General features: G+C 44.5%; 1 protein-coding gene across 21 annotated transcripts; it reads left to right on the top strand.

Annotated features, from left to right (window-relative positions):
• Window positions 1–56,856: 56,856 nt before the first annotated feature.
• Window positions 56,857–128,288, top strand: PLEKHS1 (pleckstrin homology domain containing S1). 21 transcript variants are annotated; one of them, XM_085603326.1, is made up of 17 exons: window positions 56,857–57,170; window positions 69,725–69,786; window positions 76,430–76,515; window positions 76,607–76,725; window positions 78,230–78,364; window positions 86,246–86,318; window positions 91,996–92,091; window positions 95,267–95,350; window positions 95,957–96,073; window positions 97,066–97,137; window positions 99,789–99,904; window positions 101,156–101,230; window positions 105,256–105,465; window positions 110,074–110,172; window positions 112,308–112,443; window positions 118,461–118,540; window positions 126,862–128,288. In XM_085603326.1, exons 2-16 carry the CDS (start codon window positions 69,747–69,749, stop codon window positions 118,527–118,529), a joined length of 1,527 nt encoding a protein of 508 aa, XP_085459452.1. In that variant the 5' UTR covers window positions 56,857–57,170; window positions 69,725–69,746; the 3' UTR covers window positions 118,530–118,540; window positions 126,862–128,288. The 21 variants fall into 21 exon arrangements, with proteins under 21 accessions (XP_085459452.1, XP_085459448.1, XP_085459453.1 ...); XM_085603322.1 differs by having other exon boundaries at window positions 56,873–57,098; XM_085603327.1 differs by having other exon boundaries at window positions 56,876–56,973; window positions 69,728–69,786.
• The last annotated feature ends 15,891 nt before the right edge of the window (window positions 128,289–144,179 follow it).

Below are 144,179 nucleotides of genomic sequence, written 5' to 3'. Positions count from 1 at the left end.
CTATGGAGATAGACTGCTCTTTAGAAATAATGAGGTCTAACGTTTCTCCTTTGATATGAGTTGGTTGGTCACAATGCTGAGTCAGTTCTTGATCAATTAAGAAAGATTTAATGGAAGATACAGCGGGGTCGTTGGGGTTAGACCAATGAAGGTTGAAATCACCATGGAAGATTTGGGACACCGCTGAGTCGACATTGCTAGAGATGATTTTCATTAGCTGCTCAGTGAAAGGGAGATTGTCACTTGTGGGTGGTAAAAGGTTTGAAGTTTGCAAATCGGTAGGTTCATACTTGAAATAGTGAGACAGAGGTATTCACAGGATGTGGGAGTCGAGGAATCTGAGTGAGAAACCAAGAGTGTGTTTCTGTGAATACATGCTAGTTCCCCACCCAGCTTCAAAACTCTGTCACGCCTAATTATGTCATGAGTGGGGGGTACTAGGAGGTCTAAGATAGGAGTGGAAGCCGGACTTAGCCAAGTTACAGTGAGGATAATGTCTAAATCATTGTGTTGGATGAGGTCGAAGATATCGGCGGCGTGTTTACTGGCTGACCTGCAATTAAGTAGTACACATTTAAGACAGGGTGGATTTGGGGGAGGGACGCCTGGGTGACGTTCACACAGGTGAGGTTGTCATTATTGCTGCATCTAAGATTGCAACGGGGTTCTCTATCCGGGTTAGAAAGGATGGAAAGAATTTGTCTTGGAGGGTTGAGGTTAGGTTCGGACATGGTCGTGCTAGAGTTGTGAGAGTCATGTGGATCAGTGGTCGAAGGGTGGGACTCAGATCCTCTGTGACAGGCGTTGGCGTTGAGTAGTGGGATAGAATTCGGGGTGGAGGGTGCTAAAGGCTGGATCATGTGATCAGTAGTCCTAGAGGCCTCTCTAGGCCAGTTCACAGAAGTGAGGAGAGAACTGATCATAGGGAAGAGATCATTTGAGAGGGCTTTCAGCTCATGTAGTTCGGAGGAGAGAAGGTGTAGATGTAGAGATATATCATCAAGGCGCGCAGTCAAGTCTGAGGAAGGAGTGGTGGAAAAGCGATCGGCGACGGGAAACCTCTAAGAAAACCTGTTGGGACTTGTGGGGGGATCGATACCCAGACTCAAGTCTAGTGTGTGGCAGAGTTATAGGGTAGGGGAGTGGGACATCATCTGAAATAAGAGAGAACTGTAAGACTAGAGGGGGCAACTCCGCTCTAGAGTCTTCCTGTGTCGAACTGACAGTAGAGAGGCGACTGAGGCCATTGGGGCTTGAGGGAGCAACTCCGCTCTAGAGTCGTCATGTGTCGAACTGACAGTAGGTGAGGAAAATGAGGCCATTGTGGCTTGTGAGGGGATCGATGCCCAGACTCAAGTCTAGTATGAGGCAGAGTTATAGGGTTGGTGAGAGGGGCAATGTCTGTTACATGGGAGGACTGTATGACTTGAGGGAGCATCTCCGCTCGGGAGTCATCGTGTGTCGAACTGACAGTCAGTGAGGAGATAAAGGCCATAGGGCCGTCAACCAGTTGAGGAGGCGATCTAGTGAGTTTAAGTGATCCGACTGGGGACACGGTGGCTGTGTGATCATCCAGCTGAGGTGTGGGGTATAGGGAAAGTGGGGTACTCCTGACAGTTAAAGAGGGTGATCTAGTGAGTTGAGGTAATCCGACAGGGGACAAGGAGACTATGGACTCAGTAGGAGGAGGTGAGGGGTTTAGGGAGTGTGGGGTACTCATTGCTGTTGAGGGAGGAGTAATGGTCAAGCACAGCGGAGACGTGGTGGTTGAATGGGGTCAGAAGCGTCACCGTAGACCGCTTTCCTGAGAGTTGGGAACGACTATGGTCTAATGGTCATCACATGGAATTTTAGTTTTTAGTACAAACTTACTTTACATGATGCTGTTCTCATGTAGGCTCACAGCCCATGTCAAGAAAGTACTAGTGTTAAAACACTGGAGTAAAAGGAGAGTCTGTTGAAATAAATCTTTAATCATGCAGGTCATGAGCACTTTGTTTTCTCTATTAGCTTTGCAAACTCCAAGACTAACATAGGTTTTCTACTCTTTATTTTGATTCACACAGATTTCACTTTGAAGTAAGGAGACCAGAAGAGAAACGGCAGCAGCACCCCTGCTTACACGCAAAGACCTTTGTCTTTACATGTGTCATCTTGAAATTCAACGAAAATCACCAATTACTTTGTAGGCCTAAATCCAACTATTACAGATTTTAGGAAAACCACTCTGTAACTGTTGGGCCAATTTTTTGGGGGGACCAAGGTACAAGCAGGGGCTATTGGGCTCTAAAAGTGGTGACTGAGGTTGTTTGCCTCTAATTTCCTACGCTCCATCCTACTATAGTTCTGCAAACTGAGCCAAGCTCTTGACTCTCAGTGGTAGTGAGGGTGAGCAGTCGCAGGCCTCTCAGGAAGCAGTACTGGGTGCTCGGCAATCAATTAAGAATGCAATAAGAGAATGTCCAGCCCATTATTTATACTTATAAGAAAAATACATTATTGCACACTAGAATGCAATACTATACACTACTAATCACAGAAAATTTTGTATCTCAGGGAGCTATCTGGGTCAGTGCTGCACCCTCTCCCGCTCTTCTATTGCCTCCCTCCCCTGTGGTTCAGGATCTCTCTCTTGGTCTAGGTGTCATCCCTTCTATGGGGAATACAGCAGTACTATGATGATATGCAGATTAGATACCACCAAATAATGTGTGCACAGTCTCAGTTCAGTCTGTCACCACTTCTCAAGTGGATTCAATCCTCATAGGTTGTCCATGCCTACCCCGGCCCTTGAGCACACCCACACACTCGGTTTAAGTGGCATCCCAAAAGCTTAAAGCTCTTGCCCTCTGCCACCTTTTGCTCTGCGGCTGCACATGGTATTGCACTTGCTCCGGTTCTCTTTAGTGGCAGGATCAGAAGACGACAGTTCTAGTTGAAGCGTGCTCTCGACCAGACTGGCTGTAATGTGTCTGGCTTTAGAGTCTCAGCATTGAGAACATGTCTGGGCAAGTACGTCCTTCGAGAAGCTCTGTTTGGGCTTGGTGACACTTTAGTAGATGCGTCCCCTTAGGCTTGACATGAGTTTGGTTGCTGCAGCCTGGCATTGGCTGGGTCCAACTTCAGCAGTTTCAGCTCCGTCACAGGCTAGTCACAGCTTGGCAAATGTAGCCCTGCAAGGGTAGGTAGCGATCTTCAGCAGTCATAAGTGCCACGCAAGCTGAAAGCAGCTTATCATTGCAGCCATGCACAAGTCAACCATAACTGGCAGATGTGTCCAGGCACAGGCTGATCAAAACTGCCAATTGCAGCTGTTCCCTGCCTGATCATGACATGCAGTCACAAACCCAACTGGCCTGGAAAATTGCAGTTGTGTAGTATCAGTTCCTTCCAGAACTCGACCAGAAAGTCTGAGGGCCCGCGGATGCTTGGGTTAATCAGATTGCTGTCCAGCAGTCCTCGATTTTGGGCACCCCACACAGGCAATGTGCTATGCCTCACTCCTTGGTTGACAGCTACTCCTCCTTTTCTCTCTTTGCCTTCAGGCTTCTGGGTGCTTCAGGGTAGGTATACAGCTCCTCCTGCAAAAGATCCTGACCTTGGGTGATTTCCCCTCACCTCTGGGAGACTAACTCTCAGGCAGACCAGCCCTGGTTGCACAGGATTCCTCTAGGCACTCTGTAGGGAACTCACTACCTTGGACACAGCGGACTTGAAATTGGAACGACAAATGGGTATTGGGGTCCCACTTTAGTAAACATGTGTGAGACAGTAGATGTGTACATACTGTCTGAAATTGTAGAACTAGTTTTGTGTGGTTCTCCTTTCAAATGTTCTTTCAAGGCCATTTTCCATACAAAGCCTTTGTGTAGAGCAGGGGTCTTCAATCTGTGGGGCGCGACCCCGAGGGGGGGCGTGGAGTCCTAGAAAGGGGGTCACGCATTCCCATCGCACTTTTGCCTGGAACTGCCTGAAGCTGCAATCCAAAACGTTCGCTCTTCGTTTTGGATTCCGAATAGTGGCGTCTTCAGGCGCTCTCTGATTGGAGGACATCGTGAAAGCATACAGCGTCATCGGTGATTGTCCTCCAATCAGAGAAATTGCAGATTTAACATCAGGAAATGCCGGGAACTGGGGCCATAAGTATGCTCTGGCGAAGTGTCTGGAGTGCTTCAATGTTTGTTGTTGCTGCAGCCTTGCACTCCTGCTGCATTTCCTGGACTTCCTCGTTGTCCTTGCTGCTGTTGTAGAAAGGCGGGTGCCGGTATCGGCCCCGCCGCGGATATGGCGGGGCACCAACCCCCTCCCCCCCCTCGCCTGTTCGCCTGGCCCGGCGCGCTTACCGCGTCAGTGTGACGCGGTGGGCGCGCCACAGCCGGGATTGGGTGGCGGTAGGGTACCCTTGGCCCGGAAGCAATTAAGGTGCTTCCGGGTCAAGGGGGCGGCGGGGGACAGGCCAGTTAGAACTGGCCTGCCCCCAGTGTTGGCATAAAAGGACGGTGGAGCGCGGGACGCGGTCTCTTGGTCCCGCGCTCGCACACAATCAGACGCAGCCCCTGGGAGGCTGCTAACTATTTGTTTGTTTTTGTTGTTTCTGCAGGGTGCGGCGGACTGATCATCGCCCTGCAGGGCAAGAAGTGACGACGCGGGAAGCACGCGTGGAGGATATCTTTATTTTTACTCTCTTTGCTGCAGGCGTGAAAGCGGGAAGCAGGCCGGAAAACGGAAGCGGCGACGGCAGAAGGAGCAGCGCGGTCGAGGAACGCTGCGGGGCTGGCATCGGGCAGAGACGCATGGTGCGCTATAGGAGCGGTGCATCGAGAGTCGTCGATCCGGCGTCCGACTTGGGTGCCGCGAGGCTGCAGGGATGTGCTGCTGTTCCCGGGAAGATTTTGCTTGTCGCAGGGTGGTCGCCCTGTTCCACTGGAAGGGTGAGTGTACGGAAGGTGTGCAAGGATTGTGATTCTCGCTGTGCCCGGAGACATGAGCTTTCCGGGAGAGTTTATTGGGGTGGAGGTCAGCTTTCGCTGAGGAGATTTGTCCAACTTGTTAGGCCTTGAGCATTGAGGCGGGCCTTTAGGCTGTGGCCTTGTTGAGACGCGGCCCTGTTTGGATTGCTGAGCCTTCCTGGGGGTAAACAGTGTGGTGGCCGCGTGGTGGAGACGATGGACTAGGAATCCATTGGGGTCTCCCTGCGCGGGTTCGGATGCTAGCGACTACGGTAGCTCTGGGAAGGGAAAGCGCATCTAGGTAACAGCGGGGGTTGGGGTGGCTGCAGTGCTCACAGCAGGGCTCGGATAGCTGTGTGCCCCTGTCTCGGGTCGGCCATGCTCTATGCTTGTGTCCGGCACCGTGTTTCCTCACAGTGGTAGTGTTTTTTCCTGAGAGGCGTCGAATGGGAAACGTATGGTCCTTGTTGTCAGGTGTTAACTCTGTGGCAGTTAGCAAGGTCCTCCTCCTCTCGCGATCGCTTCGGTCCCTTATGTGGCTGAAGACGCTTTGGTTGTCAGGTGGGAATCCTGTGGCAGGTTGCAAGGTCCTCCTCCTCTCGCGATCGCTTCGGGCCCTTATGTGACTGAAGACGCTTTGCAATTTTCGACGCACAAAGTGTTTCTGCCTAGCATGCCAGGATTGACTGAAGGAGTTATTGGAGGGCCTTTGGCGGGGTATTTTGTGGAATGGTGCCATTGGTTTATAATGGCATCACAACTCTTTGGGAAAACGCATGATGGCCGCTGAAGAAGAGAAGGGCCACACAGATGTCGCAGGGAAACTTGGTAGTGTGCTAGGAACTGTATCTTGTCTCAGTGCTGCTCGGCTTGTGGTACGTGCGGGCTGGGAGTTGGGGTATGCTTTCTGTGCGCATACGCTCACGGAACACAGACATGTACTCTCGTTCCCACCATTCTAGCTATGGATTGCAGGGTGTTGAAACATTACCCAGATCAATGGTGCCCGTGGTGTCATCTTAGATGGCTGGGTGGATCCATATCATGGTTATGGTGATCTTATGGGTGTGTGTGCACTGAGCACAGGATAAAGTTGGATGCACTAGATACTTCATGCTTCTGGTACGTCTATGGGTGCAATAAGCATCTTGCATATACATCTAATACTCAAGGCAATCACTGCCGTGTTTACAGTTGGTGTGTGTGTGACTAGGTCCATGAGATGACACAGTGGCATGTTTACGGTCTGACTGTGCGCAAATAAAAGTGCAAGGAACTACGTAGTACGGTATTTATATTTATACAGGTTAATTCAGGACATGATGCACATACTACCATTGGTATAGTCGGTAGGGTGCACTGATACAAGAACATACAGAGTCCGTGGTACACGGGGCACACAATACAGGTATCCATAACCCCAAGTTTATGGTCTGGGGGTGCAATATGTAGATAGTATTTATATAATACACATAGCGTGATTGTTACAGACTGCATGCGGAATGGATGTGCACTGGCAGGGCACACACTAGGTAACCCAGCATGGGTGGATTCTGCCTTGATTGCGACCAAGCGGTAGGAAACACTGGGGGTGTCTGAAAGCATTTTACGTTTAAGTAGCTTCTGGCAATGCCAATAGCGACGGCTTGGTAAGGAATGTACAATTGGTGCCATGGCCTCAGCATCCCTTGAGTAATCATGAATGCGCTATTACACTTCACTCTATATCCTTGCACCTATATTAGGGTAACTAGGAACGCGCTATTACATTCCACTGTATACTCAAGTCCATTCTATAATTATTGGGGCACTTGCACACGTGGAGTGCACCGTTCTGGGGGGCCAGGTACATTGTATGCCGTTAAATATAAGCCTGTTCTTTGACGAGATCTATGGCTTTCATTCCCCTATAGTCGGTCATAGGGGGTTAGCCAGGGGCATTTTATTGTGTTTACAACACTTCTCATAAGGGTCCAAGATGGGAAATGGAACATGTCCTTCCCTTGCAAGGGCTTCATTTATCAGGTCATATCAATGACATTGAAACACGTGATGCTTAAAAATCATTTGATCTCTTGCAAAATATATGAAAAGGTCCCCAAGTATGCAACTGGTGCTAAGCTAGCCACCCTCACTGTAAGTTTAGTTTAAAATGTGCGGGTAAGATACATATTACACAGGCAGTATATTGTCCTGCTCGCTCATAGATCATACAGCTACCTCTGGAGAAAGCCTTTGGTCTGGTCTAGGATTAGATCCATCACTTTATCGATTTTGCAGTTCAACTCAGAGAATGCGATTTTGATGCAAATCTCGGAATTAGGTTTCTCGGATGGTTCTAATTAGCAGCATTATGCTCAGACTCTGGCATTTCAGGAGCTTAAGTCATGCAAGAAACTTTAGCTGAGCACGTCCGGTAGTACAACTAGGCTATGCTGAGTGCTCTCAGCGGATAGTCTGATGTGGATGCACTTTATGGAAGGCTACAGGGTTGCACATTGTGCGACATTTCTTAGTTCGTGAGGTAGGCTCAGCATGTTAACCGATGCCTTTAAATGATTATGAGGTTCGGCCTGAGGGGAGGGTCACTTACGTAAATTCTCAACATGTATAGGCCTTGTGTCACACCGTCAAGGGTATCTGCGTGTGCGGTGTGGGGGTACATAAAAGGGAGGGGTCTGGGGCAAGAAGCCCTAGGCGCTATGTGCAGGGGAAGTAAGCTGCAGGAGGGCGTTAAGTCACACGGCGCCTCTGCGCCGGTCCAATTAGACACGTAGGCACTGGCCTCCGATGTCTGCTCAGTGTCTGTACATCGGAATTCAGGGAACACATTTATGCGCATGCATGCAGGCACAAGGATGTTTTGTATCACACGGTATCTCTGCATTTATGCGCTTGTGCACTGGTTATCTGTACGTCGTATGGCATCACATGGTACCGTTGATCCCCTAGTGCGTATACACGGCGGCATTATATGCCTGGGGTTTATCATGTTGCATATATGCATCATTGCCCGTGCACTTACACAGTGTAATGCATGTGTGGGGTCGCACATTATTGGGGTGCATTGGATTTGTACAATAAGCAGGTTATTCTAGTGTTGTTTGGCACTGGACCCACGCTCTGGGGCTGGTTCACATCTGGGGTACATGGGGGCCTATGTCGTCAGACCCACTCAGTATCAATGCACCCGGCGGCCGGCAGAGTATGGGACCTGGCGGTGTCACACCGAGAGAGGGGTGTGGTGTCGGCAGTATCAACGCATCCTTTTGGCGTCCGAATGATGCGTCCGGTGGGCCAGAGAATGGTATCGATACACTTGAAAAGCATGGGGGTGTGGGTAAAAGGGGGAGAATACAGTCTCGCTAAGTCGCGCTGATTTCAAAAATCGTTGTTGGGCACCTCACAGCATAAGGCACTAATCATTGATCTTTGATTTTCATTTATGTATGCCTGGATCCACGCCGGATGCTTGAAAGTGCTACACACCGCTAGGACTTCAAGAGGTGGACAACTAAGGGGACTGGTGGATCCGGAACGTGGAGTGGCAGGCGGCGGCATCAAGTGGGATGGGCGATCACCCAGTGGTTCCTGCGGTGCTAACCTGAGACAGTGCTCCATATGCTTCATAGTTGGAATGTTAGTTGGCACTCATTTGTTGTTGCCATTTGTGGTAAGTCGGCAGTACGACTGCCTGGCAGGTGTATACCTTCAGAGCTGCTTATGCATTATAGTGGGAGAGTATGGTTGTCACCCATTTATTGTTGCCATTCGTGTTATGGTGGCAGTTCGCTGCCTTGTAGGGGTATACCTGGACTGATGGTATAAGGCATAAGTATTAGGGGAAGACGCGACGCATTGATTCCTGTGTCACGGAACAGCTAACTGCCATTACGGCGCATGTCCACGCAGGCGCCTTTCAGTGCGGACATTGAGCAGTGTTGGGATGCTCTATGTAGGGGGATAGGCTGGCACGGAGCCTATCTCAGAACATTGTGCTTGGTTGCAGATAGTTCACGGTCTAGGGCTCCAAAACGGCAGGACATTCCTATGAGGAAGCCAGCCCCGTAGCATTATTATCCTGGAAATGGGGGATGACCGGGTACGAAACTATTGCTCAGCACCCCCTGGTCATTAAATTGGTCACTGGGCGTGTTGGGAGGTCCCGTTGTAGGGGCAGCAGTTAACACAGAACCTATCTTAGAGCATATTGGTTCGGTTTCAATGGGCATGGGGCCCATGGTATGCTTATGGGAATTCTTTGGGAGCCTGCGGGACACTACTTGGTTAGTATCACAATGGTATAATCACATCGGCAATGAGTGCCGGGGTATGGGAGTGGCCGGTTAACCCTAATGGTTTACAGCATGGTGCTAATAATACTAGGGATGTGGTTTCAACGTGTTACATCGCGATGCGTTCAATCAAGACCATTTAGTGGCTCCCTGACGGTATGTCAAATTTGTCTGATCCAGTCGGCCCTGGTATTGGTGTTATCATACACTAGGAAGGGGGTTGCGGACTCTATGCCTGGGTAGCACAGTGGGAATACTTCTTATGGGAGTGGGAAAGTGACACGTCTAGGCCGAGGTTCACCTCGGCATGGATTGCAGAGATTTGAGTAGGGAGGAGGCTAGCTAGCGTTTTTTACACCTGCGGACTATACAGACTGGGCTGAGAGCAGGGGGGTTTCCAAGTTTCTTTCCTGGGCCTCAGTCAGTTAGGGGTTTGTTATGATTGATCTTCTGAAGAGACACAGTCCTTCGCCACAATAGTTCTTAGTTAGTCGGGTAACGACTGGATACCACTGGGCAGAAAGGTCGTGCTGGATGAGGTAATCTCCTAGGTTACCTGGTTAGCGCAGGAGTGCCAGGGCTGCAGCATAGCCTGGTCACATGGCGAACCGTGCTTCAAAGAAGTCGGGTCCATTCGACTAGGTTAGGTTATAAAATAGTGTTGGATAAATTTTCGTCGGCTGGGTCTGGGAATTGAGGCAGGGGCATGACCTTTCTGAGCTTTAGGATGGGGGGGGCCAGATAGTCGGTCAACTATGCTGGCCTGTGGCGGTAAGGTCATGACTGGTGAGCAGTAAATTTATGGTCCTTAGGGGGCGGCGCCATTCACGGATGGGGTCGCCCAGGAGGAGGGACAAGGGGTCTCTCCTAGAACTCCAGGGGCGGTACATCCGGTTGGATGGATGGGTGCGGGGAAAGAGGGGAGTCACGCTTTCTTTGGGCTGGTTGGCCACCCCGCACTGGTATGGACGTCATTAAATGGCGCAGAGTGCAAGACCCCACAAATTGGAATGGAGTTCAGGGAACGTATGGGGGTAACCGGGGGGGGGGAAGTACCCTCTCGGTAAGCGGGCCCTCTGCGCATGCGCAACTCCTACGGGAGGGCGTGATTAATTGATAAGGATCTGACACCGGTTAGCGACCTTGCCGTAGGCCCAAAAAGGATACGCAGAAAATAATTAATGTATGATTATGTCCAGATGATAGATTCGGTTAGGAAAACTATGTATTAGTGATAGTTTAAGGTTAGCCATCTGATATCTGTGCATATGAATTGTAATCAAACATTGTGTTATGTTTCTGCGTATAATTGTGTAAATATTGTTTATTTCAAAAATTTTAATTTTGTTTTCATATTTTAATAAATACGGCCGGGGGTTGTACGACCCCCGCCTCCAAAAAGTAATTACCTTCTCATGTCCCTAATTAGAAATGTGGTTTACGCGCAGGGGGAGGGGGAAATTCGGTAGTCCCAGACCATATAGAAAGGCGGGTGCCGGTATCGGCCCCGCCGCGGATATGGCGGGGCACCGACCCCCTCCCCCCCCTCGCCTGTTCGCCTGCCCCGGCGCGCTTACCGCGTCAGTGTGACGCGGTGGGCGCGTCACGGCCGGGATTGGGTGGCGGCAGGGTACCCTTGGCCCGGAAGCAATTAAGGTGCTTCCGGGTCAAGGGGGCGGCGGGGGACAGGCCAGTTAGAACTGGCCTGCCCCCAGTGTTGGCATAAAAGGACGGTGGAGCGCGGGACGCGGTCTCTTGGTCCCGCGCTCGCACACAATCGGACGCAGCCCCTGGGAGGCTGCTAACTATTTGTTTGCCCACCCACCATCCCCTGTTGCAATATGGTCATTGGGTAATGAATTACGGTGTGGTGTTGTTTTTTCCTCAGGTTTTTTCCCGTTTACAGGTCATGTATCGTCGTATTTATTGCTATTCCTTGGTCAGGCGGTAAGGTAATGACTGGTGAGCAGTAAATTTATGGTCCTTAGGGGGCGGCGCCATTCACGGATGGGGTCGCCCAGGAGGAGGGACAAGGGGTCTCTCCTAGAACTCCAGGGGCGGTACATCCGGTTGGATGGATGGGTGCGGGGAAAGAGGGGAGTCACGCTTTCTTTGGGCTGGTTGGCCACCCCGCACTGGTATGGACGTCATTAAATGGCGCAGAGTGCAAGACCCCACAAATTGGAATGGAGTTCAGGGAACGTATGGGGGTGACCGGGGGGGGGAAGTACCCTCTCGGTAAGCGGGCCCTCTGCGCATGCGCAACTCCTACGGGAGGGCGTGGTTAATTGATAAGGATCTGACACCGGTTAGCGACCTTGCCGTAGGCCCAAAAAGGATACGCAGAAAATAATTAATGTATGATTATGTCCAGATGATAGATTCGGTTAGGAAAACTATGTATTAGTGATAGTTTAAGGTTAGCCATCTGATATCTGTGCATATGAATTGTAATCAAACCTTGTGTTATGTTTCTGCGTATAATTGTGTAAATATTGTTTATTTCAAAAATTTTAATTTTGTTTTCATATTTTAATAAATACGGCCGGGGGTTGTACGACCCCTGCCTCCAAAAAGTAATTACCTTCTCATGTCCCTAATTAGAAATGTGGTTTACGCGCAGGGGGAGGGGGAAATTCGGTAGTCCCAGACCATATAGAAAGGCGGGTGCCGGTATCGGCCCCGCCGCGGATATGGTGGGGCACCGACCCCCTCCCCCCCCCTCGCCTGTTCGCCTGGCCCGGCGCGCTTACCGCGTCAGTGTGACGCGGTGGGCGCGCCACGGCCGGGATTGGGTGGCGGCAGGGTACCCTTGGCCCGGAAGCAATTAAGGTGCTTCCGGGTCAAGGGAGCGGCGGGGGACAGACCAGTTAGAACTGGCCTGCCCCCAGTGTTGGCATAAAAGGACGGTGGAGCGCGGGACGCGGTCTCTTGGTCCCGCGCTCGCACACAATCGGACGCAGCCCCTGGGAGGCTGCTAACTATTTGTTTGCCCACCCACCATCCCCTGTTGCAATATGGTCATTGGGTAATGAATTACGGTGTGGTGTTGTTTTTTCCTCAGGTTTTTTCCCGTTTACAGGTCATCTATCGTCGTATTTATTGCTATTCCTTGGTCAGGCGGTAAGGTCATGACTGGTGAGCAGTAAATTTATGGTCCTTAGGGGACGGCGCCATTCACGGATGGGGTCGCCCAGGAGGAGGGACAAGGGGTCTCTCCTAGAACTCCAGGGGCGGTACATCCGGTTGGATGGATGGGTGCGGGGAAAGAGGGGAGTCACGCTTTCTTTGGGCTGGTTGGCCACCCCGCACTGGTATGGACGTCATTAAATGGCGCAGAGTGCAAGACCCCACAAATTGGAATGGAGTTCAGGGAACGTATGGGGGTAACCGGGGGGGGGAAGTACCCTCTCGGTAAGCGGGCCCTCTGCGCATGCGCAACTCCTACGGGAGGGCGTGGTTAATTGATAAGGATCTGACACCGGTTAGCGGCCTTGCCGTAGGCCCAAAAAGGATACGCAGAAAATAATTAATGTATGATTATGTCCAGATGATAGATTCGGTTAGGAAAACTATGTATTAGTGATAGTTTAAGGTTAGCCATCTGATATCTGTGCATATGAATTGTAATCAAACGTTGTGTTATGTTTCTGCGTATAATTGTGTAAATATTGTTTATTTCAAAAATTTTAATTTTGTTTTCATATTTTAATAAATACGGCCGGGGGTTGTACGACCCCCGCCTCCAAAAAGTAATTACCTTCTCATGTCCCTAATTAGAAATGTGGTTTACGCGCAGGGGGAGGGGGAAATTCGGTAGTCCCAGACCATATGTTTTTCCAGCAGCTGGTGTCCTTTTCGTGCTTCTTCTTCGTGGCTGCCTTTGAAATACGATCCCGTGGCTGTTTCATGGTTTCCGCTGCAACTGGAACTTCGTGTTGGATAATAGGATTTTCTTTAGAGAACAATGTTTCGCTTTCACATTTATTTGATTTGGAGGCACTAACAAACAGGATTTATATGGCACATACACTGCCAGTAGTTACAGTAAAACCTTGAAAAATACATAACTAATGAGAGCAGATGTTTTAGTGAGATCGGGTGCCTCACAAGCAAGCAACGCTGCCAGTGTTTTTAGATCACATTTCATGTCCTTTGCTATTAAATAGTTTCTCTCTCCCCTAAATCAAGTCCATTCTTACTTTCTCTCCCAGTTCTAGTTTCCATCGAATATCTTCCTTCATTACTCCTTGTATTTCAATTTTTTCTTGTATTAACCGCAAAGATATTTTAGGCCCAAGTGTTTATATGAATGAAAGAGTGGGAGGAAGAGAAACGGAGAGAAAGAGAGAGCGAGACTGAAGGTGAGAGGAAACAGGGAGATCAATCAGGACAAAGAAAGACAAAAGCAGGGATGGAGAGAGGATACAGGAGGCGTGATAAGGACATGGATAGAGAGGGATAGCGGAAGAGAAAAGTGAGCAGTGGGAGAAGGTGCAGAGAGCATGAGGTGGAGGATAGGTGGCAGGCATGTTTGCAGAATGGCAGGGAAAGACGCAGTGTGGAAGAGAATAGCTTCGGGGTGGGGGGGTGGAGGAGAAAATGGTCCAGTGTAAAGGTCGAGAATAATGGGGTACATTTGGAGGGAAGGTTGGGACAAAGAGGAGGAAATAGGCAGAAAAGTCAAATAAGGAATTGCCATTTTTCTGCATGCACTGGAAGCTCTGAAAACCTATTCTGCTCTTCTGTATTTGGTCCTGTACAAAATGTATTTAAAAGGCCACCCTCCAAGTGTAACAAAGAAAGCCATTATCTTCACTTTCACAAAATTAATCCATGTGCTGACTCTCAAATAATGAAAAAGTGGAGAGAGTATGTAGATGATTTCACACAGGTATCCCTGAATTATTTCTTTCTGAGTACCTCTAGAGCAGGGGTCTTGATCTGTGGGGCGCAACCCCCAGGGGGGGCGTGGAGTCCTAGAAAGTGGGTCGCGCATTCCCATCGCACTTTTGCCTGGAACTGCCTGAAGCTGCAATCCAAAACGTTTGGTCTTCATTTTGGATTCCGAATAGTGACATCTTCAGGCGCTCTCTGATTGGAGGACATCGTGAAAGCATACAGCGTCATCGGTGATTGTCCTCCAATCAGAGAAATTGCAGATTTAACATCAGGAAATGCCGGGAACTGGGGCCATAAATATGCTCTGGCGAAGAGTCTGGAGTGCTTCAATGTTTTTGTTGTTGCTGCCGCCTTGCACTCCTGCTGCATTTCCTGGACTTCCTCGTTGTCCTTGCTGCTGCTGTGTTTTTCCAGCAGCCGGTGTCCTTTTCGTGCTTCTTCTTCGTGGCTGCCTTTGAAATACGATCCTGTGGCTGTTTCCTGGTTTCCGCTGCAACCGGAACTTCGTGGAACTTGTAAGTAGGCTGTCTCTGCCCCACCTCCTCCACCATCCCTGCCTTTTTACCCCTCAGACCCACACACAAGCATACACGCACACACACGCACACATTCTTAACTCCAAAAAATCATGCCCACCCTTTCCCCACTGCTGTCTTTGGGATTCCTCTGCTAAAGTAAGTCACACAACAATAACACGAGGTTGGAATAGTAAACGCAGGCTGGAGAGCATTTCTCATAGGTTCAGCCAGGCACCTGCTGCCATGCCTTGGCTGTGCTTTCAGATCTTTTACACTTTGCTTGATATCACCAAAAACTCTGCACTGTGTTTTATGACTATTTAAACATTCTCTAAATATGTTATTAGTACATGAGCTGATACTGTGTTTCTGTGTTAAAGTACAATTTTCACACATTCCCATTCTCTTCCATACTCTGCTTGAAACCTCATCTCTCCTTCCACACATCTTTGTCTTTTATTCTCATTTATTTTCTTTCACTTTTATCCTGCTGCTGACGTTACCCATATAATGTTGTCAAATGTGCAGCTTCCACCATAGAAAGCCCAGGTGGTCCCTTCGCTGTATTTCTGTTTGGAAGATTGTCCATGGCAGGGGTGTGGGGGGTGTATTACGCCCTCACCTCCTTGTCAAACTTCCTGTCTCTCTTCCTATCTCCTCTCCCTTAAAATCCTTCAGGTGGCTTCTTCACATCCGTTTTTGTTTTCTCTACACCTGTCCTCCCACTCCCCCTGCTGCCATCATGTCCAGGGCAGGCATGGCTCTCTGTTTCGCTATATAAGTGCATTTCCCACCATCAGGATCATGTGGGTCCTGTCCCCTCATCTCTCCAGTGGTCAAGACCTAGCTCTGTCTTAGACAAGGTCTATCCTTCTGTTCTGAGTAAGGAGTGTCTCTCCCACACTGGGGCTCTCTCAGGTGCGTCCTGCCCTCTCACCACTCCAGTGGGTCTGCCAGGGCCTAACTCTCTTTTCCACAAGGTCTCCCTCTGGTGTCTTCCACAGTTGGGGTCTCTCGGTGGGTCCTGTCCTCTCATCCTCCATCTGGCATGGCAAGGCCTTGCACCCTGTGCCACAAGGTCTCCCTCTGTTGTGAGTAAGGAGTGTCTCTCCCACACTGGGGCTCTCTTGGGTCAGTGCTGCCCTCTCACCCCTCCAGTGGGACTGCCATGCCCTGGCTCTGTTCTACAAGGTGTCCCTTCCATTATTATCCAACATATTAACCAGGGAAACTATGTTTTGACATTAATGGTTTTCTGGAGAACAGGTGGAATGAACAATTTTTTAATTTGCCTCAAACTTCCTGTAGAACCTGGTCTCTCTGTAGAGAGGAACACTGTTTCCTGTTCTGCCTGTTTATTTGAACAAAGTGTTGCTTTCTGAGAATTGTAGACGTCCAATGTTAAAACTAATTTGTAAAAATGAAAGCCTGAGAGTGGATGCATGGACCCTCTTTTACTAATGTTTTGTAAGGGCGCTTGCACTCTGAAAGGCTACACAAAAGTTAGTGTCAATCTACTTACTTTTTAAAGGCCTGTATGCTTTATTGCATTGCTATGCACCGTCCAATATATACTTAAGTAAATAAATGCCATGGTGTTTGGCCTTCTTTCTGAGATCTAGATCCATAGTGACCTGGTAGCATAGTGTAATTTAGCATCCCAATGCAAACTAGGGTTCTTTGTGGCGCTCTAAGGCTGGCTTCAGAGCCTGGCCTCTCGGTAAAGAGGGATGCAATGTGGTTCCCTGGAAAAGTTAAGTAAGGTGTGACACTGAAGAGGCAGGACTGGGTGGTCTGCTCCATAGCACCCCCTGGTAGTATGGAGGTGTCCATGAGGAGTAAGCAGGTGGTGGTTTGCATCCCAATTTTTATTGATGGGGCAGAATGAAACCTGGGGGAGGGCAAGAAGCAGTGGCAGTTGGCAAGGACCCTGAGAAACAGAGATGGGTAGGTGAGTCTATCCTAGATACTGCATTGTCTGTGGTTGCCTTGTGGGCTGTGGCCCAGGTCCTGATCTCTGAGGGTAGCAACCCTGAGACAGAGAAAGTTTCACCTGCAGCAGTGAGGCTAAAGGAGGGTAGTAGGAGAGTGGGTCATGCTTAAAAAGAATTGCTGAGAAACATTTTCTCCTCAAACCAGTCTCTTGCTGTCTGTATTTATCCATATTTATTTTGTTTTGTGAATAGATGATGTGATAACTTGTATATTTCCACATTTACTTAACAGATAGACGTGCACTCATACTTTCATGTCTGTCGCGTTTTAGCAAATTACACTGCCAAAATAATATAATACACACATCAAACAACTGGCATAATATGACAAATACCTGTTGAGAAATGCAACAATTAATTTAAGCAAATCTCAGTGAGCTTTATAAGTCCCTATGCTGGCAATATGTACAGACTCTGGCCTGAAAGTCAATAAACTCAGCTTAGTCACCCAAAAGAAGCCAATTATCTGCATGTTTCCACTTTTAAAAGTAGATACAGACAGGATATACAATGTTTTCTGTCTGTAGTTATCTGTAAAAATCTGTAAAAACGGAGCACCAATTATGAGGAGTACTAAGTTCTAGAAATTTTTGTTAGGAGGGGGTCCTCATTCCTGAAAATTTTTGACAGGGGGTCCCGGCATCCAAAAGTTTGAAGACCTCTGGTGTAGAGTGATGCTTCTCCCAGCAGGGTAATTCCAACATGAAAAACCCACAACAAAGGTACAAAGTGGGGTGCAGTTTTTGCACTCACCACATTGAAGAACTAATCAGGGAAAGACAGAAAGGGTAGGCCACCCTAAGGCATTCCTCACGTTGCTAAACAGAGTCTGCAGTTCCACCCCTCTATCGTACCTTCCACCAAATAGCAGTAGTCAGGAAAACTAATCATCAGCTCCTTACTAAGCAAAAGGCCTCGTCGACTATCTAAAGGATCCATGTCTCCACTCCCCTCATTCAGTGTTTAGGTTTCCTCCCTCCAGCTTCAGAAATCTGGGAATAAACTTCTACTGCATGGGAACACACCCTCACCACCATCTTGGGCAAAGCCAAGCCAGGGGTATCCAAAATGGATCTCGCTGACCTCCATTACTCTGGCTTACTCACGCACACTCTACATGTACCACACAGGCCACAACATGCATAGCACATGCTCGATTTTAGCGCAAGGGCCTGAGTAAGATTCTGTGCCCTAACATCTTGAGTGCATAGAAGTGGACCTTTAAGCTTATTGACCAATAGACCTCCACTCCAGTGATGCAAAAAGGTCTGGTCACAACTATGGTACGCTCCAAACACCGATTTACGTTCTAAAGCCATGGCATGGATAGTGGCCTACTATCAGCACAACTGGTGTTCCCCTCCAGATCGTAGGTCAAGCTAAAGACCTACTCATATCAAGGTGATGCCTACACCTCCTGGCACACACTAGATTAGTGTGACACCCTGACCAAAATCAAAACTCAGGATACCAGATACAAGCAGTCTGGCACTAAGGACAGGGTACGCTCCATGCAAGGACAAGTCCATCACAACAGTAATAAATGTAGATTTAGGTCAACTTAGAGGCAACTTACTTTTGGTGCCCTTTAAGGTTTGAAACTGCAAAACGTGAAATGTAGCTTATCCTTATGAAGTGTCTTGCTGAAGCCCATGACTTAGGAGCTGTACTAAATTATTAAGATGTTCCTCATTTCTAGAGAAAGAAGAAAAGTAGGTGTTTCTACCTTGCATGTCTAACCCTTCTGTCTTGAGCTTAACTACCAGTTACAAATGGCAACATCCAAGCATGCTCCTTGGACCAGGGGTGTGCCTTGCCCACTTCTTCCCTGCTTGGATATTGTGGAACGAAATAGACTGGGAGTCTATTTAACCTTTTAATTATGGAAGCCCAAAGAGAACAGCTCAGCTGATACTGTGTGGACATAGGTATGTTTGAGAGCCAATTTCCTTCCTTCAGTACTTAGTTTGTGAAGGTGGCCGCAGTTGGTGGGCCTCCGCAATAATTTTTTCGGGACCAGGACTTACTTATTGGATTTGGACCCAAAGTAAGAGCGAAAAAGGCAGAAAAGAAGGAAAGAAGAAAATTAACAGTGACAAAGGGAGAGAGTGTGGGTGAAAAAGAACTTTCCAGAATGTAATAAAGAGATGGGATGTTTAGGGTGGTGGAAAAAGAGGGATGATGCGTTATCAAGACCAGGCAGCTGTGGTATTCGGCAGCTCCAGCAATTGGCTGCAGCAACGGCAGGCTCCTGAGCAACTTTCCCCAGAGATCCCTGCCTGATTTGCAAGACTCAAAGAAGCGACTTGTTCACCAGGTGCTACCCACCAACACTATTTAGCTAGCTTCCCTTCAGAATTTGGGTCTCTTTTGTCTATTGAATCATTTGATAGACAGAACGACACCCCCTTTATCAGTGGTCCAGATTTGCGTTCTGTTTATTCTGCTCCCTCAACCCGAGCTACCAATACCAGGGAGCCAGTGACTCTAAGGGCAGAGTTAAAGTAGTTTACAGAGCTAACGCAGAGAAGCCACTGAGAAATGAGGAATTAATGGGGGAATAATTCACATCAGGTCTCATTCCCCAGGTGTTACCTTCCCGTCGAAATTTGGAGGCCACTCATAATGAGAGCTTTGTTACTTTTTGAACATTTGTACTTGTATCCCAATCTTGTGCTGGTTTTCATTGAAGCTCGTGTTAATGGTTGCACCCAATGACATTCATTGGAAATGTAAAACCATTTTTGTGTCTGTTACTTTTAATGTTTTTCTTTTAATTCTCATTGGATTATTAGTTAGGTGTTTTCCTTTTTTGAGAATTGTTTGGTTATGGAGTCTTTACTATATTAGCTGAATTGCTTGTTGGATTGCTGATCCTCACATGTTTAGCACGTCTCTCAGTATAAACCTTGAGCTCAGTCCAAGGGTCCATGGTAATAAAGGCTGAGAAAATAATATTGTTAATGAGTCATCGAATTGTCTCTCTGACTCACCTGATGAGGCTGATGCGGGAACCTGGCCAGAGCATATCAAAACATTTGGTTATTGAGTCTGCCAGGAGAATTTCATGTGGTGCATTTTCTGGAAGAAATTGCTTTCTCTCCCTCTGACCTAAAATGTAAAGATGTAGAATAAACCTGGCCTGTGCTGGCCAGGGCTCACCAAATTATATATGAACCCATCCCCTTCTTTGTAGCTTCCTAATTTTTGGATTACCATCTCAAGCAGGCCCTTGACTTGATACTGCACCATGTACCCCACTTCACATACTATGGCTCTCCTGCTGTATGTAAAGCGCTCCCCTGCTTCATGCATGTGCATCTGTGGTGTTTCACATACCTTCATGACCTTTCTGGCTCTTATGCACTATTCCATTTAGCCAAAGCACTGCTCACTCTGGACTCTCAGATGGATGGATGGAACCATGTGCCAGGAGAGGCAAGGGAGCCTTGCCTTTGAACTACTGTCAGGATTGCCTTTGTTCTGAGGGTTGAGGGGTCCAGATGGAGCACACTTCAGTCTCCTGAATTCTAATAGCCCAGACTCTCCTGCCAGAGCACCAGTATTAACACTGGTTTACAGGAGGGTCTTTTTACTGAGTTTGATGATGGTTTCCCCGTGGCCGCACTTAGCCTCACCCATGTAAGGGAAGCCTCATGTTGGCTCCATTAGTGGCTTGAAATCAAAAACAGTCAACAGGCCAGAATGAACCGGCAAAATGACTACTGTATGATGCACATGTCGGACCTTCACATGTGTTGCCCCACATCCAGATTACGAGTTTTATGCCCTAAGGCCCTGTCTATCACTGAGGAAACCCTACTGCAGTAGGACGGGTCCCAGAGCAGAGCAGCCTTATTCCCTATCTTCTTAACAGAGGCCGCCCACCCTCCTGCCTATGAGGGAGAGGCCGCCATTGACCCAGAAGGATAAAACCTGCAAATTGAATTTATGTCTACGAAAAACCTAGTGCTACAAAGTAGCTGCATGTCACAAGCTAGTGCTTTGCAAATCAACTAAAGAAGTGAACGGGAACAGCGGGATCAGCTTGAAGCGCTGCTGGCAAGGAGGGAAGTTGGCAGGAATCAAGGCTGGCACTAGGACAAGTACTGTTGTGGAGGGAGTACTGTATTGACCCAGCCGGCGTAATTCCACTTCCGGTTGCCGTTTCCCTGCTGCCATCTTGTCAGGGGAGGTGGTCTAGTCTTCCATCCCCTTTGTTCTTGGACACACTACTTAGGCTGCCCATGGCCCTGGAGCACACTTGATGAGCTAGCAGTTGTTGGTAGAAGTGGACGGCTAAACTTTGCTTCACGGGCTGCTCACACTATGTTTTAACCTGATTGCACTTTTTAAAAAAAAATTGTTTAGATGCTCATTTTCAAAAAAATCTATTGTATGGATTCATTTTACTTAATTGCACTTACTTGAGGAGACGGTGTGTTGCGTGGTTTTGCACCTCCCTGGTCCACCGCAGCCATTAGCGGGCTGATTGTTGTGGAGGGAGTACTGCATTGACCCAGCCGGCGTAATTCCACTTCCGGTTGCCGTTTTCCTGCCGCCATCTTGTCAGGGGAGGCGGTCTAGTCTTCCACCCCCTTTGTTCTTGGACACACTACTTAGTCTGCCCATGGTGGGGGAGCGCACTTGATGAGCTAGCAGTTGTTGGTAGACACGGACGGCTAAACTTTGCTTCGCACGTTGCTCGCACTATGTTTTAACCTGATTGCACTTTTTAAAAAAAAATTGTTTAGATGCTCATTTTCTAAAAGATCTATTGTATGAATTCATTTTACTTAATTGCACTTACTTGAAGAGACGGTGTGTTGCGCGGTTTTGCACCTCCCCGGTCCACCGCAGCCATTAGCGGGCTGATTGTTGTGGAGGGAGTACTGCATTGACCAAGCCGGCGTAATTCCACTTTCGGTTGCCGTTTCCCTGCCGCCATCTTGTCAGGGGAGGCGGTCTAGTCTTCCACCCCCTTTGTTCTTGAACACACTACTTAGGCTGCCCATGGGGTGGGAGTGCAGCGGATGCGCGCAGGCGGGGAGCCAAAGGCAGCAGAAATGCTGGCGGTTTTAAGACTGGTGTGCCAATATATAACAGAGAAGTTCTGTTGTCCGTCGGCCGGCGGGTAAGCCCATGCAGACAGCTCTTGGTGGATGCTGTGGAAGGGCCTTTCTGTTGTCTTAACTGTGGTTATGATTCCCGTCCCGCACTGTCCCCCTGTCATCCCCTGTCTCCACCCAGGTCCTCTATGAAAATTCTATAACTCAATGTCCGCTCTCTGGCTAAGCATTACATGGAGATCTACGACTCAATAGAGGACGAATCACCGGATGTGTTCTTCCTAACCGAATCCTAGTTGACTGATGTCATGGTGGCTGAACCGGGCTTAGCACTCCCCCCGGGTTTCAGTATCTTGACTGTAAACAGGGAGTCTAGAGGTGGGGGCAAAGTTGTCATCTTTAAGTCCTGTCACCGCTGCTCATTTGTCAAGGAGGATGTAGCTGGGTGCGAATGCTCTCGTTTTGTAATTTCCTTTAGTGCCCACTCTACAATGACAGGATTATTACTCTACCGCCCCCCTGTGGAAATATGGATTTTTCTGGTCAATTATGTCCCCTATCTTGGACCCCAACGGTTCTATGTGCATGTCACAAGTACATGTATGTTCCCTCCAGTTCCAGTTATGAAGACGCAAATACATGTGCGTCCACCGTTAACATGCCCTCTTTTAGATCCGCCATGAATGAGCCGGATATTCCATTCCTAAGTACGAAAGGCCACCGCCTTTATATGGTTCACTTATGCCATTTTACAGTCCAGGCAAGTAGGCCCTGATTCTGTCATCAAGCTTTTCCTGCTCTCTACCTCTGAAGCTCCAGTCCGAGCCTGCATCTGTGACCATGAACTTTGTCTCATCCTCTGCGCGGCTCACGATGCCTGACATCAGCTTGCTGCCTGCCAAGAACTGTATTTCACCTTCGGAAATTATCTGCTCCGCTCCCTGCCCAATGCATTCCTGTCTAGTAGCTTAAAGTAAACATTCTGCCAGCTACCGAGCAAAGGCCCGGCTTCTCTGTCTTTATGCAAGTAATTCATAGCCCTGTTACTATGGAAGATTCCTGCCCTCGCATCTAGTGTAGACACTTAGACGCTTGTACACGCACTAACAGTCAGTATAGTCAGTATAGAATAAGATTCTACTCCAAGAAGGCCTCTCTTTTGGATAACATAGTTCTTTAAACATAGGATGTTAGATATGATTTGGGATTAGGTTGACTTGACCCTCCAGACATTTGTCGCCACATGTAGAGCTAAATGTCAAGTCCCCTTCACCCCCTAGCTGCACGTCAATCACACGCCATGCTGCTGCGCGCGCATCTCTGCAAAGTATTTCTGCTGACATTGCGAAATTATTTCATAGGTCCACCCATATGTAACATCACAACCAATGACGTTTCCTTGTTACTCTCAATTACGCCTCCTTCAGCTACGCATGTGAAATGTTATCTTTGCTATCAATTGTTACGCCTCTCGCATTTGCTCCACTGTAATGCCTATTGTATAAAAGTAATTAATTATCAATAATGTATGTACTTCACTTCCTGAGCCTCCGTGGTGATGGAACCTGGAGTCCACGATTTCGAAATCGTTTATTGGAATAAAGCCCGTTCTTAACCTCTAATACCACGGATTCTGCCTCTTATTTATTGAGCTATTTTTATTATGTTCTGTATCAAATTAAGTCCCGGTAATTAAATTATTTACCACATAAATGGCGCCCGAATAGGGACACTTTCTCATCTCACGCGCCGGCGGTGCGTTGCAGGCCCGGTCTCCTGCCACAGCTGGACGGACAACAACGCGTACCAGCAGGATTTCCTGTATCTCCCTCCGGTCAAGCGGGGGCGACTGAGGCTGCGATCAACACCCAGACGAGGCGGTGAGAAGTGCGAAGTATCCCGATCAGAGCCTAGCTGAGAGAGCAAGATCCGAGGTATACAGAGGCCCACCAGGTTTTCCGATGTCCTGAAGTGTCCGAAGTTGTCGAGTCCAGTCCAGTCCGGTCCAGTTCAGTTCAGTTCCGTTCCGAGGCCTTCCGTTCCGAGCTACCCGGTGAGTACCATTACTGGGGAGGCGTTCTGGCGTGCACATAAGTTGTGCCGGTCCAGACGGGTTTGGGTACACAAATCCGGTCTGCACTGTTTCAGCAGTGTATCTGTACTGTTTAGCAGTATATCTAGTATATCAAGTATATAAGTTCAGAATAATTTCCGTTAATGTTGAGAATTATGTTTTTATGATTAAGTTTTCTTAGATCGTCATTATCATTGTTGCTCATTTAAAAACGTTAAATGTTAAATGTGTTAATACGTCCTGCATATTGTGGTATGAATGACTGTTCATTATTGTGTTTTATTGTATTAAGTTTGTTCAAGATCAAGTAGCAGACCAGTTCTCAATATGCCGCTCTTTTCGAAACTAAGACAGATCACAACTAGAAAAGGGGTACTCGAAGAAGCTGTTCCCATTCCTCCTAGGGACACTCCAGGGTACTTCATGTATCATAAACACGGCCTAGACGCTATATTATTTCTTGATCTATGGGTAGACTACACTAAGGAATTACCAGAAAGTCAGAGGTGGCCCGCAGCTGGGACCTGGGATGCAGAGTGCATCGTGAAAGTAGAGGAAGAATTATGGAAAAAGAAAGCTAGACAATCACAGAAAGACGCCATTGAATTATGGCGTAAAGAATCGTATAGACGTACAGAAAAAGCACGTAGACAGGAAGAGAAGAGTAAAGAGAATTCAAATAAAGTTCGAGAAAATCTATTAATTGAAGAAGGTACACGAGTAAAATCAGAACAAGTAGACAGACAAAGAAATGCCCTTATGAAGGGTATGTATCCCCTTCTGGCCGAGGGATTACCTAAGGCTACTCCGGGGATACCAAAAGACTTGTCACCCCCATTATTTCCAATAAAAGTACATCCTAAGGGGCATCCTAGAACCGCAGAAGATGTTTTTCTTTCCTCATATTTAGATGACGCAGCTCCCGAGTATGCTAACCCCGCCCCACATAGACCGTTGGCCGGGGAGGTTCAACGCCAAGATCCTGTATCTGTATCCTTACAGCATCAAATCCTGACACAAGTTCCGGCAAGCACGTCCGTTCCCACATCTGTTCCTACAGCTACTTCTATAGCTGTGTCGTCCACACCTATAGTTGCTGTATCGCGTTCTACGAATCCTTTCACGCCCGATACTCCAGACGGGGCTACTGGAGGTGGTACCAACATTTTTTCTACGCCACCCAGAGTAAATAAACTTACCTTTCAAGATTCAGCACATCCACGTACCCCCAAACTCATAAATGCCCGCACGCTTAAGGAACTTCTAGTAGATTGTAGATATGACCCTGTGCCCGGCAAAGAGGACGAAATGATCATGGCATCATTACGTATCAGACGAGCTGCGGTGTATTTAGGGAAGTTACCAGGAATGACTATGCATCTAGATAATATATATCATTTTGTCCAAACAGGGCGAGATTCTGAAAGTATTAACAGAGCTATGGAATACCAGAAAGTGGAGATACAGGGGGGAACTGTTACGTTTCCTCATAAATTGCGTAATCAGAAATCAAGACCGACCGGGGGTAGATCCGGAAATAATGCAAACTCTTACCAGATGGAGCCAGAATATATCAGAAGGGAGACATGATAGGCAAAAGTGTATAATAGCCATGTGCAGAAAGATCCGAAAAGAAATAGAACGCCTACACGAAGAGAGATTAGCGGTAGACCAGTTTGAACAAAACGAGGAGGAAGAAGGATCAGGACCGTCCACAGGACAGTCAGACACCATAGCCTATGTAGGTAGAGGAAGATCTTGTAATTGTACTAGATATTTTACTGACCCGATACGTCCGATATGTCCAGATAATAACAGGAATTTCCAAGCACCTATAATAAATATGAGGTCCCCCGAGCATTCGTTCCAAGCCGCTGACAAATTACTGCGAGAACGAAGGGGTTATCATTTACTCGATTCTATGGATGAACAAGAATTAGCCAGGTCAGCCGTTCATTGGGTTGACAGTCCCGGAAAATATGGTGATGATACAGTAGCACACACATTTTTGAACCTCACCCCAGATGAACAGCGTTTAGCTGGGATTTATATGATTCAACAACTTCTTATACTATATAAAAGCCAACATTCAGATCCTGGTCCCTTACCTGATATATTGACTGAATTACTCACGAATAGATGGAGAGGTTCAGGTACTAAGTTAATTAAGGAAATACTAGAATCCAGAAAGCAGTACATTCTTTTTGTATGTCCAGAACATGTTTCATTGCCCATCAAGGAAAGACCGATGTATTACATGGACAGACAGAATCCCTTACGAGAAGTACACCCAATAAAGGGCGAGGACAATCAGTTTAAACGTGTATATGTATATACGCCCATATCGAAAATAGAATTGTTAGAAATGAAGAAAGTGGTACCCAGTCATGACAAAGACCCAGCGGGTTTCCACCGAGAAATTAAAGACATGTTACTCATGGGAGAGTATACCTATCCCGACATTATGACAATATTAAAGGTATTAATGCCTGCTGGCATTTATGAAAAACTCAAGGAAAAAGAGTGGGAGGTAGGAGACCAAAAGATAGATTGGGCAGCATTAGAAAATGAAGAAAAGGCCCGAGGTCCAGGTTCGGGGCTTGGGGACAAAACTAAAGCACTGCCAGGTTTACTAGTACAGGTACTGCCACGTTTATTAACTACGAAAAAGGAAGACTGGGGTGCAATCTCAGCCTGTAAACAAAAGCAAGATGAAGACACTAGTGATTTCTATGCCCGATTCGAAAAATGTTTTGGTATAAATAGTGGTATAAAAGCAAGTAGCGAGTCATACCCACATCTGTTTGTGACAAAATTAGTTGAAAATTCCTTGCCCCAAGTGAAGAATAGAGTATTAAAATTCGAGAGTACCTGGCAAGGTAATACCCCATCACAAATGTTACAAATGTTACAGTATCATTACAATAGAATTAGAGAAGAACAAGAACATGAACAAAGACGCATGAAAGACACAAAAATGAAAATGCTAGTCTCCCAGACAGTTCCAGCTGAAGGTCATAAAAAGGGTACGACACAGTCCGGTGATTCAGCAGGACCTGTAAAAGGGACATGCAACTATTGTAAACAGCCAGGACATTACATACACGATTGCCCAGTCCTGAAGCGTAATATCGCCACAGGTATTACAAAAGAAAGACCACGGCCACTTAGACAGGATCAGAATGAACAAGGAGCACCGCAGCATGCACAGGCCATGCCAGCTCCACAACAGTCTATACAGTTTGTGCCAGCCGCACCAGCGCTGCCGGCTGCTGCCACCCAAACCACGACACGACAGCTGTACCAGACCGCACAGTATGACTATCCTGATTATCAACGATACGCATGAACCAGCCTAGAGAGGGAAGTTGACTTACCCCTTATCGAGGTCCCTGTAGACCAAGAAGGACCTTATGTACATAGTGAATTATTAGGCCAAGATAGAAAATTTTTACTTGATACAGGGGCAAGTCGAACAACTATAAAACGTAGTGAAGTTCCAGGGGCACCCCTCTCAGGCTCACAGAATATTTCCCTTGGTTTTTCAGGAAAACCTATTGTTAATGAAGTATCACAGCCTCTTCCACTTACGATAGGACCCTTGACCAGAACTACAGATTTATTGCTTACTAAATCATGTCCGGAAAACTTGTTAGGTATAAAAACACTGAAAGCTCTAGGAGCTATAATATGTTGTTCTCCGGAAGGAGTAAGATTGTTTTTACGTGATTTTAAAGGTCATTATGTGTCTCGAGACATGGATTCCCGACTGCAGAATTTGCCCACACATTTATGGGCACAAGGCCCTACAGATGTTGGTTGCATGAACATTACACCATATCGAGTCACACTAAAGGCAGGAGTGGTACTACCACGAATGCGACAATACAAGTTACCCCCAGATGCTGTAATGGCTTTACTGCAAATCATTGACGAACGTATCGGCCAAGGAGTGGTTGTGGAGACCGACTCCAATGTATGTAATTCCCCGATAATTCCGATTCTTAAACGAACTGATCCAAAGGCTCCCCCAGTATATCGATTGGTTATTGATCTGCGCGAATTAAATAAATGTATTGTACCACAATACCCCGTAGTTCCAGACATCTCTTCATTACTGACAGCTATTGATTCCGAAGCAACGTTCTTTACTGTAATTGATCTCAAGAATGCCTTTTTCAGCGTCCCAATAGATCCGGAAAGCCAATACTTGTTCGGATTCAGTTTAAATGGACGTAGCTTTAAATTCACACGCGCACCTCAAGGATTTACAGAAAGCCCCAGCATCTATAGCCAAGCATTGAAACGAGAACTTGACAGTATACACATGCCAGTCAACACTGCTCTGCTTCAATATGTCGATGATCTGCTGATCACCGCCCGAAGCGAACCTGAATGTGAAAAAGCATCACTGACGGTTTTACAATTTCTAGCCGGAAAGGGGCACAAGGTGTCCCCTTCTAAGCTGCAATTCTGTGTCCAGCGAGTTATTTACCTTGGTCACTCGCTGTCCAAGGAGGGAAGGCAGCTTACACCAGATCGCATCCAGCTAATTGCAAATATGCCAATACCCAAGACACAAAAGGAGGTGCGGGCTTTCATAGGCCTCACTTCATATTGTAGGCAGTGGATCCCTCAATATGCATTTCTAGCAAAACCACTCATTCAATTAACAACACAGGAGGCAGCCACATCGACTGTCCTCCCTTGGACTCAGGAACACACACTAGCTTTTGAAAGCTTAAAGAAAGCTCTATGCCAAGCACCTGTTTTAGCAACACCATGTTACAGAAAACATTTTACACTCTTTGTTACAGAACGAGAAGGTACTGCCTTGTCAGTACTCACACAGGAACAAGCAGGATCACACAAACCGTGTGCTTATTTTTCTAGTACATTAGATCCCGTAGCTCAGGCTCTGCCTGCGTGCCTGAAATCAGTGGCAGCGACAGCTTTAGCAATCAGACAAAGCGATGCCATAGTGTTAGGACATCCATTGACAGTCCAAGTACCACATGCAGTAGAGGTTCTGGTGAATCGAACGCAAACACAACACTTGACTATAGCGCGACTTACAGGTTACGAATTAACATTGTTTCAGCCACATATAGAAATCAGACGTTGTAACACATTGAATCCTGCCACACTTTTACCTGTAAATGGAACAGACCCACTAGCTCATGATTGTATTGATGTTATTACAATAACGACGAAACCCAGACAAGACTTGACAGATGTCCCATTGTCAGATCCAGACCTGACGTTGTATGTAGATGGTTCATGTATGAGAACAGGTACAGGAGAATTAGTGGCCGCTTACGCAGTCACAACAGACACTGAAATTATTGAAACCAAGTGTATAAATACCTTGTCCGCTCAAGCAGCAGAGCTCGTCGCTCTGACACAGGCCTGTATTCAAGCCACAAATAAAAGAGTCAACATATACACTGATTCACGTTATGCATTCGGAGTTGTACATGACTTCGGCGTGCTGTGGCGAGAGAGAGGTTATTTAACTTCTCACGGTGCCCACATTCAGCACGGACCCCTCATTCATGCCTTATTAGATGCAATACATTTACCCACTGCAATATCGATTATGAAATGCAAAGCTCATACGAAAATTACTGATATCATTTCTCAAGGCAATGATCTAGCTGACAGAACAGCTAAACAGACTGCTCAAACTCAAACATCCGACATGACAAAGACAATAGTCCAGACACCAACACATTGCATGATGGTTAAGGATCCCACTCTTGATGTAATTGACATACAGACACATGCCACTCCAGACGAAATAAGGAAATGGACTGAGTTAGGAGGGATCCAAACGGATCAAGGATGGATGACGAAGGAAAAATCTGTGTGGTTCCTTCCTGATTCAATGGTCCAAGTCATTATTAACACTATCCATAGTCCAGCACATCTAGGAGAAAAAGCTATGCTAGACAGCATTCAACACATTTGGTTCAACAAGCATTTACGAGCAGCAGCGAAACAAAAAGTCCGTACCTGTATGATCTGTTGTCAGTTTAACCCAGGAAAAAGCATTCCCGTAGAGCAGGGTGGATTTCAGCCTCCTGACCACCCTTTTGAAATTCTCCAGATGGATTATATCCAGATGGAACGATGTCGAGGATTCAAATATGTTCTCGTAGTTGTCTGTGCTCTTTCCCGTTGGACAGAGGCGTACCCGGTTTCAGATTACACTGCCCCGACTACTGCCAAACAGTTAGTTCGAGAATTCTTCCCACGATACGGTTTACCACGTGCTGTCTACTCAGATAACGGCCAGCCGTTCTCATCCGAACTAATGAAACACGTTTCACTTCTGCTAGGATATCAGTGGAAGTTTCATTGTGTCCGACACCCCGAGGCAGCAGGTCTCGTGGAAAGACATAATCAAACTTTGAAAATCAGATTGTCCAAAATATGCAGGGAAAAAGGTGTCGACTGGGTAGTAGCATTACCAGTTGCACTCTTTTACATGAGAATGGTAGCACACTCTCGAACAGGGCTATCCCCGTATGAGGTGATCTTTGGCAGACCACCAAATATGTGGGGGACGCCTATACCACGTAAAATAACTGATATTGACTGTAATATGCTGACAGATTATTTGGCTTCCTTGATGTCTGCACTACAATCTTGTCGTTCACAGGTAGCTGCAGCTTTTCCTGACAACACTGAGGTGAAACCCCATGACGTAATTCCGGGGGATCTCGTCTTAGTGAGGAACTTTGATCGAAAGACTCAGCTGGATCCTAGGTGGAAGCCGCCTCAACTGGTCTTACTCACCACAAGGACAGCCGTGAAGATCGAAGGCAGAAAAGGCTGGGTACATTCAAGTCATATCAAGAAATTTTATGGACTACCATCAGATATAAAAACTACACCTCGTGTGTCTTCACCCATTGACTCAAAACTTTCTTTGGTTGACTCAGGTAGTCACGAACATTATAAACTAAAACTCCGATCTAATCAGTCAGGAAATGTGATTGTTTAAGTCCTCTCCAAGGTGAAGCGGTCGAATTTGTCATGTATCCCTTAGATCTGAATAGAGAAATAACCCGAAAAATGTTGAAACGACATACATACTGTAAATCACTGCGTAGTCATTGCACAGTGACGTTATTGATTTTGTTTTTCCTAAGTCTTTTAATAATTACTGCAAGTATATTGTTGCACATATGTTATCCTATTTCTAGACATGTTTATAATATTACTGCTGAACATTCTTTTAGCGAATTACCTCCGCATGAATTGTCATACAGATTTGCGCTGCGCAATAACACTTTTATTAGTATGTTACATCATTCCCATCAGGTTAGCAATGCTACAAATTGTTGGATATGTGGCCGACTCCCTCCCTATCAGAACTATAAAGGAATTCTACCTCTTTTTCCATACCCGTTCACACACAACGGCTCCTGTGGAGCATGGTTTAGCTTAATTAATTCCTTAGATTCAAATTCTGCAGTTTATCAAGACAACTGGGTATGGGGAAATCTGAACTTAGTTTTACTTAAAGTCTGCCACCCCAACAAGGAGGGACTTCCCAAAAGAACAGGAACTGATCTAGAAAATGAAGTATATGGATTAGGTAATTTTACGCTTAATCTCCTGATCTTGAATGTCGAATCCGAAGCTAATCCAAGTTTGCCCGCCATGTCAGTATTTCCAGTAAAAGGTGAATTATGTGTAAGAAAGAATGGTTCCATACATATGGGCCATAGTAGATGCACCACTGTAATAGAATTCAGTGATCAAGGCAAGTCGACATTTAGAGCTTCCCGCCATTCCTATTTTATATGTGGTCAGACGGCATATGTACGTTTGCCTCTAGATTGGGATGGTACCTGCTACATTGGATTCCTTTTGCCACCTGTTTTTCTAGCTCCTCCTGATTATCACAGAAATACTCATTTAGTACACAATAGAGAAAGGAGAGATCTCCCAATAGTCGATTACACTGAAACAGCATGGGAAAAATACACAGATTTCAATAAAGGTCTCTTTCCCTATATAGGTACCGTTACTAATAGTAAGCTGATACGTAGATTAACTAGAACACTGGAAGCAGTAGTGAACAAAACTATTTCCGCCTTAGGCAATTTAACAGAAGAGCAGTCTGCTATGCGGATTGTTGTGCTTCAAAATCGTCTTGTCCTTGACGTCATCCTGGCCGATAGGGGCGGAGCTTGTAGGGTCATCGGATCAAGCTGTTGCGTATTCATACCAGAAAATTCGCCATCTGTATATAAAGCCATAACCCACCTTCATAAGATTGTAAGCCAGATACACCAGAATCCAGGCACCTGGACTTGGTCCGGTTGGTTTTGGAGCGTGTTATCAGCCTGGGGATGGAGAGTTCTATCCTTCCTAGGTATTGGCCTTCTCATACTATTCAGTTGCTGCTTATGCCTGCAATGTGGACCAGCGATTTGTGGTCTGTGTGCCACATCGTGCATTCCACATCAAGATTTTCATTCAAGATCCCGGAAGAAGAAAGAAGAACAAATGATGCTATATGAACAGATCAATGGATTGATGAAGATTGATATCTCTTGACGGGCAAGTAGGGGACAAGGAGGGAATGTGGAAATATGGATTTTTCTGGTCAATTATGTCCCCTATCTTGGACCCCAACGGTTCTATGTGCATGTCACAAGTACATGTATGTTCCCTCCAGTTCCAGTTATGAAGACGCAAATACATGTGCGTCCACCGTTAACATGTCCTCTTTTAGATCCGCCATGAATGAGCCGGATATTCCATTCCTAAGTACGAAAGGCCACCGCCTTTATATGGTTCACTTATGCCATTTTACAGTCCAGGCAAGTAGGCCCTGATTCTGTCATCAAGCTTTTCCTGCTCTCTACCTCTGAAGCTCCAGTCCGAGCCTGCATCTGTGACCATGAACTTTGTCTCATCCTCTGCGCGGCTCACGATGCCTGACATCAGCTTGCTGCCTGCCAAGAACTGTATTTCACCTTCGGAAATTATCTGCTCCGCTCCCTGCCCAATGCATTCCTGTCTAGTAGCTTAAAGTAAACATTCTGCCAGCTACCGAGCAAAGGCCCGGCTTCTCTGTCTTTATGCAAGTAATTCATAGCCCTGTTACTATGGAAGATTCCTGCCCTCGCATCTAGTGTAGACACTTAGACGCTTGTACACGCACTAACAGTCAGTATAGTCAGTATAGAATAAGATTCTACTCCAAGAAGGCCTCTCTTTTGGATAACATAGTTCTTTAAACATAGGATGTTAGATATGATTTGGGATTAGGTTGACTTGACCCTCCAGACATTTGTCGCCACATGTAGAGCTAAATGTCAAGTCCCCTTCACCCCCTAGCTGCACGTCAATCACACGCCATGCTGCTGCGCGCGCATCTCTGCAAAGTATTTCTGCTGACATTGCGAAATTATTTCATAGGTCCACCCATATGTAACATCACAACCAATGACGTTTCCTTGTTACTCTCAATTACGCCTCCTTCAGCTACGCATGTGAAATGTTATCTTTGCTATCAATTGTTACGCCTCTCGCATTTGCTCCACTGTAATGCCTATTGTATAAAAGTAATTAATTATCAATAATGTATGTACTTCACTTCCTGAGCCTCCGTGGTGATGGAACCTGGAGTCCACGATTTCGAAATCGTTTATTGGAATAAAGCCCGTTCTTAACCTCTAATACCACGGATTCTGCCTCTTATTTATTGAGCTATTTTTATTATGTTCTGTATCAAATTAAGTCCCGGTAATTAAATTATTTACCACATAAATGGCGCCCGAATAGGGACACTTTCTCATCTCACGCGCCGGCGGTGCGTTGCAGGCCCGGTCTCCTGCCACAGCTGGACGGACAACAACGCGTACCAGCAGGATTTCCTGTATCTCCCTCCGGTCAAGCGGGGGCGACTGAGGCTGCGATCAACACCCAGACGAGGCGGTGAGAAGTGCGAAGTATCCCGATCAGAGCCTAGCTGAGAGAGCAAGATCCGAGGTATACAGAGGCCCACCAGGTTTTCCGATGTCCTGAAGTGTCCGAAGTTGTCGAGTCGAGTCCAGTCCGGTCCAGTTCAGTTCAGTTCCGTTCCGAGGCCTTCCGTTCCGAGCTACCCGGTGAGTACCATTACTGGGGAGGCGTTCTGGCGTGCACATAAGTTGTGCCGGTCCAGACGGGTTTGGGTACACAAATCCGGTCTGCACTGTTTCAGCAGTGTATCTGTACTGTTTAGCAGTATATCTAGTATATCAAGTATATAAGTTCAGAATAATTTCCGTTAATGTTGAGAATTATGTTTTTATGATTAAGTTTTCTTAGATCGTCATTATCATTGTTGCTCATTTAAAAACGTTAAATGTTAAATGTGTTAATACGTCCTGCATATTGTGGTATGAATGACTGTTCATTATTGTGTTTTATTGTATTAAGTTTGTTCAAGATCAAGTAGCAGACCAGTTCTCAATATGCCGCTCTTTTCGAAACTAAGACAGATCACAACTAGAAAAGGGGTACTCGAAGAAGCTGTTCCCATTCCTCCTAGGGACACTCCAGGGTACTTCATGTATCATAAACACGGCCTAGACGCTATATTATTTCTTGATCTATGGGTAGACTACACTAAGGAATTACCAGAAAGTCAGAGGTGGCCCGCAGCTGGGACCTGGGATGCAGAGTGCATCGTGAAAGTAGAGGAAGAATTATGGAAAAAGAAAGCTAGACAATCACAGAAAGACGCCATTGAATTATGGCGTAAAGAATCGTATAGACGTACAGAAAAAGCACGTAGACAGGAAGAGAAGAGTAAAGAGAATTCAAATAAAGTTCGAGAAAATCTATTAATTGAAGAAGGTACACGAGTAAAATCAGAACAAGTAGACAGACAAAGAAATGCCCTTATGAAGGGTATGTATCCCCTTCTGGCCGAGGGATTACCTAAGGCTACTCCGGGGATACCAAAAGACTTGTCACCCCCATTATTTCCAATAAAAGTACATCCTAAGGGGCATCCTAGAACCGCAGAAGATGTTTTTCTTTCCTCATATTTAGATGACGCAGCTCCCGAGTATGCTAACCCCGCCCCACATAGACCGTTGGCCGGGGAGGTTCAACGCCAAGATCCTGTATCTGTATCCTTACAGCATCAAATCCTGACACAAGTTCCGGCAAGCACGTCCGTTCCCACATCTGTTCCTACAGCTACTTCTATAGCTGTGTCGTCCACACCTATAGTTGCTGTATCGCGTTCTACGAATCCTTTCACGCCCGATACTCCAGACGGGGCTACTGGAGGTGGTACCAACATTTTTTCTACGCCACCCAGAGTAAATAAACTTACCTTTCAAGATTCAGCACATCCACGTACCCCCAAACTCATAAATGCCCGCACGCTTAAGGAACTTCTAGTAGATTGTAGATATGACCCTGTGCCCGGCAAAGAGGACGAAATGATCATGGCATCATTACGTATCAGACGAGCTGCGGTGTATTTAGGGAAGTTACCAGGAATGACTATGCATCTAGATAATATATATCATTTTGTCCAAACAGGGCGAGATTCTGAAAGTATTAACAGAGCTATGGAATACCAGAAAGTGGAGATACAGGGGGAACTGTTACGTTTCCTCATAAATTGCGTAATCAGAAATCAAGACCGACCGGGGGTAGATCCGGAAATAATGCAAACTCTTACCAGATGGAGCCAGAATATATCAGAAGGGAGACATGATAGGCAAAAGTGTATAATAGCCATGTGCAGAAAGATCCGAAAAGAAATAGAACGCCTACACGAAGAGAGATTAGCGGTAGACCAGTTTGAACAAAACGAGGAGGAAGAAGGATCAGGACCGTCCACAGGACAGTCAGACACCATAGCCTATGTAGGTAGAGGAAGATCTTGTAATTGTACTAGATATTTTACTGACCCGATACGTCCGATATGTCCAGATAATAACAGGAATTTCCAAGCACCTATAATAAATATGAGGTCCCCCGAGCATTCGTTCCAAGCCGCTGACAAATTACTGCGAGAACGAAGGGGTTATCATTTACTCGATTCTATGGATGAACAAGAATTAGCCAGGTCAGCCGTTCATTGGGTTGACAGTCCCGGAAAATATGGTGATGATACAGTAGCACACACATTTTTGAACCTCACCCCAGATGAACAGCGTTTAGCTGGGATTTATATGATTCAACAACTTCTTATACTATATAAAAGCCAACATTCAGATCCTGGTCCCTTACCTGATATATTGACTGAATTACTCACGAATAGATGGAGAGGTTCAGGTACTAAGTTAATTAAGGAAATACTAGAATCCAGAAAGCAGTACATTCTTTTTGTATGTCCAGAACATGTTTCATTGCCCATCAAGGAAAGACCGATGTATTACATGGACAGACAGAATCCCTTACGAGAAGTACACCCAATAAAGGGCGAGGACAATCAGTTTAAACGTGTATATGTATATACGCCCATATCGAAAATAGAATTGTTAGAAATGAAGAAAGTGGTACCCAGTCATGACAAAGACCCAGCGGGTTTCCACCGAGAAATTAAAGACATGTTACTCATGGGAGAGTATACCTATCCCGACATTATGACAATATTAAAGGTATTAATGCCTGCTGGCATTTATGAAAAACTCAAGGAAAAAGAGTGGGAGGTAGGAGACCAAAAGATAGATTGGGCAGCATTAGAAAATGAAGAAAAGGCCCGAGGTCCAGGTTCGGGGCTTGGGGACAAAACTAAAGCACTGCCAGGTTTACTAGTACAGGTACTGCCACGTTTATTAACTACGAAAAAGGAAGACTGGGGTGCAATCTCAGCCTGTAAACAAAAGCAAGATGAAGACACTAGTGATTTCTATGCCCGATTCGAAAAATGTTTTGGTATAAATAGTGGTATAAAAGCAAGTAGCGAGTCATACCCACATCTGTTTGTGACAAAATTAGTTGAAAATTCCTTGCCCCAAGTGAAGAATAGAGTATTAAAATTCGAGAGTACCTGGCAAGGTAATACCCCATCACAAATGTTACAAATGTTACAGTATCATTACAATAGAATTAGAGAAGAACAAGAACATGAACAAAGACGCATGAAAGACACAAAAATGAAAATGCTAGTCTCCCAGACAGTTCCAGCTGAAGGTCATAAAAAGGGTACGACACAGTCCGGTGATTCAGCAGGACCTGTAAAAGGGACATGCAACTATTGTAAACAGCCAGGACATTACATACACGATTGCCCAGTCCTGAAGCGTAATATCGCCACAGGTATTACAAAAGAAAGACCACGGCCACTTAGACAGGATCAGAATGAACAAGGAGCACCGCAGCATGCACAGGCCATGCCAGCTCCACAACAGTCTATACAGTTTGTGCCAGCCGCACCAGCGCTGCCGGCTGCTGCCACCCAAACCACGACACGACAGCTGTACCAGACCGCACAGTATGACTATCCTGATTATCAACGATACGCATGAACCAGCCTAGAGAGGGAAGTTGACTTACCCCTTATCGAGGTCCCTGTAGACCAAGAAGGACCTTATGTACATAGTGAATTATTAGGCCAAGATAGAAAATTTTTACTTGATACAGGGGCAAGTCGAACAACTATAAAACGTAGTGAAGTTCCAGGGGCACCCCTCTCAGGCTCACAGAATATTTCCCTTGGTTTTTCAGGAAAACCTATTGTTAATGAAGTATCACAGCCTCTTCCACTTACGATAGGACCCTTGACCAGAACTACAGATTTATTGCTTACTAAATCATGTCCAGAAAACTTGTTAGGTATAAAAACACTGAAAGCTCTAGGAGCTATAATATGTTGTTCTCCGGAAGGAGTAAGATTGTTTTTACGTGATTTTAAAGGTCATTATGTGTCTCGAGACATGGATTCCCGACTGCAGAATTTGCCCACACATTTATGGGCACAAGGCCCTACAGATGTTGGTTGCATGAACATTACACCATATCGAGTCACACTAAAGGCAGGAGTGGTACTACCACGAATGCGACAATACAAGTTACCCCCAGATGCTGTAATGGCTTTACTGCAAATCATTGACGAACGTATCGGCCAAGGAGTGGTTGTGGAGACCGACTCCAATGTATGTAATTCCCCGATAATTCCGATTCTTAAACGAACTGATCCAAAGGCTCCCCCAGTATATCGATTGGTTATTGATCTGCGCGAATTAAATAAATGTATTGTACCACAATACCCCGTAGTTCCAGACATCTCTTCATTACTGACAGCTATTGATTCCGAAGCAACGTTCTTTACTGTAATTGATCTCAAGAATGCCTTTTTCAGCGTCCCAATAGATCCGGAAAGCCAATACTTGTTCGGATTCAGTTTAAATGGACGTAGCTTTAAATTCACACGCGCACCTCAAGGATTTACAGAAAGCCCCAGCATCTATAGCCAAGCATTGAAACGAGAACTTGACAGTATACACATGCCAGTCAACACTGCTCTGCTTCAATATGTCGATGATCTGCTGATCACCGCCCGAAGCGAACCTGAATGTGAAAAAGCATCACTGACGGTTTTACAATTTCTAGCCGGAAAGGGGCACAAGGTGTCCCCTTCTAAGCTGCAATTCTGTGTCCAGCGAGTTATTTACCTTGGTCACTCGCTGTCCAAGGAGGGAAGGCAGCTTACACCAGATCGCATCCAGCTAATTGCAAATATGCCAATACCCAAGACACAAAAGGAGGTGCGGGCTTTCATAGGCCTCACTTCATATTGTAGGCAGTGGATCCCTCAATATGCATTTCTAGCAAAACCACTCATTCAATTAACAACACAGGAGGCAGCCACATCGACTGTCCTCCCTTGGACTCAGGAACACACACTAGCTTTTGAAAGCTTAAAGAAAGCTCTATGCCAAGCACCTGTTTTAGCAACACCATGTTACAGAAAACATTTTACACTCTTTGTTACAGAACGAGAAGGTACTGCCTTGTCAGTACTCACACAGGAACAAGCAGGATCACACAAACCGTGTGCTTATTTTTCTAGTACATTAGATCCCGTAGCTCAGGCTCTGCCTGCGTGCCTGAAATCAGTGGCAGCGACAGCTTTAGCAATCAGACAAAGCGATGCCATAGTGTTAGGACATCCATTGACAGTCCAAGTACCACATGCAGTAGAGGTTCTGGTGAATCGAACGCAAACACAACACTTGACTATAGCGCGACTTACAGGTTACGAATTAACATTGTTTCAGCCACATATAGAAATCAGACGTTGTAACACATTGAATCCTGCCACACTTTTACCTGTAAATGGAACAGACCCACTAGCTCATGATTGTATTGATGTTATTACAATAACGACGAAACCCAGACAAGACTTGACAGATGTCCCATTGTCAGATCCAGACCTGACGTTGTATGTAGATGGTTCATGTATGAGAACAGGTACAGGAGAATTAGTGGCCGCTTACGCAGTCACAACAGACACTGAAATTATTGAAACCAAGTGTATAAATACCTTGTCCGCTCAAGCAGCAGAGCTCGTCGCTCTGACACAGGCCTGTATTCAAGCCACAAATAAAAGAGTCAACATATACACTGATTCACGTTATGCATTCGGAGTTGTACATGACTTCGGCGTGCTGTGGCGAGAGAGAGGTTATTTAACTTCTCACGGTGCCCACATTCAGCACGGACCCCTCATTCATGCCTTATTAGATGCAATACATTTACCCACTGCAATATCGATTATGAAATGCAAAGCTCATACGAAAATTACTGATATCATTTCTCAAGGCAATGATCTAGCTGACAGAACAGCTAAACAGACTGCTCAAACTCAAACATCCGACATGACAAAGACAATAGTCCAGACACCAACACATTGCATGATGGTTAAGGATCCCACTCTTGATGTAATTGACATACAGACACATGCCACTCCAGACGAAATAAGGAAATGGACTGAGTTAGGAGGGATCCAAACGGATCAAGGATGGATGACGAAGGAAAAATCTGTGTGGTTCCTTCCTGATTCAATGGTCCAAGTCATTATTAACACTATCCATAGTCCAGCACATCTAGGAGAAAAAGCTATGCTAGACAGCATTCAACACATTTGGTTCAACAAGCATTTACGAGCAGCAGCGAAACAAAAAGTCCGTACCTGTATGATCTGTTGTCAGTTTAACCCAGGAAAAAGCATTCCCGTAGAGCAGGGTGGATTTCAGCCTCCTGACCACCCTTTTGAAATTCTCCAGATGGATTATATCCAGATGGAACGATGTCGAGGATTCAAATATGTTCTCGTAGTTGTCTGTGCTCTTTCCCGTTGGACAGAGGCGTACCCGGTTTCAGATTACACTGCCCCGACTACTGCCAAACAGTTAGTTCGAGAATTCTTCCCACGATACGGTTTACCACGTGCTGTCTACTCAGATAACGGCCAGCCGTTCTCATCCGAACTAATGAAACACGTTTCACTTCTGCTAGGATATCAGTGGAAGTTTCATTGTGTCCGACACCCCGAGGCAGCAGGTCTCGTGGAAAGACATAATCAAACTTTGAAAATCAGATTGTCCAAAATATGCAGGGAAAAAGGTGTCGACTGGGTAGTAGCATTACCAGTTGCACTCTTTTACATGAGAATGGTAGCACACTCTCGAACAGGGCTATCCCCGTATGAGGTGATCTTTGGCAGACCACCAAATATGTGGGGGACGCCTATACCACGTAAAATAACTGATATTGACTGTAATATGCTGACAGATTATTTGGCTTCCTTGATGTCTGCACTACAATCTTGTCGTTCACAGGTAGCTGCAGCTTTTCCTGACAACACTGAGGTGAAACCCCATGACGTAATTCCGGGGGATCTCGTCTTAGTGAGGAACTTTGATCGAAAGACTCAGCTGGATCCTAGGTGGAAGCCGCCTCAACTGGTCTTACTCACCACAAGGACAGCCGTGAAGATCGAAGGCAGAAAAGGCTGGGTACATTCAAGTCATATCAAGAAATTTTATGGACTACCATCAGATATAAAAACTACACCTCGTGTGTCTTCACCCATTGACTCAAAACTTTCTTTGGTTGACTCAGGTAGTCACGAACATTATAAACTAAAACTCCGATCTAATCAGTCAGGAAATGTGATTGTTTAAGTCCTCTCCAAGGTGAAGCGGTCGAATTTGTCATGTATCCCTTAGATCTGAATAGAGAAATAACCCGAAAAATGTTGAAACGACATACATACTGTAAATCACTGCGTAGTCATTGCACAGTGACGTTATTGATTTTGTTTTTCCTAAGTCTTTTAATAATTACTGCAAGTATATTGTTGCACATATGTTATCCTATTTCTAGACATGTTTATAATATTACTGCTGAACATTCTTTTAGCGAATTACCTCCGCATGAATTGTCATACAGATTTGCGCTGCGCAATAACACTTTTATTAGTATGTTACATCATTCCCATCAGGTTAGCAATGCTACAAATTGTTGGATATGTGGCCGACTCCCTCCCTATCAGAACTATAAAGGAATTCTACCTCTTTTTCCATACCCGTTCACACACAACGGCTCCTGTGGAGCATGGTTTAGCTTAATTAATTCCTTAGATTCAAATTCTGCAGTTTATCAAGACAACTGGGTATGGGGAAATCTGAACTTAGTTTTACTTAAAGTCTGCCACCCCAACAAGGAGGGACTTCCCAAAAGAACAGGAACTGATCTAGAAAATGAAGTATATGGATTAGGTAATTTTACGCTTAATCTCCTGATCTTGAATGTCGAATCCGAAGCTAATCCAAGTTTGCCCGCCATGTCAGTATTTCCAGTAAAAGGTGAATTATGTGTAAGAAAGAATGGTTCCATACATATGGGCCATAGTAGATGCACCACTGTAATAGAATTCAGTGATCAAGGCAAGTCGACATTTAGAGCTTCCCGCCATTCCTATTTTATATGTGGTCAGACGGCATATGTACGTTTGCCTCTAGATTGGGATGGTACCTGCTACATTGGATTCCTTTTGCCACCTGTTTTTCTAGCTCCTCCTGATTATCACAGAAATACTCATTTAGTACACAATAGAGAAAGGAGAGATCTCCCAATAGTCGATTACACTGAAACAGCATGGGAAAAATACACAGATTTCAATAAAGGTCTCTTTCCCTATATAGGTACCGTTACTAATAGTAAGCTGATACGTAGATTAACTAGAACACTGGAAGCAGTAGTGAACAAAACTATTTCCGCCTTAGGCAATTTAACAGAAGAGCAGTCTGCTATGCGGATTGTTGTGCTTCAAAATCGTCTTGTCCTTGACGTCATCCTGGCCGATAGGGGCGGAGCTTGTAGGGTCATCGGATCAAGCTGTTGCGTATTCATACCAGAAAATTCGCCATCTGTATATAAAGCCATAACCCACCTTCATAAGATTGTAAGCCAGATACACCAGAATCCAGGCACCTGGACTTGGTCCGGTTGGTTTTGGAGCGTGTTATCAGCCTGGGGATGGAGAGTTCTATCCTTCCTAGGTATTGGCCTTCTCATACTATTCAGTTGCTGCTTATGCCTGCAATGTGGACCAGCGATTTGTGGTCTGTGTGCCACATCGTGCATTCCACATCAAGATTTTCATTCAAGATCCCGGAAGAAGAAAGAAGAACAAATGATGCTATATGAACAGATCAATGGATTGATGAAGATTGATATCTCTTGACGGGCAAGTAGGGGACAAGGAGGGAATGTGGAAATATGGATTTTTCTGGTCAATTATGTCCCCTATCTTGGACCCCAACGGTTCTATGTGCATGTCACAAGTACATGTATGTTCCCTCCAGTTCCAGTTATGAAGACGCAAATACATGTGCGTCCACCGTTAACATGTCCTCTTTTAGATCCGCCATGAATGAGCCGGATATTCCATTCCTAAGTACGAAAGGCCACCGCCTTTATATGGTTCACTTATGCCATTTTACAGTCCAGGCAAGTAGGCCCTGATTCTGTCATCAAGCTTTTCCTGCTCTCTACCTCTGAAGCTCCAGTCCGAGCCTGCATCTGTGACCATGAACTTTGTCTCATCCTCTGCGCGGCTCACGATGCCTGACATCAGCTTGCTGCCTGCCAAGAACTGTATTTCACCTTCGGAAATTATCTGCTCCGCTCCCTGCCCAATGCATTCCTGTCTAGTAGCTTAAAGTAAACATTCTGCCAGCTACCGAGCAAAGGCCCGGCTTCTCTGTCTTTATGCAAGTAATTCATAGCCCTGTTACTATGGAAGATTCCTGCCCTCGCATCTAGTGTAGACACTTAGACGCTTGTACACGCACTAACAGTCAGTATAGTCAGTATAGAATAAGATTCTACTCCAAGAAGGCCTCTCTTTTGGATAACATAGTTCTTTAAACATAGGATGTTAGATATGATTTGGGATTAGGTTGACTTGACCCTCCAGACATTTGTCGCCACATGTAGAGCTAAATGTCAAGTCCCCTTCACCCCCTAGCTGCACGTCAATCACACGCCATGCTGCTGCGCGCGCATCTCTGCAAAGTATTTCTGCTGACATTGCGAAATTATTTCATAGGTCCACCCATATGTAACATCACAACCAATGACGTTTCCTTGTTACTCTCAATTACGCCTCCTTCAGCTACGCATGTGAAATGTTATCTTTGCTATCAATTGTTACGCCTCTCGCATTTGCTCCACTGTAATGCCTATTGTATAAAAGTAATTAATTATCAATAATGTATGTACTTCACTTCCTGAGCCTCCGTGGTGATGGAACCTGGAGTCCACGATTTCGAAATCGTTTATTGGAATAAAGCCCGTTCTTAACCTCTAATACCACGGATTCTGCCTCTTATTTATTGAGCTATTTTTATTATGTTCTGTATCAAATTAAGTCCCGGTAATTAAATTATTTACCACACCCCGGGGCCGGTCTCGGAATTCAAATCGGCTATCATTGAGGCCGCTGGTTCCCTGGCGCTGACGGCCACCAACTTTAGTATCATTGGTGATTTAAATCTACACTTGGACCGTCCCTCTGATCCTGAAATCAGCAGCTTGCTTGCTGATTTCACCGCTTGCCAATTAAGCCAACTTGTAGTGGGCCCTACCCATATTGCTGGGCATTTGCTTGACCCTGTTTTTTCTAACATCTGGTCAAGACACCCAGCCCGGTGTGTTGGTCCAACCATTTTATGGTCTCCATCTCCTTCCCGATCCCAAGGCCTCCTTCAGACGATGCTGGCATTAACTCAAACTGGAGGACCTGCATGCCATCTTGGCATCCTGCCCCCATATCCCAGCCACTGATCCGGATTTGGCGTACAAATCACTCTGCGACTGGATCCTACATGCCCTAGACACTCTTATTCCTGCTAGGTGGTCCAAGGGCCACTGCTCGAATTCCAATCCTTGGTTTAACGATTCTCTGGCCGCCTGCGCAGTACCTGTAAAAAACTAGAACGGGGCTGGAGAAGGGACTACGACCTTGGGGCTAAGAAGTCATACCAGGATGCAATCAAGTGCTATCACAAGGCCATACATCTGGCACGAGCGGCTTATTTCACTGATGAGATCAAGTCTAGTAAGAACCCTGCCAAAAGTATCTTCAAAATACTTAACAACCTCAAAAACAGGAAAGACCCCTCTACCCCGGTGATTACGTCTGGGCAGCAATGCGAGGACCTGGCCACCTTCTTTGTTAAAAAGGTGGAAGCCATTTACAAATCCTTCCCTATATCCCCTATCGATCCCGCTGCTTCGCATGCTCCTCTCCCCACTCCCACCTTAGCAGCTATCCCCCCTATTTCCCAGGATGAGTTTCTCACGCTGAGCAAGAAAGTCAAATCTGGCTCCCCTATGGATCCTCTGAAGCCTGCCCAATTTAGGGACTCCCTACCTGTACTCCTTACGCCTTTGTGTCAGGTAATCAACTCCTCTTTCACCACTACTGTGGTGCCTTTGCTATGGAAGCAAGCAAGGGTGGTTCCCTTGCTGAAAAAACCCTCACTGGACCCGACTAAACCGGAAAACTTCCGTCCTATATCTTTACTGCCTTGGGCTGCTAAAGTTGCTGAGGCCCACACCAATAACATCCTCTCGGGCATTCTGAACAACACCGGCATCTTGGATCGTTCCCAGAATGGCTTCCGCCCTGGCCACAGCACCGAGACTGCGCTCTTAGCTGTGACCGAACACCTGCGGACCATTCTGGATGAGGGACATACCGCGGCCCTGATACTGCTCGATCTAAGTGCCGCTTTTGATACGGTCTCTCACCGGATCCTCTTACGTCGCCTAGAGGAGGCTGGGTGGTAGGTTTTGCCTTGGATTGGTTTCGATCTTTTCTGCCTGACAGAACATTCCAGGTCACTGCCCCCCTTTCTCTCCCGCGGCCATTCCATCAGGCAGGGGATCCCCCAGGGCTCGGCCTTGGGCCCCGTACTGTTCAACCTGTACGTTCAACCCCTGGCTGCGATGGGGGGAGACCATGGCTTGACCACGGTCTCGTATGCTGATGATACGCAGCTGGTGGTGGCCCTCTGCAATGATCCTACGTGGGGCGCCTCCAAATTTCGTAGCGGCCTAGCGGCGGTCGCACAATGGATGACCACCAACTGCCTTCAGCTCAACGCTAATAAGTCAGAAGTGTTGTTGGTGGGGAGAGATAAGGGGCTCTGGAGTACGCAATGGTGGCCGGCGACCTTGGGCTGCGCCCGCACCCCAAATTCAGCTGTGAAAAATCTTGGGGTCTGGCTTGATTCCACTCTTGGGTTTCAGGAGCACACTAAGAAGGTTGCAGGCACCTGCTTTGGCCTACTCCGGGGACTGAGGCCCATGTTGGGTTTCTTCGATCCACTCACCCGCCAGTTGATAGTCCAGGCGACTATTTTGTCCAGACTGGGCTACTCTAACTCACTCATGTTAGGTGCTAACAAGGCAGAAGTGACTCGTCTACAACGAGTCCAGAATGCAGCCGCCCGAGTCCTGTTGAGGGGCCCTAGAACTTGTTCTGTGACGGGTGCAATGCGCCATCTACATTGGTTAGCCATGTCCAAAAGGATTGAATTCAAGACGCTATGCCTGACTTTCAAAATACTAAAGCTTCCATCCCCTGAGATTCTGTCTAATCTGCTGGTTCCTTATGTACCCACCCACCAGCTACGCTCTGCTGAGCAATATTTGGCTATGGTCCCTAGGGTGAAGCGCCCCAGAGTTGGGGGCCGGGCCTTCCGGTATCTAGCCGCTAAACTGTGGAATTCCCTCCCTATTCAGATTCGTTGTCTGGATTGCTTGCTATCCTTCCGTAAGGTCACCAAAACCTACCTGTTCCCCTTGGTTTAGTCCCTAGCTTTCTACTGACACTGCTACCAGTGCCGGGATGCCTCTTCGCTGAGGCAGCTGCCCGCTATATAAGAATACCTAACATAACATAACTGAGCAGGACCTGGTCATCTAGCAGCATGAACCAAAGAAATCCTAAGCACAGACATTATCCAAGAACCATGAGTAGGACCGAGGGCAGTTTGTGTGGCCCGTCCGTGAACAGCTGACCCAAGACGATGCCCTCTGGACCATCAACTGCTCAAGGACCTGTGACAGTGGTTAGCATCTTTATAAACCTGTGTCTAGCACATTCAACTTCACTAGCCAGCAATTTAAAGCCATCTTCTCCATTTCTTTTGGACGGTTTAACTCATTTTTATCATGATTTCTCCTTTGTCCATCCACCCTAGTTGGCAAAGAGTTGAAAAGTCCTGTTCTAGGGCTTCTCCTGCAGTGCATTGATCATATTGAACTCCATCCACTCTGAGATCTGCCGGGCACCCCCCCCCCTCCCGCCCACTGCAGGAAGGGAATGAAGAACATACTCTTCAAACAACACCTCACTGCAAAATACCCATGCGGATGCTCTGCTACAAGGAACCTCAAACGTTAAAGAACCCACTCTTTTTCAACCACACATCAAACCGCCTTCGCTTTCCTCTTACTAGAGCCTGTCGGCACACCCTGCCTCCTTGTCCACCCATGCAAGCCCCCCAGGGCTTCAAGTGGAAAGAAAAAGCTAGGGGGTCTCTCAAAGGGGCTTGGCCGATGTAGTTAAGGGCATGGCTTAAAAACACTTAAGCTAAATATCTGTGTTTAGCATAGTGTGCGGCCTGACTGGTATTTTGCTGCTTCTGTCATTGCATACAGATATACAATACAACAAGTAACATTACACGTACAACAAGTCAGGGCTATTGGCTTTGCCAATGGTTGTTATTTGTGTAAGATAAATAAGCAACAACTATGGCTTCGCTGTAGAGAATATTGAAAATGCTTCAGTTCTGAAATGATGAGACTGTGAAAGAACTATAACGAGTCTCTTTGAAGTTACACCAAAGGCAGTGAAGGGTGGCACTGCCACAGAGTTAATATTTCTTTTCACCCTGAGGGTGAGGGGAAAAATGTAGAGCCTGATAGGGACCCTTCTCAGCACCTGATTTTTAGAACTGCCGGTGAGGATTCGGCCCAGTTAAAGCCTAGAAGACCCCCGCACCCCCACCAGAGCATACCAATGCCTGATACACCCCTGAGCGACCTTTGGTCAAAGTCTCTATATACCACTTTTGATCTGTTATTCACTTGGTACAGTTGTAGCAATGCCCCGCTAGACAGATAGCTAAGCACACCTGGGCCAGACTGGAAACCAAAATCATCCCTTGAAAATATATTCAAGCCAGCCCCACGCGGCAGGAGGCTGCATCTAGCACGTGGCCAGGGCTGAGAAATAGCAGCCTATAACCTGAAGCCTACAGGGAAATGGCACAATGGCCAGTCTGCACACATGCACACAGCCCGCCTCAATGTTTTGGTGAATAAAAAGTGAATGCATGCAGTTTTTCAAAGACACCTTGCATGGATATTATTCCATTTGTCTCTTAATTGTAATGATTTTGAAATGTGTTTCTCATTTACAAAAGTCCCAGCAGTTCTTTCAGAGTGAACTCCTGAACTCAGCTAAGCTATCAAAGGAAGAGCTTACCATAAAGAGATAACCTCCACTCTACAGGACAATAACTGAACAAGGGGATAGTGGATGTTCGGTTTTAGCTCACTGAAGCTTTTACTTTCTCATCCACTTCTATCCGACCACTCCAGTTGGTTTTTTAAGTGAGCAAATTACTTTTTCTCCCTGTGAGACAGTTCCGTTAAATGCTAAATTTGGGAGGGCATAAGGCCATATCAGCCCTTTGAGAACCTCTATTTATTAACAGGATCGAAGCTGCTTCAATCTCAAATTGTATTCATTTGTCTTCCACATGTTTTGCTAAATGAAAATAAACATTTTTGTCTTTTTTTGTATATGTTTATGCTTCTATTGCATATCATTATTTATTTTGAAGTATTTTTAAAGTTGCATATTCCACTTTTCATTCGCTTCATTCAAAGCACTTTGTGGGGACAAAAGTGAGGAAGACATCTGCATGGTTGAGGGCAGGATCGGTCAGGGAGTACTTGAGGGGCAATATAACAAGATCTCGTTATGTGTTATCAATCATATGCAGGGTCTGAAGCTTGCCAGGGACTACCACTTCTCAGACCAGGTAGTAATTAAAAACTTTCAAATGGATCCCTACTGTGATCTATAGTCATGTCCTTCAATTTACAGGCAAAAACACAGATCGATTTCTCCACAACTACTGCTAAAACCCCTACGGTAATCCAATGCAGTGATGATATCCTGTTTAGGTTTCGCCTGAAGCTTGCGCTGTGCTTGTGAAATCTCTTGTATTTAATGTAGCTTAATAGTTCCCAAAACCAAATAACTGTGTTCATTCACTTTTGTATGAATTTTTTTTTTTTACCTTACCCTGGATGCACGCATTTATGATACTTCTACTAAAGCTGTTCACACTGTTTAAGCCCCATTCACTGTCAAGATAAGATCTCTTTCCACGGAAAAGGCAGACAGCGTCTAACAGTTTGCTGGAATGCTTGCTTTTTATTACTTAGTTGTGTAAAGCAGATGCTTTAGCCTTAGAATGTTTGTGGCATTTCCTATTCATGCCTCAGTACCTTTCTTTGCACTTTGTAGGCAATATACAAGAGCTATGCTATATTTTATTATTAAACAGGAAGCCACAAGTGCAGTAACCGTGCAGACAACAGGGTCCTGATTTGAATGGTGCAGCAGGTGCAGTAGCACAGGGCCCAAAAGTTGTCAGACCTCCTCTAAACACATAATATTGCTATATTTGACTGCTAAACAGGCAATCACAATTGCAGTTACCTAGCAGTTAAAAGGGACTTGATTTGAATATTGTTCCAGGTGCAGTGGCACCGGGACCAAAAGCTCTAGGCACCCCACTAAACCCACATTATTGCTCAAATTTAAAACTAAACAGGCCGTCACAAGTGCAGTTATCTTGCAGACAAGAAGGTCATGATTTCAATTGTGCAGCAGGTGCAGTGAGAGTAGGACCAAACATTCTAGGCACCCATTTAAACACCTAAAATTGCTATATTTCACTACCAAACAAGCAGTCACAAGTGCAGTTACCTTGCAGACAAGAAGGTCATGATTTGCATGGTGCAACAGGTGCAGTGGCACGGGGTCCAAACGTTGTCAGACCTCCTCTAAATACCTAATATTGCTTTATTTTACTACTATACAGGCAGTCACAATTGCAGTTACCCTGCAGTTGAAGGGGTTTTGTTTTAAATGGTGCAGAAGGTGCAGTGGCACCGGGGCCAAAAGTTGTCATAACTCTACTAAACGCCAAATATTGCTATATTTTACTACTAAACAGGCAGTCACAAGTGCAGTTATCTTGCAGGCAACAGGGTCATTATTTGAATGGTGCAGCAGGTGCAGTGACACTAGGCTCAACGGTTATCAGAACACCTCTAAACACCTGATACAGCTATATTTTACAACTAAACATACATTCACAAGTGCAGTTATCTAGTAAGAGCTAGGGTCATGATTTCAATAGTGCAGCAGGTGCAGTGGCACCAGGACTAAAAACTCCAGGCACCCCACTAAACACCAATATTTTACAACTAAATAGGAAGTCATAAGTGCAGTTATTTTTCAGGCACCAGGGTCATGATTTGAATGGTGCAGCAGGTGCAGTGGTACTGGGCCAAAAAGTTGTCACAACTACTCTAAACACCTAATATTGCTATATTTTACTACCAAACAGGCAATCACAATTGCCGTTACCTTGTAGCTAAAGAGACTTGATTTAAATGGTGCAGTTACAAGTGCAGTTATCTTGCAGGCAACAGGGTCATTATTTGAATGGTGCAGCAGGTGCAGTGGCACCGGGTCCGAAAGTTGTCAGAACTCTTCTAAACACCTAATATTGCTATATTTCACAACTAAACAGGCAGTCATACGTGTGCTTATCTTGCAAGCATTAGGGTCATGCTTCCAATAGGGCAGCAGGCGCAGGGGCACCGGGACCAAAAGATCCAGGCACCCAATTAAACACCTAATATTGCTACATTTTATTCCTAAACAGTCAACCACAAGTGCAGTTACCTTGCAGACAGCAGGGTCATGATTTGAATGGTGCAGCAGGTGCAGTGACACCGGGCCTGAAAGTTATCATAACTCTACTAAACACCTAACATTGCTATATTTTACTACTAAACAGACAATTACAAGTGCAATTACCTTGCAGACAACAGGGTCATGATTTGAAAGGTGCAGCAGGTACAGTGGCACCGGGCCCAAAAGTTATCAGAACTCCTCTAAACACCCACTATTGCTATATTTTACTACTATACAGGCAGACACAATTGCAGTTACCTTGCAGTTAAAAGGGGCTTGTTTTGAATGTTGCAGCAGGTGCAGTGACACCTGGGCCAAAAGCTCTGGGGACCCCACTAACCACAGAAAATTGCAAATTTTACTACTAAACATGCAGTCACAAGAGTAGTTATCTAGCAGGCACCAGGGCCCAGATTTCAATGGTGCTGCAGGTGCAGTGACACTGGGGCCAAATATTGTCTGAACTCCTCTGAATACCAAATATTGGTATCTTTAACTACTAAATAAGCAGTCACTAGTTCAGTTACCTTGCAGGCACTGGGGTCATGATTTCAACGGTGCAGCAAGTGCAGTGACACCGGGGCCCAAAGCTCAAGGAACCCCTCCAAACACCAAATATTGCAATATTTTACTACTAAACAGGCAGTCACGGGTGCAGTTACCTTACAGGCAATAGGATCATGATTTGAATTGTGCAGCAGGTGCAGTTACACTGGGGCAAAAATGTGTCATAACTCCTCAAAACACCAAATATTGCTATCACATTAATTGATTCTATTATTTCCCTCTTTCATCTTACAAACTTTTGCTATTACTTACTCACACTATACTACTGGTAACAGCACGTTATTGCCTTTTTAGACAATAAACAAGTCATAACACTTTAACAGACTTTCTGTAACTTATACTGTACAACTACTCAGCAAGCTACAACTTACAAAACAACTGCTTATTATGAATCACATGTACGATACCTACTACATTTACCAATACTTGTTACATTTGTAGTGGCACTTGCCACATGTGCTACTGTAGTTTTTTTTCATGCAACGCGTGATTATTGTATAGTCCATACAGTGAACGGGGTTACCTAGGGTGACTGAATGTTTTCAGTGTGTGAATAATATTCTTGACAATTGAAGCTCTGGGAGTCAGGCTGAAGGCAGAACGGTTTTCTCAGTGCCTCTCAGTGGGTCAGAACATGTTGAAACTACATGATCATCCAATCCTTGGCCTCTCTGCAGAGAGCACAGAGAGATGGTAAAACATGTGCGAATTCTAATTACCATTATATGTGAAAGTGTATCCTGGAGGTATAAACAACTGTTGAAATATTGACCGGCTCAAAGGAAAAGATAATACTGTGCTTTCAGGAGAGGTGTGAGAGAAAGAGTGCATTGTGTAAGAGAGTGGGATGGCTTGTGAAGAAGTGACACAAGGAAGTATACGCAGGAGAGAGTGAAAAGGTGGTGATGAAGAGAAAGGGGATGGCCTGCGTGATATGGAGATGAGGGATTTCAGAGATATGTGTGGCAAAGAGAACATAAATGTCTGACAAAGTGTGAGGCTGTAGAGAAAGGAGCTGTGAAGAGGAGAAAATACTTGACTTAGACATGTCACAGATCACTGCCCATCCCACAGACCTTACTAATGTTTAACTCACCCTTTCCTATTTTCAGAATTGAAGCATTCTCATTCTAATTATTTTAAAAATTATCTTTACTGTTACTAATTTAGCTAGTACTGCTAACAATCATTGGCAAAGCAAATAGTTCTGACTTGTGTCATGCTTATATTCGTTGATGTGTGTTATGTCGGTAGGAGAAAACTCAGAGCAGCACCTACATACTATTCAGGTGGCATCCCATGTAAAACAAAGGATTTTAGTTTAAATGCTTAAGACACACACATATTTACACAGGCCACACTTTTGAGAAAGAGTTTCTAATTATGCTTCTTTGCACAAGCTCCTTTTAGACACGCCTCTCCTGTGTCATCACACTTTAAGCACTGATTATAGGAAGATAGCTTCTTAATTGGGAGACAGCACGTTTGACATAGTCATGCACAAGTCTAGAAGATGTACAGGCAGACAGGACCAGCTTTGGCACTGGCTGTCTGTGAACGGTTGGGAATGCAATGTTTGCAGAATAGAGGGGGTGGCCAGATCAGTAGGAGCCTCTCAACAGGTTTAGGATTCATATGCATATCTCTTTTAAGCACACTTCCTATCAAAAGAGTAGCTCAGTGGGTTAATGAGCCTGGTAAACCCAAAGTCACACCATCACCATCATTGTCTTTATTTGATCTTCAAAAGGTAGATCATAAAAGATACACGAAAAAGAGCCATAACATACAATAAAAAACATTAAAATTACGAATTCCTTCAATAAAAACCTTTGGTAACATGCATGCAAAAGATTAAAAAAGGACTACATAAAATTTAGTACAAAAATCTCAATTATGAAGGAGGCAACATTTTTATGCAAAAAATACCAGAGTCTCCAAGTGCATGTGGCCAGGTGCAGCATCATAATAAAAAGCAGCAATTCATAATGCAAGAGAGTGTATATGTAGATGATTGTTAAAACATCATGCTCTGTCTGCTAAGATGCACTTAAAAAAACTAGCGACTGAAAAACATGTATTGCACTCATTAAGTTGCTATAAAAAAAATACAGCGGCTTTACATCTCGAGAATGTGTGCCTACGCAACAACGGTAATAAAAACCCCCTTGTATACGACTGATATTATTTGCAGAAAATACAAAATGTAATAGGTTTTGACTGGATTGCTCGTCACATGGGCAATTGCTAATGCAAGAAGAGGAGTATTGTCCTAAGGGAAAGCATATAAGCTAGCGGATGGAGCCTAACCTAAATCGGTCTAATAAGGTTCTCTCGTACACTTTTGTCACATATAAAAGATAAGGGCCAATCTCTGGAGCCATCTGGATGATGCAATAATCCCTGACCAGGGGTTTGGCCACTTTCGTTAATTCCCTGGTGGCCTGTCTATGCTTGGCAAATCTATCCTGCACCCTGTATTTATCCTTTTTCACGATACTCTCAGGGTGCTCAAACAAATGGGTGCCACCAATGGCCAGGAAGCAGTCTTTAATATATTTCAGCCAAGGAATTGCCAAACCACAGTCACAGAGCAGGCAATCTGTCATCACTGCCCGGTTAAGATTAGGGGTGGGCGGAATTTGCGAAATGCACTTTCGCAAATTATCGCGAAAATGTTAAAAATTATCGCAAACACGCGGAAATATCGCGAAGATGCAGAAGTTTTTTCCCGCATGTTCGCAAGATTTTCTGCATGGTTGCGGCTCGCCAACTTACCCATGTGGTTGCTCGCGGGCGCGGCCATCTTGTTTTCAGTTGTCTCACGGTGCATGATCGCGAGAAGAAAGACGTGATCGCGCGACGCATGACGTCACTGCGGGCGCAAACTGTCGCGAGACAGCGCAAATGGCTTAAAACAATACAACATCTCATGGAGAACGCGACCGGATCAAGAAAACTTGTCGGCGAACGCAGGGATTCAGGTAAGGCGATCGCGCGATCGCGAGAATGTATTATTTTACAGCGCGAGCAAGAAACAAATTATCGCCAAGCTGCGGAATGCGGAAATTTTGACATTTTCGCGCTTTCCGCGGAACGCGAAAATGTCAAATTATCGCAATTTCCGCGAACGGAACGACATTTTAGCCCAGGCCTAGTTAAGATCAGCTTCCTTATTTGCCCATTTTGCACACCAGAGGGCCAGAGGAGCGACATCAATGGTATCCTGCACATAATCCATGCCTAACTCCTGGTGCAGGGAAAAATGCAGAGTCGGGGAGCTGGGAAACACCCAGTATCCAGAAGCAGGGTCTGTTTTCCTCCTTCTGCATAACCACCACACCCCTGCATCCCCAAATGCCCATCCCATAGGTTAAAACTGGCAAACATTTCCGATTATATATCTCCATATTTGGTGCTATAGGTTTTTTGCCAATGGTCACGGCGAGCAAGGAAGTAATGCCTACTGCTCTGTGTAGCGAGTTATGCTTTTTTTGATGCAAGTAGACCAGGTGCACCTATCATCAAACTCCAAGTCCAAATATGTAAAAGAGCTTACCCTGTCTAGTCTTTTACCATCTATGTTTAAGGTGTGGGTTTTGGTGTTTCTAGGGCCACATACCATTGTGAATGTTTTGGCATGGTTAGTCTCCAAATACAGTTCTCTCATAAAACGGACATAGCTAAATATCAGGCTGCTAAGGGCATTGGCCGTCCTTGCCAGAAGGACCGCGTCATCTACTTATAAAAGCGCGGCCACAGCTTTTTGCCCGACACGGAGAGTGTCCACCCCAACGGAGGCCAATAACCTTTCCAACCCATTTGTGTATAACAAGAATAGAATCGGGGCAAGGACACATCCCTAACACACCCCACGCTCAACTCTAAAGGAGTCTGTGCATTCACCGGCATTTCGAATCGAACTACTGCTGTAATATCATAGTGTAGGAGTCCTAGGAATGAAACCAAGCCTCCATCAACACCCATACTCTCTAGAATGGACCATAGCTTGGATCTAGATACATAATCAAAGGCGCTCTACAGATCTATAAAAGCCAAGTGTGTAGAGACACCCTTGGCATAATTATATTTTGTCACGATTACATGGAGATTGAGGCACTGTTCAATGGTCCCGAGCCCCTTTCTGAACCAATATTGACTGGGTTTGGGAGAGGATATTATTTTTATTTATCCAGACTAAAACACGATCCAAGACTACCCTCCCAATAAATTTAGCCATAGAGTCTAAAAGAGGTATCGGGCGGTAACACTTTACAACATGCATATTTCCGTTTTTTTAAATAAGGACAATTGTTGAAGTGCGCCACGACGTAGGCACACCCAAACTACAAAGCAGTACAAAAGGGGGTGGTGATGGACGGAGCATCAGAACCAATCAAACACTCACACCCAGTCAACAGATCTGGGTTTGATCCATCACTGTTCTTTAGCCCACTCTGCCACCCCAGTTCAGACATGGCCATATGCAAATCAGTCTGACCCTGTGCCTCATGGGAACAGTCCAGCCCGAACTGCCAAGCCATGCCTTCCCTGGACCGGAAACAAGCTTCCTAGGACCGGTTTCTGGCTAATCAGCCGTCATCAGCCAGGCTTGCTTGAATCCAGTAGCAAAGTGAGCAAGGGACTCACGTCTGAGCATACCCTGCCAAATTATGGCGAACAAAGCAGTACAAAAGGGGGTGGTGATGGACGGAGCATCAGAACCAATCAAACACTCACACCCAGTCAACAGATCTGGGTTTGATCCATCACTGTTCTTTAGCCCACTCTGCCACCCCAGTTCAGACATGGCCATATGCAAATCAGTCTGACCCTGTGCCTCATGGGAACAGTCCAGCCCGAACTGCCAAGCCATGCCTTCCCTGGACCGGAAACAAGCTTCCTAGGACCGGTTTCTGGCATCTCAGCCGTCTTCAGCCAGGCTTGCTTGAATCCAGTAGCAAAGTGAGCAAGGGACTCACGTCTGAGCATACCCTGCCAAATTATGGCGAACAAAGCAGTACAAAAGGGGGTGGTGATGGACGGAGCATCAGAACCAATCAAACACTCACACCCAGTCAACAGATCTGGGTTTAATCCATCACCGTTCTTTAGCCCACTCTGCCACCCCAGTTCAGACATAGACACCCAAACTACAAACAGCATTATAAACACAAATGAGAACAGGAGTCTAGATCCCCGGATTCTCCATAAGTAAATCAAGGGGGACACCGTCCAGGCCCGGCGCCTTCTTGCACCGACTTATCAGCAATCGCCTTATGCACCTCTTCTTCTCTAAAATCAAGTTTAAAACAAGAGGAGTCAACCGTGGGTGCATCTTCAGCAACCCTATTATTAGTAGCATACATCCCTGTAAAATGTGTTAACCCAACCTTAGACGTAATATGGACCGTTACTTTGTCTTATAGTGACGGAGGAGATAAAAATGACCACGCTACCTTCCAAAAAGCTCTAACTATAGACTCCCATGCGGTCCTCCTGGCAACGACGGCCAATGCCCCGAAGAGCCTGATTTTGAGCTATGTTACTTTTATGAAAGACATGGATTTGGAGACTAACCTTGCCAAAACATTCAACCCCAAAGTCAATAAAATGAGCACTACTACTTCGATGCGACAATAAGATTTGTCATTGGGGTGCTAGAGCTCTCCATAGGTTTCCGTTATACAAAAAAACGTATATACATTAGTCTTTCTTGCAATTGAAAACTATTCACTAAGTCGCATCCAAGTGAACTATTGAATAAAACAATCATTGGCCCGGGACTTCCCCTTTCTGTAACAAAAGGATGTGTGGTATTTTTGCAGAAAGTTCCCGGCAGAGGCTAAGATGGCGGCCCTGCACCTGCCGGGGGAAATTCCGAAGGGCTCGTATTTCAGAGCTGGGCAGGTATATCTGAGAGGGTGTTCGGAGGCGTAGTGCAGTCTGAGGCGCAGAGAAGGAGGGCTGAACTTAGTGGGAGGCGCTGTGAGTCGAGCTGAGCAGAGCAGGACTGGAAGCCGGAACAGGTGCAGCACGGTGAGCCGCCAGCGCAACCGTACTCACTGAGCTTATAGTACCGCGTGCAGGGAGCTGTGAGTACCGTGTGCAGGGAGCTGTGAGGACCGCACGAAGGGAGCTGTGAGGACCACACGCAGGGAGCTGTGAGTACCGCGTGCAGGGAGCTGTGAGTGTTGCCTCCAGAGAGAAAGCTGCGCCGGAGCACCGAGTCAGCCGTGAGTGCTGCCTGCACTTAAATACCTGCGCTCACGAACCTGCCTGTAAAGTGAGAAGCATTTAAAGACTGAAAGGTTTTTCAAAGCGTTTTATTCTAAATGCTCGCGCTGATTTAGCCCCAGGCGGCATCAATGGCTGCAGCAGAACATGTTGCCTCCCTTACCAGTTTCCAGAAGAAAGGTTATATGAAAGCGCGCTTTCTCCCTCCAAGCCGTTGCAAGCAGGTACTGAAGTGAAGCTTGTTGCAAAGCACAGTCCGTGTGCAGGCTGGGTGCGCCCCATGTCTTATTAGAATTAGATCTTTTACGAACGTTGCTTATTGTAAGGGTCCCGGACTGTACATCTACAGCCATGTTTATGAACCCATATATCTGTTTCTGTTGTTTTTTGACGTTACTGATCGCGCTCTTCCTTTTTTTTTCTTTTGACATATTTCTTTTGTTTTTCTCCTTTATTTTCCGTGTTTGTGTTACTCTGCCCTCCTTAGATCCAGCCGGTATTGTCTCATACTCATCTTTCTTTTTTTATATGTATTAGTTTTCCTTCTTTCTTGCTTTTTTTCTATTTGTTTAACTCTCTTTTCTACATATTATTTTTTCATTCCTAACTCTCGCAGCAGGTTTATCCCGTCCTCTTGTTTTTTCTGGTCCTTAGTAACAAGACGGTTCATCGACAACTTTTTGATTCCTGTCCACTATTTGATTTTATTTACGTGCCATATCACATATGTATATTTTATGTTATCTGCTAAGAGAACCTCCAGCTATCCCATACGTCTTTCTCCGATATTGGGGTATGCATATTTGTTATTTGCTTTTAAACTTGCTTTTGGTTGATAGTTGAATTTCATCAGTTTGCTTCAAAAACAAAATGAACTACAGCATTTTCAGAAATAAGGTACATAAAAGTGACACAACTTGATGTGAAACATGCAGAAATGTGGAAAGTGAAAAGTACCAATTACGTGCGTTAAGTAGTGCTTAGTGCGCAATCTTGCCGCTTTGTGGCGCTCTAATAAAAGGTGTTCATAATGTCCAGCTTTTTGGTACTTATTAGTTGAGTCTACCATTTACACTCCTTCTCCCCTCCGCCCCGAAATCTGTAGACAAATGCATATTTCTATGACAGGTGCATTGATCCACAGCACGATATTTCTCTGATGGGTACGGGACCCTAAACCATTTCTTAAAATCTTTGGTGAGTAGGTCTAGTTGTGATTTGTGTGTGCCTGCAGGTCAGATGATCACATCTTTTCAGGCCAACTCAGCATCCATCCTTCCAACGCTGATAAAATAGGTATCGTTGGCAAGTGAACTGCATAGGGCGCCAGATTGGCAGCAGCGGTGGCTCTGTAAAATCAATTTATTATGCTCAACATATCAGAGCTAGCAGTTGCAAATCCTGTGTTATGTAAACGTGGATTTGATGGCCGTGAGTCAGTGTATTGTGTGCGGTGCCAATAGCCGTCTCGTCGAAGATAGCATAGGCACTTCCTCAAAGCTCAGCACGTTGTTGCCACAACACTGGGCACACAAGTACCGGCCCCCGGTGCAAGCAGGTATGATGAAAGGAGTGCCTCGCACACCAACGCACAGTCTGCGGTGCTGAGAGGACAATTGGAGCCTCCCTGGGGGCAGCTCAAGTGCAGCCTTTCAAGGCTAAGAGGAATTTGTTTTAGGTCTCGCCTAGCAGCGCGCATATGCTGCTAGGCGAGACTTATTGTAAGGGGCTTTCAAAAGCTCACCACACGTGGGTAACCGTGAGGCCTATTGCTTGCGGTTACCCGCACGGGCGCCATATGTTTTGAATTCAAAACATATGGCCTGGTGCTCGCTCTCGCGCATGCGTGTCTCTTGCGGGACGCTGCATTCCCTTTTTTTTTTTAAACTTCCAGAAATCGCTTTTTCAGGCAGGGCGCGTCCCTGGCTGGTACTGGTATGTGCGGTATGTAGAATTGAAAATTCTTGATTCGATTACTAGAATTTTTTTTATTCTCACTCACAGAACAAGGATCTGCATATTTTATGGTTACAGAGGAGTCACCTGGGTGCAGAAAATGTACCAGGTGACTGGATAGTCTGCAGTCTTAGTTGTGTGTTGGCGTCGATGGTCACATTTCAGTTCACATTTCAGTTTATCAGTGGAGGTGACGCACCAATGGGTATTCAGCACAGGTGTTTTTGATGTTTTATTAAAAGTGAGAGGAGTCTGCTGAGACTGTGAAGGTTGCAGATAAGTTCTAGAAAGATGGAGCAGCGGTGACTTGTTTCCAGCCCATGAAAACTCGTGGTAAACCGGTTAATGAAGTTCAAGCAGATTTTTCAAAGCAGCATCTGACCATGTGCAACACTGTCCATGAATGTGGCACAATGGCGGCAGGCATAAAAACTAGACTGACACCTGGTGACAGCGCCTAATTTGTAAAAAAAAAAAAAAAGTGTTGGTGCCCGATCTCTTCCCAGAAGCCCCCAGCCAGTGGAATTAAACACCAGCATGTCAGTTACCAGGGCTGGCAGTCTTAAATCCACTTTATGCCTCTTTAATCTGCTATCAGACACTCTGTCCCTATATCACACTCTTAAAGAGTCCTGCCTACTCCCTTTTTTTAACGTTTTTTCCGTCTTTATTTTCCTCCCTCTATCTTGTCTGGTTTTATTCCTTTTCTTGCACTGGGAAATATCTGATGGGGAAAAATAAGTGTTGGTCCCCAAAAATAAGTGCTGGTTGCACCCACCAGCTCAAATTAAGCATTGCCTGACAGTCCTGGGGTGTAATAGCAGGGGAGGCTGAGCACCTGGAAGAACGACAAACAGCTGGGATAGTGGCCGTACAACATTACCAGTGCCAAAACAATGAGCAACACCACCACAGCAGTGCTCCCATGAGATAGTAACACCTGCTTAAACCAAAAAGACCTTATTAAGGCAAACTGGACTGAAATAGAAAGGCCCCACGTGCACTTTTAACTGTGGTGCATTAACATTTCAAACGTGGCTCAATACGGAGAGCCGCAAGAAGCTGTGGGAGTACGAGGAGAACGGGAAAACATACTTTGTTGCTGTCAGAAGGCATTAATTTAAAACATCATTCGAACTAAGCAACTCAATTTCCCTTGGAACGGTATTTCCAATCGTGGAGAGAGCACCAAGATAAAGAGCATAATTTTCTCCCACATGCCACTTATTAACTGCCATGTTGTCGCCTGGCATCATTTGTAGATGCCCTTGGTAATTTACCCCATCACATTTTTCAGAAACAGATGCTGGTGTGTGCTGTATCTGTCTGTCAGTACAACGACGAATGCAGAAAATAAATATGATAAACGCATTGACAGCCGGCTGCTTGGAAACAGATGTGCTTGTTTTACGCGACTCACACCCACAAGGCCAATTACGCACTCTTTACTAATGTTTGAATAGTACAAAGTTCAGAAAGTACAGTGTGGTGAGTCATGCAATAGAGAAAGAGAGGGTGCGCACTGACATTTATTTTCTTATTTACTAGTCTGTGAGACAATTATTATAGCGTATGACAAAACCCACCTGCTTGACAGTCACACACTATCAACTGCACAGAAGACAGGCTCTGTCGCCATATGTAATAAATACTGCAGATGCGGGGGAGGTGTTTTATTTTTCCAAAACTAGCAACCCTGATTTATAGCATTATAGAACCAAGGGGAAACAAGCATTGGCATAGCCAATAGGTCTCGCCTTTGGGACTTATAAGTGTTTAGTTATCCAGCACAATATCCTTGGTGCAACAACATCACCTGTTGCATGGCTTAAAAGGTCCCAAAGGGGAGACTTATTGGCTATGCCAATGCTTGTTGAAAATGGAGCTCAGAGAAGCCCAGCAAGGCGTTTCACAACTTGATCACAATCGGATCGCAAAAAAACCTCTTAGAACAGATCAAAACGTGTGTGCACTGATCACGCCTTCTCCTTCAGAGATCACTGAGTTCTGGCCTACTACATGAAGATGCTTGAAAGTGCTACGGGCGGAGACAACTCAGTGGGATAATGCACCAGCTGCACGGCTACGTGTGTTGTGGCAAGGTTGAATCTCGGTCAATTGGCTCAGACTTTTGGGCTTCTGAAAATAAGATGTCTTACGTTTGCACGGCGTATGCTTTAGACTGAACAAGGTTACAGAAAGGGGCGACCGTTTTAGCAAGATGAAACGTGCCTTCAGCAAAAAACCTTAAAAACAAACAGGCTTGCAAGAATGGCATCTTTATCGCATGCATGCCATAATTTGGAAATTCACATTTTTCACCATAAAACATTGGTAAAAAAAATGTAGGCATTCATATTGATGTAAAATTGAAATCAAGGAGTGAAGATCTGCAGACCTTCAGAAGACAACTCAAGACCTGGCTCTTCGACCAGTAACATCTCCTCCCCCCCCCCACGCCCCCCCCCCCCCAGTGCCTTGAAACCCACCCGGGTATGTAGTGCGCTTTACAAGTTACATGATTGATTGATTGATTTGGTTACTGGGGATGACATGGGGCGGTTAGCACTCTTCTTTTTATTCTCTTCATCAGGTTAGTTGCAATGGTGCACAGAAAAGGAACCATGGACCATAACGCAAGCAATGAACTTGGACGTATTTATGACTAGCTGGCTATTTAACAAAAACACATTAGGGAGCAGGGTGCCTCTCACCTCACTGGACCTCAGGGTCACTGCACCTGCTGCACTGTGGTCTACTTGGGTGGTTGCTACTTGGCTACCTCATATTTTAGTACATGTGTAATAGAACACGTGCTGCACAGAGGAAAGTGCATGTGTAATAGAACACGTGCTGCACAGAGAGAAGAAGCCCAGGGCTATTTCATGCTCTTGGTATTTTAATGTGTTTACCCAGCTCTGTGTTGTCCCTCGTACTAGTGTGGCAATGTTTAGCACTTCTTTCTCTGAAAATGAAATCCATAGATTGAAATGAGGTAGTAAAAAGGGCTTACAGCCTTTAAAAATAATGCGCCAATAGAAATGTAGGCGACACAGCGATATCAAACTGGGCAGTGGAACAGCATTAGTCAGTCAAGGCAGGTAGAATCACTGGTATTTAGTCCTATTCTGTAGGCGTGGCACATAGATTTACCAAGTATACACCTGGATTGAAAAAATACTTCATGCCAACACACTGCATTTGGTTTTTGTCACTTCCCTCACACATAGCCATCCCACCCAAAACCCAAACAGAAGCGGAAGCAGAGCGTGTTGAAGGTGACCTGGCCTGGCAGTTCAGGATGCGCTGTTTCTATTGGTGCAGTGCCAAGACGTATTTGCATAGCACTGGTCTTTGTCTAGAATGGCACAGCGAGTGAAAAACTATGGAATGGAATGCTACAGAGTGATCGCTGCTGGACAAGATTAATTCACGTATTCCTTCCAGTACTTTGTTCTTTGCTGCAGTAAGCACACCTGCAACCAGTTTTAGCTTTTAGCCTGCACAAAAAATTAACAGCACAGCTTCAAGTGTGAGAAAGCAACGTGCTTACTGCAAAAAGTGCTGTTTTAGATTCCACAGACAGCACGGAGCAACCTGGAAGCGATGGCTTGGGTTACAAACTGCACCATGTTTGCAGCCTTAGTGAAAATATATTTACCCATTGAAATTATATTCACGTGATGTCGAAGAATCTGGTATTAATAATCATGCATTACTAGGCAGTGTAATATCACAAAACATCTCACGTGATTGAGGCTGATGTTTAATGAGATGTCTGGTTGGCTGTGCAGTTGAGGAGCCAATAATCCTGCCTTTACTAGGTTGCTCTCTCCAGCTCTCTCGTCCATACACTCCTGGTTTAATCCCGCCTTTGACACTTGACATTGGTGTGATTTTAGGCACTGACTGGTTTAATCCTGCCTCTGACACTTGACATTGGTGTGACTTTAGGCACTGACTGGTTTAATCCTGCCTCTGACACTTGACATTGGTGTGACTTTAGGCACTGACTGGTTTAATCCTGCCTCTGACACTTGACATTGCTGTGACTTTAGACTCTGATTTTGGTTTAATCCCGCCTCTGACACTTGACATTGGTGTGATTTTAAGCACTGATTGGTTTAATCCTGCCTCTGACACTTGACATTGGTGTGATTTTAGGCACTGACTTTGGTTAAATCCCGCCTCTGACACTTGACATTGGTGTGACTTTAGGCACTAACTGGTTTAATCCCGCCTCTGACACTTGACATTGGTGTGACTTTAGGCACGGACTTTGGTTTAATCCCGCCTCTGACACTTGACATTGGTGTGACTTTAGTCACTGACTGGTTTAATCACCCGCCTCTGACACTTGACATTGGTGTGACTTTAGGCACTGATTTTGGTTTAACCCCGCTTCTGACACTTGACATTGGTGTGACTTTAGGCACTGACTTTGGTTTAATCCCGCCTCTGGCACTTAACATTGGTGTGACTTTAGGCACTGACTTTGGTTTAATCCCGCCTCTGACACTTGATTTTGGGGTGACTTTAGGCACTGACTGGTTTAATCCCGCCTCTGACACTTGACATTGGTGTGACTTTTTAGGCACTGATTTTGGTTTAATCCCGCCTCGGACACTTGACATTGGTGTGACTTTAGTCACTGATCACCCGCCTCTGACACTTGACATTGGTGTGACTTTAGTCACTGATTTTGGTTTAATCCCGCCTCTGACACTTGACATTGGTGTGACTTTAGGCACTGACTGGTTTAATCCCGCCTCTGACACTTGACATTGGTGTGACTTTAGACACTGATTTTGGTTTAATCCCGCCTCTGACACTTGACATTGGTGTGACTTTAGGCACTAACTGGTTTAATCCCGCCTCTGACACTTGACATTCGCGTGACTGTCGGCGCTGACTTTGCAGGTGGAGTTTGCTCTCGCGGAGTGGCTGTCTGCACGTACCCTTTTAAACCCGTGCCTGTGCAGAGGCCCCTTAATCACTGCGCCACTCAATGCGTGTGCAAATTACGCACCCACATATATCCATCCAGAACGGGATAGGCGCCCTCCGTGCCCATGGTGTCTCAGACACTAGTCGTGCTCTCATATGCTCTTAATTGAACATTTCGTGCCTCCACGCTCTGGGAGTGCGAATCGCATGTGCACGTGGGGGAATGCCCCCGTCCCTGTTGTGTAGTCGACTCGGAATTCTGCACACTCCTCGCTGCAACTGATGTGAGAGAACACTTTTGCAGACAAAGAACCCATTTAAAGGGTGCCCAGATTTTTTCGTGTGTCCCCCCTCTCCCCCCCCCCCCCCCCCCGCCCCTATTCTCAATAAATGTTGCTGGCGGGTGTTGTTTTTCTATATAGTACACAAGGGATATGAGATCTTGCCGTCCAGTACGAGGTGGTTGTGGGGGGGAGGTGGGGGCGGTCGCACCTCATGCACCCGGTGCTGATGTCAGGAGCCGCCGGCAAGTCCCATTCCCAGGTTTCCCTCTGACGCACTATCTACCTTAAGGCAAATCAGTTTACTTGCCCTTGAACTTTCAGCTCGACAGCCGAGAGGCCTCAGAAAGGGGACGGCCAACCCTTCTAAGCACAAAACTGCAAAACATGCCAGGGCTGGTGGCTCAGAAAAGACTACAAGCTCCAAAGCTCTGACGCACATGGAAACGTGCAATGTTGTGACTAAAAAACAGAATAGGCCAGTCCAGTCTGACAACTTTACATTCTTCCGCGGCCCCCTGCGCTGCTTTGAGTTAATCCCTCCAGTGCTCGGTAATGCACTTGCTATCATTGCTTCCACCACTGCTGCTGGGATGCAGCTCCACAGAGCTCCCGACCCTTCTGAAACCGATATATTCTATATTTGTATTCCCGCGCATTCCCAGCAGGAGGGACATTATGAGGACTGCAAGTTCTCAGCGTAGCCTCCACCTACAATCCGCCTCCTTCTTGTACTATAAGTCTTACCTATAGATATTTGAGCCCCATGCCATATCTCAGTACTTTCCTTCAGCCTGTAACTGTTGGCGCCCCATATGCTCTGCAGTGTGTCCTTTTCCTCCTGGAGACGTGGCCTTCCCTACGAGGCACAATACTCCAGGCGAGGACTCCACAGCTGGACAAAGTACCCAGGATCAGGCCTGCACTGCCCTGCGGTTCCCAAACCTTGGACTTCTGGGGACCCCCACTTAATCATTACTGGAACCTGTGGATCCCCACTGAATCATTATTGGAATCCGGGGACTCCACTCCCCCCACGACTCATTACTGGAAGGCGGGGGGGGGGGGGGGGGGGGGGGGGTGATTCTTAACCATTATCGACGATTTGAACCACAAAACAATGCACAAAAAATACAGAAAAAAGCACTCAAACAAATAAACGAATGATGACACATTTTACTTAATTCACAAACACATAAATAAAATGAAAAACATTTTATTTTAATAGAAAGGTTGGAGCTCTTCTAAATCCAATTGAGGCCCCTCGTCGTCCATACTATATTCTGTTTGATGCACCTGCACTGCTCCTACAAATCAATCCTGAGATACTAAATTCATTTTTAGCCTCCAATTTCAAAATCCTTCACATTAACAGTGCGTTTTTAAATTTTCAATTGCATTTTTAACATATATATATATATATATTACCTACTGGCGATAGCCAGTAGGTAGTTATAGTTAGGACCACGTTTCCATAGGAAAACCTCAACATTCTATTTTGAATAACTTTGGCGCCGGTCGACGAATCCTCGCGAATTTCTCAAAATAGGTGGGGCGCTACGCTCCGCTCCTACCCTGAAAGTCTCGGGGGGATTCGTCAAGCGGGGGCTGAGATAAAAGGGGGGTCCCAAAACGCGTTTTTCCCATGCATTTTTCCATAGGACCTTTAGAACGAGCTACAGCCCGAATGGCTGAACAGAATTACTCAAAATTTGGCAGAGAGGTAGTCCCTAGGTCAAGGAAGTGCCTTTTGTAGGTTTGGTGTAAATCTGTTCAGTAGATTCTGAGAAAATAGCCTTTAAATCAATATATATATCTGAGCCAGCTTACGGTACGCTTACCGTACGCTTACGGTAAGCGTACGGTGGCGTGCGCGAGCGCGATTCTGATTGGCTCTTAGATCTTAGTAAACATTCGAATCGGCCGAAACCAGGAAGCGGCGGCCGCCATTTTGTCTCTCGCACTGAGAGAGATTTTTAAAATCGGAAGCCCAAAAACATGTAAAGGGGCTGTTTTGACAACTCCCTCCCACATAGTCATGTTGAGGGAGTCCCCAAACATCCCCCAAGTGCAAAAACGGTTTTATTTTTTTTTCGGCAATTTCGCGGGGTACGCTTACCGTACGCTTACGGTAAGCGTACGGTAAAAAAATAAAAATAAAAAAAACACTATCCACACTTACCCCACCCCCTGTGCTTTTGGTGGCCGAAGGCCACCAAATGTGCTGGGCTTATTACAATGGAAAAAAACACTATCCACACTTACCCCACCCCCTGTGCTTTTGGTGGCCGTAGGCCACCAAATGTACAGGGCTTATTATAAGGGAAAAAAACTTAGCATTTAAAAAACCGTACTAATTCACTGAAAAAACCATAGGTTTCACACACGTTATAGTTAGGAATTAGCATTTAAAAAACCTTGCAAATTCACTGAAAAAACCATAGGTTTCACACATGTTATAGTTAGTGGAAATTTTACTGATAAAAAACCAATGAAATTGCCCCGTTATAGTTAGCGCAGGCAACTATAACTCACGCGACCGCAATCCTCTGCTGATGACATATGTGTCTTTATGAAAAAAAAATATTTGTAATATATGTATAGCTAAAAATGTATGGAAGAAGACATGGGCAAATAAGTGTCTAAATACAGTATTAGCATCAGCAGAGGATTGCGGTCGCGTGAGTTATAGTTGCCTGCGCTAACTATAACGGGGCAATTTCATTGGTTTTTTATCAGTAAAATTTCCACTAACTATAACATGTGTGAAACCTATGGTTTTTTCAGTGAATATATATATATATATATATATATATACTTTATTAATCTGTTACTAATATGCAATTATCTAAGTAGTTGCAGACCCCCTGAGGAGGCTTCGCGGACCCACAGGGCTCCCCGGACCACAGGTTGAGAGCCACTGCACTAGACCACTGGAACTGCACACAACAAACTTCCGCTTGAGGCATCCACAACTAAACCCAGTACTCCAAAATAACACCTCGCCAGCTGAACACTGTACTTAAGATGTCACCTCTGGAGCTGGAAACTATCAGTGTTGGACTGGCCTGTCGAGCACTTGGCCACTGCTGGATGGGCGGGCTTGAAAGAGCCAATGTGTGTGTATTATGGGGCCATAAAAACCCCACACAATGGCCCTATCAAGACGGCCCATCTGGCAGTGCCAAAGTGAATGACAGGCCAGTCCAGCATCAGGTACTGTACTCTAAGCAAGGCTTCTAGAGCTGTACCTATAGCCCAAGTCGGGGAAACACACAGGTACATGGCGTCCACCCACTACGGTCACAGGGTGGACGCTGTCCACCCTGCTAGAAGTGGGCACCACTGATATATGCTGAACTTCTCCTGGTATAATTTTCAGAGATCGGGACACATTCAGCAGTGCCTGCACCTTGTCTGCATTTGTTTTGAGCAGCAATGTGCAGGCGGCAAGGGGCTTTCATATTTCAGACTCCAGCTGGCCCATAGCAAAGGCAGAATTTAAGGGTCCATCAGGGCTCCTTTTGTTCCACTATCCTGGCTGGAGCAATCTGAGCCTCACTCCTAGATGCAAATGCAAGGGAGACACAGGCACACAGCTTGTTGTCATCACTTCACAAATACTTTAGAGAGGCATGCTTTTTATATTGTTCAATCCCTGTACATAAGAGATATGCATGCACTGTAGGAATGTCAGATGTGTTGGCCTGTGTTTACACAAATAATTTAGATACCAGTATTTTTTGTTGTTGTTGTCTTATAGCGCTATTCATCCTAATGCAGGGTTTCAGGGCACTTTACATCACATGTACACATTATAAATTGACAATAAATCATGTGTGTAAAAATCAATGTGCATAACGTGTTACATAAGGCTGTGAAGGTGCAAGGTGTAGGAGTCACATGTCCATCAGAGCTCACTATGCTGTAATAGAAGGATTACAATTTATGAACTGCAAGTAACAAAAGGATCTGTGTTAACTCGCTTAACTAGCTAAATAAAATAAAAATCTGTCAGCTGCTTGCTAGATGATGTCCTTTGCATGAGATACATTAACCCTCTATGCTACTTTGATTCACAACTGGGAGTAGAGAAAACACTTCTTTCCAGCAAATGCTTTACTCTCCAAAGTTCTCTTATCATTATTATTTTTCCCTGGGATTTACTGGGTACACAAAGATCCCTGCAGCAAGTGCCTTAACCCCTATAAGAAATGTTAAAATGCAGACTTTGCAATTAAGCATATTAGATTTACTGCTATGTTTCTCGTTGTTGCCAACTTCCTTGTGGCAGAGTTCAACAAAATGTATACCTTGAGGCCCACATTTTGCGTTGGGTTTGCAACACTTTTTGGGCACATCCCAGATGCAAAATCTAATTTGTTAAAACTCATAATATGCTTATATGTACTCATGATAGAGCAGCGAAACGTGTGTGACGTGTTAAGATCTGATGTCACTTCTTGTGATGTCACGTCCCTGGGAGGTCATGTGTTGTGATGTCTCTTCCTGTGATGCAGTGTTATTTCGCTGTGATACTACACACCATGATGTCACTTGCATACTGCCTAACTTGGTTGGTCCCACCACTTCTTTTTTTATGACTTCTGCCCTGGCTGAACCCTATACTCCTGGGATCAGGCTACATACCTGTACACCAGTGCAGGACGCTTTGCCCAAACGTTTCCACAGATCACCTACTAAAGACTGACTTTTGCACCGCCATCTGGTGCAAAGACACACTTGTTCTTTAGTATGACTTTCCATATGACGTTTTTGCACTGTTCAGCCAGTGCAACTGTTGGGCAAAAGTACCTTGCACTGGTACAAATGTATGTACTCTAACCCCATGGCTATGTGTATAATTTGGAGCGCTGCAGTGCCCAAGAGCATCCGCCCGTTAGATGTTTTAAAGAAGTGTGGAAATTGTGAACATGAGAGAAGCTGAAACAGAGTAGTTCTAACATTCTGGATCATCCCAGAAACCATGTTCTTGTCGCACTGCTGTTTCAGAGTGTGTTTGAGAACTGGCTCCAGGATTCCTCAAGGCTCAATAACACATACTGTGCTCATACAAAGACCTATGCTTCTGAACTAATACAGCGCCCACCTGGAGGCTTCCAGAACGGGGCACAATGCACTGGACGAGAGCTACAGACCAGAACTCAGGACAGGAGATGAGGCCTCCAGAGCAGGTCAGATTGCTGCCAAAGCAGCCCCATAGCAGGACCTAGCAGGATCGGACGGTCTATTCAGATGAGACCTTTCCAGACACGTACTTAGTTTTAACATAACAACAGTTGTTCTGCTGCTTGCACATCCTCTTGTTTTGCCATCAGCTGACTGACCCTTCTCTTTTCATCAACCAGTAGGTGAGGGGAAGCGGCCGCCATGCGTTCCAATGACCGAAGAAAGAGCTCTGACTGCGTCAGTAAGTAACTGTTATGTTATGTTATGTTACTGGGTATTTGTTGAGCGCGCGGCTACTCCCAAGAGTGTCCCGGCGCTGTGTGCTGCTGGGGAACCCATCCTGGTTTTCCCTGTGAGATGGTCCCTACTGGGCATCTCCAAGGTGAAGACCAAGCATCCCCAGCGCTGATGGGGCCGTGAGTGGAGATTAAGCAAGCTATTGCCCAGAGTTGCTGAGTGTGATCCATGGTTAGAGTAGGCACCGAGGCGAGAATTATCGTGTCTGCTGACCTTGGCCCAAGACCCTGCCGCGTCGGGAATCGAACCCTGGTCCCGGGCCGACTTCTGCTTCCGGGTCTGCCGCCTCTAACCAGTGAGCCACACCACTCCACTATTCCAAATGATGATGCTGTATTGCTATAGCCAGTCCCAGAGCTCAGGGAAAGCTACCAACCTGGTGAAACAACATTGAGGGGCTTCCCTGTGGAATGTGGTAAAGTAGGGGAAAACTCAGTCACATCAGGCATGTCATAATGTTTGTGTTTGTATTGTCTGCTGCTAGGAAGATCCCATGCTCTCTCTAGTCCCCCAGTCCCAGCCTGGGGAGCTCGAATCTGCCCCTTGCTCCCCTCCACCCAGCTGTCACCGCTGGCTCGCTTGCAGGCACCCAACACCAGGCATTTGCTGCTTCTTTCGATTGGGCGTATGGTTGAGGGGGGTAAAGAGAGGGGCGTGCCGGAAGCCGGGTCCAGCTCGCCCCTCTAAATAAAGAGGGGTTGTCTTGCAATACCTGAAGAGTCATAGCTCAGACACAGTCATGATGCAGGAGTCATACCTTACAGGGTACAGCTGCAAAGCGCTAGAAAGCAACGGTTACAAAGCACTGGCCCACTTGGGATACACAACTGGTTCCAGGGATGTGGAGATACTGGCCTGAAAAAGACATCATTTACTCCCATACCAACTTGGACAGGCACAGGGCTGCCACATCGCACAGGCAAGTGGGATGGAATGATCATCCTTAGCTCGGCGTACATACCACCCAAGCGGGGACCTCAGTCTGGTGGTTGACAAAGACTTGTGCAGAAAAAATGTCTCAGGAAGGAACGGGCCCGAGCAAAACTTTTGGATGCTATCATCTGGAGGGCATGCAACCCACAAGACAGACAATACACATTCTAGTCAGGGGTGCACCGCAATTTCTCCCTCATTGATTATATGCTAACTCAGCGGCTATTCAAGGAACACTTTGGGGGGGGGGGGCAAAAATGCTGGCACAGGGAACATCAGCTCACCCCCATGGGTGGAAATTAAGAGAGAATAATTAGGGGAACAGAGACAAATGGTCCATAGACCCATGGTACCTAAAGAATACAGAACTAGTTGCCGAACTAAAAATGAACACAGACCAGCATTTCCCAGAAAACAAGGGACCAGTAAACCCATCTTGTCACACTATGGGAATCCTATAAGACAGTAGTAAGAGGCCAAGCGATCTCCCTGGTAACGGGGTACAGAAAATGAAACAGGCTCAGACGGAAGCAATTGAGTTTGAAATTCTTGGATTAGAGGCGCCAGTCAGCCTGCTGAGGGTGGGGGCACAATCTCATCACTTGAGTTTGAAACAGAAAGGCTATAGAGATCTGGTGCTGCCACCATCCCATCCATATCTCTCTGTGGTCTGTACGTTGCTCTCCAACTCCCCAGGACCTCCATTGCCTCCCCACCTCTCCCTCTCAAGCTTTTTTCTAAAATACCCCAGCTCCTTCCTGCTCATTGGAGGCATTGACTTGCCCCCAATGCATCTCGCTACACCATTGCTCTCCTCCACCTTTCTGTCCTTTTTTATATTGATATGTTTAAAAAAATGTAGGAGGACCTGCCAGCTGACATTCACTACCAGGCTGCTCCTTTCTCTGAATGTGCTTTCTTTAGCCCTTTATTTTATTTTTTATTTTTTCAGTTTACCACTCCAAGACTGGCATATGCCATCTTAGAACAATAATAAAAAAACATTATCATTACATTCTTGCACACATGCATAGTAACACATGCGCAGGCATACGACATGATGCTGGGGCCAAAAGGCAAAGGAACTACTGTGTCATGGGGAGTGTGCACACATTCTTAGCAACACATGCTCGCTCATTTTTATTGATGCTAGGGCTGGATTTGAGCTTTTTCCCATTGCTATTCAGCATTGGCACTATTTTTCCTCTTTGCCAATGCTGTTCAGCATCGGCAACAAGCATTGGCAAGATGTTGGCCAACACCTTTAATGTACAAGACCTGTTGGCTTTGTCAATTTTTTTCCATTGATGGAAGTTCTAAACCTGTTCTCTCCTTACCCCACTCAATTAGCTCTACCTACTCTACTTGATGATTCAACAAAATAAGACTGCCTGCTTCATGTTAAGAAATCTTCAGGCATATTGACTTCTTTGGAATTCCTCTTCTATTTCCTCAGATAGGATTATGTGTGAACCACACTACTATTTCCATTTTCTATGGCCCTCATTAGATCCACTTACTGATATGCTTTTTAAATATTCACATTTATTTTTGCTGAGTAGAAATGCATTAATGGAAAGGTGCTCATTCTGAGTTCATTTACATACTATGACTTACGATCAGTCATTGAAGTGGGCGGGATCGGAGGGGCACAAATTTCTCATACTTTTTTGATGTATGAAAAAACGTTCCCCTACTTTTTGTAAAAAGACAACCCTCCCGGGTTGCTTGGGTAACTCCAATAGTTTACATGCTTCCGTTGAAGTGTCATTCAGTGAGTCTCCTATGCTGTGAAACTGAAGCTGGACAGACAGCTAAACAAAAGGGAGTAGCCGAAAAATAAAAATCCACCCTCTTTGAATTGAAGCTCTGAAGACACCAAGCAAGCGAAGCAAGTGAGCCCAGCTCTATCTAGAAGAGCTTCCTCGTCTCCTCCATCCCAGCATCTATCCATTCATTCTTTCAACCTTCCATCCACTATTTGACCATTACATTCTGTCATCCATTCATTATTTCATCAATCATTCAATTGTTCTCCATCAATCCATCATCCATCCACTGTGCCATCCATCTATCCACTCTACCATCATCATTTATCCATCCACTCTGGCATCTATTCACTCACTCTTTCACCCACTCATCCAACTATTTTCTCTGCCTTCTTTTCACCTGTCCATCCACTTATTCATCCCTTTCCTCTCCCATTCTTTCACCTGTCCACCCACCTACCCATCCATCCCTTTACTCATCCATCCTATCACCAGCCCATCCACCTATTCATTCAATCACCCTTTCACCCAATCATCCATCTATCCACTCATTCACTCAATCACCTATCCATCCATCCTTTCACTCTTCCTTCCAATATTGCTCCCTTCTTTGCCTTTAACCATCTTCTATTCTTCCTTGCTCCTGCTTGGTCTTCTATTGATGCTGTGTTCTTTTACAGCGTTAATTATGAGCTTGTCTGCAGAACTGAAAACAGAAGAGGTACATATAGAAACCCATCCCCACTCTAGCTGCTAAAGTGGGGTTCCTTAACGCTCCTGGCTAAACAAGCATTCCTGCCAGGGTGCCTGCTCGCCTGAAAGAAATTAAAATGTGTGCAGTGAGTTAATTCTGCAAACGTAAAGGGTGATATGCAAGTGTAAAGGGAAACATCCATTACACCGCAGTCACAACAACGACCTGCCTTTACAATGCAGTTACTACCCTGACTGCAACATTACCATGCATTACTTTAACCCACAAGTCATTACAACGACTTGCTTTAGGGGGCGCGTTGTTGGACTGGTGTTGGAAGTTCAACACCTTCCTTACTGTTGCATAGACTGGAGTTGGAATAGTGATTTATACTATTCCAAAGTCCAGCGACACCCCTAAAGCAAGTCCTTGTATCGACTTGCGTGGTAAAGTAACACGTGGTATTGTTGCACTCAGGGTAGTAACTGCATTGTAAAAGCATGTGAGAAAAATGCATGCGGGGTTCCGTGATGACACAGATTTATTCTTTTTGAGTGGTAGCGCAAAGAGTTAAAAACTGAGCTGTGAAATGTGTGCTTTTAATTGTAATTGTGTTTAAATAGCGCTTACAACCCTAAACAAGCTGTTGAAGGGACAGTTATGTAAAAAATTGCATGACGTACAGTCAGGGTATTACTACAGTCTATATTTTGGAAAAAACATTTTATCTTAAACCTTTTTGCACATTTTGTAGCAGTCTATCTTATACTAAAATAATGGCTTACATTTTCACAGTGCTTCTGCCACAGTCTGTGACCTCGTAGCACAAAAAATACACAAGTCACTTTTCTCCACTGCACCAACCTAGATTTAATTCTCTGGCTCTCTAGTTACACACAGACCTATGCAGTGCATTCATTATTAAAGGTTTCATAATGTTCTACAGTGCATTTCCCACTGAGGAACATTTTAAAAATGTATTCTTCATTTAAGTTGTATGTAGTTACCTGATAGTGAAAGATCAAAAAACGTACAGAATGTTTTGTGTTTTTAGCTACACCTTTGACCCCGCCCCCATGCTCACAGGCCCCAACCCATTGTATGCAGTATCACAGTTTCCATACTTTTTTCTAATGCACTTTGACCATTGCTCATCAAGCAAGCATTTTGCAGACCATTACCTCTGTTTCTCGGTGCTGGCCCCAGCTAGAGGTGTTACAACTAGTCTGTTCACTACCACATTCCATTGTCTACTGACTGAAACACAGACAGTAGAGTAAGAAGCTTGCCTTTGCTTTATACTACTTCCACAGAAGAAACTCTGTCACTTTCGAGAATTCAGTAGAACTCCAGCTCTGTCACCATGTCTTTCTGAGAATGGCGTGGCATGCAGGAATGAAATGTAGGCAAATGGTGATTGCGGGGAATACTTTTTTGGAAGAGAGACACGTTCCTGGCTTTCCCACTTGAAGAATTGTGTGATCCTTGGCAAATCACTTCATCTCCATCTAAATTGATCATACTGAATCATGTTGCTGGAACGATGCTGAAAACGACAGGGAGGAGACTAGACCTTACAACCCAAGGTGATATAAGGCTCTAGCTACCAGCATCCCTACTGCTCTTGTCTTAAAAAAGCATGACGGCTTGACATGGGACGGTCTGACAGCAGAGAAGACTCTGAAGCTTGCACCACACAGAACAGGCAAAACAGAAAAGTAATTTCAGCTAATTTGATAATATTCATGCGCAACCTGTTAATACTGCACACAGAGGTGAACAGGCATGCAGAGAGACTGATTTCCCAGTTTGTTGCCTGTAAAAGTAATTGAGGGCTGTAGATCAGTTAGGCATGCCTCTACAATTGATAACAGAGATCTCACCTAGTTTCCACAATTTCTAGGAGTTCGATCAGTGTCATAACAAAGTATTTGTTCACAGTGTAAATAGATGAACTATGGCATAGGCTCTCTCTGAAAAAATGGTCCTCATCTCTAGTTAAAATCTAAAGTAAGAGCTGTAATTGGCCAATTTCTAAGTAGCAACTGTGCTCAAAGCGTTTGAAAATAATTTCCAATATGTTCATATTATTCATAGTGTGTTTTTGAGGAATGTAAGATGTTACTACGCATACATTCTCCAGGCATGGCTTTACAACGTGGTTGTTACAACGACTGTGTTGTTACCACGCATGTCATTACATCGCAAGTCGTAACAACGACTTGCTGTAGGGGACGAACTGGACTTAGGAAAAGTATCATTTACTATTCCTACTCCAGTTTGTGCAACAGCAGGGAAGGTGTTGGATTTAGCAAGTCATTGTTATGACTTGCGATGTAATGGTATGTGTCGTAGCAACGCAGTCATTGTAACAACCGCGTTGTAAGGCCATGCGTTATGGAAACAGCATTGTAAACGGTGTTTCCCGTTTTTAAGGCTTGCTAACGTTGATAAAGTTGGGCGTCCAATATCTCATGGGTCATCCAGCCCTAGGAGGTGTGCTTCGGCCTGAGAATCATCACAGCACACGCTCCCGTTGTCTTACAACCTTCCGGCCTTCCTTACGCAAAAACATGAAAATGGCTCTTTTCCCAAGCATAGCGAGGCACTCACCTTCTCTCTGCCTTTCCAGGCATTTGAGAAGTTAGGGTGAAGAAACCCTGCAGCGTATGCTGTGTGTTATACGTTGCATCACATGAGTAGGGGAAATAGCCCAAACCAGACAGACCTAGGACCGAAGAGCCTGAGTCTAGAGCATTGTACGGGGCCACTGGTGATAGGATTGAGAAACATATGGTGTCATTGAATCGTGTCCAGGTAGCTGTGATTTGGAGATGGTGGCATGTGCCGTTCCATGGGGAGGGACCCCACATACATATTGGGACCAACGGGTTCAGCTCTAAAAGATCACAAGACCAGAAACGTGGGATGTGTCATGTCGAACATCATACAGGGAAGTAGCAAAAGAAATGTGATGGGAGTTGTCGAAAGTGAACCTCATACAATGTGAAGCAAGCCAAATAGATAGGATTGGGGATGTGGGGTGGAGCATTATTTAGGAAGGAGAACTTCCAGGGATAGGTAGTGGGAAATGGATGTGGCCCATCATTCTGGCCACCGGTCATCGAGAAGAGAAAATAGTCAAAACTCCTGCTTTTGTGACCTAACCACATACTTTGTCTTTTGTTTAGGAGACAGTACATGTTTTTACAACGGGGATGTCATCAAACACGGATTCCTTACGAAATCGCCACCAGCCGAACTTTTCTCTAAACAGGTACTGAGAATCCACCAAGTTACTGCTGAGTTAGCATTTAAGAAGCCTTATGGTGCCACCTCATAACCTCAAGACTTTCTTTTACCCACAGTCCTCTTGGAAAAGGAGATATTTCCTTTTGATTAAAGTGAGCAGGAATGCCTACGCCCTTCAGTACTATTCATCCCAAATCTTAAAGAACCAGTGCAAGGGGACGATCAGATTGGACGAGTAAGTATTCGCCACTGGGCAGCTCTATCTGTGCAGTGTGATGTATTTAAAGTCAGATGCCAATGAGACATTGTGCCGGCTGTTATGAATTTCCTGTAAGCTATAAGAAAGAACGTGTTGTTGTACCTTTGGGATCCCTGTTGATCGGTGCGTGCATGAGAGCCGGTGTAGCAGTGGACTGTAAACCTCCCAAAACTCCTGGCTCTTGAGCCACAATAACCCTGGCCATCCCAAGTCTAGAAAGGTGGATTTAACTGTGAATCAGGCCCTACAGGGGCATTGTTTTTTGTCCGGGCCAACAACCACTCATTCGCTTACAACATCCTTACCTCTCCCAGAGGAAACGAAACAAGCACAACTGCTGCACCAGTATGTTATGTGTCTTTGCTATGGAGGTGGCTTCCAGAAATTCCATGTATCTCCTGGAGCCAGAAAACACTCAAGTAACATTCTTATTCCTAAAGGACATTGCTCAACCTATCACTTTTCAAAACTGGCTTCCATCAACCTGGCTACCTGTGAGAATTGAATCTTTTCATCCCTATCATTATTGAAACATAAAACCAAAAAAGTTGCAAGGCCAAAGTTAAGCACAAATTCAAACCCCTAGATCTAACTAGAAGAAATTGATAGCATTTTTGAAAACCCGAATGCTGTGGCTACTTCACGGGGCTACCATTCGCTTGGCTTTAAAACATTACCCAGGATTCCCTGCAGCTTGTGCGTTCATTTAAACTTTCAAGAACACAGGTCACGCTGAGAGGCTGACATGACGTCCCCACCAGCCCAGTCTGCTAGCGCTTGAAAAACAGGACAATTGAGCCTAATGGTGGACCCATTAAAATTGCCAAAGTCCTTTGATACATCATAAGTATATTTTGGATTTAGAGATTACGTTTTTATGTTATGAATATTCTGCCTCGTGTTTGCTAAGCATTGAGGGAGACCATCTTTCACAAGAGATCACAATATCTGTTCAAAACAGACTACTTGGTCTAGCCTTTGTGCAGATTCAGTACAAGCTTGCAGGGAATGTCACTCTTATAAATTTGTAATCAAAAGTCATGGAACACAGAAGGTTACATATGTTACATCAAAGCCAGCGAAGCAACACCTTCTATGAATGACGTGGGAGTGTTTGACATGGCAATGTATTGGAGGTGGTGACAATATCATACCAAAGAATGCCGCTGTCATTTATGAATTCTAGTATTTGACTTTCTTTTCTATACAACTCTACAGCACTTGGAACTCATTCAGTGCTATAACATTCAATCTAACAGACACACATATACAGTGCAGGATATTACCATATCAATTCTTAAACCCCACTGCACTGAAAACACTGAAATGTCAAAAGCAGAAGTGCATGGAAATCGTGTGGGTGAATTCATGCCATAAATGTATGAATTGATTTGGTATTTGTGTAAGTGGCATTTGTTTAGCTCGAACTGAGCCAAAAAGCACATACTTAACATGTACATCTCACATCCCTCTGTAACAGTGTTCACAGTGTATGTCGTGGGATTAAGAACCGGGACAAAATGGCGGCGGTTCAGAAGATGTTCAAATGTTCCCCTGAGCAGGTTATTTCCGTTTCAACGAAAGAACGGAACTACTACCTTATTGGAGATGAAGGGTGAGTCTTAGTCTTAAAATGTTTATCTGTCCATAATATGTCTTGGTACCTGTGTGTATACTCTGGACACCCTCTGGGCTGATTAAGAGTGACATATATACATATGTCCGGCTGCAGAATGTATATTTTCCCACTATATAACAGAAGTTTAAAACTGTGTGATTAAACCTCTGCTACTGGGAAAGTTTAGAACAACTTTCTTCCTAAAGTTGAAAACAAAACTTGACTGCCTACCCAGACCTCTACAACCCATTATCGGTAGCGTTGTTTCACTTCTTAACCAATGCACACGCCGGAGATGTTGGTGCGAACCCATTTTATATAATGATAATTTAAGTGTGGACATATTTAAGAACAAAAATGCCCACCACTTCAAAAATAGGATTTGTGAATTAAAGACTTCTACAATCTGGAGTCCGCTCATAACAGCCGCACTGCGCCCATTCCCGGAACCATACCATAGTATCTGTATTACTACACACAGCCAACAGTCATTGTTTTTGTGGTGGTTGTTGGCCGCAGTTTTATTTAACATTACATACGTCATATTTGTACAATTCCCCAGGACATCTTCTCGGGCCGGGCTCAAAATCATTATCATACATTATCCCAATTGGTTATCACTCAGTGTCATTTGGACATCATAAATCATGGGTCATAAATCATCGGGTATCATAAATCATTCTGTCTCAAATCTGTCATCATTTGTTGCCATAGATCATGGTCATAAATCATCGGGATGTCACAAATCATTCTGTCATGAATCTGTCATCATTCTGCTGTCATAAATCATTCTGTATGGGCATCATAAATCATCAGCCATAAATCATCGGCTGGCCATAAATCACTGGTTTGGCTTTTGCTCATTTGCATATCCTAGGGGTCGTAAATCACCCTGACCGCTTGTAGATTGTTCTTTTTTGTTTTACACGCCCCTGTGCATGTGGAGGATAGCCTTTTCCCGGAGCCAGGCCACAACTCGCTACCTTGCTAGTCTCTCCTGCACCCTGCCGTCTGGCGGGGCTGGGCTGCGAGTGCAGTCTCCGTTTGCTACTCCGATTTTTTTGTCAGGCGTACTCACCCAGCCTAAGGCATCCCAGAGTGAGTGACCCTCCTTCTACACACCGCTCGGTCGGTGTGTTTCCATTATCAAACCAATACATCTTTGTTTCCGCCCCTTTTGGTTGGATTTGCTCTCTTTGCGCTCTCATCGCATGGGGTTAGTTTCTTCCCGGAGTTAGGCCTCAGCTCGCTACCATGTTGGACTTTTTTGTGCCCTGCCGTCCGGCGGGGGCTGGGCTGCGAGTGCCGTCTCCGTCTGCAACCCCCTTTTGTTAGACCACTTCACTCAGCCGTGAGGCATCCCAAAGTGAGTGGTGCCACTTCACTCAGCCGTGAGGCATCCCAAAGTGAGTGGCCTTACTCCCACACACCGCCCGGTGTGTCTCCTTCGCCAATCGTTCCTTTTGTCCCTGTCAGCACTGCGACGCTGCTGTTCTAGGTGTGGGTGGGTGGGACTCAAAAAACGTTGGTGCCGCTCCCCCAGCTCCCTGATGTAAAAGGTGAGCTGCCCAGGGGAGCGTTGCCTTATATCCCCCCTCCCCCTTTCCTTCTTCCCCCTTGTCCTTGGGGAGGGGGAGGAGAGGGCCTTGGGCGCTTTTGCAGCACGGTGATTCCCGGCGGCGCTGACCAGCGCAAACCGGATCTGTTCCTTGTGGGCACGGGCGGCCTTTATGGCGCCGGCCCTCGAGGCCCCCGTCGGGGGCGGCCTCTGCTACATCATGCGTTCTAGCGGCGGAGCTGGGGAAGCCGTTCTATGCTGTCAGACCTGCAGATTTGTCTGCTTTGAATGGCTTCCCTAGTCCCCCCCACTGTTCCTTGTGTCCAGATAGGACTCTTACAAATCCAAGTAGCTGCGCTGTCTTTTAATCTCCGATTTTAAAAACGGAAGGCAGTAGGCTGCCGCGACTGACTTCTGTTTTTTATGGACATGAAAGTAATTTTGGCCCAAATTTTTAAGCTTGGAATTACATAGACGTCCAAAGAAAACTAGGGTGATTCAAGATGTTTAGGCATGTAAATGAGTTCCTCTCCCAACAAGCATTGACAAACGTAACAAGTCTGGTCTTGGCAAGCCTGTGCAATGGTTATGTTCCTTTTGTTAATTTTTTTTATTGCAAGCATATGCCACAAAAAGAAAACACCACATAACTATAGCCAACCTATGCTTGCAATAAAAATGCTACATTTAAAAAAAAATCACGGTTTTGCTAGCAATGTTTTTTTTAAACTTTTGTTTTATAAAAAGCAAGCCTTTTAATTGATCCATTTTTTAATTTTTATTCTACAGTTACTTTTTCTAGGGGCAACAAGAAGAAATCATCACCCAAATTGCAGACAGCTGCTGTCACTGAAACAGTTTAAAACAGCAACTTTTACAAGCATTTGCAATGCAATCGGTCTTTCCTTAGGGACCTTATAAGTATTTAGCCATGCAGCACATTGTTCTGGGTGCTGCAAAATCTACTGTTCTTTAACATGAAAGCTTTCATACTAATCAGCACATTATTATGCTGCTTTTAGGCCGCCAAAGGCAGCTGTAGTTCGAAAATCCATGTCCCAACGAGGCCCTGTTAATATAAAGAAGAGTCCCATTAGCATCACAAGTGGCTGTGACCAAAATTACTGCCCCCCAAATTAGAAAAAAAACGTGATGAAAACGCTGCTAGTCCTCAAATCTCACTGAATCAAAATATCCAAAAAAGGATTACCAATACAACATAATAATATGAAAGTATAATAGTTACCCCTTTGGTCAGGGATACACATTCAGGGCACATGCACAATGCTAGGAACGATGAAAACACGTGTTCATGTTTCAATTGTTGGCTAAATACTAAAGTCATTGACATAGAAAGAGGGCCCATAGTCAAAATTACTGACATGAACGACCGCCTGTGGTGGCCATGTTAAAGTGGGGAAGATGTCACAAAAGAATGTCCTAAGCTAAACAGATTCTCACTAAAGGAAGTGTTTTGATGCACGTATAACCGAATTTGTAAGCATATTAATATACACGTTTTACATGGCAAACAAGACTATTACATAAGAGTTCTCTTATGAACTTCATTAAAAGCATGGAAATCTCCCTATTAAGGGCAATTTTCCTTCAGAGACCCACTTTTATTAAAGAGAAACATACACACTAGGTGCATTTATTGCAATGCACAATCCACTGTTAGAAGATTAAAGCAGCAGTTCACACTTCGTTTACACGCAGAAGACTTTTACAGCATAGTTGACATCCGTGAATGTGAGGCACAGAGTAAAGCAGTTGAGGCAGAGAAAGAAAAGGGAGAGGTGGAGAGAAAGGAGTGTGAATCTGAGAGCGGGAGGAGGGCCGAGGCAGTGAAAAGGAATGTGAAGCAGAGAGCAAAACAAGCATTGGCATAGCCAATAGGTCTCGCCTTTGGGACCTTATAAGTGTTTAGCCATGCAACAGTTGATGTTGTTGCACCAAGGATATTGTGATGGATAACTAAACACTTATAAGGTCCCAAAAGCGAGACCTATTGGCTATGCCAATGCTTGTTTTGCTTATGGTGGGTGGAGGCAAAGGCAGCACAGACAGCGGGAGGGTAGGGATTGGGAGGGAAGAGGCAACACGGATAACAGGAGGGAGGGTAGGAGGGAACGGGAAGCTGGAGAGAAAAAAACGCTATGATGCGGCCCGAACTGGCCATGTAAAAGCACTTTTTGTGTTATGGCGGATGGGGGCAACACAGACAATGGTGGGATGGTGGGGATTGGAAGAGGCAACAGGGACAATGGGAGGGAAAAAGCAACACAAACAAGGGGGTGGCAGTGGGAGGGAAGAAGAAACACAGACATGGTGGTGTGGGGGATGGGAGGGAAGTAGCAACACAAACAAGGCAGTGTGGGGGAAGGGATGGAAGAAACAACAGGGACAACGAGGGAAGAAGAAAGAAATGTAGTATCTCTATTTAAGCACCACCAACAGAAGGTCACTAATCAAAATGAAGCTATCAGTATTTGGTCCACGCTCTCCAACAAAGAAGAGGAAGTGAAGCCGACACAAACTGCACATTTAGGAGGAAGCAAATATGAGTAACAATGGAGCCCACAAATAGTAAGCAATAGGTGTGCTAGGCTCCAAGCGCCATCTAGTATACAATATCTTTTGCAAGTGAGAGCGCATGCGCTCTCACAGGAGAGGCCTAAAAAGAAACTGATTTGTCCAGGTACCCGGAGGTACGATGCCATTGTCTGTCGTGTAGAGGAAAGGACCGCATGCAAAAGTAATGGTTGTAATCATTTTTCAAAAGTCCAAGCATTCTTAATGTCTCTGGAGGGCATCATATTTTAGGTGAAATGATTACAGATACATGTTTCTATTATTATTCCGGATCATGCTACCTAGACCAGCTCTGTATTCGAAGAAACATAGCACTGGAGTAGAATACCACTGACCTCACAATTCTGTTTTAATAGCCAAGCTTTGAAACCTACGACACTGGCAACAACAAAGTAGAAGTAGCCTATGCATACGGAGAAAAATAATATTTTACATTTTATTTGCCTCCAGATGTTAAATAATTTGGATACAAATTGAGTTGATGGTTGGAAATACAGTTCACTGGAAAAGTTATGCAGTCACAATTGCAATTCTAAAAACTAGTAAAACAGCACTCTCACTAATGCAAAAGAGGAAGTATTTTATAGAGATCTGAGAAGAAATGTAACAGGTATGCAGTAGGACCAACAGAGAAGAGTGTCTACATTTTGAGTGGAAGAGATGAGATAAAGTCACTCTTACTTCTCATGGTCACTATTTTGCCACAGCAGCACGGCCATGGGTATGTCAGCTAGCCAAGGATGAAGCCCATGTTCATTTATCTCACTACCCTATATATGTCCTAATGAAGCCTCCATTTGAAACACGGAAGAGGAGCTCGATCACAGCTGCATTGATCTGGGGCACCCAACAGGTCAGTGGTAGAGGATGTGGTCTCACTGCTAGACTACTGACTTTGCAGCTGGGAAACCAAGGTTCGAGCTTCGGAGTCGACTCCACATCCTGCAATTTTGGGCAAATCACTTAATCTCCCCGTGCCTACCTAAAAAAAAATTTATGTGTCCTTGTGTAACATAACTGGTGCTCATGTAAAGCACTCCAATACCTTCGGGTCGAGTTCAAGCTATATAAATCTGCAACAACAAAAAAAGAAGAAGTGGCACAAAGGTGTACTGCGGAGACAGCTAGCGTCTACGTCTCAGAAAGGTGTACAGAGTTACTCAGTGGCCTTCACCCACCAGGACGTTGTGTCCCATATCTATATTTTGAGGTTCAGAGAAAAAAAAACGTCCATGCACAATACATATTAATGTCTATAGTAATCCCATAGGCACTAGGATGTGGGTATGGCTAAATCTGTAGAATGGAAACTCTGGGGTCCTGAATTTCAATCCCAGCTTCATCAATTGACCAACAGAAATCAAGTGATTTTGAATGAATCGCTTAATCTCCCAGGGCCTCAAATTGCAAGAGAGTATAATGTGAATAAGTAACGCCCAAACGCTCATTTTGTTGTTTATTACTTGCTGAGGCACTGTATTGGCTCAGTGGTAACTGGATTTCCAAGACCCAGTCGAGACTCAGCTGGAACCCATAGACCATTCTTTCTACGGACAGAATTTTTTTTCGAGTTTATTTTTGAACAAACGTTCAATGTGACAGAAGGTGGCTGGTAAAGATATGCAGACTAGCACTGCCAGTGTTAAAAAGTACCCCAAGATGTTCTCGAATAGCCTCGCCAGCACATGCAAACTCAACTCAAGCGTCCGACAAAGTAATTCTTTCGGAATCCCGGTAATTAAAATAGAATGCAAATTTTTTAAAAAAAGGTGCGTCAGAAAAATATTTTTATCAGGTCACTGGAAATAGATCACCAATGGTCCGCTGCCAGAAGTCGACTCATTAATGCAGCGCATGAAGGCCTTTCCTTTCTAATGACGGCATCCCTCCTCCAACAGATATATAGCGCTTATGTAACAAAAAAGCAACAATAATACAACGTCTCAAATCTCATCAAAACTAAATCCCGCTTCTTTAAACCAGGTCACTCTGTGCGGAGCTTCGCGTTGTGACTTCCATTCCCGAATTAAATAAACCCGGATTTTGAAAGTAAGAGCCCCCCGTGCACTACTAAGGACACCGAGGAAGGCAGATGACGCCATGCGCTCTTAATGCACAGTAGAATGCTTGCTGGGTGTCATTTCAAAGCGCAGTGCTGCACGTCAATAACAAAGAATGCACAGTCATTTCAGAACACCCCAACGCTCTCTAAATCACCGACGTGTAGTTTACCAAATATAGAGAAATGGTAATTTTGCTAAGCAGGATGAATATTCCCCTATGTCTTCTACGTAAATCATTTTTACTTCTATAAAGTTAGTAAATACCACACACAACAGAAAGTTAATTGAGGTGTGCGCGCTCGCGCGCGACGGCATACGGCAAAAGCAGGCTGGCGAGTGGTGTGCGATGTGCGCGCACCATGACGAGAGAGGAACGCCAGATGGCGCCTCTGCTCGTCATTGTGCTCGTAACCACACGCTCTATGCCAGCCAAAAGCGTGTGGTCGGATTTTTAAAAGCCCACACACTAAATGTCTCGCCGGGCAGCGCATGCGCTGGCTCAGGCGAGACCTAAAAAGTCCCTAAGCAGAAAGTAAAAAGCGGAAGTAGCCAAGCCCTGCGGCAATACTCCGGAGCCCACAAAGTACATACAACAGATCATCCTGCAGCGCAAGCGCGGTAGGGTCAACCTAAAAAGGAGACAGGAAATAAATCACAGCATAACTAGGCAGCTGATTTGCAACCAAAATAAATATCATTTTTTTAAAAAGATACCATACATGATAATATTTTTTTTAAATACACATTGAAACAGCTTTGTCACTCAAGAGAAAGGAACACGTTTTAAGTGGATATAAACAATGTGGACAAGCTTTGTGTAGTAAGTCAAAGCGAATGAAGTCAATGGGTAAAGTGGGTTGACAATAGACCAGTTAATGAAACCTGTTGCTGAAACGCCCATCTATGTATATATACTATGCATGGATTTATTTAAAAAAATAATAGTCTGGTGAGACAGCTAACGCTGTCTCAAAGATCAGACCTAAAAAGTGAACTTATCTTGTGGTACCTGTTTGTCAGCTTGTATCACATATGTTGCCATTCTGTAAACTTGGCGCTTAATTTGAGCCGGTAGTTTCAACACCAGCTCTTATGACAGTCTGTCCAAATGAAAGCACTGTGTGTCTAAATTAGATACAAGCACAACAACCGATTAGTTCAAGATACATTAAAATGACTAGTACCTGTTGCCCAAGCCATTCTTATAGATTTGGGGGCTTGGAATAGTCTGAACTGTCACACTTGTAGGAGTGTGATAGATAGTAGTTTCATTGGCAGCACTTGCAGGGGTAATGGGTGGTGCAAGCTGCAGTGGCCTCCTGATGAGGGCAATGGCACTTAGGTTTTTTTACAAATTAAGCACTGTGTAAACTCCAGTTCTCAGTCTTTTCATCTAGCATCAAGATATCAAATCGGTTTTAGTGTCATAGTAGCATGCGGGTTCAGACTATGTCCTCTTTATGTAATTCAATGATCTTTTTCTGTTACTAAGATGATATTATCAGGGTCACCGATACGTCATTATTTTCAGTTCTGAAAGTCCTTATACATTTTCTTTCAATATTTCTAGTTTTAATAAGAATAGCTGTAAACTTCTACCTCTTCGCCTGTTTCGTTTTCAGTGAATTTCTTTGACATTTGCATTTTCTTTGTCTCCCACAGAGATCAGGTCGGGCAATGGCTTGAGGCCATTCGGCAAGCAAGAGAAGAGTCGTGGAAGGACATTGAAACACAGGTACTCCATTTTTGTTTTCTCCACGCACAAGAATGACTCCCTGCCCTTACTGTTTATAGTAAATCAGCGCCTACGTGTTAACACCTACTAATAAATCTTTTTGTCAGCATGCAGAAACAGTGGGAAAAACAATTGCATAAGTGTATCTGACACACTGTTTTGTTTATGCCTTTAAGTGATCCTATCATGGCATGCTCCAGGCGTTCCAGAGAGGAATAAACTTATCTCCAATTTACTTTATGTGGACGTTTACATAACACACACTTTACCAGTGTGTGGTAGTAAAGTGGTAGGGAAGGAGGGAAAGAAAGAAGTGAAGACCCGCCCCAAACTGGATCAAGGTTTGTATCCTGGTGGGACATCTACAGAGGAGCACCCAGCAATGTAGAAATGCTCAACCATGTACTGTGGTCTAAAGACCTTTCTTCAAGCTGAGAATTGTATCAGTTAAGGTCTCTGAATTCCGCAGGTGGGTTTACGTTCTTCGACTGGGGCAGTATCCTGGCATTAGAGATCTTATGCCATGTTTATCTGTTAGAATCAGCTTCCAATAGGAAGACTAAACTTAACCAAACATTCTCGTTGATGTTTGTTTTTTCAGACTAGTCTTTCTGTCGTTACTCAGCTTAGTACAGAGTTCTCATGTTTACTCAATTCCATGCATACAGTCCAGGTTGTTTCCCTGCATTCTGGTAATTGTAGTCTTATTAGTGCCACTATAAATTCAGTACCAAAGACATCAGGAATGTCACAAAATAATTTGGACTGAATGAGCTGCTGAATAACTTCCTAGACGCAATGTATGTATGTAAATTGTATTTCTATCGCATGAATCTAGTCGAAAGGCAGCAAACTGCTGTTCAGAGTCCAAGGTAAGATCCACTTCTTGCCTTGGTTGAAACCCTAAATTGTCAGCAGTGAAATAAGGAATCTTAATCACAGCTTTTTTTATTTTTCATCAAATATTGAAATGAAAAGCACATCACTTTGTCCCCGTACTGTTCAGTTCCCTTATCTTGAAAAGTTTGCAATGCTGCCTATAGTTTGATTCTTAACCTCTTCAATGCCCATGACGAGCTGGTCTCGTCATGGGCCGCGGTGGCGCTGTGCCCATGACGAGACCAGCTCGTCATAAACCCCGCCCGCTAATACAACGGCCGGCACAGGGCGGGGAAAGGGGCGGGCACTGAAGGGGTTAACTGAGCATGTTGTATGGTTATGATACAAGCCATTTTTTCTGTGTTTTTATGACCTTAGACAGCTGTCAGCAGACAATTATGTGAGCATCACTAGAAAGGGGCTTTGGCTCAGCCCACATGTTGGGAGCCAGGAGTACATGTTTTGATTCGTCAGAAGTTGTGTGTTTCCACAAAAAAGTACTTGCCTTCCACACCACTGTGATCATTATGTTTATTTATTAAGCTGCCTGCGCTTGAACTTTCATGGGTCCACACATGACATTGTAAAGCTATTAAAGCGTCTTAGATAAGTTTATTCATGGTGTTTTTTCTCTGGCATCAGCACAGATGGGAAGAGGGCAGCTGTTAACCTACATGGATTTTAGGTCTGGCTTGACAGTGCAACTATCACCTGAGCATTTAACCTACACCAATAGTATTCTACAATTTTTTGCTTCCACACAAATACATATCTATTCCCATGCTATTTACTTGTAATGTTTCACATTACCATACAACCTTACTTTAAATCCAGGCCTACTGGCATTGCCAGTGCTTGTTTAAAATTAGGATTCAGAATATGTATGAGTCCTTTTTCATCTGTGATTCTCACAGGTTTTCTACTTCTGTGATTAGTTCCTTTCTGCAACAGCGTGGCACTTAATTTAAACCGCATGCACCCATTTTATTCAAGCATGCACTGTAATTCATTAAGATAGTTCAGTCAGGCTCACCAGAGGGCCCATGCCCCACAAGAATCCTGCAAAACCTAATAAGTCTTGAACTCTGTGTTTTTAGGAAGTTATTAACAACCCTTTCACAGCCGTCTTGTTCCCAGAGAATAGAAACATGCCAGTATTATCCCTATTTTTTTTTTTAAAACCTTCTCTGGGTGACAGTGTTTGAAACAACTATTGTCCTGTCGCTTTATTGCTGTTCCTTGCCAAACTTGCAGAAAAAGAGGCCAAAGTTCAAGTTTCCTCCTTCAGTGTTACAAAAATTCATTTAGATTGCTTCCAAGCCAGCTTTCAGCCTCCTCACAGCACAGAGTGAGATTCGCATGATTCTTGACTGGGGAGGGTGAGCACTTTCCATGGTTTCCAAGCGTATATTGATAGACAGACTGTGTAATGGGTATTGGAGATGGGGCGTTGGGCCAGATCTCCTCTTTTCTCACTGGACGCAGAAGAATCATTTCTACAACCTCATGGCTCCTCACTAATCCCAACGCTTTTTAACATCCACTTGAAACCTTTGGCAAAATTTTTATTTTTTGGTCTTTCTTTTATGTGCTATATGGATGACTTGCAATTCATCCTCAGATTTGATGCCTACTCTCATACGGCTCCCAGAAGCCAGAAGCCAGAAGCGACAGAGTGGATGAACGATAACTATCTGAAGCTCACTCTTGACAAAACCAAAGTGGTGGACATAGGTCTCCCCCCTTCTGTCTTCTCTGCAGCATGGTGGCAAAATTCTTTGGGTCTCTGCCCCAGTGGGGAGCAAAAAACTCAGGTGTTGCTTTGATAGAACTTTATCCTTTAAACCCTACATCAATAAAGTGGCTTCCTTGTGTTAGTTTTGCTGGCACATTTTAAGAAAGGCAGCCCCATTTTTCCCCCAAGATACACATTTGAATGCTGTCCATTCCATTGCGGAGATGTGACGTGATTACACGAATTACTTATACCTAGGACTCTCCACATCTACTGCTCATCTTCTACAAATAGTCCAAAATGCCTATGTCAGACTCTTATGTAATGTGCCCCAAACAGCCTCGATCTCATTCTAGCTTAAAAATGTAGACTGGCTTCCCGCTTAAAAACAGATTCTGTCTACAAACCTTTGTATTTGCTTGAAATTCATTCACAACATCAGCCCCTCAACTATTGAACATTCGTTCTAGCACTATGTCCCGGCGCACCCTCTTCTCTCTGTAAATAACTTTGTGGTGCATTCCAAGAATAAAAGGTTCAAGGCAAGGTTGCTTCGGCTATGCCTTTGGGGTGGCTTTGCCTTGGAATGCACTCCACGTTAAGACTGGGCCTCTTCCTTGGTAGCTGAACCTTTCAGAAGGCTTTAAAAACCTGACTTTTTCAGATATCCTTCTGAACTTCTCTTGTATTTGTGTTGGAGTCTGACCTCCTCTAGACATCTGCCAGCTTCCCAAAATGAATAGAACATAGAACATATGTCTAAGCTCTTGTTTTCTTTGAGTTTTAGGCCTGGTCTGCGGTTTATTTCCTTGAGTCCATATTGTCTATTGATTCTTTCATCTGGCTTCAAAGAGGATGGTCACCCTAGGCCACCTTCTGTTCAAGAGCTCAATAGTACAGACTTATCAGACTGAGTTCCCGTGGATTCTCCCTCCTCCTGTCCTCCGCCCTCCACAAAATCTGAAAGTTACAGAGGCCTGCTCTTCTGGTCTTTGTCACTTCGTTTCTTGGACTTGCTCTTTCCTTTTATACAGGGCTTTAAGTGGGATAAAATAACTGGGTGGTCTCTCAAAGGGGCGTGGCCAAAGTAATTAAGGGTGTGGCTTAAAAACACCTAAACTAAAAATCTATGCTTGGCATAGTGTGCCGCCTGACTTGTATTTTGCCGTGTCTGTCACTTCATCCAGATATATGATACAACCAGTAACATCATACCTACAACAAGTCAGAACTATTGGCTTTGTCAATGGTTGTTAGTTGCATAAGATAAATAAGCAGCAACAATGGCTTGTATATAATATTGAAAAAGCTTCCACTAAAAGCCCTGGTGACACCACGACAATGTTGCTGCTCCTGAGTTTCAAAAACAGAAGTGAAATCCAGAAAGAAAATGACTCCCTTTATAGGATGTCCCTTCCCCTACAACGCTCACCTGACATAAGGTCATGCCCTCACTCCCCCACTGGTGAGAAGTGAGCAGTGTGGGCACGTGCACATCCATGTGACTGCTGTCACTGCAGTCCGGAAAGAAACGGACCGCCTGTGCCAGGGCACAAGACAGAGCCCGACAGAGACCCGTTTCGAGGATCCCTTTAAAAAAACTGCTGGTGGTCAGCACCGGTGAGACCCGGCCCACTTAAAGCCCTGCTTTTATACATACCCAATGATTGAGTTATGAGAAAGATGTCCGGCTAGGCAGCATCTTTAGCATGGCGGCAAAGGCATGACGGATGGACATTAGCCTAGAAAGGCGTTTTTTCCAGCCGAGCAATGCCGGTTAATACCCTCAATTTTTGTCCCCCACTTTCCAGCTCCCGTTTTTCCATTGCTTAGCAGGGAGCTGCCTGTTGAGGACGCCATGGGGAAATTTGTAATTATGCCAGTCTAATTCGCGTAATTCCGGCAATTATGTGTTACACAGAATTCCTGAAATGATGCAGGTGTGCCATATTGCGGAACTATGTGCTGTTCACAGTAATATTTTACAGGGAGCGCGCAGGAATAACGCCAACGGCCGGAATGCGAGAGGCTGTTGCTCACGCCATGTGTGTTTTTCATGCTATTTTTGAACCCGAAAGGTGTTCTCCTGTCACAAATCGGCACGACCACGCATTTGGTGCTGAACTACAGAGTTGGATGACGGATTTTCATTTCTAGTAATGGCACATCATTTTGCATACATTTTCCAAACTTTTGTGTAATTACTCATATGCAAATTGCGCAAATGTATCATGCCCATTTACCTTCTGCTGTAACTGTGGGACTTTCCCTACCCAAATCTAAATGCAATGATTCCTTCAAAGGCTCACCAGTACAGACTGCAGTGCGTTTTAAATTTGATTTATTAAAGAAGACAGAGCTTGCTATAAACACAGCAGTAATAATAGTCATTACATTGCGCTAACCCAAATATCCAAAGGTGCTTAAATAACAGGTGCTATTATTACCCAACTCAGTTGTACCCAGTCTATACATCTCAGAAGGATGTTAGGCCGAGCTGGCCTGCCAGGATTAAAACCTAGCCTATCTTCCCGCTCTCACAAACCACGTTTAGTGACACTTTCAAAATGTTTCTGTCCGCCCTTAGCGTAGCATAAATAGGCTCGCGTAGCTTTATAATGGTAAATAGAACAAATATCTAAACATGAAAATAAAAAAAAGCCTACAAAATATACATACCTCTGTGCTCCTAATCAGATGCCCAAAGTCGTTTTCCTATATCCATCTAAAAATGCTTCCATTCGAATTCAAATGGTTTGCATCTCTTTCTCATCTCAAAAACGTGTGAGTGGTGTATTTCGACAGATTAATAAGAGGATTTATTATCGAGTAAACGTACAATCGCTTAAAAGAAACGAAAAAATACTTTGGTTGTTATGGAAATCAACAGAAAGCGATTGTTGACTGAAATGTTTAAAAGCGGTTTCTTATTTGGTTTCTGAGCTTAATCTATTATTTAGATTCTTATTTTAAGCAATAATTATTTCTTAAAACACAAACACTTGTCTTGTTAGGCTTTTTATTACAATGTATGTTTGAGTTATTCTGTAATTTCCTTTTTAGACTCCAAGAGAAGACACTAGACTTCGAACAATTTCCTTGCCAGTATCCTCTTCAGATCCATTTTTGAGCAGTGCCAGGACTATTGAGAAGGCTGAGGTAAGGTTAATTGCACATTTGTTGCTTGCTGCTACCTTAATGAAAAAATAAGCAATGTGATTGAAGAAAAATCCTCTATATATATGACCAGCTTTCTGTTTACCCAAAGTCTTTAAAGTAGAAAACAAAGAGAAAATATAAACAGACCATTCAACTATCCGCCACTACGAAATGATTTACCTATTGACAGCCTAAGTACAACATCTGTACCTTACATAATGTGAGTTCTTATTTTTCTGAAACAACCAGGGGCTTAGCTGTTCTTAGTGCAGCTGGTGCAGTAGCATCTGGGTAGAGGGGTGTGATGTGCCCCCTGCACCCCAAATATGTCTCTTTCCCTACCCAACTGGTGTTGGCGGGTCCTCTATCTATGCTTGCATTAGGACACAATCCACATATAGCGTATCATTTTAGCAGACGAGACCGGCACAGGTAAGAGTGGTTGGTGGGGGGGGATTTGGCGGACAACGGGGTAGGTGAAAAAAAATCCACTTATCATGCGCTCACCGCATCCCCAGCTCGGTGATGAAGTGAGCGCAAGGTTAGTGGTTTTATTTTTTAAAAATTTAATTTTACCTATCCTGTCATCTGTCAACTCCCCCGCCCCCACTGCCCCGTCCCACCGCTCTTACCTGTGCCAGCTGCGCCTGCATTTTAGTGCTCTCTCGAAATGATTGTTATTATGAACGATATTACTCTGGAATATCGAGTACAAGTAATATTGTGGCACACTCGTAAACAATATCAAGGGACAGACATAATATCGAAAGGTAAATGCATATGGGGAAGTATAGATTTATTAACCTTAACTCCCTATATATGTACCTTGAAGATCGGCATAGCTTGAAGGTACAGAAATGTGGAGTTTGGTATCGAAAATGTATACATAATTACCTTTTGATATTTTGGCCCTTGATATTTTGTCTATGATATTAGTGGCCCCGATATTCTGCACTGAATATTCAGGGTCCATAGAACTACGAATATTTTGTGTATTACGAGCCTTTTACATTGATTTTGGAAATCTTTCCATCTATACAGCCATACGCATGCCACCAAGTATGCAAACAGAAAAAAGCCACAGGCAATCAGTTCAGTTATAATTCTTTTTTGTTTGATTACTTAAAATCATGACAGTTAAAAGATGTACTTCATGTATACAAAAGAGTTAAATAGTGACTCCTTAATACATAATAGTTTGAAAAATATGATGGAATCATTAAAAATTAACTAGAACAGAATATCCCTAGAAATTAAAGGTTCGTAATTGTCCGGAGTCCAGATTTATCGAATGTAAGACGTTGGGCTGCCCAGGACAATTTCGTCGTTTTTGGGATCGAGCGGAGGACGGCCAAGCATTAACATTCTAAAATGATGGAATGGGATATAAATAATTTGTTAATTTCAGGAACGGCTCATCAGTGTGCATATGGGGGAGGAGGTGCTTACAGCCCTGTCTTTCCGAAGTTTTTAGCCTCTTTTGTAACGAATTTGGTGAACCGGATGTTGAGCATCGTGTTTTCTGGGTTCATAGCGGCTATGATAGCTTGTCGGCATGGTCGGGCTCCGAGCTTGTTCTATTCGCCTCGCAACAGGATCCTTCTGTCATTGAGCAATATGGGACATGCACAGGCCACATGCTCTATTGATTCCGAGTGATAGCCGCACACCCAGCACTTGGGGCCATATGTACCAACACATTTCCCCATAGACACAGAATGGGCAAAACCCTTTGATACATCGGGCCTTTGATGTTTTCACTTGAACAGCACCATTCGGGTAAGTGCTTTAAGAAGGGCCATTCACCCATCCTCAGAGCCATAAACTTTTTCTTCATGAAAGTGCATAGGTGCTTGATAGGTAAGGTGCCACAGTCAATCATTTGTAGTGTGGTCTACAGATTTACAAGCAGTTAGAATTAGGACTTCTAGTTTCATGGTATTTATTTTTATTTATTTTGTCCATTTTTACTTTCATCTCATTTTTTGGTATTTATCCATATTTATTTTTCGTCCTAAAAAAATCAAGTGGCAACTAGTATACATTGACATTCATTAACTGATAAAGGTACACTCAGTTCCCTCTATTTTTTTTTGCCAAATACAATAAAATAACAGACTCACCGCAAAGCGTTAGCGTTGACTCTTAGAACATGTACTCACCTGAAGTTATTAAAGCTTCATAAGGAACTTGTGATCACTTTTTAACTCCCTATGCACGCAGAATGGTCCCCTTTTGGACTACCCTTCATGATTGACACAATGGAGAGAAAGACAAAAAAAGATCAGATGTCTGTATTTTCCATTTTAAAAAATAGATACAGACTGACAACACGTTGCCTTCTATCTGAATTAAAGTGTAAAAAAATAGTAAATATCGAAAACTAGTGATCCACTCTCCACCTGATTTTTTGCCTTATTTATAATGCCTTTGAAAGTGGATAGTATTGTGTACTTACAATGAACACCGGAAACTGGATTACCTCTAGTGCATAACCATTGGATGTTATTATAACCCATGTCAATGGTACACAGTAATCTTTTTAAGCATGAAAAAATGATTCGCAACTTTCGAAATTCAAATGCATGAACAATTGGGCTGCAGACACCTTAAGATCCTGAGCTATTTTACCTTGTATTCCTTGCTCCCTCAGAATTCCTGTGTGCTGCAGTAGTTTCCGTGTAGAAATGCGCATTTACAGATGTAAATAGGTTAAAAGGGAGCAGAATGCAGTGGCAAAAAGGTAATCATGCAGTAAGCACTACAGCACAGACACTATGAAGTGTAGTGGTTGGATTGAGAGCTGGTGGCCCAGGATGGAAGGTATTTGATCAATGCCGGGTGACTGTTCCAAATCTTGTTCTGGACATTTAATTTACACACCTGACCTGAGCCCTGTTGCGGGCTTGATCACTGCTCTTCATGATGAGAAAAGGACTCGTAAAAATAATGAAGTAGATTGCTAAAAACTTTCGAAAATGACTTAAAGTAAAGTTTTTTATGTGGGTCTGTTGCACTGATTGTTTCTACTTTCTCCCAGTCTTTATCTGAAATCAATACCCAAGTTTTGTCACAAGGTCTCTTCCAGTGCGGAGGGACTAACACGAAAGGGACATGATGTAGGTGTGTTGTCACGAACCATACCAATAGAAGTTTTAAATCTTTCTACCCTCAGGGGACACAACTCAGCACTCAAAGGCCATATTCGGATCCCTACTATTATTGCAACAGCAATGAAACAACAACTCCTCCATTGCCAGTGAGTATGTCTCCTTTGGTGTCTATTGATTATGTGGTGATGGGGAGACTGATCATTTGTTGGGGCCTCGTGTTGTTAATGTTAATGTTAGATTGCATTTATATAGCGCTAATCACCAAAGGTCTCTAAGCGCTACCAATGATTCTACTCTTAGGGCACTCCCGTAGGGAACGTCTGTAGTGTTGTGTGTGTGAAATTACTAAACAGACTTATTCCTGTTTATAAGATTATGCTGAAAACTGTCGGTGTTGTTAGATATTTCCGATTCTTGCCGCAATCAACGACCTGCTGTTAGAATGTGTTGTCTCCTGAGTACAATGGAAGTGGTAAGCTGAAATTAAGAAGATAGTTCCCGCTGAAAAAAGGTGTCTTCCTGTTCGTTACCACAAGTGGCCCCGCTGACACTATATGTGGGGCTTCTATCATCCGGGAGTCGTTTTCTCTCCGAAGGAGAATAGAAATCTGATTCTGCCCCCGGGGGCAAAAGATGTATTTCTTAAGGCCTAATTTAACCAAAAAGCTCACTAAACTTTGATGCTACATATCATGCTTTTAGACAATGCTTGAAGATTTGGTTCACAAAATATTCTTGTTTTCTCCTAACAGCGCAACTCAGAATATCACAGTCACTCAAAGCCCGAAGAAAGCGATCAATTGTTCGAAGCAAATGACTCACCCGATGAAGGCATCTATGATATCCCACGTAAACTACTAAGATGCATAGTAAGTCAAACTGATGTATCAACTCCACTCAGTCAAGATCTTTTTAACTAGGGGGACCCCACAAAATGCTATTAGAGCTAAAAGGAAATCGGCCAAAATATTAATTCAAAGGCCCTGTAGACTTATGTTAAAGTAGAATAGTATTAAATGGTATGAGAATTTCTATAAAGTGTGGGAGCCAGCCGTGGCGATGTTGGATATTGCCATAGATGTGTGCAGGAAGCAAAAGGGAAACAAAACACTAGACAATAAGTACACAGGATGGTAAACTTGAGGTATTGTGCCATTTCCCTAAATTATTTTAATTTACATTTTATGAGATTAATATTTAGCATGTCCCTAGCTCAGGAAGGAAGTAGGATGCTGTACATAGATGAGGAATATACACAATAAGTCATATAAATTAAAGCTGCCTGTATGAAGAGTTGGAAATGAATGCATAGGGGTGATCCAACAGTGCAGACCGGGAAGTCAAGTCAAGATGGGGTTCAAGAAAGGTGAGAGGATAGGAGGTGGACGAAGATGGGGTGTGTCTTGAGCTACACAAAGCACCTGAGGGCATAGGGTGCCCTGCTGATGATACTCATAGGTCACAATGTGTGAGATGCCCCATTCTAGCTTTAAGGACAAATGCTAAAGGGATGTAATGGCAATTTGGCTTGTCCGAATACGCCATCGCTGCCCTCCTCCATAGATGAATTCCACACGAACTGGAGGTGCATTTGCAGGGGAGGAAATGTGAGGGTCATATATTGTCCATCTCTGTATGTGCTGGTCAAGGAGTTAAATTGAAATTAAAAACTGCATTTGAGAAAAAATATTCTCTCTTCTTTTGATCAGATCCTTATCTAAAAGGCAAAGGGGAATAATTATAAAAGTCAACACCTAATGTGAATCAGTTTCAGTCACTCACTCTGCAACATAATCCTGTCATTGCATCATGCCCATTGCAAGGCGTGCTCACCACATATGTTCTTTTGTTTTTTATCTAGTACTGCAACAATGAGGACGGCTTGGCCCCAGGAACTTCGAATTCCCCAAAATGCACGCACCATCTCACCAAGGTAATACCAATGCAGAAACACATTAGAGTATGGGAATACTTGTACATGTTGTTCACGGTTCACCTTGCTCATACTATTGCTGGAACTGAACCTGCACCCTTTCTCACCATCTTTATTGCCAGCCCCGCCCATTTGCTTATAGATCAGATCTGCACTGGTGGAGACAGCCCGGCCAGTCACCCTTACGAGGCTGATAAAATGAGTATCATTCCCTGGGTGATGACACCTATCATGTTACTGAATACAAACAGTATTGCTTGTGGTGTGTGCCGGGTGGCATTCTTGAGTTATCACCCCTAACAGACTAGATGGGCATCACAGTACATGAAGATAGATCACTGGAACTCTAGTGTAATTACTATGCAGCATTTCTACAAGGGTTAATACAAATTTGCATGAAAAGCTTAAAAAAAATGCCTAGGTGACAGGAAACACAGAGTCAAAAACTGGCATTTCCATACTCACATCGCTTTGCTTTAGAGTTAACGTTAATAAGATTGTAGAAAGCAAATTTACTGAAAACATGTTTGTTTTGAAAGCTGGATCATTAACCACCTGTGCCCGTATTATGCATAGGGTGCACTGTCCATGTTTGCGCCACGGCGCACCTTTAAAAAAGTGCTTCTGGAATAGACTAGGATAGTGAGCCCTTTTATGTTGGATACACTGCCTCCTCAGTGGCAGCAAACACTACCAAGCTGTTTGTGTTTAACAGTACAGCCGGCAATCCTCCTCAACTTTAAAGAGGGGACAGTGATCCTCCTGCGGGCTGGGGCAGTGAGTGACTGCACCCGGCTGCAAGGGGGTGTCTGGGGATTCATGGGACCGCTTTACCCCCTCACAGCTCTACAGAACAACACAGTTAGGCAGCACGACTTTTGCAATGTAGCCTCCACATTGCCGGTGACTCAGCCCCCAGCTCCAGCAGACAGAGGACTCTGCCGCACCAACCAGCATCAAAGCGGTTGTGGGAGCTTATTTCAGTGAGCCCCTTGCACAAGCAACGAGCACTGAACTTCTAAGCGGACGAATGACTTTGCTGGTAACCCCGCACGCCCAGTGATCAGTGTTAATCCCCCCTGGTAGGTTACTTCCCCCAGTGTGATCAGACTGCCGCAAGCAGCGCACTCAACAAGCTTATCTCCCTGGCAGCTGTCCGGCTTTAGCTTGAGGGGATGAACACATTCGCAGCCAGATTCGCGGCTCTTGTTCAAGCAACTTCCACCCCTGGATACCCCTACAATATAGTTACATGCGATTGGCGTACAAGGTATTCCTTTCTTCCACGGTCCTGAGGAGGCTCACAACTGCAAGGGCTGAAACGTATCGACATCATCTTTGGAGGAGCCATCAAACCTTAAAACTACCAAATAACAATCTGGACACATTTTAAAGGAAAAAGAGGACAGGATTGTCCTCAATATGATACCACCTAAAGGACTTCTTCCTCTGTGGGCTGCCTATTAAATAAGGAGTGCAGCCACACCACTGAAACCAACTGGAAGACCAAAGGTTTTTCTATTTGTTACATTTTAGGGTATTGTAAGAAAAAGGTCGACAATTGCTTCCACTTTTATTTTTATTTCATTTTTGTGTTGTATTTGTATGTTTAAATGATACTTTTAAAGGCACACTCCAGCCGCCAGTACCAAGAGTAAAGACTACTACACAGCAAATGAGCGAAATAAACAATGTATTTTAAAATCAAACATATACAACAGTGACTAATTTAAGTATTCATTGTGTAAATAACAAATGAACGAGCTTTTTGCCCAATTTGCCATACTTTTGTTTACTTACCCCCGCTAGAGGGCTGCCCTCAGGGGACACACTATGAGTGCGCCACCTTTTAGTGTTGTACTTTACATGCGACTTCTAAGGCCTGTTCGACTCTGCGCTTACATCCATAATAGGGCACGGACACAGAGGCAAAGTGATTTCCTCATTTGCTTGGGGCCACATCCCCATGCAAACAAGGGCCAGCCCTCCCACAATAGCACTGGTTCTACATGTGTACCCGTACTGTCAGTATTACAGATGGGACCGCACAAGCATCTTTGGCCAAATCTGTAACACTATAGTGCCTCGTGGGCACACAAAGCATGCGCACATACCCGTTGTGCCCCTAAGACACTTTGCGCAATGCAGCCCCCGGCCTACATTTAGGAGTGTCTGTGAGCAATAATGTCCTTACAGGGTGAACGTAGTACGCTAGAAAATTCCATCCAACATACCATACTACACTAATACGGACAAGTTAAGAGCTATGAGCAGCTGGGATTGTGGCAGGAGTATTGTTGCACCGGTTTTAGAGCTTTTCTCTGGAGCTTGCCAGATAGGCCCACACTTTATGAAGAGTTCTGGCACTTCATGGCATTGACCCGTTGCCTTGATTGCCATATGAGATAGCTCACTGCATTCCTATGATTACTGTACAGATCCTTGTGTGTAACCCCAAGGTGACAGGTCAGAAGCCCTACAGTGAGACTGCAAATAAGATACCTTTCAGGCAGTCAATACTAGCACCTTATTAGCTGCGCCCAAATGCAAGGTCGTCTCCAAGATATGCTGTGTTGTGTGCCTAGATAGAACTATTTGATTTATATTTGTCGCAGTGACGCAACTTTTTTAACTTTTTCCAAATTTGGCAGGGCAAGAGTGACCTCAAGGAGCCTGCTGACCTCCCGGCCCCTGAGCAGTCGGATGAAAGTGAGGATGACGAAGAAAGTAATGAAAAGGAGCCTCAGTATGTGTATATGAGAAGTATGTAAGTACATCTCAGTCTCAGCTCCAGGGTTACAATGGAAATAATACAATACTCATGTTTAGAGAACAATGTCAAGAGCATGTCAGTTTGACCTGGTCTGAAACTGAAGCATACATTGTAAGTAACAAAGCAACATACCCTGGCAACCAGTGATGCTGTCAGCAACAGGAAGCCTGAGGTGTCCATGCACCAAAAGCTGACCTTAAACATGGAGGCAATATCATTTAAAGTATGGCTTGTGGTTTACTTTTCCCAAAGCTGGTCACAGAAAAGTTACACATAATTCAAATTTAAAGTAACATATGAAGAATTTCAGGCACTACTTGGAACTCAAGCACTAACTTTACTGATGCCTGTACTTGACCATTTCAGTAAATGCAGGAGCTTGTCCGACTTATTCTGCACTGTTGCAGTGCTGAAACTTGCCAGAGTTTTTGATCAATAAATGTTTAATGCACTTCAGAAACCAAGTATTAAAATTTGTTGTAACCATATGTAAAGTCTGTAATACCATGTAGTCATATTCTCGCTTAAATCTGCGCAGAGGGAAGTGCTTTGACAAACACTGAGAGCAGATGTATTAATATCAGTCAGGGCTATCACTATTTTGTAGTATATTGACATGGCTAAAACCCTTTATACAGCTGTCAAAAAAGTGGCACTGTGAATTTAAAATATGAAATTTAAGATACCTACTCATTTGATACACTCTGTCCTTCCATTTACTTGTCATCTCTATGCTCCTTTGTTTGTACTCATTTGCACCAATTTCATTCCTATAGATCCTGTAACTGTATTAACATTTGAATAAATCTGAAAAATCATTCCTTGGTGTGCCATTGTACATTCTAGACATTAAACAAAGAGTCATTTCAGGTATCCGAACCTGAGCTTCTCTTACACACAGAGTGGCAAAAGATGCACAAGCACACATCCACAGCAGTCCCAACCAAAAGAAGGAAAGAGAAGAAAGACTAGAAATAACGGAAGTGGGCTTATGGGAAGTCAACACTCAACAGAGCTTCTTTACATGCTTGCAGGTGGTAGCTGTAGAGCAATTGTATTGAAAGCCTATCCTTAGCAGATGTTAATAGTAGTAATTACAATTGGGTAAAAACAATCAAGATTCTATATTTGCCTGGGAAGTATAAACAGCGAGGAGCTGACACTTTTGTAAAATATCTTGTCCACTTGTATGGCTTGACTTAGTACATTTGTCTAGTAACTAAAACACATTCTCATTTCTTTTAGACCACAGTTAGTTGGAAGTGTTGTCAGCAAAATGGATCATACAGCAACGGCATCCAGCTCCCAAGACTCTCTTGTGTAAGTAGCGCCTCCATTTGTAAAAGTACCAGTGCAATTTCTAACAGCTTCTTTATAAAAAAGATGGTGGTCCATATCTTGAAACCACAATGATCTCATTGGCCATTCCCAATAGGCTCAAATTGTCTTTGGAGTAAAACTGGCGATGCTTTAGATGGAAGAGGTGTGGCGCAGCAGCCAGGGCAACTGACGCCGGAACCCAGGGGCTCACGGCTTGATCCCCGGTTCCTGTGGCAGATCAGCCCAGCACCATGCAACTCTGGGCAATAGCTTGCTTAATCTTCCCGAGATCCCCAAGCGCCATGACACCTTCGGTTAATTGTTCGCACTTTACAAATACTGGACATTTAGATAAGTGATACCTTATACAAGCAAGATTTGAGGCCATCTCAATATGTTTCTGTGACATGTTACAATGTGTTTTTCAATTGAATTTAGGTGATTAATTACTGTATGTGTAATATGTGCATGATGGGGACCCTTCTACCCTCCTTTTTTAACGTATTGATTATTCTTTCAACGTTTTTTAATGTTTTAACGGTGTGCTTCTATGGCTTTTGTTAGCCGAATAAAGTATTTTTGACTTGACTTGATACCTTTTACAAGCAATACTTGATGCCATCTCAATAAGTTTCTGTGACATAATCATATTTTATGAAAACTCTCCTACGACTATGAAACTTGCAAATAGTTTGTTTTTAAATAAGAAGACATTTCTTCAAAACGTAAAATCTGCCTTATACCCGACCCTGCCAAATCTGACATCTCTGTGAAACAGTGCAAACTCGCCAACTAATTCTAAATGCCTGCAAGCATACTACATCATGGACGCCAGATATTTAAGTTTCACCTTGCCCAACAAGAAGGAGGGTGCATGACCTGCTGTTTCCTTTGACCTATATACCCACAACTTAAAAGTCAGCCTCTACAGGGTTGTATCTCGAAATATGAACTGCATAAATATTGTGCTGTGAAAGTGTTGTGGCAAAACTTCTGAGATCCAAAATACTGAGAAAGTAACCCCATATAGTCAAGAATAGATTCACTATTCTAAGTAACCCCATATAGTCAAGAATAGATTCACTATTCTTACCTGCACATATATATATATATATAGATATCTCTATATATATATATATATATATATATATATATATATATATATATATATATGTTATCTACTGGCGGTCGCCAGTAGATAGTTATAGTTAGGACCGTGTTTCCATAGGAAATCTCAAAATTCTATTCTGAATAACTTTGGCGCCGGCTGACGAATCCTCGCGAAATTTTCAAAACTAATGGGGCGCTCCGTTCAGCTCCTACCCTGAAAGTCTCGGGGTGATTCGTCAAGCGGGGGCCGAGAAAAAAGGGGGGTCCCAAAACGCGTTTTCCCCATGCATTTTTCCATAGGACCTTTAGACGCAGCTACAGCCCGAACGGCTGAACAGAATTACTTGAAATTTGGCAGAGAGGTAGTCCTCAGGTCAAGGATGTGCCTTTTGTAGGTCTGGTGTAAATCTGTTCAGTAGGTCCTGAGAAAATAGCATTTAAATCAATATATATATCTGTAAGCGCGCTCCGTGCGCTTACCGTAAGCTTACCGTACGCGTACGGTGCCGTGCGCGAGCTCAATTCTGATTGGTGGTTACATGACTGTAAACATTCGAATCGGTCGAAATCAGGAAGTGTCGGCCGCCATTTTCTCTCTCTCGCACTGAGAAACAAAGGTGGGGAACGTGAAACGGGGGCAACGAAGAGAGTTGCAGACCCCCTAGTGTTTGTCAGGGGGTCCAAGAAGGACCCAAAAGTACGAAAAATAAATTTAATAATTTTTAAAAAAAATCGCGGGGTACGCGTACGGTAAGCTTACCGTACGCGCACGGCAAAAAAAAATAAAAAAATAAATAAAGAAGTAACAATCACATTTATTAAATAAATTAAAGGACCCACAAGGGAGAAAAAAACAAATGTTACTGCATAAAAAAAGGCGAGGCGCGCACGGCATGGACTGCGCAACGTGGGCGCTCGGTGCGCGAAGCGCACCGAGCGCCCACAGCGCGCGCAGGGTGTGCGAAGCGCACCGTGCGCGCAGGGTGTGCGCATAGTGAAAAACCAGAAAAAAATAAATAAATAAATGCATAACTTAGCATTTAAAAAACCGTACAAATTCACTGAAAAAACCATAGGTTTCACACACGTTATAGTTAGGAATTATCATTTACAAAACCTTGCAAATTCACTTAAAAAACCATAGGTTTCACACATGTTATAGTTAGCTGTACATTTCACTCGTAAAAAAACAATGAAATTCCACGTTATAGTTAGATCAGGTAACTATAACTTGCGCGACCGCAATCCACAATGTGTAATTTCAGATGTCATCATTGATGTCATGAGTGATGTCACTGACCATGTCATGAGTGATGTACTATGTGACGTCATCAGCAGTTTATTGTGGGCGCGCAAGTTATAGTTACCTGATCTAACTATAACGTGGAATTTCATTGGTTTTTTACGAGTGAAATGTACAGCTAACTATAACATGTGTGAAACCTATGGTTTTTTAAGTGAATATATATATATACACACATCACACAAAGTTCAGCAAATGAAGCGCACACTCAGGAGGTATTACCAAGTGCAGGTTTATTAGTCCAGTAACACAGTAACGCGTTTCGACAGACAAGCTGTCTTGATCAGGTGTGATCTGAAAGCAGATGGTACATGTATGTGAAATTGGATGCGGGATTTCTGTTATTCCGTAATCATGGGAACTTGGAACATGTTTTCTAATCCCCCTTTAAGCAATCACCAAAATTTAGATTATCATTTGTTGGGAACTCTAGTACTGTTAAAATAGCCATTCTGTTTTTTTTATTGCGTACGGGTGGATTTGTGCAGTCATGGAAGTAACCAGCATGATTTGTAAATTTCATATGTCGACAGCTCTATTGAAGATCACTAGTTTGACCGAGAGCCAGTTGTGAGTGGTAAATGTGCCTGTTGATGCACCGCTAGAGATTCCCCATCCGAGCATAGTCTGGCTGTGCTGGTTTGCATCTACTGCTGCACCAACAGAGTGTCTTCCCTGTGCAGTATGTTTATGCAGTCTAGTTTGGGACTCAATGGCTTTTGTGGCACTGTTGAGGCTTGAAAGTCACACTGTCAGCAGGGCAAGAGTCGGGGGTACACTCAGGTGGAGGGCGTCCACCAACTATTTTCAAAGGGTGAACACTGTCCACCCTGTCAAGTTGTTGGGCTCCACTGAATAAAGTGCTAAACTCGTCCCGGTGTAATTTTCAAACACCGGGACACTTTCAGCAGCGCATGCACGTTGACTTCTTTCCATCTGCAGCAAGCAACAACGTGCAGGTGGGGGAGGGCCTTTCTTATTTTAGACTCCTGCTGGGCCCATAACTAAGGCCGAATTTGAGGGGGTCATCAGGCCTCCTTTTGTTCCATTCTCCTGGGTGAGAGCAGTCAGGAGCCTCACTCCTAGAAGCAAATGCAGCAGAGGGCAAACAAAGGTTAGCACTTCACACATACTTAAGAGAGGCAGCTTTTCTCTTTGTCCAGGCTCTGTTTACTAGAAGTGCATGCACTGTAAGAATGCCAGATGTGTTGGTCTCTCCCAGTATTTACACAAAATAAGTGTAATTTATATAGCGCTTACTACCCCTGAGGAGGCGTTGAAATAATTTAAGTACCACTATTCTTTCTTGTATAGCGCTACTCATCCCAAAGCAAAGTGTCAGCGCTGTACATCACATGTACATATTAAAGTCATGGCTTGTGATGCCACTTCCTATCATGTCAATTCCTGTGATGCCACATGTAATGTCCTGCGCTGTGATATCATGTGCCGTGATGTTACGTGTCGTGATGTCACACGCCATGATGTCACTTGCATACTGCCTAATTATGTTAGTCCCCCCACTTCTGTTTTTTAGGACTTGTGCCCTCACTGTCAATAAGGCTGTATCTTGCGACTTCTAACCAGAGGTGTGTGTGGATTTTTTGCACAGCTCCCCTGTTGAGGGGAACCGAAACACAGAGCTGGGATTCCCAGAATCCACTTATGACGTTATCACTCTGTCCGTTCCTGGCTCGGATGAAAGCAGCAGGTGTGATGGAGGTCACGCGGCAGAGGCCACGCCCTTGAGGCAGAGGTACAGCATAGAGAGAAGAAACTGCAAAAAGCGAAGGAGCACCCCATCCCTGCGGCGACTGTCCATGTGAGATATGTTCTTGTGCTTAATTATAGTGTAAGATATAACAATTGGCAGTGTCTATAATTTTGACTTTTTTTAATAGTAAAAAATGTTTTTACTAAGTTTTGATAAAATAGAAAAATAGTACAGAATGGCAGAAGCTATTTTGTCTAAGTGTCATACCTTACTAAACACAGGTTGCAATGCCAGTTCTCAGGGCACATTTCATGCAAGTTTCACAATGCCCTATTAAGTCCAAGGTAAGATGCCAGTTAGGTCCACGGGACGATGCCATCTTTACATTCCCCCTTATGTTTTTGTGTGTCTCAACCTTTTTTTTTATAGGGATGTTTTTTGTGATTTGTTTTAATCTCACACCACCATTGCAGCAACTCACTACTTACAGGGCTAGTCGAGAACATTGGGTGGACTGAAGAGCAGAAACGAGCACCCTGTGGCTTCTCTCTCTAACCCTCTATCCTTCAGCATCGACAGGGCAGTACTAAGGATGCCATAGGCAGCTGAAGACAGCTCGCTTCCTTGTGTGACTTGGCGACTGAAGCCTGCCGCATCTCTGTCACTGCAGAGGGGAGAGAACAGAGGGAGCGGCAGAATGCACCCCTCCTTGCCCTAGAGAAGAAGGCCCGGCTGCTGATTATACCGTGGGGTAAAGCGCGAGGAGCAGCAGGGATCGGCTATACTCCCTATACTGGCATTTTCAGGGTGCTGTATACGTCATCCCAAAAGCAGATGGGACGTGTGCTCGTGTAGTAATATCCTCACGATAAAGATTCAATCAATCCAAAGACGAGAGATATGGTTGAAGCAGGTAGTTTAATCCATGAGGAAAACCCACGACTGATCGCAGTAAAATACAATAGGCATCTGAATACTACAGTTTACATTCCAGAATCTAGTGATGTCACGTAATTGAAATATACACACAGAGCTTTAAAGATACATTACTGCAACAATGGTACATTCTTATATACTACATTACTACAGCTCGCGAGGGAGGACAGATGGCTTGTGTTGTGGTGAGGTGTGTCGAGTCCATGCGTCATCATGTGGTAGACGGGATGGCGAATGAGGCACCGAGAAGGCGCATGAGGTAACGGTGGTATAGGAAAAGAAAAAGGGCCTAGTAGGACACGACAGGGCACCGAAATGGAAGGCATTCTAGGAAATAGGTGAGCTACAAAGAGCACCATGAGACAGAATGGGCTACTGGAAAACGGTGGAGAGTGAGCAGGGCACTGGCAAGCTTCATCATACATGCATTCTGCCAGCTTCTGACATTCTCACAGAATTGGTTTCTGCCACAGTACTCGATAGGAATATTACAATGGAAACAACAGTTGTTCTGTTTTTAGCACATGGAGAAAATATAGTTTCAAGATGTCACAGCAGCCATTAGTATAAAATATATCAACGTGCCACTACTGCCAGCACTGGACGCTTTACTGTGCATGCAATACAAAGCAAGGACACCTTCGGCAAAGGAAGGACATTTGATAGATGCGGTTACTTCCTGCCGTATTGTTTTCCCCAGGTAACACAAAAATAACTATGCTAGAACACCAAAACGTGTGTAATTACCCTAGCTGTATCCTCACATACTCTGCAAATGTAAGAATGATATGGTATAGTAGATTGTAGAATACTGGAAAGTAATCAGAGCACTGACAGCCAGCGATGTACACAAAATAAACATCTACATTAACAATTTCTATAGAAGGGTGATCTCTGGATAATTCAATAAGATGATGCCAAGTTCAACCTTCATTAAAAGTAAATGAGTGTGTTCCACCAATCAACACTGCAACTGCAGTTGATGTCAGTAGAATATCATGAATGCATACATGAAGGATCAGAGTCATGCTAATAGGTGCGGCGAAGCTTTTGAATCTTCACAGTTAACCAATTGTAGACCGGTCATCCTTAGGGTGGTCTTCCCCCAACGGTTTACCTGCTTACCTCTACCTTTTGCTGTATCTTTTTGTTGGTCTTGGAACTCTGAGCACTTTACCACTGCTAACCAGTGCTAAAGTTTATGTGCTTCTTCCTAAACATGGTGACATTGGTGTATATCTAAATGGCATATTTCGTTTACTTGTAAGCCCCTTGTAAAGTGGTATTCCATATAACCAGGGCCTGTAATCTAAATGCTACTAATGGGCCTGCACTACTGGTTGTGCCACCCACACAATTAGCCTTTCAAACCTGTCTCAGGCCTGCCATTGCAGGGCCTGTGTGTGTAGTTATGGCCACTTCGACTTGGCATTTAAAACCACATGCCAAGCCAATAAACTCCCCGTTTATTAAACATAGGTCACCCCTAAGAGAAGCCTTAGGGAGCCTAAACGGCAGGATGCTGTGTAAGTAAAAGGTAGGGCATGTACATTTGAGTTTTACATGTTCCAGTAGTGACAAACACCTGAATTAGTTTATCACTACTTTGAGGCCTACTCATCTCATAGGCATAAAATATGGCATTTCCCTAAACACTTTTAAGCTCCAATTGCTGATTAGAAGGTAGTACCTAAACCATGTTTCATATCTGTGGATTGGTAATGATAAATCCTCTTTAGTGGTAAGGTTGGATTTAACATTACTATTTTAGGAATGCCACTTTTAGAAGTTGGACATTTCTCTGCTCTTACCTTAGCTCTGTGTGCTGGCAGCCTGCCTTCAATACATGTCTGGGGTGGGTGAAAGCGACACTTTATGCATTCCCTCTAAACAGCGACAAACACAAGAAGGGTGGGTGTGACAGAGGACTCATCTACATTTATCTGCATTCTGATGTCCTTCCTGCGTAGGAAAGTGAAGTTGGAGCTGACACATCTGAATAGGCAGTGTCCTGTGTCCTACACAAAGGGCTGATTACCCCCCACACACACAGACAGCCTGTTAGACAGGGCTGGGATGAAAGGGAACCTATGCGCTTCAAGGAGCTGCTTTGAAGTCACCCCCTCACTTCAAAGGCACTTTTGGGTATAAGCACTGGTGCTCTGACCCTCCCATGACAGTGCACTACTGGACCTGTAAAGAACTCTGCCAGAAGTGAGGACTGCTGTGCTATAAGGATTGCCAGTCTACTTGACTGACTATTCTTAGGAACTTCTTCACTGCTCTGCTGTGCTGAGCTGCCTCTGCCCATGCTACCTGCTGAGGACAAGGACTGGACCCATCTCACTGGAACCCAGCGTGACTCCATGGGCATGCTGGCTTGCCTCCTGTTTTCTGAAGTCTCATGGTCATAAAATACTCCCTGCAATTCTGCTGGGGCTGCTGGACTCTGTCATCTGTGGGTCCTACCCTTGCCTGAGGTGCCCCTCAGAAGTGGGTTCTGCAGCTGTTTTTGCTCCAAAATTAACACAGTGACAACTTTACGCTGATTGGAACCAACACATTGCCCTTCGATGCCAGAGCCCATCAATGACATCTCCTCGATGGACAGCACGGCACGACCTCTATGCTGCACTGTCTTTGTAAAGGGGCTCCTTGACCCCTCACATCTAGACTTCGACATCAACGCTTGCTCCATCCAAGGTTCTTTGTCAGCGGGATCTGTCTGAGTCCTGTAGCCAGCCTGCCCTCCATTGCCGTTGGTCTGAACTTTGGATTTACCCCATTCTAGCGCAACCTTTCAGCGCTATTAACTTCTAAGCACTATTTTTGGATTAATCTTTACAAATTCATAACTCTGGATCTAATTATTGGATTTTTGTTGTTTTGGTCTTGATTTTCTCATAAAATTATTCTGTATTTTTCTAAACCTGTGAGATGTCTTTATGTGGTGTTTTCATTGTGTCTTTCACAATACTTTACACATTGCCTATTAAGTTAAGCCTGCCTGCTCTGTGTCAAGCTACCAGAGGGTAAGCACAGGTTCTTTCTAAGAGTGTGTCTAGCTCACCCTGACTGGGATTGTGGTCCCCAGTTTGACATGGTGTAAATCACTGCCAACTAGAGACCCAGGGGCAGATTTACAAGCCCCTTGCTCCACTTTTGCGTCATTTTTAACATGGGAAAAGTGATGCAGAAGTGGCACAAGGGGATTGTAAATCTGCCCCCCAATTTCTAACAGCCGTCTTGGACAACAAACTGTGCACTTCAGGCCTTAGATCAAGGTTTTCTAATCTCACGTACAAGGAACCCAACAATGTTGCTGATAGCTATGGATTAGCTCAGGTGGTGTTGACAGATCCCTTAACAATACGTTATAACCAGTTTAGTATTGTTGATGTAGGAGGTAGGTCATGCCGCTGTCGATAATGGTATCACAGTGATAAAGCCTGTCAGAAACAATGGTCTTCGTCCCATCACAATCACAGGTTCTGTAATTCAGATGGTGGTCACCTCACCTACCACCTGGGAACCAAAGCCGACAGTGAGTCAATTGAACACAACTCTGCCATTCACTAAGATATGTGCATTCCAAAGTTTTTCTGCAAGCTGGGCTTCTATTGGTGCCACTGAGAGCCTGTGCCATCAATGCATTTGAAGGATTAGCAAAGGATAATGTGAGCAGCAGCCCAGCGCCTCAGAGGAATAACTCTAAGATATACATAAGTAAATGTGCATTAAGCGAATCCAGATAAAAAATGTGGCATCTCTTTCTTACAGCTCCGAAGACCCACGTCTGTTCATTGAAGAGAACATTTCTTTGCCCAAAGAAGGCCTCAGTACATACCTGGAGCTCAAGGAAGATGGAGAGAAACTATGGTAGGTATAGCTATTATGCGCACACATGTGAACTGAGGTCAACCAAGCCTGCAGCAAAGAGGTTCAACTTTTAGCACATTACGGCCCCCCTGCTGGGTTGATTGACTAATGAGAGCTCCATACAATATGGGGCAGGTCAGTTCGCTGTATGCAATACCTGCTGAGCAACGTGGCTTTTACAGTAGGTCAGTTTTTGGAGCACATGGCTTTTGTAGGGCACCTGACCATGTACAGAGATGAGGCAATATGACCGCAGCTATCAAAACCTACATATGTCACTTCATTGCTTGCTGCTCAACTACACTTTTAGATTAAGGACTAGATTAGATTATGGTTATGTGGCAAAATGCACAATTGTACATTAAATAACTGAATTGTTATTCTCAAAAGCATACTGTGATAGTTACACCTAAAAGGTTGTTACTGAAGAATCATTATTTCAATCACAAGTCATTGAATCTAATCAATAAGCAAAAACGATTATTTGCTCTCCTAATTACATCTGCATTAAATTCAGTGACGGTGTCCCAGAAGGGTGTATGGCAGTTAAATCCTCATACCTGGTGGGCTTGGTTATTTATTATTAGATCATGCAAATGTTTAGTTATCCACTTATCCACTGAAAATGACGCCGCTGACGATGAAAGGCAGCTGCCTGACCATTCACGTATTTATTCTGCCCATGTCAGTTAATGACAACTGCAACAGGAGCCAAGCACACATCTTGAGATTAAGGTTTCGGGGCCACATTTACTATATTTTGACACACAGCAGCACAGCATGCCTTCCTGCGGCGCTGGTTAAGACTGCGGTGTTCCGACTGTTTCCCCTAAAAAAGTGATACACCGGCGGCGCAATGGGCTTGTAAATGAGGCCCTCGGTATTTAATTTGTAAAAAAGGATGAAAAAATATGAGTGTAGAGGCTCAAAGTTTTTCATAGGTGCCCGCTGCCGGCCCTAATGAATGCCAGTATTACCGAACACCATAGTTGCCGAGTTGTGATTCCACCTCATGCCTCTTTCGTCGCTCGCCTTGTTTCTTTATATCACTCTTGCAGGGTCTTTTTGTCGAAGCTTTCTCCCTTTGTCACTGACGCTGTTTTCCTATAATTTTCTTTCTCCCTTTACTGCATTTATCTCGGTTGATCTGGGCCAAAGTACGATGCTGAAAAAGAAGTCCCTGTCCCCAAAAACGAACGCCGATGTCATGCCCACTATCTGCAACTACTGCCCACATAGTAAGCGCCCATGAAGCACATCAAAGAATTAACGCAATGGTTTGGTCATAGGAGCCAGGCATCAGAACCTCCTGCTTCCCTGCTATACCCTGTTATACCACTGAATTATTTTAGTTTTAATAGATTTTTTTTTGTGCTTGAGTTGTTATATATATAATAATATTCCAATGGTTTTATTGGCCTGTTTGTTCCTTAGTCTTGTCTTATGGCCCCTCCCTCTTTTCTTTGATCAGGAGCTTACCTCTATAAATATAATAATTTGCATAAAAATAACTTCTGTTCGGAATCCTAGTTTTGTGATCATTTATAAAAAATAAAAAAAATCTGCGAAGGTCAAAAGATATCTGTATTTCATTTTTGGGAACGGACTGCCGTTTTCACTGTTGGCTGTAAATTCACGCTTATAGTCTTCATAGAGTTACAGATTTTACATTATGACTCTGTTCTGAACTACCTTTTGAAACCTTTGAGCCTAGAGTTGTGCATACATACCTGCGGATTCCGCTTGCGTCTTCACGGTGTGTGAAATCATCTGTCTAAAGGCTGCAGGGTGGTGTACATGCCAGAGAGAAGGTGGACGTGTTCAGCCACCAAATGAAAAATTCAGTTAGATTTCACAATATCAACAATGATTATTTCTTGGTCATTTTGGACACCCGACTAGACTTTACTATTTTCTTGAGTTGACAAGCCCAGTCCATGCCACAACTTTGTTCCATATCACATGTTGATGAAGTTCTTTTGAATGGGTAAGATGTGGCATTCCTGCGAAGCCGCCTCATAACTTCTCTCAGTATCTACCATGAGCCACACACGACATGCCCATGCCGACCACATGTATTGTACATCTGCAGGTGTATGCTTCATGTTCATCTATGGTCTTCTCACCCCTCGCAGTGTGTCACAGTGGAACGGGCCGGAGCACATGACATGTCCATTCCGCTTCGGAGACCACATAGTGGCTGTTAACGAAATTGGTGTCCAGAGCAAGGAAGACGTCTTCAGAAGCATCACCATGGCCAGGAGCGAGGAGGTGAGGAAGGCGGCAGGTTGATCATCCATGAACACGGCGTGCGAGAGAGCATCTTGTGTGTAAGAGTACGAGAGGTCATCATGGATGCAAGAGAAAGAGAACGAGAGGTTGTCATGGATGCAAGAGTAGAGAGGTTGTCATGGATGTAAGAGCAAGAGTATGAGAGGTCTTCATGGATGTAAGAGCAAGAGTATGAGAGGTCATCATGGATGCAAGAGTACAAGAGGTTGTCATGGATGTAAGAGAAAGAGAACAAGAGGTCGTCATGGATGCCAGAGTACGAGAGGTTGTCATGGATGTAAGAGCAAGAGTATGAGAGGTCGTCATGGATGTAAGAGTACGAGAGGTTGTCATGGATGTAAGAGCAAGAGTTCGAGAGGTCGTCATGTATGCAAGAGTATGAGAGGTCACAAAACAGCTTGCTGGTACAAGTGTGGGAAGTAGAGAAAAATGGGGCGACCCAGTGACCCTCAGAGCCTGGGTAAGTATATATTAAGCTACAACGGCTCTGTTGGGTTGAAACAATTGCTTTGTCATACGAATACTTGTATAAAGGATTAATTTTAAAATAGTATACTGAGCATTAAATAAAGCTTACAATACTTTGAAGTATGAAAAATCTGCACGCGCAAGGTGATCATATAAAGAGCAAACCCAATAAATACAAACTGCTGGATTTTGCGTGAAGCTTTTTGTTATTAACTTGTTTCATCAGAAATAACAAATAGACATAATGTTAGGGCTGTCTAAGTTAAAATTCAAATATGAAAGTGACAAGTGCTTTGAAGTGACAATAAGTGCTCAGTGCTGGTGACACGGTGTGTATATACCATTGTGGAATTATGTACAAATATATACAATTTTCAAAAGCTGGTCAGGTTATTAATTAGCAAAATCACTCTGGGGATGGCACGGTTGCTCTCAGTTGTAGGCCAGAGGGAATTAGTGGGTGAACCAATGAAAAGCATCAACGTTTCGACCCTAAAAAAGCATAAGTAATATGTCGTGACGGGGCTTCTTCAGGACTGGGGACAGCCCCTGGATTGCAGTGCCGTTGTCGGTCCCTCGAGGAATTGCTCCTGGGTTTCATGCCTCGGAATTTACCCCGCACTGGCCGGTACCTTGCAGGGCCTGGCTTGACAACCCTTCTCCGAACTACTCCGCATTAAATACTTTTAAAGGGACCTGACCTGACAAACTGATTTGAATTGAACGTCACTATGAATGGAATTTTGAGCAACATTTTGATGCCGATTCGCTCACCGTGTTACTAAGTGTACACGAGTCTTCCTGACCTCGCACAAGCAGCCCCCAATTCTCACGGGACGCTTGTACATAGTTCCACAATTGTATAAACACACTACTTCAAAGTATTGTAAGCTTTATTTAATGCTCAGTATACTGTTTAATTAATTAATCCTTTATACAAGTATTCGTATGACAAAGCAATTGTTTCATCCCAACAGAGCCATTGTAACTTAATAGGTGCAAGTGTGGGAGCATAAGGTGTGAGTTTAGGTGAAACTGTGTAAGACACCTGCAAGGATGCAAGGCCTGGAGGTCAGTGATATGACAAAATGTGCAAGAAAGAAGTGGTGGTGCGAGAGCACTAGAAAACAGTGAGGAATTAATGAGAAAGAGAGAGAGAGAGAGAGAGAGAGAGAGAGAGAAAAAGAGAGAGAGAAAATCATGGCCCCAAGTACACGAGAAAGCAGCGTGGGAGCTAGAGCACTAGACAGAAGTATGGTAGGAAGAGCCAAAAGAGGGTGCAAAGATGTGAGGGTGAAGCAGTGGCGAAAGGCCACAATAGAATAATGTGAGAAAGGACCACAAGACAGTAGTGTAGGAACAAATGCACATGACAAAGCCATGAGGCAAGAGCAGGAGTGTGGGAGGGAGGGAGTTAATGAGACCAGCAAGAAAAGAAAAGAATGAGAGCAGTGTGGGTGCAGAAGTGTGAGGTAACAGCATGGGCGCATGAGCACAAGAGTGCTGTCTATGTGCCTAAGTGTGAGAGAATAGCATGGGAAGAAGAGCAAGAAATAGCAGTGCGTATGCAAGGGCACAAATGAACAATGTCGGGTACATGCAAGGGCACAGAAGAACAATGTGAGACGCATGCAAGGGCACAGAAGAACAATGTGGGACGCATGCAAGGGCACAGAAGAACAATGTGAGGTGCATGCAAGGGCACAGAAGAACAATGTGAGACGCATGCAATGGCACAGAAGAACAATGTGGGACGCATGCAAGGGCACATGCAAGGGCACAGAAGAACAATGTGGGACGCATGCAAGGGCACAGAAGAACAATGTGAGGTGCATGCAAGGGCACAGAAGAACAATGTGGGGTGCATGTAAGTGCACAGACGAACAATGTGGGGTGTATGCAAGGGCACAGAAGAGCAATGTGTGGTGCATACAAGGGCATAGAAGAACAATGTGAGGTGCATGCAAGGGCACAGAAGAACAATGTGAGGTGCATGCACAGGTACAGAAGAACAATGTGTGGTGCATGCAAGTACACAGACGAACAATGTGGGATGCATGCAAGGGCACAGATGAACAATGTGAAGTGCATGCAAGGGCACAGAAGAACAATGTGGGATGCATGCAAGGGCACAGAAGAACAATGTGTGGTGCATGCAAGTGAACAGAATAACAATGTGGGGTGCATGCAAGGGCACAAAAGAACAATGTGTTGTGCATGCAAGGGCACGGAAGAACAATGTGGGACGCATGAAAGGGGACAGAAGAACAATGTGGGGGCCATGCAAAGGCACAGACAAACAATGTGGGGTGCATGCAAGGGCACTGAAGAACAATGTGTGGTGCATGCAAGGGCACAGAAGAACAATGTGAGGTGCATGCAAGGGCACAGAAGAACAATGTGGGGGGCATGCAATGGCACAGACAAACAGTGTGGGGGGCATGGAAGAGCACAGAAGAACCCTGTGTGGTGCATGCAAGGGTACATAAGAACAATGTGTGGTGCATTCAAGGGCATAGAAGAACAATGTAGGGTGCACGCAAGGGCACAGAAGAACAATGTGTTGTGCATGCAAGGGCACGGAAGAACAACATGAGGTGCATACAAGGGCACAGAAGAACAATGTGGGGGACATGCAAGGGCACTGAAGAACCATGTGTGGTGCATGCAAGGGCACAGAAGAACAATGTGTGACGCATGAAAGGGCACAGAAGAACAATGTTGGGGCCATGCAAGGACACAGACAAACAATGTGGGGTGCATGCACGGGCACAGAAGAACAATGTGTGGTGCATGCAAGGGCACAGATGAACAATGTGAGGTGCATGCAAGGGCACAGAAGAACAATGTGGGGGCATGCAATGGCACAGACGAACAATGTGGGGAGCATGCAAGGGCAAGGGCAAGGACAAACAATGTGGGGTGCATGAAATGGCACAGAAGAACAATGTGTGGTGCATGCAAGGGCACAGTAGAACAATGTGGAGGGCATGCAATGGCACAGACCAACAATGTGGGGTGCATGCAATGGCACAGACGAACAATGTGGGGGGCATGCAAGGGCACAGACAAACAATGTGAGGTGCATGCGAGGGCACAGAAGAACAATGTGTGGTGCATGCAAGAGCACAGAACAACAAAGTGTGGTATTTGCAAGGGCACAGAAGAATAATGTGGTGCAAGACGGAGCACGAGACACCTGTCAGGGTGCAGCAGCACTGAAAAGACATGTGTGTAAGAGTATAAGAGATCAGTGTGGGACAAAGAGCATTAACAAGAGCCGTTTGGTGCAAAGGCAGCTTAGGTAGAAAAACTGCAGCTTTAATATAAGTGCATGAAAGAACACTTCGGAAGAAGCAAAAATAACAATTGATGGACAGAATGTTGAACAATGTTAAACATTCACCCCAGTATGGAGATCTGGGATTAAATCCCTCATTTTTTGGCTGCCCATGCCATTCCAGTTTAAACCCAGCCATATACAAATCAGTCTTAACTCTGTTCCCCATGGGAAGAGTCCAGCCCGAACTGCCATGCCAGGGTCTCCCTGGAACCAAAACAAGCATTCTGGGACCATTTTTGGGGTGTCTCCCCTTATCAGCCAGGCTAGCTTGACTGCAGTGGCATGGAGAGCGTGGAACCCATGTCTGGGCACACCTGTCCCACTCGGGATGACAAATGCAAAAAGGACAATTGATGGACAGAATGTTGAACAATATCAAACATTCACCCCAGTACAGAGATGTGGGCCTAACTTCATTGTTTGTTTGCTACCCATTCCATTCCAGTTTAAACCCAGCCACATGCAAATCAGTCTTGACCCTGTTACCCATGGGAACAGACCACGCTGGCCTGCCAGACCAGGTCCTCCCTGGACCAGCAACAAGCATCCTGGGACTGGTTTCAGAGTTTCACCCCTCATCAGCCAGGCTAGCTTGAATCCAGTGGCATCGAGAGCACGGGACCCACTTCTGGGCATACCCGTCCCACTCAGGGTGACAAATGCAAAAAGAACAATTGATGGACAGAATGTTGAACAACGTCAAACATTCACCCCAGATCTGGGCCTAACTTCATCTTTTTTTTTGCTCCCCATGCCATTCTAGTTTAAACCCAGCCATCTGCATATTACCCATGACCCTTTTCCCCATGGGAACAGTCCATGCCAGGCCATGTCCTCCCTTGACGAGAAACAAGCATCCTGGGGCCGGTTTCGGGGTCTCACCCCTCATCAGTCAGGCTAGCTTGACTCCAGAGGCATGGAGAGCTCGGAAGAAGAGCAGAAAAGAGCAACATGGGTACAGCAGCACAAGTGAGCAGTGTGGTGCAAGAGCATGAGTGCCAGTGCACAGGACAGAGGTGTGTGAACAAGATAACGAGAGAACAACATGAGTACAAGGGCGTGAGATAACATGGTTGCGTGAGCTCACACGAGCCATACAGCCAAGAGCTCATACAAACAGTGACGGAGCAAGGACATAAAAGAGCACCATGGAAGCAAGTGGCCGAAAAAGCTGCGTGGGTACATACGCATGAGAGAGCTGCATTAGTTCAAGATCTTGCAAAAGAAGTGTGCGAACACTGAGAGCAAACTTTTGCCCCGAACCATTCTCATATATGCTTTTGATCTGATGCTCTCTCAGTCAGCGACGGCCCGTGTAGGGCATTTTACCGGGCGGTGACGTGGGGCAGAGGAGGGGCTGGGTGGGGGGTTGCAAAATGCGGTATACGGCCGATTGCAGGTAAGTTACGAAAAATATAAATAAAACGAATTTCGTTGCGCGCGCAGCATCGCCAAATGCGATGCAGCACGCGTAACAAAATTATTTATTTGTTTTGTAACTTACCTGCAATCGGCCGTATGCCGCATTTTGCAACCCCCCACCCAGCCCCTCCTCTGCCCCACGTCACCGCCCGGTAAAACGCCCTACACGGGCCGTCGCTGACTGAGAGAGCAGCAGATCAAGAGCACATATGAGAATGGTTTGGGGCAAAAGTTTGAGTTAGAAGCATGTGTGCAAAAGCATGAGAACAGCATGTCAATATGATCACAAATGCCTATTGTGCACTCAAGAACATTAGACAGCAGCTTGTTTGCAAACAAGTAGGATGCAAAGACACCAGAAAGCAGCCTGGTGCAAGGATGCAAAGAAGCAGTACAGACACAAGAGCATTAGCGAGCAGCGTGTTTCAGAAGCATACTGAATTGTGGCTACAAGAACACGAGAGCAGCCTGGGTGCAGGAGTGTGACAGTGTAGGAGCAAGAACACTTGGAGCAGCATGGATAAAACAGTGTCAGAACTTAAAACTGCGTAAAAGAAACTACAGAGAGAGTTCTAAGCTAACACATCATTGTAAATAAAATAGAAACTCTTGCACGCCTTTATATACAAGTCTCAGAGGATCCAAAACTGAGTGAAATTGCATTAGAAAAGTTTGAAGAAAAACCTGGTACCCATATAAATGTGCTCTTTGGCAGTATTGGAAATATTAAGAAAACTCTATGTCTATCTTTTGTGTTTTTTAGGTGAGGATTACCGTAGTTCGGGTACCCAACTCTGATGTTCTGCACGTCGAAGGATGCAAGTGCCCCTAGTGTACAACCAGGTGGGTGAATTGAAGCTCTAGTTAGTACGGGTGGTTTATGCTTGATGCACGTGGTGCAAACAATTGGGACAGCTTTTCTGCTGCAGTCACTGAACTACTTGGTGTTAAAACAGTCCCAACCATTTTTCGTACTGAAAAAAATCAGTTACCCACCTTTACTGGAATATAAATATTGAGTTTAGGTGCAATTCTTCTAATTAACAAGAAGAATGTGGAGAGGCCATGGAAGAATACTTCTCGCGTTACAGAGTTGTACGAAGATACCGAGGCCAAAAGGCAAACACATGCAAATGCAAACTTCTAGTTCTTCACAAAATGTCATGAAGACTATGGGCCTAATTTAAAGCTGGGAGTTAATGGAAAGTGCTCTGTCTTCCTTGAGGGAGTGCTGCATTGCAAGGATTAGCCACAGGTGGAATTTCCTACACCATAGGGATAGTATTGTGGAGGAAGTCCATTGCTCTAGTGTCCCCTGTATACAGCACTTCGTACCAAAGTCAGACTGCTTTCCATCTACATTGAGCTGTGAATTGTATCTGTAGGCTGAAGGTCCCTCCTCTGTGTCCATGTTACAACCTGCTCCTCATTTTATCATTTTGGCAGGCCAGTTTCTCATAAGTGCTCTACTTGATGTAGGCATGTTGGGGCATATCAGCAACAACCGGCGGTAATTATCGCTAAGCGCAATTAGCGCTAGGATAATTATCGCCGGCTAGCGTAGATTTTTATTGCTGAGATAGCGTGCTATTAGCAACGCTTATCTCAAAAGCAATAAAAATCCTCACGCTAACTGCCTAACGTGAGATTATCGCTGGAAACCCAGAGATAAACTCACGCAATGTGGCGTTAGCTTGATGATAGGGACTCACAAACTTAGCCATGATATCCACCTTCCATAGGATATCATGGCTAAGTCAGTCCTGAAGCAGGCGTAAGGAAAGTAGCGATAACAGGGGTTATCGCTACTTTTCTTGCCGCTATGCTTCATAGCGTGGGGCTTGATGATAGGAGAAATGTCGCTTAGCGACATTTCTCATGTCATGTCAGGTCAGGAACGCCCACTTTGCATCTCATTAGAGATGCAAAGCTGGGTTTAGGAATTCCTACGCTAACGCAAGTTTTCACGCGTTAGCGTGACCTTGCTAATTAGGCGATAAAATTATCGCCGCTTTTTGGCCGAAAACGGCCCCAAAAGCGGCAATAATTCTATTGCCTCGCCTTGCTGATATGCCCCCTTGTTCCCAAATTGAATGCTAGACTGTTGGGTGATGGGGTCCACCCATAGAGATACTCCTTTTGACAGGGGTGACTACCATCCCATGCCCAAAGCCATGACTCTCCTACGTTCTAAGCTTTAGTGATAGAAGTAGCGTACAGTCCTTTTTAACTGAAACCCTTAGTAAATCCATGTAGTTGTAGTATGCCTTTATGGGTTGCCTTGCATCTCCCGGCTTACCCCTCAACTGAAAGTTGTGTGCAGAAGAGCGCTTTGGTAGATGGGAGTTGGACACTTCTGGGCTGGGTCCACCTGGATGTAGGTAGCCTGTAAGGTACTATGGTGCTCGATATAATCTAGTGGCAGTCAGTGAAGATGTCTCCCTCTCTCCCTGTATGCCCCCCTGCTCTGCTCCTCTGACTCCATGGTTCTCCTAAAATGACTATAACTTCCACCCCTGCCATGTGCAGTCTTGCCGTCAACAATTTAATTTCAGATATTGCAGTAATGTTAACAATGATATCATAGAATATGTCATGTGTGATGTAATATGAGAGGTAATTAGCAGTGCGGTACAACGGTGCGAGTTATAGGTACTAAGGGCCATGAGTTATAGTTAACTTCAGATAACTATAACTGGTAAATTTCAGTGGTTCTGTTAGTTTAAAATGGTATGCTTCATAGGAAATGCCTTTTATGTGTTACTAATAACTTTGGTGCCATTGATAAATCTAAGGACTACAGACTAAAAAAAGGTTTTACAAAAACCACATAAGTGGGCAAGGTAGGGATCCCCTGATCCCCAAAGCCTGGTGGTGGTCGGGGGGATAAACAATTTTGTGAAAATTGCCACAAAGTTTCAAAGAAACCACACATCCGTAGGATAAAAATAAATAGCACATTCGCCCACATTATTCATACCCCCCTGTCATGAAAAGTAATTTTAGGGGAGGGTGGCGCATGGCCCCCCTCCCTAAGTCTCAGGGTAGGGCCCGGGGACCTCATCCTTGGGTTGTTATTGAAAATGGTGAGAGGAGGGCAAGTGCCCCCCTCTCTGAGCATTAATAGGCCCAGGGACCCCATCCCCAGGCCGAATGCCAGTACTAAGGATTGGGGGGAGCATCCAACCTTCCTCCTTAAGCCTTAAGAGGTGCCGGGGACCTCATGACTCATGGCCAAATGCTATTAAAAAGGGGAGAGTGGCAGTGCGGTCCACCTCTCTAAGCCTTCATAGTCCCTGAGGACACCATCCTCTAGGACTGAATGTGCCAGAAAAGGGGAGAGGGCCGTGCCAGAGCCTGGAAAAGCACAGGAGACCCCGGGAAGCCCACATCCGGCACACAGTAGTTTCCCTGTCCGCATTAGCGTAGGCAGGAAAATAAAGCTGCTCCCACTCGGCAGGAGCATTTTTAAAGCTCTCGCTAGATGGGAGCAGACATGCTTTCCCTGCCTGCAGGAATGCGGCCAGGGGAGACATATCTGCTCTCATTTGCACACAGTGCTCCCACTTGGTGGGAGCAAACAAAAACAGCCGCTCCCACTTGGTAGGATCAATTGCAGCTCACGCAGCATCTGAAGAATGGGCTAGGGCTGCAGGGACCCTGGGGCTGCCCCTCCTGCTAATTGCCTCACTTATTACATTACTCATGACCTCGTCTATGACATCGTTGATAATATCACTGCAACCTTTGCATGTACACACAAACACCTATATCTATATATAGAGAGAGATAGAGAGAAAGAAAGAGAAGGGCGACTAGATAAACAGTGTGTGTTTGGAGGAGAGAGCATATGCCTGTGTGAGAGAATTTGTGTGTGCACATGATTGAGCAATCTAAAAGCCACCATGTTAGCAAAGCATAAAATAATTTGCTTTGTAAACCAATTACATGCAATAAGAACTCAAAATGTTCTGTGCTGGAGGCTGCTGTGGGTGGGTGGTGGTGATATCTCTGGAATGAAGTTAGACAACGTCAACCAACAAGAAATGTGCATCATTAAAGGTCATGAGAGAAATGCTTAGAGCTGGGTCTGATCATCAAATTGTGCTGGAATGCCTTGGAAATCTTGAAGGACCCTTTGAAATATTTTTTGCTGATTTATTTATTCTGCTTCAAAAAGGAAAATACATCCAGGAGCAATGCTGTTGGAAGTGATTATGCATGTCCGTGAAAAGTTGGGTTTCTAGGAACCTACATCAGCAGTATTAGGCAATTTTACACCCAATATTAAACTCCCACTGCATATTTGTTGCCGTTTTTTAGAATTATTTATTTATTTGTAAAGTTTTATATAGCGCTGGCTAGACCCGGAGGTATCAGAGCGCTTTACATGAGGATCAGCGAGTTACAGGTTACATAATTACAGGAGCCAAGTATAGACATAGGAGAAAAACATGAGATAATACAATAATATGAGTTGTTAGTGCATAGCAATTAGGGCATTTGTTTTTAAGGGATGGAAGGATGTGAACAGATCTTGAATGTCTCTCTTTTTGTTTAAGTGCTGCCAACTGACTCACTTTGAGGAGGAATATTAACAAATTGCTGAGGTCAATTTGATATTAGCTTTTGGAACCAAAAACAGCCCTCGTAAAAATGTTCAGGCAAACCTCCCCATACCTTTCCTATTCACTTGGTTTTCTTCCATCTTCTGTCTCCCTCCTTATCTTTCATCTCTCTTCTTCCTCTCGCTCTCTTGCTCTCTCTCTGTCTGTCTGATCCATCTGTCTCTTTGCTGATGTCCAGCAGTGCCAGCTACGAAAGAATGACACTAGGCGCCAGCAACAATCCTGGGATTTACACAAGTGGCTTCCAAAGTCTCCAGTCCACCAGAGAAATGTCTGTTGAGATAAAAGGCCAGTCTGGTCCTGTTCATTTGGCATGGTCTTGCTCATTGGCCTTGGAAAATGCTCCTCTGCCAGAATGGGTGGACAAGTAGAATAGGTAATAGAAAATTCTTATGTAGCTTCACACTTGCTTTGTAATTAGAGTTGGAACTTGGCTGCATACGTCGTTCAGAAATCTTTAAAGGTATTTACAGTTTCTTTTTTGAGTGTATTCAGGAAAGGGAGGATCTTTCTTCTGTTCTGTGAACAATGGCGCTCATGGCTGTTTTTTTTCTCCAGATTTCACTTCTAATGTCATTTGATCTTATACTACTGTCTCTATCGCATCCCTTTCACCTGGTGGTCACCAGTAGAGGGGAGTATGGAAATTAGAAGGAGGTCAATAAGCCCTTATCAGTCATTTGCCCTTCCTTGGTACAAAGCATTTTGGGGCAGAATTAAATGACTTTACTTACTGAGATCCTGCATCCTTTTACTATGAGTTTTTATTCGACATAATAGCTATCACAGCAGACATCACACATGGCTACTAAAGGGCATCATCCCTTTTGAGACCGGGTCCGTGGCTCAGGGATTGCACTATCAAATTAATCTCAGTCCCAGTTAAAGTCAAACAACAAAAGCGGCAACCTCCTAAAGCATGACTATAATTCTCTGAGGCCAGTAGGGGACGGATCAGACATTTCCTTTTCTCCTGGAATCTTTTAGTCCAGGATGTTTTAGTTCTGAACATTGTAAAAATTGGATATTTGATTAAGTTCCTTCATCCTCCAGAACAGCCTTCTTTCAGAGTCACTCCTCTTCCATGCCTTTCAATTCACAAAAGAGCACTGATTAGATGGATCGACATTCTTCTTTCGAATGAGCTATCATTCCTGTTTCTCACACTCAACGAGGATTAGGAGTTTACTCCATTCTATTCTTTTACCACATCCAGACTGAGACTTTCATCCAATTGTGGATTTCAGATGAGTCAACAATTTTGTGAACCACATATCTTTCAAGGTTACTACACTTCAGACTGGACTCTAGGAGACTTCTTAGTAACACTGCATCTGAATGACAATAATTTTCATATTCCAACTCACCCACACAGTGAGGGGGGTCTGCGGTTTGCGATGGGGCAATTTCATTACCAATGTTCGGTCCTTCCTTTCAGCCTCTGAGCTGCTTCCAGAGTCTTCACAAAGGCATTATCTCAGTAGTAACTTCTCTTCAGTTGGACAGGGTTGTGACTTTCCCTTCCTTAGACATTTGGTCCATTATCTGCTCCCCTCAATTCTTGGAGCCAAGGGGTTGATTCTCTTATTCCAGGGCTGGATGTTCTAGTTCGGATGGACAATCAGGTAGCAAAGACTTATATAAATTGTAAGGAGCCTACACTAGCTCTGGGGATTTTCCCTGGGGCAGAGATCAATTGTCTAAAGCGGCAGATCTCTTACCTCCCAGGGAGAGAAAACCGGAAGGCAGATCATCTTAGCACAGTTTTCCTTCATCATTGTTACACCATGCATTTCAGGAAACATTTCTGAAAGAAATAGATCAGTTGGGTCATCCCTGGTTAGACCTCTTTACCTCCCTAAATAATGGTATTCTTATCCAGTTCTGAGCATAGAGATTAGGTCAGGGAGTATGGGGAGTGAATGCATGAGCTCTAGCCTGGCATCCAGGACTTTTGTATGCCGTCCTTTTGATTCCCTTATTCTGAGAGTTCTGGAGAAGATTAGAAGGGAAGCAGTAACTGTGATTCTATTTGCCCCCTTTTGGTCATGTCGCCCATAGTTTGCAATCATTGTGGGGTTGCCTGTGTTCCCTTATTTCAACTGCCTCTTTCCTTCTCCTCTCCAGTTTCTGGGTCTCAGTCTCTTTGCCGTCTTCCTCTCATGTCTTGGAAGTTAAAAGGAGCAGGGTCTAGCAACTAGAATGTTCTAGGAAAGTCGTAGACAATCAAGAACTGAAGCATCCTTCGCAGTGTCTTGCTCTTTCAAGCACTGGACTGATTATGAGCCGTGGTGTAAGAAGCAGGTTATTCATCCTCGGTCTTCTGATGCATCCTCAGGGATGGATTTCTGAAAAGTTTGCTCCTATTTTTGAAGCCATTGGGTTATTGTTTGATCCTTTAGAGAATAGAGTTCAATAGCTTCTATATCTCCCTTAGTCGAATCAATTTCTTATGAGTTTCCGAAATGTTGACGTATAGTGCATTCCCCTATTTCTCCCTGGTAGCTGACCCACTGTTTCAAGGGGTTTACAAGGTCCTCCATTGAAACATCCATCTTCTGCCCCATTGTCTTGGCATACTGCAAAGGTTACATTCTTTTTCAATATTGCATTTATTCGAAGAATGGGTGAACTTGGATTCTTGGTGACTGCATCCCTCTATCGTCAGAGTCTCACAAATATGGTGTTATTTAGACCTGGGCCTGAGATTACTCCCAAGATTTCTTTCCAATTGCATACTTCGCCGCAGATTTTTACCAGTCTTTTTGCCTTAAGGGGATGACAAAATAGGCTCTCTTTATACTTTACATGATCGTGGATGCTTGCTCATCCACATGAACTCGACAAAGGAGTGTTGGTCTGCATAGTCTTTGTGTTTTGTCTTTTGGTGCAAATAATTGTGGTAAAAAACAACTTCTGCCACACTGTGTCACAGGGATAGGTTACCCAATTCTCATGTGCATTCTTCCCTGGCCAAACAAATTCCTTAGGGTATTCAGGGAAGGCACACAAAAGAAGTGGATTCCTCCTCGGCTGATGCTAAAGGAGTTCCCTTGCTTAAGATTTGTAGCACTGCCACTGGGGCTCACAAACATACTTTTGTCACACATTGCCGCCTTGAACGGGGCAAGGTAATTTTCATTTTGTGGTGTTACAAGCCATTGGTGTTTGATTACAGAAAAATCTTCGTTTTCTGTGTCTCAGGTTCTGTGGTGTTTGTATCATTAGTTACCTGTAAACGTTTATACTCCTACTTCCAGTCTTCCTTATCCATGCCCCTTTACCACCTAGGATCTGGTGTGGGTTCCTCTATCAGAAGTTAAGGGCTGTATTTATGGGCAACAGAAGGGATTATATGATAGGCAGAGTAGGACTATTTCAGTGATATACAATGCATTCTTCCTAGTTTTTAGTTTAAGAGTTAATATGTCCCTTGGAAACATGCATCCTCAAATCGGCGGGCTGAGACAAGGAAGACTAGAATTAGGAGCAACTAAATTTACCAGTAAGTAATCAGAACATTTACAGCGATTTAAGACTAACTGCAATGTACCACCGCATTAACAGAGGAAGCAGGGCAGATGTTTGCAAAATGATCTTTTGGAATATGATATTGAAAGGGGCTAAAGTATCAACATTTTGACTCAAGGTGCAATCCATAAAAAACAATTGTGACTATAATGACTGTGCAATGCAGACAGAGATGGTTTGGGAGGTGTACCAATAGTGCGAGTGAGGTAGGAATCAAGCTAGATTTTCAATTGAAGGATTTGCCTAAATAGTATAAATCATAAGGAATCAAGGACTAGATTTAGAGTTAACTTTCAAGAGAACATCTTCCAATTTCTGGAGGAAAAGGTAAAGCTGGAGGAGAATCGTCCTTCCAAATTTCCAGGTGGTGGAGGAAATTCTACTGTTGGACCACTCAACTTTAAATCAGGCCAAAGTTACCCTCTGCCCAATACAGAGCCAGTCTTTTTGACCAGCATACACTCTCACAGCTACAGCCTTCTGTCTCTGTCATCATGGAACTATTCACTAGCTGCTGCCTCCTGAATAGTTACACTTTTGACTACGGTAACTCTTATATGTTGATGAGGTACAGATTTTGCATACCTTGTGAGTTTGCAGACATTGACAAGTGCATGTTTTCACACACTACTTCACTGTTTTAACTCTTTCTTCACAGTTTTCACAATTTTCTCATCAGAAAATAAAACGTAAAAAGGCAAAACTATGATCTTGGTCCTCTGGAATACATATTCAATAACGGACAGGCCTTAGGTTCTGTACCCTACAGAAAGTGATTATTTCATCACCACGCCCACTCATAATCTCATCACCACAGCCCCTCATCATCTCATCGACACAACCACTCATAATCTCATCGCCACATCCACTCATTAATACTCATGAGGGCGTTTCATTGGCCATAAGATACTGAGCACTGTGTTATGTTCACCCAAGTAATCCCTAAATGCGTATTTTTGTGAACTGCCCATAACAATACTGATGTCTTGCACTTTGATTTTTCAGATAATTACACTCAAGGCAGAAATAATGTCAAGGAGGAAAAGGTCTAAGTTCCAGAAACAGAAGAAACTGCATGAGTGGATCACACAAAACGATTGGAGTCATCATTTGCATCTTTAAGAAAATCTCTCCACCATCATATGTCCACACAATAGGGCATGTTCTCTACGATGATGGCATCCAATAGACTTCTCTAACAATTTGAGAAGGCGGCTAATTTTCTATACAGATAGTCAATATTGTGTAGGAAACCGCGACGGACATGTGTATATTGTATGTGTATATTACACATTGGGGAACTGATTTCCTCTGTGTCCTTGTATATTACAGAACACTTTAAAGTAATAACTCTGCCCTCATTTAAGAAGGGCCGAAGGAGTGCCCTTTGGCTTTGCAGCACTTTACAATCCGTAAGAAGAAAAGAAGATGATAAAGGATAATGAAGATGGATGCATCATCACAAGACTATTTCAATAAGCTTTGTAAGGTGGCAAAATGTAATCCACTGTTGGGAAAATGAAAAAACACTTGCATTGCTACCTCCCAAAGGGCTAAGAGTCATGAGCCATTTGCTGATGGTTTAATGGACTCAAGATGAGGCTAAATTTTCTGGGCCACTCAGTAACATTGTGGGAAACAAAAACTTAAATGCACCTATTTTTATAGCCGATCTTGTGGTCTTATGCTCTGCACTCTAAACCAAGCTATTCATTTTGATACATGTTCACTCATAGAGTGGAGGGGCCACCAGATAACATCCCTAACTTCTGATTAAATCAAAATGACCCCTTTCTGTGGGCATGGTGAGTGACTACTGAAATTCATAATACATGAGCGTGGTAACCTCTACAATTTGAAACCTGCGGGCCTCTCACGATTTAAAATTTCAGCCAGTGTCAGATAAGTATTGACTGGGCCCATTAGCCAAGAATGGGCTTAAGCATTCCATGGTGGCCTATTGTGTACAAATATTTGGCTTAGTAAATTTCATGGTATCAAGCTTTAAGTCAATTGATGGAGGAGCCATTGTGTGTGTTATAGGCATCCTTCATCCAGATTGTAAGTAGACAGGCAATCCCTATGGGATGAAGTAGCTTTGTCGATCAAAATATGGTACTCTACTGGACTGAATACTCAGTTTGCTTATCCTGAGGCATGTATGCAGCACATATGTATGCTTTATGAACTAGGCACACTAGTAGTAGAGGCACGTTGTGTAGTATTCATGAGTAGGTACTTATGTACTAATTTAATGTTTATTAATAGTCAATTATTTATATGAAAATGTTGTATATAAGCTAAGTTCTTATGTTTGATCTCCATGTGCTACTAAAGGCAGCCTTTGCAGAGTGTGCACTAAGACTGAGATTCTATCACTAGGGATTGTGATCTGCAGCAATTCATCAATAAATCTGTGATTTACAAAAAAACTTCTGAATGGTGGTTCACATATTTAGTAGAAAACTGCAAGTAGTGAATTCCCTCTGTGACCAAGCAATGCACATTCACTTAAAACATACGGATGTCAAACAGACAGACGCCATGCCAGTACGATTACATATGTTATGTACCAATCCAGAATGTACATGGTATCCACGAAAGAGACACAGATCCATTGGGATCATGCATTTTTATTGATTTACTATCTCTGTGCAGTTGTTATATATAGAATCTTACATATGCTTTACTCTATTTGATGACCTCTGATGAAGGAGATCGCACAATATGCCTATGGTTATGTGTTGGGATGTATGCATAGGAAGGCTCAGTTAAGGGGATGGTCATAAGTTGTAAGTTGTGTGGTGGTTGTGGCAGAAGTATGCCAGTTGTTTGTGTGTGCATTGTGTATGTGTGTCCTCCTATTCCACTTCTCCTCTTACTTTAGTCTTATCAGCATCCTGCCCACATGGTTTTAAGTAGCTGTATGAAGGAAATACATGTCACAATGTGATTTTATTGATACATTATTTTGAAGGAGTATCAGACTTATGCAGACTCAGTTAAATTCCATTGTTTTGTTGGGGCAATTACTAGACATTATTTTATTTAAAACATATTGACATTTTGGAGGGAACACACTGCACAAACTGTTTTTTTTTTAAACAAAATTAAAAAATAATGTTTTAAAATCTGGTCCAAAGTTAAAACTTAATTTATATTATGGGGATGCCTAGGGAGACTGGTCGAGCAGGGGGGGCGCCAGGCAAGAGAGGAAGACAGGGGGTTCCATCTTATCACAATATGACGTGGCTGTGGGGCCTTAGGGCTGTGGTGGGGAATCCATGGATATGGTGCGACGCAGGGGATGGGGTGGGGGGAGTTTGGGGGGGGGTTGTTATAGTTCTAGATATATTTCAGTGGCATTGCTGGATGGCAAGTGTACAAATGGATTGCTTTAGAGATATTCTGCAATGTGATTTTGTTGACGACTCTGATATTCAGGGTCCTGTAACATCTGTGCAATCGACCAATAAAACATGTTTTCAAAAAAAAACAAACCTTAATTTATATAAAATTATCTTTAAAAACATTAGCAATGTTAAATGTGGTACCAAATATTCATAATGTTTTTTATTGCTCATCTCCCTACGCATGCCTATGCCAAATCTGATAAAACATCCTTTCCCAACATGAACGTGAATTAGGGGTCTGGCTTGTCCTGTATGACCAATGGAACCCCCGGCATCAGAGATGGCATCAGAGATGGCAAAGGCAGTGCCAAGGGCAGAATTTTAACAGTGTTCTATTTATTTTCTGCTGCAACTGTTCGGAGCCGGGACCAAATCCATTCTTTGATGTAAAATGAATAAATGCAGTAGTGCAAAGCACACTCATAATTAATTAAAAAATTAAATAAGTAAAAAGAACTTTTTTAACAACTCATTGCCATTTTTCGGTATTGTAAGTACATGTAAAGTGACATGTGTGAACACAATCTTCCTCTACGTATTTCTCAGGTGCGATAGTGGGTTAATCAGCCATCACAAATCAACGTTTACTTAATAATAAGGTATTATTTAAACTAATAGCTCTGTTAATAGATTTATGGAGGCTGATTCCAAAAAATAGCAGTAAAACTGCACTCTTATTTTCAAACCTACATTAGAGTGTAGTTTTAATACTTTTTGGAATTCCTGAATTCTGACTGGGATCAGCATGGAAAGCTGCACTTAGCATAGGTTTGACTGCAGATTCCGTGATAAATCATATGATATTCCAGCTTGGAATCCACTGTGCCTGTGTGGAAGTCACTGTGACTCCACAAAGTGTGAATGGATTCCTCTTTGCAAATGCACTTTTATGCTATCTCCCAGTCCTGGAAAGGGATTTTACGCCAGCACTTTGCTGGAGTACAAATATGAACCTTTTCAGGTTGACAAAAAAAAAGTTTTAAGAGTTTGTGAATGCATAGAAAATTCTAGCTTATGGGTGTTCACAAACTTTCAAGGAAAACCACTCAGAACAAGCAGGACTGCCCTCAGTCCCACCCCGTGAGTTGGATGTATGGATACGGAGAGATTCGCACTTGTGGTGGAAATATCCACTCCCATAAAAGGGCTTGTATCTGCCAGGAATCGTTTTGTGAATTCCTGGCAAGGATCAGTTAGGAAAATTCCCTTGCAAACATACATTTGAAAAGGAATTTACATTTGTGAATAGGCTGTTGTCAATATTATTTAATTCAGGTGAACATAGCTACTATGGTTTTTTAATTTACAATCAATCAAATCAGTCTTTATTCGATTTAAAAAACAACCATAAAAGACACAAACATAGAAGACGTACATTTCAATAAAACATACATTTCAATAAATACCTAAAAATAGCTTATTGAGAGAGCCATGTTAAAAAGACATTAAACATTACAACAGACTGAGATACAAAGAATAAAAAGTTTTTTGTTTAAAATGAAATTGTCCCAAGTACAGCTTAGAAGTGGGGAGGGCCCGAACAATGAATTCATTAGTGATCGTCAAGGGAGTACTTAATTAATTTTCTCCTCAATGCCCATGCCCAGCCCAGGTATTTTGCTAGAGCAACAGAGACAAATGTCAAAGAGCTAGTGCGCAAAATGCGTAGAGCTACAGTGCTGCTCCTTGTCCCAAGCAGTCTACACATTGGTCTAAGCCAAACGCGCCTTGGAATGACAAATGCCGGGCAAACAAACAAAAAGTGGGGAGATGATTCCATCGCAGCCCCACATGCAGGACATTGCAGTTCCGAGTTCGTGGCCCACCTTCCAGTCAAAGATCTAAGGGGCAAAGAACCAGCTCTAAACTGGAAATAAAGTTTCCTGTCACCCACATTAGTCACCACATCCCAATAAAGTTCCAAATAGGGGGAATCTTTGAACTCCAAGAATTTCTCAGACATCCCAGTTGCTTTGTTCAGTACCTGGGAGTCTATTCTTTCCCAGTAAGATATTTTAAGAGAACTTTTGGATGGAAACTGGGCAGAGGCTGGGTCGATCCACAACCCTTCCATACCCATATCCTTTAAAGACGCTTGTAAATTCTTCAGCCACCCAATTTTATGAAAAACATCTGATTTTATAATGTCGTTCAGGCCCTTGGCATAGTGGGAAAGTTCAGGAGTAGTCCACAGCCTCCGCCAGTATAGAACCGGGCGGAGTCTTGCAATATCCTTGATGGACCTCCTGCCCAGATCGTACCTAAGTGGGATCAAAGGGGTGCTCTGAGGGAGACCAGTTATTTTGCGCAGGAATTTATGCTCCACATTTACTAAGATCGCTAGCTGTTCAAAGCCCCAGAGTTCCGCCCCATAAAGGACAGAGTTTAGGGCCTTTGCTTCAAATACTTGCAAAACCGGGCTTATTGGTTTCGTTAATGACCTGTTAAATTCCCTGGTCAAAGCACCAGTTATCTGCTTGAATCTTAAGGATGCCATTTCCAGATGTTTACGCCAATTATTATTGTTTGAGATTTGCAACCCAAGATATGTAAAATTGGTCACTAATTCTAAGGGTTGCCCATTCATAAACACTCTTTTCCCTTGAAAGCTGCTATGAGGGTTGAAAGCCATAAACTTCGTTTTTCCCACATTAACCTCTAGACCGTGGTCAAGGCAAAACTCATCAAACAGGCAAAGGGCTTTTTGCAGACCATTAGATGTTCTAGACACGATAAGCGTATCGTCTGCAAACAATAGTATGGGGATGGAAACGCCAGCCAACCTTGGAGCGTCGGTATTGGCCGAGAGCATGAGCTCAACTATCCCATTGATATAGAGTGAGAAGAGCGTGGGAGCCATAGTACAACCTTGTCTCACACCACGCTCAACCGGGAACTCAGATGTAACCTCTCCCGCCCCTCCCCACTGGATCCTAGCATAGTTAGACTCATGCAGACGCATTACCATAGTTAGAATTTCTTTGGGGAGACCTAGCCTCTCTAGAACTGCCCACAGCCGGAGTCGTGGGACAAGATCGAAGGCAGCCCTTAAATCTACAAAAGCTACGTAAAGACTGCCATTCCCCAATGTCACCACTTTCCAGTGGAGCTGGACAAAGTAGAAGACTTGGTCCACCGTGCTGGTTAGTTTCCGAAAACCAGCTTGGAAGGGAGACAGAATGTTATTATCTTCCATCCATTCCTGGATACGGTTCAAAACCATCCTCCCTATCACCTTCCGAATAGAATCGATGAGGCTAATTGGCCTATAGTTACCCGGAAGCGTCCTATCCCCTTTCTTGAATACAGGTATAATAACTGCCCCCCTCCAGGATTTTGGGACAGGCGCACCTTCTGCCACAGCGTTACATTTTACCGCCCCCTGTGATTTATCAAAACATTTCTCGTTGAGGCATAAACTAGTGTAGAGGTCTTCAAATGTTTTGATGTCGAGACCCCCCTGTCAAAAGTCTTTAGGCGTAAGGACCCCCTCCTGACAAACATTTCTAGAACCTGGTACTACTCATTATCAATAACCATCAACAACAACAAACGCCCCCAATTCCCACGGCAAATCATTTTTACGATGAGGAAATAATAATAAACAGTGTTTAGCAAAACAAAGGTTTGTGGGTGACGATGGATCGTGTCAGAGGCTTACCGCACAGTTCAAACAAAAACTCTCCAAAAAGAATTATCCAAAAATGCACAATGATAATTTCTTTTTCAAAAACAAAACATAATTTGACAAAACTTATTTGGATGATAACACCTTTCTGAACTAATGTGAGGGGTGTGCCCATTTTTCTCCAGAGAAACATTCAATCTGTGGCTGCATCTCATTAGTACGAATTTAACTCCAAAATATAGCACAAAGCAACAAAAAGGTGACCAGTCCAGCTTTGCAAAGGTCCTTCTACTGTGTGGCAACATGTATCATTGCTTTTTAGCAACTTTTGAATGTTTGAGTAATACAACTTTAGTTTTTTGTTACAATCAATAGATTATGCAGCAGATAATGTGGCAAATGTGTCAAATCTATAATTATGCTAAAATCGCTGCAGCCATACAATTGCATATTTCCAGTGGCCTTGGGAATAATGGCTGTAATGCATGGGCTGCAACTTTAGTGCATGGCATCCAAGGAGAACCATACTATATTTTATTGGATGCTGAAGGCTTGGCTTTTACAGCTGCATGGAACTGGATGTTGCTGAACATCATTCATCATAATTAAAACATACCATTTACAATCATTAATGATGAACTATTAGGTAAGAAGTATGATGCTTTCTTTAATTCCAGGGGAGGAAGTGGTCCCTTAATCTTCTTTCATGCTGTTTTTCTAACTTTATTTTTTACATTATTAAAACAGACTTTTCTTTTTTAGCAAAAACTGACTCCTGGTTATATTCAGTTTGCTGTTGTTGTTAAATTCAGTCATGTTTGAGAAGGGCTGGAGAGCCTTGAGAGTCTGAACATGTGAGCGGGGTCAACGGGGCGGCTAAAAACAAAACATTCTATATGTTTTTTAGGTCTTTCACCATCAGTTAGCTACATATAAAATAACGGGCAGATTAAATGAAAAAAGTAGTAAGTGGAAAATGCACTATAGTGAATTATGAAACCTCTATTGATTAATGCACTGTAAAGATCTGTGTGTAACTAGAGAGCCACAGAATTAAATCTTGGTTGGTGCAGTGGAAAGTAGTGGCTTGTGCATTTTTTGTTGCTAAGAGGTCACAGCTTGTGACAGAAAGCACTGTGAATATGTAAGAAATTATTTTATACTTGCATTACACACAGTATAAGATAGACTGCTACAAAATGCACAAAACGTTTTACGATAAAATAGTGCTTCCAAAATATAGATTTTAGTAAATACCCAGACCATACGTAATACAATTTGTTTTACATAACTGTCCCTTCAGCACCTGCTCAGGAATAGAAAGTGCTATGTAAATACAATGACAGTTATCAGCAAGCACTTCACAGCTCAGTTGTTAACTCTTTACACTACCACTCAAAAAGAAGAAATCTTTGTCAGCACAATGCTTCAAATGATTCGATCAATTAAAGCCAGTACCACTCCCAGCATCCTTTACATTTGCATGTAGATGAACTCACTGTGCACATTTGCATGTCTTTCAAGCAAGCAACACACTAGCAGAGATGTGTATTTAGCTGTCTGAGTTGCTTCAGTTTTACAGCACATGAGACTCACTTAATAACACTCCAGCTGAAGCATTTTAACTGTCAGAATTAACCTGGGACGGCTGTCTTTTTTGTGTTTTGGATTCCAGGCAGAAGTGAGGCTGAAGCTTGTGCGCCCTGTTCCCATGACTCCATGGCTCCACTTTGGGTCGCGCCCCACAGATTGAAGACCTCTGCTAGCGGAACCATTATATTGTGACTTTTTGTGATAAATTGAGTTTCCAAATGTTGTTCTGTGTATTGCGGTACTGCATCCTACTCTTGAAGCAAACACAATTTTTCATTACAAGACAAAAAACAGAAGGGGCATATTATCAAGAAACAGCGTTACAATTATCGCCGGTTTAGCGGCAGAAAACTGCTGCTAAAGCGGCGATAATGGGCTTGATAATATGACGCAGAGAATTACCATAGAAGCCCAAGTTCTGGTGTGAACATGGGCTTCTATGGGAATTCTCAAAGGCATATTATCAAGCCCATTATCGCCACTTTAGCTGCAGTTTTCGGCCGCTAAAGTGGTGATAATTTTAACGCCGTGCTTTATAATATGCCCCGAAATGAGTAATACTCCCTTTGCATTTTATGTCAGCACCCTAATTAAAATATAGGCCATATTTAAAATACACATTTATGTATGTTATATCAATCATGCAATTATAATGGAACTTTAACAAGTTCAGTTACGGTAATATCAGGGTGTGTTAAGTTCATATGAAATCATTTCCTGGGACGATTCAGGGTCACAGGCCATTTGAAATTGAACCCAGGAAAAACCGAGCTGGTCCTGACTGGGGACAGCGCTAAATACTGGGGCCCACATTATTGGCCAACAGAAAAGGGTCAAGCTCCGATCCCTTCATCTTCGGCAAAGACGCTTGGCATCACCCTAAACAGAGACCTTTCTTTAAAAACTCAAGTAGGCCAGGTGGCCTCCAAGTGCCTCTTTCAAATGAGAAAAATTCGGAAGGTTCGCCGCCTTTTGACCCACGAAGCCCTGATACAGGTGGTGATCGAAACTGTGATCTCTCACATAGACTACGCTAACTCGATATATTTGGGCCCCCCCAGTTCCTTCTGAAACGACTTCAGATGGTGCAGAATCAGGCAGCAAGACTGATTTTGAACCAGCCTAGATGGCATTCTGCCACCCCCCTTCTGAAAACACTTCACTGGCTCCCGGTCGCCCAACGCTGTACCTTCAAAGTCAGTTGCATGATCTTTAAAGCGCTCCACTGCAAAAGCCCTACCTTCATCACAAATCTCATTATAAAGTATGCCCCGTCCCGTAGCCTTCGCTCGGCCCAACAATGCCTTTTACAAACTCCATCCTTTAAACGTAAACGCTCGGGCGGCTGCAGATTTGGCACTTTGGCACCTCGTCTGTGGAATGCCCTCCCCCTTGAGATCCAGCTATGCCCCAACCTCATATTATTCAGGAAATTCCTAAAGACCTGGCTTTACCAACAAGCATACTACTAATTCCGCAGGCTTCCAACTCTGACTGTTCTCTGCCTCTACAGCGCCAGGAAACCAACCGGTGTCAGTGCGCTATACAAATCATTGTTAACATAACATAACAGGTCATCTGATTACAAGTCCTGCACTGTCACTGAGGTTAAAGGGTGTGTGATGTAACTTCTGCTACACCCCTTTATGGTGAATCAATGTCCATGTTCCCCAAACCACACAATCTAGCCCAGTAACCGGAAGCCCCATTCAATCACACTTTGTATTTAAATTCATTCCTACTTCCAGCATCATATTACAACTTGACTCTGCTTTAATCACAATTTGAATTAATCTTTAGCATATTTATGGAATATTTCATAGATGTCATAGAAGAACATCTCATCTACTTTGTTAACCCAGATGGTAGGTATGTATTTCACTGGAATGGAAACAGCCCTTCTCTGGTTTCCAGCCCAAGTGATGGTTCCCATAGAAACAAGTACATTACTTTTACCTTTCGAAATGTTCAAACCATTCAAAATATGTGAGGTGTAGTGTTATCCTGGTAGAAGAGGGGCTCCAATTCAGTAAGATTTAGTTTCAATTATAATCCTTTCAACATTATTCCGAGAGTTATTATATACATTTCACAATTATATATAGGATAACGTACCACCTGGCATACATTATGGGAACATTGCAAGTCACTGAGGAGTTTCATGACGAAATACAAGAATCAGGCCAAAGGCTGAGTTTCCTTATAAGGTCAAGGAACTCTGGGGTAGCTTACAACATTCTTATAATGTGCGTCTAAGGGGAACTTTATTCCTTAAAATAAATGGTCATACCTTCACCTTTCCCAAAAACCACTTCAGTCTTTGGCCTCATGCTCTTTCATGTTTATTGCAGGCAAAAATAATAAAAGCAGAATCTCTACTGTTAAATTATACACAACAAAGAAGCTGTTAATATTTTTTGCAAAAAGATATTAGAGTCAGTTAAACGTTAGCTGGTTAAAAAATCATCAGTGCCTCAAATTGAGTAGAAACATATAGACGTTCTACTTACCTGCAATGATCTTCAGCATGGGAAAAATAAACATGCTGCCATAAGTATCTCTGTCTTAGAAAAATTAATGAGAAGGAAAAACTAGTTCCCAGTGTCCCTGTTTGAACTGTAGTTGTAAATATGCTCATTGACCTTCCTGGCTGCTGGCTCTGGCAGCTGGCAGTGAGACATCAGAGCTTTGAGTAGATGTGCCATTTCTTTATTACAGGCGCCTGGAGATGTGAAAAGCCCCAAGGAAATTAGTGACTTTTTTAATACATTTATAAAGTGATTGCAGGCTCCCATGTATTATAAAAAGATTGGAGCTAACAGTTCTCTGAAAAACAAAGCAGTAAATTACAGATTAGATAGATAAGGGTTCGCTCACATACTCTCCTGAATGTTGGTATTTGGTTTCATTGATCTTTGATGACATTGCTCAGGCAACATTGGGAGGGGAGGAAAAGTAGAACTGTGTTCTCTACTTGCAATCCAGTAGCCATTCTAAAATGTAAAATATATGCATTTAAAAAATATAGTTCGAAAATCCAAAGGCTCCAGGGCATTTTTATTCACAAGAAACAATTTGCAAACGCTGTTATCTGGATCACAAATGCATTGTGTGACATGTCCTTTGTCTTAGTGGCATTTGTTTTAGTACAGTTTATTGCAAGCTTAAGCTGACTATCCTTATGTTGGTTTAAGGTGACATGAAACATCATTTACCGCTTCATTTCTGTGGACCATACTCTGGTTTATCTACATTGGAAAAGGGCTTTCCATTTTATATAATCATGTAAAAGGAACTCCCGGGCAAAAATGATTGACTTACTGGTATTACTGTTCCCCTATCAATCATGTTCCTTTCCCCACCATTGAATCTTTTGGGACTGAGCCAGCAGGTGCCATGAAAACCTATTACCATCAGTCTGGCAGCAGGCATTAGTCAGCCTGTCTCTTACTGCTGCTACAAAAGATTGTAAGGGGCATATTCTCAAGGAGCTATCGCCGAGTTAACGGCACTTTCTCGCAGCCAAAGTCACGATAAATTTATCGCCCCATTCACAAGCTGGTGCTAATGCTGCAGATCGGAACATATAAATTCTCCCTACTTCCACGGACAGAGTAATTCCACAGTCATGCGCACATACACTCATCATACGCTAGGGCCCATCACACTAACATTCATTCTACTCTATCCACACTGTATATATGGGAGAGAAACCTAAACAATCTGTGTTTAAACGAGGTCAATGCAACCTAAAGAAATTGTCCTGAGTCACGATTTTAAACATAGGAAATACATTTGAAACTCAATAAATGACAAAGAAATAACCACCCGACACTAGAATTCAAACAAAGGTCATCTTTTATCTAAATTAGTTCAAAGAAAGTCAATCATTAGCAAAATCATTATTCTCATAGTTACCTATTCTAGCTAAGTGTCATTTGGGTCAGGACAGGTCTCTCAGTAAAGTCTCCCAAGTCGCCGTCCTCTCAATCAGCGTCGATCCTCACGAGCATAGGTTCGGGAAGAAGTGGCCTTAGACCCTCTCTAGTCTAACATTATTTATAGGGAAAATAACGAATTGAAAGTAACAAACAAACTCTAAACGTCCGTTGAGGCGCTGAGCAGAGCGAGCAGGAAAGGATGTTGACTCGCAACATTTAGAAAATCTCCGCTCACAAAAATCACAAAAATAAAAACACGGAAGAAGGAAGCTCAAGCTAGAAAATGTTACATCCATGAATGCCTTCCTCGGAATCACAGTGAAGCCACCGCAGGTTTATCAGAGTTCATTGTGGCTTTATTCTTCTCCAAGGGCAACTGGCAGCATGCCTGGAGCTGCTGTCCTCACGGAAACTTTTAATACAGTCAGAGGCCGAAATCAAGTGGTTTCAAACCATGTTCAGCAAGGCCTCTCGTCGTATTCTCAATCACTCTAGTGCAGGCTGTAAATATCGGCCATCTTGGATTAGGCCAAAACGGACCATCTTAATTAAAAGAAACACAAAACAACGTTACTACATCGTAATGATTATACAGTGTTAATACGCACTAAAACCCTTATGTGTATGTAATTATCTAGCCGTCTGCAACACAAAGAAGCATTAAAGCACGTTATTTAAAAGCGCAAACACGAAACAAATAGCACTTTTGTAACACTTATTTAATAAATTTGCTCACCAATTTAGTTCACGTATTAATAAAGCAACATAAATGCATTCCCACGTGTAATTCTTTCATTAGTAATGTTGATTAATAAGAAAACTTTAACAAAATTAATAATTAATAATTAATTTATCAGTAATTTTAATTATGACATATAAACATAAACTGAAGTTTAAATCTAAATAAATTTGAATAGAAAACCCTGCTCCAGCACTAACAGCCCATAGTACCAGTTTACCTGCGTTAGCAGCCGCTAAAAACATCGCCACAGATGACCCCGGCAACTATTGCTAATGAGATACAGAGTAGGCGTTCCCGTTGTGGAAATGTGCCTAAAAGTGGGCACCTCTTGTCCACGGGTCCAAAGACCAACAAAATAGATATCGGCACTGGAGTTGGAATAAATAACAAGTTTATTAATCACTCATGAGTGGGACCATGTCCACACAACACTCTCAAGTGCTGCAGGAGGTAGTACACTGAATTCACAAACCATCATCCCTTTTATACCATTTTGTATACGCAGTGTAAGCATGTGAACAGAAACGAAAGAACAGTTTTAGAAATAGCTATCAGCAAACAAGGGCAGATGAATAACAACTTGGTCAGCAAAGCGGGAGGGGGAGCAGGAAAGCTTATGGCAGCAGTAAATGGTCGACAGTTAACATCTGAGACGTCAGCAAAGTGGGAGGTGGAGCAGGAATGCTTATGGCAGCAGTAAATGGTGGACATTTAACATCTGAGACGAGGTGCACTGGCAGCTACAAACCCCCAGCACGTACATTGCTTTAGCTGATGCAGGAAGTCAACTAAAATAAACAACACAAGCAGAGTGAAAAAGACGAGCAGCAGAGAACGGAAAAATTACGAAGGAAACTAAATGGACACCACAGCCAAAATGGCTGTCGCTTATGCTAAGTAAAATATTACACATTACCACACCGTGCCAAAAGCTGCGACAACACCAAACCTCAACATTCTCAACGACCAGTCAGATCGCCAAAAAAGACCACAAAACCTGCGATAAGGCGCATTAGCTGCAGGAAATTAACACCTGTTCTGACCCGGTGTAAAGTCGGACGTCAGCCTGCACCACAAAAGGGAGCCCAGCCCACAGCCACACCTGAAGAACAACAGATGCCATGGAGCCACTGAACATGCAGACTGGACACCCACCCACTGCCACCACCCCAATGACCACCCCCACCCCCCTGGACACCCACCGCCACCCCCGGACCAACACTGAGGCAGCGCAGACAAAGACAGCGACCCTCCGAAAGTGAACCAATCTCACAGACCCAACACCAGAGAATGTCATTGCCCACTACATGCTCAAAGGGACAACCCTCCTCCGCATCCTGACCACCATTGCCCACAGGCTGACGGTACCAACACAGCGGACAATCAACATCCCACCTCAGACAAAGCTGCTGGCCGTGCTGCACGTGTTGGCCTCTGGTACCCTCCAACCTACATCCGCCTGAGACAGAGGAGTCACACAGCCAGGCCAATCCAAGTCCCTCACAACGGTCATGGATGAGACCATCAGCTTGGTATCCCACTATCTATACTTCCCACACACTGTGCAGGAACAGCCAGAGACCAAGCAAAGCATGTACACCACAGCTGGCTTCCTGCATGTGTCGGGGGTCAATTGACTGAACACATCCTACTAGTGGGCCCTGGCAACACTGCACACAATAAGCGCAACAGAAAGCGCACGTATCCCGCCAATGTGTGGGCAACAGTGGACCACAGGGGAATCTCCGCCAATGCCGCCGCAAACCACACAGGCAGTGTGCATTATTTCTACACCTTCCGACAGTCCATCATCAACCAGCGCCACCAGGATGGCACCTACGGAAATGCACTGCTCGTTGGCCAATACCACAATCATGCAACACACAACACAGGAAATGCACATGCCACAAGCTCACATAAAACATGCACACACACCAGACACGACAGCACAACTCACTGTGGGAACCTGGGCCAGCCATGTACATTAGCCATCAACGGCATGGCACCTCGGCCACACAATAGCAGAATGTCGGAAGAGGTGGGGACCAGGCATGTGCAAAGGAGGCAAGTGACCGATGAATGAGAGTGTACACAATGCCAAGTGTGGTGTGGATGTGCTGGCCAGACTGCAGTATGCAGACCACACACATATCCATGCCGACACACACCACTGGTGTTTGGAGTTTAATGGACAGTGGACGCAACCATGTCACCCCAGCCAGTGGAGAAGATCATGGAAATGTAGCTTGTTACGTCCCCCCGTAAGCGTGAGCGGAGTGGGCTAGCCCGGCGTACGCCAGGCCAGCGTAGGGGTGTGAATAAAAGGCACGTAACTCTGGGCGTGGTCCTCTTCTGGAATGCCCAACGTCTCTGCCAGGGCGGAACCTCTACCCGGCCACAAGGCCGACGCCAAGAGCGGTGTTGCCAGCGATCCTGTGCGCCTGCTGCACCCCGGTACACTGGTCTCCGAACCAGTCCTGCTCACCTCTGTGCACCCAGGCCTCAATGCCCACCTGCCAACACCAGCGAGTGTCGAAGAGAGCCCACCACATGCCGGTTCAATCTCCAAGCCGGAGGCCTGCGACCTTGGCAGCCACCTCAGACCATCACTGCCTCGGCAACACAGGCCCGCAGTACTTTCTCGTTGACGTACTCCACCGGCATGCACAGCGTACAAGTAGATCACACATTTGGAACTGAGTCTTGATTACACCATGGCAGAGCACATTAATTATGGCTGAATGGTGCCACCAGGTCTTAGGAGTACATCACAATCGCAAGATTCTGTGGGCCCACGCGGACTACTGCTCTTGGCCTATGTTGCGCTCAAGTACGTCACAGAATTGGAACTGGACATTGATTATTCAAAGGCAGAGTACATATCATTGCATGCAAGGCAGGAAGAGGCGTAAGAGGATGACGCGTTGCATTTGGGAGGAATAAAGGATCATCGTTACGGATGTGATAAAACACTACCGACAACTGCCCTGGTGTCACTAACTCTGTGCATCGCGAGCCTACGACTCGTGGCTGTGGCCCACTGCTGATCGCTGCCTCCGGCCTACACTGTGGTCCAGTAGGTTACAGAGTCTTGATTTGGCAATGCCGGAGTTCATATCAGTGTACCAGCATCATCGCAGACTACATCCCCTCGCATCCCCTCTCAGCCCCAGTGCCACTAAGTCTGTTCCCCGACATTCATGGACACCCTCTGGTCGTACATTGGTGGCGTCTGAGTCTATAGACTAAGGGGTAGTTTCCATCCTCATGCAGCTGATACTGAATTGGTGGTGACAATGAGGCTGTCGCTTTGCACTCCTCCATTTGCTGCTGCTGGATAGCTTCTGCCCTCTGCATCATGCCCTGGAGGACACCTTCCACTGTCCCCCGCAACCCCCTGCGACATTCACCTTGACGCCCATTGGGCTTAGTAGCGCTTTATAAATTTGATTTCATTCATTCATTCATTCACCTTCGACATCAACGAGGACCCGCTCAGTCTGCATGGCCCTACCTCAGTGGACCGCAAGTCACCCTCACGTGGCGGTGTGCCTGTGCCGGCCGCTGTGCATCCGGGGCCACTAACTTTGTGCAGCTCAAGTCAGGGACCCTGTCATGATGAATATTGGATGACCTATGTGACAGTGGTCTTGGGGTCATCGACGCCATGTGCATGTGGCCCTATGCTGTCCGCTGCCTCCGGCCTCAACTGTGGACCACCAGGGCTAACACATCAAATTGAGTCCCAACCGGCCTGGACCTCGCATCACCACAGGAGGCACACGCCACAATCGCCAGGGCCAACTACAACCACCATCTGCCAGAGTCAAAACAGTGGTACTGGCAGACTAACGGAGTTGCTCAGACCTGTCGTGGATGCCATCATCTGCCTTATCCCCTGCTCAGCACTCCAGGTGCCACTGACTCATTGCACCGCAACCTATGAACTGTTACTGATTGAGTTTTGTGCTGTGGAGAGGTAGCGCAGCAATGTCACCTCAGGCAGTGTGGGAGACCTGGGACATTGATGAGGAAGTTGATGCAGGTCTAACACACCCCACTGCATTTGCATCAGGAATAACCAGAAGGGACACAATCCTAGACATTTTCTTCACATGAGTGCGCTCATCTCTAGTGCCCCAATCTCAGTGCACTGTAACTAACGGACACTTCTGTTTGTATGTTGGGTGTCCTCTGTACTTGCTCCGGCTCCACCCATGTTACTCAGCAGTTGACTCTGTTATGCAGGTGTTTTCTTTTTCCATTGCACTGGTGTCCACTGTTCAAGTTGTTGCCAGCACCAAGAACTCTGTGCGGGCTGGCTTATACTCACCCCACACACATCCAGCACATGTGGCCCTGCCAATAAAGGGGTCAGGCGCACGTGCCCGTAGCCAGTTCCACATGATATCTGCATGTGTTCCTGTGGTCTTGTTGTATGCATGAGGGCCCTGGGCCCTACAACATTGCATTATGCTGTGTACAGTGGACGCGAACATGTCACCGCAGGCAGCGGGTTAGAGCTTGGACATGTAGCTTTATCGTCACCCACTCAATTCGTAAGGGGAGTGGACTGGACCGTCGTACGCAGAGCCAACGTGGGTGTGTGACTGATATGTGCGTGCCCCTGGGCGTCGTTCTGTACTGGGAAGGTGCATCTGCATGTGTCTCTATGGCAGTGTGTGTCTCCTTTGTATGGTGTAGGTGGTCCCTGAAGGGTAATAGACACCCACTTATTTGATCTAGTTCGCCTTCCATGGGTTCGGACCACACCCGCACCTGTTCGGCCACCTCCTTTTGGCGGTCTGACACCTGGCATTGGGGTGCCATGTGTAGCTCGTTGAAGTGTTGTCAGCCTGCCATGCTTGTGGGTGCTTCATGCTGTGTGGTCTGTTGCAGGGGCTGGGTTCTCCTCTAAGTAGCTTGGCTGCTCTGGTCCTGGTTGTGGGTTGCGTGGGATGTCCATGGGCTGTTGTAGGACGTCGGTGTCGAAGGTGTGGTGGTCC

This window comes from Triturus cristatus, chromosome 1_2, assembly GCF_964204655.1.
Source record: "Triturus cristatus chromosome 1_2, aTriCri1.1, whole genome shotgun sequence".
In the NCBI taxonomy this organism is placed as follows: domain Eukaryota; kingdom Metazoa; phylum Chordata; class Amphibia; order Caudata; family Salamandridae; genus Triturus; species Triturus cristatus.
Note: the sequence above shows the minus strand (reverse complement) of the source record. Positions and strands in the feature narration are given on the sequence as shown.

Excerpts from the sequence above, each read along its gene's own strand:
- PLEKHS1 (XM_085603315.1), top strand. The coding sequence starts at position 69,747 with ATGCGTTCCAATGACCGAAGAAAGAGCTCTGACTGCGTCA. Across the intron at positions 101,231-105,255 it reads AGCTCCCAAGACTCTCTTGT|CTCCCCTGTTGAGGGGAACC; the intron begins GTAAGTAGCGCC and ends TTTTTTGCACAG. Across the intron at positions 112,444-118,460 it reads CCATGGCCAGGAGCGAGGAG|GTGAGGATTACCGTAGTTCG; the intron begins GTGAGGAAGGCG and ends TGTGTTTTTTAG.